We start from the raw sequence: 140,233 nt of genomic DNA, 5'->3' as shown, positions 1-140,233 counted from the left end.
CTGGTTTTCAGAGTGGAAGTAGATTGGGAAGAGGCAGGAGTAGTGGCTCACACCTACAGTCTCAGCACTTGGGAGGTTGAGGCTGCATGATCTCAGGTTCAAGGCCAGCCTGAGCGACACTGTGAGTTTCCGTCTAGGCAGGGATGTAGCATGAGACTTTATATATAAAATAAAATAGCGTAAAATAAACCAACCTGGGCATGGTGACACACACCTGTAATCTCAGCACTTGGGAGGTGTACAGGAGGATTAATAGTTCAAAGTCCTATCAAGTTTGAAGCCAGAGTGATCTACATGAGAGCTTGTCTTAAAACAATAGTAATAAAGGGTCCATTGAGATGTCTCAGCAAGTAGAGGCACCTGCTTCCGAGCCTGACGGGCTGAGTCTGACCGAGATAAGAGAGCTGACCCCCTAAAAGTGTTTGCTGACCTCCACATAAACGCACAAAAGTAAATACATGATTAAACATTCTTTTCTTTTAAAATGTTCACTTATTTTATTTATATGAGTACACTGAAGCTGTCTTCAGACACACCAGAAGAGGGCATCAGATTCCATTACAGATGGTTGGGAGCCACCATGTGGTTGCTGGGAATTGAACTCAAGACCTTTGGAAGAGCAGCCAGTGCTCTTAACCACTGAGCCATCTCTCCAGCCCCATATTAAACATTCTAAAAGGGGAGTGTTGATGAGCAGAGCAGAGAAGAACAGCTGGGGAGGGCTAACTGCATGGCTCAGTGGTTAAGAGCACTCGCTGCCCTTGCAGAGGACCCAGGTTCAATTCCAAGCCTACACAAGGTGGCTCACAGCCATCTGTAACTCTACTTCTAGGGAATCCTGGTGTCTTCTGGCTTCTGCAGGCGCCAGGCACACATGTGGTAAGCAGACAGACAGACAGACAAAACACCTATGCACATACAAAGTTAAAGAGAAGAACACAAGCCGGGAGGGGTGGCGCATGCCTTTAATCCCAGCACTCCGGAGGCAGAGGCAGGTGGATTTCTGAGTTCGATACCAGCCTGGTCTACAGAGTGAGTTCCAGGACAGCCCAGGTAACACAGAAACCCTGTCTCGAAAAAACAAAAACAACAAAAAAAAAACAAAACAAAACAAAAAAAATTAAAAGAACACAGCTGGAATGGGTGTGGCTCCAGGCACTACACCGCATGGTGGGGCAGTGCATGCTCCTGATGCAGCGCTTCCAGTTTGGAGGCTGGGGCATCAAAACCAAACACAAGCCAGACAGTGGTAGAGCACTTTAATCCCAGCACTCAAGAGGCAGAGGCAGGTGAATTTCTAAGTTCGAGGCCAGCCTGTCCTGGGCTACAGAGCGAGTTCCAGGACAGCCAAGGCTACACAGAGAAACCCTGTCTCGAAAAACCAAAACCAAAACCAAACAAAACCACCACTACTACTCCCACCCCCCAGTATTCATTTGAGTCATCCTAAGCTTTTACTTTGCCAACAAAAACTGAATGGCAAGTTACTCAGCACCTCGAGGGCTCTCAGAGGAATAGAACTTACCTCGTAGAGTTATATTAATTAGATGATTGGCCATGCTGCCAAACCTGAGGATATAAGATGGATATTCAACCCTGTGCTCTCTCTCTCTCTCTCTCTCTCTCTCTCTCTCTCTCTCTCTCTCTCTCTCTCTCTCTCTCTTTCACACACACACACACACACACATACAACTAGATGAACCGGATCATGGATGGTTCTATGGATCATTCCATGGTAAGAGTCTAAAAATTAAGGTGTACATCTACAGGAAACAATTCCTCTTTTTCTAAATGAGCAACAAATAAAAACTGGTAGGGCCTTGTTATGTAGCCCAGGCTGGCCTTGAAGCCATTATCCTCCTGCCTCATATTCCCAGGGGCTGAAATTATAGGCACCACACATGAGGATTAGTGGAAATCTTAAATAAACACAAAGATTACAGGGACACAAAATGAAACGTGGAGAGAGGCTTCCTTAGGAGAGACTCAAGAACTTCACTGTCCCCAGCATGGAGGGAGATTCCAAGAGAGGGGGACATACACAGTGCAGGGTGGACATTTTGGAGGAGGCTTTATGCCCAGAGGTATCCAGAGTCCCCCCTCATGTGTTGGCATCACGTGTGCACATTGGCACAGATATGGGCACACACTGAACTGAGATGTTTTTTCTTGGCAGTAGGAGCACACACACACACACCTGACAGCTTTGTCACATCAGCAAATGGGATGGGGTGCTGAGAACACACCCCATCAAAGCCAGCATCACAAGTTTATTACGGTGTCAAGTATCTGAGCACAGGCGTGGTTGAGCCTGGGCCCAGTCTCTGCCTGCCTGATGGCGCGGTGAAGAGGCACTATTACTGTGGCCTGATATGGCTTTGGGGAGGCAGGGGCCACCGCCTCACCCACAGTTGGACAGGCTTGGGAGGTAGCCAGCTGGGGTTTGGCTGCAGCCCTCAGGACCTGCCCTAGCCTCCAAAGCCTCATCTCATTTAAGAAGAGGCAAGCTGCTGCCATCTAGTGACCAGGGCTCGAGAGGTGCCCTTGTCGACCTCCAATCACTGACATTCTCAAATCCCAACATCCTACTCTCACTTCAGGTTCTTCAGTCAGCCAAGGAACAGATTAAATGGTCGCTATTGAAATGAAGACCTTGGAATCAAGGCTCCTTCCCTAGAGAACTTTTGCCAGTCCCCGAGTAAGCCCCAAGATCTCAAGACGCAAGAGAGACCACTCTGCCTTCGCAGGCCTCTCTCAGAACTGATCCCTGAGGTCTCCTGCCAGGGATTCTGAGACGCAAAAGCTTGACCCCAGCTCCATCACCCCTGCTCAGCATCCTAACCTGGCCTTGGGGCCATGGGAACCAGCAAAGTTGCCTCCCCTCGGACCTCTGACATCCTCAGCCCTAGGCCTTAATAAACTTCCATTTTTTACCCCCAAAGACCTCCTTTCTTGACTTTGGAGTGTGTGTGTGTACGTGGGCGGGTACACAACACCTGTGAATGAGGTCGGAGTGGGTCAAGGGAAAGGGTTGTATTTAACACGAGGGGTGCAACACTGATACCCTGGTGTTGCATGAGTAGTTGAGCGGTTAAACACGACGGCGTGGCATGGTAAGAGTCATGACAGGAATAATATTCTTCCAGGAAAAGGAGAGTGAAGATGGCTTCCCCGTTTTGTCTGTGCAGTACCCACAGGGAGGCTCCGCTAGGGATTCCTTGAGTCGTTTTTTCCATTCTAGGCTCCAGAAAGGAAGGGAGTCAGGCTTACTCTGACAAACCGAGGAACTGTTTGGCTATTTTTCTTGGCGCGCCTGGGACCGCGGAATTCTTATCTTGGCATAGATCCTGGGTAGTGGAGCTCTATAATTTGCTGTCTCTATCTGGGGGCGAGGAGGCACCGAGTGGTGGCCACTGCGCGTGTGTACAGAGCATCCGTGTACCTACAAGGCGGCGAAGGACGGGGGTCGGGGGAGGGACGGACAGGGGTGTCTAGAGGGGCGACAGACGGAAGGAGATTCACGGCGACACATCTCAAGGATGGAGATGAATAAACTTTCTGAGCATCCCGAACCCCCTTCCTACCCTAGTCCCAGTCTCTGAACTTTCTCCCGGTTTATCTGTGACCCATACGCTTTCGGCGTCTCCACGCCGAGACTCTTCTTTGGCATCATGGGGTGTCATCTTCTTGGATCCCTTGAGGTTTTCAGCGGCTCCCACGCTCCGCCCCGGCCCCGCCTCTCACAGGAGCATCGCGCAGCAGGAAGCTCCGCCCCCTCACCACATCCGTGGTCCTAGAGCGCCACCTGGAGGGTACTACGGGCACGCCTCCGGGTCCTGGGCCTCCATAACTCCGCCCCTGAGGTGGAACCGACCCTCCTCCCGGTGTTTCTCACTGATCTCTGACACCAGCGCCAGTGCGTTGCCCTGGCAACCATCACGCGTGACTTCCCGCCACTTCTCTCCCAACGCAGAGCTTTTTGGCAGCCGCCGTAATAAAAATAGTGGTGAGCCTTGGATCTTAATAAAAGCCTGTCCCTGTGGTTGTCATTTCCAGGCCGTGAGTGTGGGAGATCAGCCTAGGTTGCGTGAGACACTATCTCAAAACAAAACAAAACAGATATTTATACTGAATTTGACTACGTCTGTAATTAGAGAACTCTACGAAGATACGGGGATGATAATCTACTCATTGTAAACGCTTACTATAGTGTCTTTCTAGAGTCGCTGTGCACACAGCCCAGAGTTGCAAAAAGGCAATCCTGAGAGAAGGGGAAGGTGGCACAATAAAATTGTGCAGTTCAGGGGCCAGTGTGGTGATGGGAAAGACGTTCTTTGGATTATTTCTCAAATATTCGGCCACCCGTAGCGCTTGGCTCCATCCATGGTGCCTAGGATGGAGCCAAGGCCCAGAGGAGTAAACTGCTTCCTGGCAACCGGGCCTGACCTGACTTGGTCCTGCAATTTCAGTTGTGCGAGGACGGGAATGGGAAGCATCAGGCTCCAGGAAGGCTGGCTCACGCAACTCTCTGAACTACACGATACTGTCCACATTCTATTAAGGGATACACCGAGACCCTGAAAGTTTCAAGTATACAAGTATACCGCAGCTTCCGCTCGATAGGGGATAGAAAACTCCTCCTTATACTACAATATCAGAATTCCTTACTCGCACTTGGTCCTCACAGGGTGTGAAACACACAAGCCTATAATCTCATCTCTTGAGAGGTGGAGGCTGGAGAATCAGAAGTTTAAAGTCATTTTCTAACTATTTACTGTGTTTGAGACCAACCTAGGCTACAGATGGTTAAGAGTAACAAGAAAGTGTTCCTTGGCTTGCTATGGCTAAAAGCTACTACCCTGATCCCATAGGGAGGGATTAGCAAAGCAGCGGCTGGGGGGTTGCGTTGAGCTCCCATCGTTGCGATGACCCCAAGTCTGCAGGTCCAGTCTTCTGGCTATGCGTCTCCCTGCACCCCTCGCTTTCTGCATCCAGGTGGAGCCGCCTAGACAGCAGGCCTGGCTGGCAGCCCGGCGCCTTGGCCGCTGCACCAGCTTTCCCGAGATGAGAGCCTCATCATCGCGGCCACTGGCCGGAGCCTGAGGGATTTCGGGAAGGGCGTCCGCAGTTCTGAGCCAGGGCTTGCCTTCCCGCGTCTGCCCACCTCTGGCATCCTTCCTTGTCTTGCCCCTCGGTGCCCTAAGGCACCCAGCAGCTTCCAAAAGTGTGCGGGAAAGGCTCCTTAGGGCCACTCTTTTCCCTGCAACAGAGTAAGAACCGGATCAGAAATCGAGACCTCAGGAACGTGGGCTCACCCAGCCCGAGGGCACAGGAGGAAATACAAACTCAAGAACTTGTTTTTTTTTTTTTTTTTTTTTGGTTTTTTGAGACAGGGTTTCTCTGTATAGCCCTGAGAACTTGTTAACTTATTACAGGGAAATGCCAGACACCCCCCCCCCCCCCCCCACACACACACACACACACGCACACGCACGCACGCACGCACGCTCCTCCTGCCTTCCTCCAATTGGCTGACCAGAAAGGCAGGGCATGTGGGATGTGGGATGGGTTCTCACCAGGACACTGATGGATGGCTCCGCGTGACTGGACCATTGCGGGCTGTCAGGAGGAGTGGTCGGCGACACCGGTGCTCTTCTCAGGGCCTCAAAGATTGGTGGAGCCAGCCAGGCCTGGAGAGAGGAATGGGCAGAGCAGTCCGCCCAAAGGTCCGAGTTTCTTTGCCCTCAACCTCTTTTGAAACTCACTGTGAAGCGATGTGCTTTCTAGAGGCTGAGACAGGAAGAGAGCCACGAATTTGATGCTATTCTGGACTACATAGCAAAACAGTGCCTATCTCAAAATAAGTAAAGCAGAACCTGTTATTAGATTATGGGGAGGAATTAGTTCTGAGCTCTTAGTACGGTAGAGCTCTTTAATGGGAACCCTGGCGAGGGGAATAATTTGCTGTGCACAACTCAGCTTCATTTTCCTCCCAATCTGGGTCAGTGTATTCACATGTTTAAGTGTCTGCGATGAGCCAGGCACAGGGAGGAACTAGGGACAGCAGTGGGGTTGGTATGGAGCCATAGAAGGGATTCCATTTAAGGGATATGTCAAGGTATACGCAGCTTTAAAAATCAGACTCTCAAGCTGGAGAGATGGCTCAGCCGTTAAGAGAACTGGCTGCTCTTCTGAAGGTCCTGAGCTCAATTCCCAGCAATCACGGGGTGGCTCACGACCATATATATTCCATATATAGATATATAACAGGATCCAATGTCCTCTTCTGTTATGCAGCCACATTCAAAGAGCACTCATATACTTTAAAAAAAAAAATCAAACCTTCTTTATCTGAGTATAATGGGAATTCAGGTTTAAAGCACAAGATGTGTGTGGTTTGGGGTTTTTTTTGGGGGGCGGGTGTTTGGTTTTGTTGTTGTTGTTTTTTGTTTCCGAGACAGGGTTTCTTTGTGTATCCCTGGCTGTCCTGGAACTCACTCTGTAGACCAGGCTGGCCTCGAACTCAGAAATCTGCCTGCCTCTGCCTCCCAAGTGCTGGGATTAAAGGCATGCACCACTACGCCAGGCTGTGTGTTCTTTTTAGTAAGTATTTTCAACAAAAAAGTTGAACAAGTGGTTGCCAAATTATATTCTCCCATCACTTGGATGGTCCTGTTTTAGTTTCCAATCTCTCCTTCATCTTAGATGAGAACCTAAGGAGGCAAGACTGGTTGTGAGGGGGTAGACCTTAGACATGCAGGTGAGTGTGGCCCCTCCCCTCCGCACAGGCTGCTCTGTGGGAAAAAAAAATGTATTGATCATAATACTAACTTTAAAATTTTTTTGGCCCTAGTAGGACGCTGGAGAGATAGCTCAGTACCAATTCCCAGCAACCACATGGTGGCTCACAACCATCTGTAATGGGATCCGATGCCCTCTTCTTGTGTGCATACAAATATGCACTCATATACATAAATAAATAAATAAATAAATATTTTTAAAAAGCATTTGGGGGGGGCAGGCTTGGTGCCACATGTCTATAGTCCCAGCACCCAGGCGGCAGAGTCATGTAGATCTCTATTAGTTCGAGGCCAACCTGGTCTACAAAGCCAGTCTAGGACAGCCAGGGCTACCCAGAGAAACCTGTCCTGAAAAAGAAACAAACAAACAAACAAACAAACAAATCTTTCAGAATGAATTTTTCCAACAGACATTTACTAACTGGCTATTCTGAGCTGGGCACTTTTACTGAATGCCAAAGGGAGCTTCTTCATTTATATTCATTAATGTTATTCTTATTGTTGTTGTTTTTGTTTTCAAGAAGAACAGGATCAACTGAAGACTCTCAAACAGTTAAAGGACTCAAGGACACAGTGCTTTATCCTAGGCTGAGCGATATAGAGAGATTTATAGATACGCTGCAACCGTCCAGTGGAAGGTGCACACTGGGTGTGTAGCCTAGGACTACTGAAAATTTGATCCTTTGTGTCCACTTCCCAAGTCCTGGGATTCTAGGTGTGAGCACGCCCTGTTTATTCAGGGGTAAGGATTGAACCTGGGGATTTGCGCATGCCCGAGCCAGCCAGCACTCTGCCGGTTCATCTTCATCTCCAGTCAGGTGACTTCACACCCATTAGCAGTCACTCCTTTTAAGTCCATGCTTTAACGTGCATTTATTAGATATTAGATATAGATATCCTCATACATAGCCATGTTTTAACTCCACTTCTTGCTCTATCCAAGATACCACAAATCTGATGTGGTAGAGTACTTTTTTTTTTAACTCCAGCACTTAAGAAGTAGAGGTAGGAGCCAGGCGTGGTAGCACACGCCTTTAATCCCAGCACTTGGGAGGCAGAGGCAGGCAGATTTCTGAGTTCGAGGCCAGCCTGGTCTACAAAGTGAGTTCCAGGACAGAAACCCTGTCTCAAAAAACAAAAAACAAACAAAAAAAAAAGTAGAGGTAGAGCCAGCTTGGTTTACAAAGTAGATTCAAAGCCAGTGGGGTAAACCTTGCTGGGGGGGGGGGGAGAAAAAAGGAAAAAGGAACATTTCTATTTTTGTTTGTTTAAATCTCTGTGAGTTTGAGACTACTCTGGTCTGCAGAGAAGTGGAGGTAGAAAGACCAGGGGTTCAAGGCCAGCCTCATCCACATAACAAATTTGAGGCCTACCTGGGCTACATGAAACTCTGTCTCCAAAATTCACAATAAATATGCAAGGGAGATAAACCAGCACTCCGAAGGTTTGTTTGTTTGCTTGCTTGCTTGTTTTTTTTTTTTTTTGGGGGGGGGGCAGTGTTAGCCACCAGACAGCTTGCAGTAATCAAGTCCATTCTGAAAGTCCGAAGCCTTGGTGGTTTTTTATTTTGTTTTTGTTTTGTTGTTTTAATGAACATACTGTCCCTGTCTTTACACACACCAGAGGAGAGCATCAGATCCCATTACAGATGGCTGTGAGTCACTCACTATGTGGTTGCTGGGAATTGAACTCAGGTCCTCTGGAAGAGCAGTCAGTGCTCTTCACCGCTGAGCCATCTCTCCAGCCCCCGGCTTGGTGTTTTTCAATGAATGAAACAGGGTTTCTGTCTATCATTCTGAAGGGACCACTTCACCATTGAGGACGAGCTGGATATTTTTATTTTTTTTTTTATTTTTTTATTTTTTTTGGTTTTTCGAGACAGGGTTTCTCTGTGTAGCCCTGGCTGTCCTGGCACTCACTTTGTAGACCAGGCTGGCCTCGAACTCAGAAATCCGCCTGCCTCTGCCTTCCGAGTGCTGGGATTAAAGGCGTGCGCCACCACGCCCGGCTGAGCTGGATATTTTTAAATTCTGGAAAGTATCTTTAAAACAATCAATTCAAAAGCCAGGTATAATGGTGCAGGTCTGTAATTTCAGCACTTGGGAGGCAGAGGCAGAGGCAGGCTGAACCACCGTGAGTTCGAGGCTAACCTGGTCTAGAGAGCGAGTCCCAGAACAGCCAGGGCTACATAGTGAGACCCTGTTTCAAAACAAAACAAAATAATTTCACCTATATCTTTATATTTATGTTCCTTGATCATCCATATAGTACCAATCTGAAAACAGGCACACATGCATGCATGCATACACACACACATACACACACCCCCTCCCTAAAGGAAAGAAACTGTAGCAAGAGAGAAAATCTGATTATATTTGGCCAGCATGGTTTATCTTCATCTGAACCCAGGATTTAGCTTGAAAGTATGAGGGCAAGCCGGGCGTGGTGGCACACGCCTTTAATCCCAGCACTTGGGAGGCAGAGGCAGGTGGATTTCTGACTTCGAGGCCAGCCTGGTTACAGAGTGAGTTCCAGGACAGCCAGGGCTACACAGAAAAACCCTGTCTCGAAAAACCAGAAGAAGAAGAAGAAGAAGAAGAAGAAGAAGAAGAAGAAGAAGAAGAAGAAGAAGAAGAAGAAGAAGAAGAAGAAGAAGAAGAAGAAGAAGAAAGTATGAGGGCTTGGGGCTGAAGCCTGCTTAGCACATGTGAGGATTTTTGTATGCCCCCAGCATAGAAAATTCTCTAGACATCCCCAAAAGGATGCGCCTGCTTCCTTCCAGACAGCAGCCTCTTAGTGAACGTGAGGGAGCCTTGGTGGGTGTGTGGAGAACACAAGAGGTAGGTAATTGATTAGTAGAGACTTGCCACAATTGTTTCTCTTTTTTTTTTTTTTTTTTTTTTTTTTTTTTTTTTTTTGGTTTTTCGAGACAGGGTTTCTCTGTATAGCCCTGGCTGTCCTGGAACTCACTCTGTAGACCAGGCTGGCCTCGAACTCAGAAATCCGCCTGCCTCTGCCTCCCGAGTGCTGGGATTAAAGGCGTGCGCCACCACGCCCGGCGACAATTGTTTCTCAACCTCCGTGAGGTGGAGGGCCACCCATCCGCACCACTCTGAGGTTACTCCCTGTGGCTGGATGCCTGGCAGGCTCCTGGAACATCCCCTTCCAGAAGATGGTAGGGAAATCTAAGAATTTGGAACTTGGAGAAGTAGACAGTGCAAAAACCAAAAATCGCAAACTGTCTCCGTGGGCCTGCGAAATGGCTCAGTGAATGGAAGGGCTTGTGGAATAGGCTTTATGACATGACATGAGTTCTATGTTCAGAACCCACAGACGAAGGATAGAGCTGACTTTCGAAAATTGTCCTCTGACGCCATGACATCTTCATGAATGAGTGTGCACACACTAGTAAAGATGATGATAATAATAACAACAACAACAGCAGCAGCAGCAGCAGCAACAACAACAACACAGCAACAATAGTGTCATCTTGCTCCATATCCTCACCCATCTTAGTGTTCCAGGAATGGAAGTCAAAAATCTGAGGCCCTCAGGTTTTCCCAGAAGGTGGCGCTATAAGACAAGCGCCATTTACAGCCTCCTTGGCTAGGCTGTGATCAAGCATCTGGTCTAAGGGACCTTTCTCTGGGCAGGGGCTGAGCATTGGAACCCATTCCTAGAGATAGCCTAGAAGCCCCAGGTAAATACCACAGGGGTCTTACACTAAGACAGAACCTGGCACAGCTGTGTGCAGAAAAAACGGCCTGATACAAAGAACTCAAGAAAACCAGACCTTCCCCTCCAGCTCTGGCGATCCCACTCTTTCTCTTGGGTAGCGCCAGGCTGGAACAGTAGCCAAGAAATTCCCACGCTCGATAGAGTTTATACTGCAAGGCAGAAAAGGTGCTGTAGTGACGCCGGGAGAACAAGCCTGGGGCCCTCAGGAGATGAACGTGAAGCCTGAACTCTGACCCATCCGATGCCACACAGCTAACAAGGAACAGAGCCTGCGCAGGAATGATGGTGTGCCTGGTCACCACCTCTCTCTCACTTGATTTTTGAGACAGAATCTCTCTATGTAGCCCAAGCTGGTCTTGAACTCACAATCCCCCTGCCTCCACTTCCTCAGTGCTGATGATTACAGCAATATGCTAGCAGGGTTTTTTTCTTTCTTTTTTAAAAGATTTATGCTGGGCAGTGGTGGTGCACGCCTTTAATCCCAGCACTTGAGAGACAGAGGCAGGAGGATTTCTAAGTTTGAGGCCAGCCTGGTCTACAGAGTGAGACAGGACAACCAGGACTATACAGAGAAACCCTGTCTCAAAAAACCCCAATAATAATAATAATAATAATAATAGTAATAAGTATAAAAAGATTTATTTATGTATATAAGTACACTGTAGCTGTCTTCAGACACACCAGAAGAGGGTATTGGATCCCATTACAGATGGTTGTAAGCTACCATGTGGTTGCTGGGAATTGAACTTAGGACCTCTGGAAGAACACTCAGTGCTCTTAACTGCTGAGCCATCTTTCCAGCCCTTGCTTGCCTTTTTTGTTTTAATTTTTTTTATTTTTTTAGTGCATTAGAACCTACAATTCATAAGTCCTTTATCCTCGACAACGAATGACATCCTAGGCATTTAAAATGATAGCAGAATTCCTAAATTTAAAAAAATAGCGATTTATATTTTTCTTTTCTTTCTTTTGCTTGTTTGTTTGTTTTTTGTTTTTTTGAGACAGGGTTTCTCTGTGTAGCCCTGGCTGTCCTGGAACTCACTTTGTAGACCAGGCTGGCCTCAAACTCAGAAAGCTGCCTGTCTCTGCCTCCCAAGTGCTAGGATTAAAGGTGTGTGCCACCACCGCATGTTAATTTATATTTTTTCATTTTCCTTTTCAGAGAGAAATGAGGGATATGCTTACTGGTAGAGTGCTTATGAGCATGTATGAAGTCACAGTTTAATTCCCTGTATAGACAATCCTAAGACCGTCAAGATGAGGGTATATACTGGGTATGTAGACCAGACTGGCCTTGAACTCCCTATATAACCTAGGATGCCCTAGTTCCAACCCCCGAATCCAGTTCCCAAGCACTGAAATTATAGGTGTGTATGGCATCCCTTGCTTACATGGAGCCAGGGACTGAATTCAGAGACTTGTACATGTGGAGCAAGGACTTCCCCAATTGATGTATAGCTCCAGTCATGTGATTTTTGTTGTTGTTTTGCTTTGCTTTTTACTTTTTTGTTTGTTTGCTTGTTTGTTTGTTTTCCAACACAGGGTCTTTCTGTGTAGCCCTGGCTGTCCTGGAACTCACTATGTAGACCAGGCTGTCCTTGAACTCAGAAATCTACCAGCCTCTGCCTCCCAAGTGCTGGGATTAAATGTGTGAGCCACCACTGCTGGCTCAGTCACCTGAATTTATTTACATTAGAATTCATTCCTTTTAAGTCCTGTTAAGCTTTAAAATAAGTTCTCAATACTCAGATGTTACATATTAGATGCTACATATAGATATGTTCACACATAGCCATCTTGTACAGTTGCTGTTCATATCCAGTCCAATAATGGTTTGTTTTCTGTCCTGATATAAACTCACAGCCTGTGCATGGTAGGCAAGCCGTCCACAACTGAGCTGCATCTCTAGCTCCTAGTAGCATTTTTAAAATTTGTGTGCATGCGTATCTGCATATGAAGGCAGCTGTCTTCCAGTGTGCTCCGGTGTTTATTGCTTCTTAGATTTGTTATATATATATATATATATATATATTTTTTTTTTTTTTTTGGTTTTTCGAGACAGGGTTTCTCTGTGTAGCCCTGGCTGTCCTGGAACTCACTTTGTAGACCAGGCTGGCCTCGAACTCAGAAATCCGCCTGCCTCTGCCTCCCGAGTGCTGGGATTAAAGGCGTGCGCCACCACGCCCGGCTACGATTTGTTATATTTTATCTGTTTAAGTGTTTGCCTGTATATATGTATGTCTGTCTGTGTGTGTGTGTGTGTGTGTGTCTAGTGCCTTTGGAAGCCAGAAGAGAGTGTCAGATCCCCTGGAACTGGAGTTTCAGCCAGTTGTGGGTCACCCACTATGTGGGAGTGATTTGGAGTCCTTGGCAAGAACAAGTATTTTTAACTACCAAGTCATCTCTGTAGTACCTCACACTGTTGAAGCGCACTATTTCAGTCACACTGTTCCCTGGACCTGCCTGTCTACCCTTCCTGTGGAGCCACAGAGTCACTGCTACACTTGGCTTTCTGAGGTGGGTTCTAAGACTCCGTCCTCAAATCCTCAGGCTTACACCACAGTTACTTTACCTCCTGAGTCACTGCCCTGGCCTTAATGGCCTCGTTTCTTAACACAGAAGCTAAAGTGGTGGTGCATTTGGGATATGGAACCAGGGATCAAAGGTTCAATGTCGCTGCTGCTGCTGCTGCTGCTGCTGTTTCTCCTCCTCCTCCTCTTCTTCCTCCTCTTCCTCCTCCTCTTCCTCCTCCTTTTCTTCCTCCTCTTCCTCTTCCTCCTCCTCCCCCTTTCCCTCCCTCCTCCCTCCTTCTCTTCTCCCTCCTTTTCCTTCTCCTCCTCCTTCCTCTAGAAAACACAACATGGTGGCTGACACTGGTGCAGCAGGAGGGTCTGGAAGACATCAGGGGTAGGTGGGGGCAGGATTAGGAGGCTTTCATAGTGGTCTTAGGGACAGAAGTATGGTGGAGGCCACAGAGCTCATGGTGGTAAAGCTGAATACATTAGTGGATCCCTGTCACCAAGCTGGGCTGCCTGGTTAAGGACATGAAGATCAAGTCCCTGGAGATCTACCTGTTCTCCCTGCCCATTAAGGAGTCTGAGATCATTGACTTCTTCCTGGGTGCATCCCTAAAGGATGAGGTTCTGAAAACCAAGCCAGTGTAGACACAGACTCCGGTGGACAGCGAGCAGGTTCAAGGCTTTCGTCACTGCTGGGGACGACAGTGGTCACGTTGGTCTTCATGTTAAGTGCTCCAAGGAGGTTGCCACTGCCATCCAAGGGGCCATCATCTTGGCCAAGCTTTCCATCGTCCCTGTGTGTAGACTGGCAAGCCCCACCCTGTTCCATGCAAGGTGACAGGCTGCTGTGGCCCTGTGCTAGTGCGCCTCATCCCTGCCCCCAGAGGCAGGCATTGTCTCTGCTCCTGTGCCCAAGAAGCTCCTGATGGGGTTGACAGTATTGTCGACTGCTGCACTTCAGCCAGGGGCAGCAACTTTGCCAAGGCCACCTTTTGATGCCATTTCCAAGACCTACAGCTACCTGACTCCCAGCCTCTAGAAAGAGACTCTGACTGCCACGTCTCCTTATCAAGAATTCATTGACCATCTTGTGAAAACCCACATCAGAGTCTCGGTTCAGAGGACCCAAGCTCCAGCTGAGGCTACCACATAAGGGTTTTTATACAAGAAAAACGAAGTCTGTTTTGTTGTTTTGTTTTGTTTTTTAAGGTTCAATGTCATCTTCAACTACAAATAGAGTTTAAGACAAACCCAGGCTTTGTGTGACCTTGCCTCAAAAAAAAGCAAACTATGATGACGATGATGGTAATGATGATGGTGGTGATGGTGAGGATGATTAGGATAATGGTCATGATCGATGGTAATAGAGATGATGATGATGGCGGTGATGATGACGATGGTGATAACAGTGACAAAATAATGACCAAGTGCTTTTTCCTGCCATTTTCTCAAACAAAGGAAAATATGTACATAAAGGGGGGGGGGGAAATCCCACAAAGTCCTAATAAGACCTATTTACAACAGCATGATTTACAGTTTGTATTTGTCATATTCCACAGACGGATTCTATCTCCTTTTTTTTTTTTTTAAAGATTTATTTATTATATGTAAGTACACTGTAGCTGTCTTCAGACACTCCAGAAGAGGGCGCCAGATCTCGTTGTGGATGGTTGTGAGCCACCATGTGGTTGCTGGGATTTGAACTCCAGACCTTAGGAAGAGCAGTCGGGTGCTCTTACCCACTGAGCCATCTCACCAGCCCGGGATTCTATCTCCTTTACCCGTGTAACTTTCCTTACCACTCCCACCTCCCATCTCCGTGAGATAGATAGACAGATGTCCTCATCCAAGCTTGACAGGTAGGAAAACTGAGTCTGTTCTCTGCTCCTGGGACCAGAAACAATGGGGCAGGAATCCAGGCGTGGGCTTCCCCGTGAAGAAGGTGCGCCTTTAACTAGGCCACTACCCTGACTCCACTGGGCCCACCCTTCCTATTGTTCCCTGGTGCACTCAGACTGTTCCTAGGGCCAGCAAGACCTGTCTATTCTGGGTGCCAAAATGGTTGGGATTCGGATAACAAGCGTTAGGAGGTGTGAGCAGAGGAGGACCATGGGAAACCAACTGAGCAGAAATTTTGGTGGGGGCAGTATTGACGAGATCGGGTGCATTCAGGGTGGTATGGCCATAGGGTGGGGGGGTGGGGTGGGGCAGCAATATTGAAATCAGTCCAAAGGTGCATGTGGTGGTTCGCACCTCTAATCAAGGCAAGAGGGTTGCTGTGAATCCAAGGCCAACCCGACTTGCAAACCTGAGAACACAAACTTCAGCTGCAGACTGAGACCTAACAATTAATTCGTTAATAATCAATCGGAGAGGGCTGGTGAGATGGCTCAGTGGGTAGGAGCACCCGACTGCTCTTCCGAAGGTCCTGAGTTCAAATCCCAGCAACCACATGGTGGCTCACAACCATCCGTAACGAGATCTGGCGCCCTCTTCTGGAGTGTCTGAAGACAGCTACAGTGTACTTACATATAATAAATAAATAAATCTTTAAAAAAAAAAAAAAAAAAAGAATCCTAAAAACTGGGCTGGAGAGATGGCTCAGCGGTTAAGAGCACTGACTGCTCTTCCAGAGGCCCTGAGTTCAAATCCCAGCAACCACATGGTGGCTCACAACCATCTGTAATGGGATCTGATGCCCTCTTCTGGTGTGTGTCTGAAGACAGCTGCAGTGTAGTATATAAATAATAAACAAACAAATAAATAAATCTTTAAAAAAAAAAAGAATCCTAAAAATCCTTGCAGACCACCGCCCTCACCCTGCCTGGGAGGATCAGGATTCAGGCCCTCTGCTTATGAGATGAAGATGGAACAATTGTTTGCTCGGCCTGGAGAGCCGCGCTGAAAGGCGAGCCGGGGCATCCTAGTTTCCAGAGCCTGTAGGTGATCCACCTCATCCTGCAAACTAAGACAAAGGGGAAATAAATCAAGGGTGGATCTTTAACTCCAGATCCCTCTTGGCTGGGGGTGGGGGCGTCTGGAGTCTCCCTTAAGCTCTTTGTAAATAAACCGAGGGAGAGCTCAGGTGCAGCGGCTGAGAGAGACAAAGGGGCGGAGAGGAAAAGATTAGCAGGGAGCGGGGGTTTGCGCTGAGTGCTGGGACAAGCAGCCCCTGGAGCAGCCGCCGGGAGGAGGAAGTCTCCGGGCAAATGGTCTTAAGGGATCTATTTGTAGGAGCGGAGGCCCAGAGACCTCCTGTGTCTGTGTGCAAGCTGCTTAGGAGCTCTGGGTCACAAGAGAAGTGAATCAGGGCTTTCCCGGATGGATGGCTGTGTTTTCTCCTCCTCTTCCTGACTCTCCTCCTTCCACTCTCCTTAAACCCACTGAAGCCCCGAAGCAGCTGGGATGGACAGACACTGGAGACTGATCCGTGTACAAGGGAAATGGGGGGGCCCTTGAAACGGCAGAACCTGAGAGGGGACCCCGTGTACAGGGCAAATAAGGGCAGCCTGGAAACAGCTGGATCTGGGGAGATAGCACTGCGTGGTGCGAGAGCAAGGGGGTTCTGGAAACTGCCAAATCCGAAGAGGCCAATTTGTGTACCAGGGAAAAATATAGGGGAACCTGGAAACCGCAGAATCTGGGGAGACAGTTCGTGTACAGGGGGTGGGAGGTGGAGAGAAAGAGAGAGAGAGAGTGTGAGAGAGAAGCCTGAAAACAGTCGAATCTGGGGAGATGGATGGATTCCTGTGCAGGAGGAACTGGGGGAGACTGGAAACAGCGCGATCTGGGGAGATGCGTCAGTGTACAGTAGAAACTGGTGTGGCTTGGAAGTGGACTCTCCCGGGATGACACTCGGTGTGATTGTAGTACGGGTCTGTGTGTGAGAGAGAGAGAGCCTGGGGTGCAGAGACAGAAGCAGGTACTGGAGTGGAGTCACAGGGGAGGAAGGGCTTTGTGGAAATGCCCCTGCTTGTTAGTTTTGAGGTAGACCCCTTCACATCCGCATCCTGCAGACAGGCCAGGTCGGGGAGAAGCTTTCCAATGAGGAACCAAGGTTTTGCAGCACAGGAAGACAAGAGCTTTTTGTGGGTAGTTGCTGCCCTGGTTCTGAAATAAGCAGGGGCTGTAATTCCCTAGGGGAGCCAGCTAAGGAGCTGAGAAAGCCGGTGGGGGTTGGTGGTGAGGAGGAGGAGGAGGGAGTCCTCCCCCCAACCCTTCTCAGATGGGGACAGGCCTCTTTCTGCTTGTCCAGTGACCGGCCTGACCTCTCCCCCTCAGTGGTTCCCTTCTAAATGACAGACAGACAAAGACAGAGCTGCAGACAATCGACTGAAGAAGGCCCCACAAAAAGGCCCCCTCCCCACTCACCAACCCCTGGGGAGAGGCCCCAGGCCATCTAGGGCCAGAGCTGTCACTCTGGTGGAGATGTCTTCAGGTGACAGGCCTTCAGGGGACAGGGGTGACTAGGAGCTTAGAAAGATTTGAGATGTTTGAGATTCTGAGTGTGCCTCTTGGAAACCAGAACTGTCCGGGGCGGGTGGGCGAGTGAGCCAGCGGCCTCCACGGGAAGAAAGGGGGCCTGGTCCAGCGGCTGTCCCTGTCCCTCAGAGCAGTAACAGCCAGGCAGACCTTACAGTTTGCTAGCTATGGGGTCTGAGGCCAGCTAGAATCTCTCTCTGGGTCTCTGCTTCTCATCTATAACATGAAGGACCATTCTAGATCTCGAAGGACCCTTGGGGTCTAATATGAGGATTTTTAGCAGACTCTGGGGAGCAGGCAAGCATTGGGAGGAGGCTGGCTTTGAGCACACAGTGGGAGCTTTAAAAGCATCAATGTTTTCCTGCATCAATAATCCGCTAGAACATACACGTTTCTGCTTTAAATCACCCCAAGTGATCTTTCCCTTTAAGCAAAACTGTTTTTCCTCCTTCAACCACCTTGGGCTTCCTAGTTTGCGATTTAGGAAGAGATGTGAGGTCTGCTCTTGGAATCTCTCCTCCTTGCTGTTTTTCACGTTCTCAGTTCTCTCTCTCTCTCCCTCTCTCTCTCTCTCTCTCAGGCCCCTTGGGGCTGTCTTGCCCATGGCTTCTGTTTTTTTTTTTTTAACCCCCACCCACCCATGTCTCCTGAAACCAGGAATGTTTGAAAAGAAGAGTTATATCTGAGGTCTTGCAGCTAAACCTCAGAGTCTCAAGGAGACTTCCTTCCCAATAGAAAGACTTCTAGGCACCTCAAATCCCTAAACATTGTTGGTCCTTATCCCTATCAAGCTTGGAATGGTTTTGCGGGGGCAGTAGATGCAAAAGAACCAGCTGGGGTTATATCAGAGACCACTGGTGAAGAAGGCAAGCTCAGCCTGGGAGTACTAACGTCATAGTGTGGGGGATTATGGGTAAATGGTCTTAAGAACCTCAGGCCAGGTCTGCAAGCTTTCTTTGAGTGGATTTCTCCTTCCTCCTCTTAGATTGTTGGTTTTTTGGGGGGAGGGTGTGGGGTACTGGGAGGGCAGTGTTTGACTTTATAGTTCAGGTTGGCCTTGAACTTGTCTGGGCCTCCAAAGTTCTCAGCTTAAATACCAAGCCACCGTGCTGACCTTCTCCTTAGTGTGAAATACCACAAGGGCACAGCCAGGTCTGGTTCTCTAAATGACCCAGAAACCATGTGTTTTGCCCCCACCCCTCACCCCCATTTCCAGCACCTTCAAAAGCAAAATGACAGAGGCCTGCCTGTCTGCCTGTCTAGAGGATGGTTCTTAACCTTAAGCTGCAATGTTGTGATGATCTCTCAGCCATAAAATTATTTACGTTGCTACTTCATAGCTGTACTTTTGCTACTGCTAGGAATTGTAATGTAAATATTTGATATACAGAATATCTAATATGGGACCCCAGTGAATGGCTTGTTAGACCCCCAAAAGTGGACCTACAGGATGAGAACCTCTGGCTTAAAGGTAAACTATGACAGCCTGTCTTACTGCTCCCCAGGGAGCCTCTGCAAAACCCAGAAAGTGGAACCTTCAGGGACAGTGTTGGAAGCTGGGCCCTGGAGACCCAGTTGTACCTAAGATAGCTAGGGGAGTGGGGATGCAGACCGATTTCCATATTAGAGCCAGTCATTCCTAAACAGAGAAGTGAGCTCAGGACACTTCTGAGCTCTCTGTTTGCTTGAACACTTGCTGGGATGCAGCCGCAACGCTTAATGAGTTCCTAAGACGATGGTGCGGGGGTGGGGGGGTTAAGGGATAGTGGGCTGGGCAGAGGAGGGGAGGGGGAGGGGAACTGATTAGAATCCTGGCCGTATGGCGAACGCTGCCGAGATGGAGGTAATCACTGAGCGGGCGAGACAGCGTGCTCGGCGACAGCAGGCGGCCCGGCCGTCGCCATGGCAACCGCGGCCTCCGGGGCGCGAGACTCAGCGCAACTCCGCGTCCGCGGTGGAACATCTGCTTTGCGCCGGGCTGCTGGGAGCTGGGGGGAGCACGGGCTCGGTGGCTCCCCCCACCCTGCGAAAAAGAAACAAATTAGGCCAACTGTCCAATGAGGGGCCGCAAATGTATTTATTAATGCGAGGGAAAGGTTGTTCCGGAGCGCAGTTTGATTAATGTTTGAGTCTTCAGCTTGTCAGTCTGGTTTTGTCTCCTGCAAAGGGGGGCTGGGGGGGGGTAGGGAGCTGGAGGGGGGGTTGGGGGCTGGTAGGGGAGTGGGGAGGAGAGAGACAACAAAGCAGGAGGGGATGTTAATAGCCAAATAGGCTCTTTTTCATGTTTCCCTCCGCCTGCCACTCTTGATGGATGGCTCAGACAGACTCTGGAGAGCATTAGGGAGTCGGGAGCCCCTTCAGAGCGATGGGAGAATGGAGGAGACAGGCCTGCAGGAGCCAGGCTGGGGGTCTTTGGGGAGGGAACTCTTGGAGGGTTGCAAGGGAATGACCCCAGGAAGGGGCAACTCCTGTGGAAACCATAGGAAACCCCCACTGACTGTTTCCCTCAGCTCTGCATTGTCCTCTGGGCCTTGGAGACAGGCACTAGGGTCGGAGGGTGCTGGTACCTCTGAACCCCCGGCAGGATGGAGAAGCTTTCAGCCTGCCTGCTCAGGGTCGGGAAGAAGAGATGGTTCATACTCTTTCCCTTGAAATTTACATCTCTTTCCTGCTCCTGTCTGTCCAGTCAATCCCTCTGTGGCATTCCCATCCTTGATGCTGGCTCCTCCTGTCTCCATTCTCTTTGTCTCTGCTATTATTTCTCCCATCTCCTCCATCCCAGCTGGGTGACATCAGCTGCCTGTGTGGGGCCTGCCTTGCAGAGGTGCTATCCGTGGAGCCTGAAGCCTCGCGATGCTTTTCTTCTGAAGTCAGGGAGAGACGCTGGGTCTCCCCACTGGAACTGGAACTTGACCGATTCTTCAGAGCCTGCGACCCTCTTCTCCTTTCCCTTCAGACTTCCTCTCAGCTCTGGCCAGCTCCAGCTAGAAACTGGAGATTACAGATTTCTGGCCAGGCAGATGACGCAGAAACACAGGAGAATCTCCAATACTCAGGCTGCCCTGAGTAGATGCTGCTTTTTCACACTCCATGTCCCCAAAGAAGTAAAGTGGAGAGAAAAAGGAGCTCTTTAAAGCCAAACACGAGTACTAACATGACTTTGCAGCTCATTTTTCCTGCTTGCTCAAGAAAGGATTGCATTGCAGTACAACACACAAGTGTGAAGTTATTAAATGCTAAAAAGCTCAAGCAGACCAAAGCCTCACTTCCTGTGTGTGTTTTACATTGGTTATCATCAGCACCACCGTGGCTGTTAAAGTCATGGGGTTACCCTGTTCAAATGTGGCCTTTGTATGTGGCATGAAGTAAATGATAGTTTAGTTCGTTGTGTGGCAGAGGGATACGGGGGACATTCCACTTGCAACCAACACCTGACACCCTGAGGTCCTCCTGCATCAGCTGGAAGAGTACTTAGACACCAGAGAAGTGTGGTCACACCCATCTATGACCTTTGTAAGCTTTTTTGTTTGTTTGTTTTGTTTTTTGTTTTTCGAGACAGGGTTTCTCTGTGTAGCCCTGGCTGTCTTTGTAAGACCAGGCTGGCCTTGAACTCAGAAATCCGCCTGCCTCTGCCTCCCAAGTGCTGGGATTAAAGGCGTGCGCCACCAACGCCTGGCCCTTTGTAGGCTTTTTAGTCCCTTCCTTTATACCTCCCATCCTCCCTCATTCCTGTCCCTCAATCAGTTCCATAGGGTTTCATGTACCTAGGCTGACCTCAAATTCTCTACATCGTTGAGGATAACCTTGAACCCTTGAGTCTCCTTGACTCTACTTTCAAAGCACAGGGATTACAAGTGGAGGCTGCTATGACAGTCTCCAAGCTCTGCATCATCATCATCATCATCAACAACAACAACAACAACAAGGAGGAGGAGGTGCTTCAAAAACTACACACAGAGCCAGGCAGTGGATTAAGTGCCTTTAATCCCAGCACTCGGGAGGCAGAGGCAGGCGGATTTCTGAGTTCGAGGCCAGCCTGGTCTACAGAGTAAGTTCCAAGAAAGCAAGGGCTATACAGAGAAACCCTGTCTCGAAAAACCAAACCAAAACAAAACTAAACTAAAAACTACACACGGGGCCAGCGAAATGGCTCAGTGGGCAAAGGGGCTTGCCACCAAGTCTTATGATCTGAGATTGGTCTCTAGATCACATACGGTAGAAGGAGAAAACTAACTCAAGTTCTGCTCTGACCTCCACATCCACTCCAGGGCACATGTGCCCTCCCCATAATTAGATATTTTTAGAAGCCCACAAACCATTCAAGAAGTCGTGTGCTTGTTGCGGAATGAACAGTACAGCATAGAGACTCCTAACACCCAGCTCCAAGAAAGCAGCTTCGTGACTGAGAGCTGCATCACCCCCTAAAAAGAGCCACAGAGCCCAGGATATCAGGGAGTGGGGAGGGGGATGGGGAATGGGATCCAGACCTGCATAATGTAGGTGAGGATGTCCCACAGAGGTAGAGAGTCCCCAGAGAGAGAGAGAGAGAGAGAGAGAGGATGTGGCTGGGTCTATGGTGGGGACTTGAAGAGAGTCAAATGCATAGACAGACACTTAGAAACCCAGTGTCTCCCTGTTAGCCCCTCTACCCCCTGCCCCTGTGTGTTTGTGTATGTTTGAAACAGTCCTTTTGGGGAGGGACAGAGTCTCTCTACGTAGCCCTGGCTGTCCTAGAAGTTAGAACTCTGCCTGCCTCCGCCTCCCCAGTGCTGGACTTAAAGGCATGTGCCACCACTGCCCGGCTCTTTTTCTTTCTTCTTTCCATTTTTAGGGGAAGATTAATCTAGTGGTAGCGTAGTGATGTAAAGGATACATTTATAAGGGAGAGAGACTAGAGGTCAGGGACCAGCAAAGGATGGCCTGAGCCAAAAGAGCAAATAAAGACTGACCACAGACACAGAGAACAGTCTGGTGATGGAGTGGACATTAGGGAGAGAGGGGAAGCACTGAGCTCTAAGGCTCCGAGCTTGAGTGACAAGGGAGGAAATCCACAGAGACAGTGCTTAGTTGATCTCCCTCTGCTCTGCTGGAGTCCAGGCTGCCTTAGCTCAGCAGATCACTGCAAAGCCAATGTAAGAGCTCACTGTGGGTTCATATTTTCTGCACGTCTGTTATGATAGGAAGCCAATGGGATCTATCGTCCCTCAGGCTGATCTGTGTTTTGAGATGTTGGGAATTGGTCACCTTGTGTGTCTTCCTTTGTCCACCTGCCTCCCCGTGACTGATCTCCGAGGTTAAGGGTTCATCTCACGGTGAATATAAATAGCCCTTTTGGGGGGAGCTTAAGGCTGAGCTTCGCTGGCCTAACACTCTAACAAATGAGTTAGAAGAATGTGCCCATCTCACAGGTCCTGTCCTCTGGGACTCGAAACTCTTAGATGGTGTGCAGTTTGACTGTCAAATAATGAGGGAAATCTATAAGCAAATACCCGGAGCCATTTCTCTCTTTGAGGATATTCACTTCACAGCCTCTCCCCAGGAGGCTGCCTTGTTCTCAATGCTTCTGTGGCTGAGGACACGCGGTAAGAGTCTGTGGGACTCATTGGCAGTCTGTGGTATATTCGGTTTTGCTCTCCTCAGAGGTTCCGGCTCTGCATCTTTGGGAAGTGAGATGGTTTTATTGCAGATACCTTTCAGAAAATAAGCTTCCAGTCTGCTCTTAACAATGGCAAAACGTTGAAATAAAAGCATGCCTGGACACAGAAGGGCCTGGAGGAGGCTGCAGCTGGGCAGGAGGAGTGCCTAAACCCGGATATTCAAAGCCAGCCTGAGAAACGGGGCAAGACCTTGTCAATCAAAAAAACAAACAAAACCCAGACCCACAGTCTTTCCTTTTCTTTCATTCCTTTCCTCCTCCTTCCCTCCATTCCTTAATTTTGCTCTCTCTCCTCCTCTTCCTTTTTGAGACAGGGTCTCACTGTGTAGCCCTGGCTGTTCTGGAGCTCTCTACATAGACGAGGCTGGTCTTGAACTCACAGAGATCCACCTGCCTTTGCCTCCCAAATACTAGAATTTGTAGGCTTATATTTTTCAAAGCCTCCTTTAATAAAGGTTCTTTTTGTTTGTCTGTCTGTTTGTTTGGTTTGGTTTTTTGAGACAGGGTTTCACTGTATAGCCCTGGCTGTCCTGGAACTCACTCTGTAGACCAGGCTGGCCTCGAACTCAGAAATCTGCCTGCCTCTGCCTCACAAGTGCTGGGATTAAAGGCGTGCGCCACCACTGCCCAGCCTTTAATAAAGATTCTTAAACACTTCAACCTCCCTTAGCCCATCGACCAAAGGTAGGACAGGAAGATGGCTAACAGGACAAGGGGGTCATAGGCCTGGTTAGAAGCAGTTCTCTGGGGTGGTTCCAATCTTCGTTGTCGGTCATCCAGTCCACTCAAATCAGCAGCAGTGATGCGATCCAGAGAAAACTGAGAGGTTCCACTGATTAGCACGAGTCTGCTGAAGCAGAAGGAAACAGCCGGGACATCTCCATCATAGCATCATCAGCAAAGACCAGTGCCAGCAAAGCCCAATGAAGACCAGCAGAAAGTGGCAAGGTGAGCCAATGCCAGAGGGTCACCTACTCTGTTGGGCTATCTATACTTATGTGCTCTCCAAACATCACGTGTCCTCTCAAGTGTTGGCTCCAGCAAAACATCACGTGCCCTTTCACCAGGAAGCCGCCAGGAGACACCGGGTGGCTGTTGTCAGCAAAGCATTCCTCACACATGTCCGCGTCAGCAAAGCACTCTCTTAAGAAGCTTCCTGAAAAACATCACAAGACACAACTGCATCTCCAACGAAACCAGAAGTTCCCACTTCCGAGGTTAAACGCATGTGCCGCCTACCACATCTATCTTCTCTTTCTTCTTGAGACCAAGTCTCAGTCTACGCCTAGGCTAGCCTCATACGCGTGATGCTCTTCCTCAGTCTCCAACAGCTGCTGTACTACAGGCCTGAATCGCCAAGCTTGGCTCTCTCTACCTGGATATGTTGGCGTCCAGCTGTGATTGCAATCCTTGAGGGACTGAGGTGGGATCATTGAGAGTTTGAAGCCATCTTAGACTAATAGTGAGATCCTGTGTCAAAAAAAACAAAAAACAAAAAAAACAACAAACAAAAACAAAAAAACCCCAAGAAAACAACGAACTAGATTCTGGTTTAGTGAGAGCCTTTTTCAAGGCATTAAAGTGGAGATCGATAGAGGAAGACACCCTCCATTGGCCTCCACATGTGCATGTACAAGGTGGGCACACACACACACACAGAATAACAAGCAGTCAACTGCAGTCTCCATTCGTTTTGCTTTGTAGCCCAGGCTAGCCTAGAAATCCCTACCCTAATCTTTCCGGTCTCTCAGATGCTTGTTAGAATGTAGGTATGAGTTGGTACCACAGCTGGCTGAAGTCTGAAGCAGGCTCACTGAAATGATTCTTTCCAGATAGTTCCCTCAGGAACCACTGTCCTCTTTGAGCCTTAAGCAGGAAACCTTGAAGAAGACATGTCTGTAGTGGACACAGGACTGGGAGGATTAACATGCTAATTGACAGACTCCTACCAGGAAGCACTCAGGAGGCTGGGAATGTGTGCAGACACCAACCCGTGGTGTGTGGGCATCTGCATCAATGTTCCCCTGAACATTGGAACTGTCAAGGAACTGAGTGTCAAGATGTATACTAATGAGTTGGGTGTGGTGTGGTGGCAGGGCAGAGGCAGGAGAATTTCTGTGAGTTTGGGGCCAGCCTGGTTTACATGGCAAGTTCCAGGACAACCAGGGAGCTATGGAGTGAGTGTGTTCATCAGTTAGAGTTAATCAGGATAGATGGAGACGGAGCTTACTCAGTGTTCACCCTCCATAGGCTGCTACGATTTGGAAGCTCTACTAATAATACATAAATAATCAAATAATTAAATACTATCTTCAGGGTTGGCAAGAGGACTCAGGTTGAAGGCACATGTGTCAAGACTGAGTCCAATCTCTAGAACCCACGTGGTGGGAGGAGAGAACCAATTCCTTCAAGTTATCCTTTGGCTTCCACAAGACAGCTATGGCATGTGCACCCCCCCCCCCACATCATCATACATACATACATACATACCATAAACACACACACATACATGCCACATGCATGCATACATACATACATACATACGTGTAATTTTAAAAGGAAAACACTGCAAGGCGTGGTGGCGCACGCCTTTAATCCCAGCACTTGGGAGGCAGAGGCAGGCAGATTTCTGAGTTCGAGGCCAGCCTGGTCTACAGAGTGAGTTCCAGGACAGCCAGGGCTACACAGAGAAACCCTGTCTCAAAAAACCAAAAAAAAAAAAAAAAAAAAGGAAAACACTCTGGACTAGATACGCTAGTCTAAGGCCACCCTGGGCTCCATAAGAATTGGAGGCTACCCTGGGCTATAGTCTGAAAAATGGAAATAGGGTTACTTTGTCAGGTAATGAGTCCCTGTCACTCAGAGTATGGAGAAAGGACATTGTTAGGGTTACCATAATAAGAACCTTTACAGCAAAAACCACCTTGCTTAGCAGGGCCCACTGAACTCTGAAATTCTATATCATCATGTCTCTGTTTAGAAAAGAGAGCCACTCACAGCCTCATTTTCCGTGGGCCGCATTATAGCAAGTTTACAGAAACTGCCCACAAACCCACTGATGGTACCCATCTTGGGAAATCTGGACAGCAGCCACCTTATTTTCCATTTCCCGCTTTCCTACCCAGTCTCTCACCCGTCCTTAGCTGATCTCTGCTCAGGACTTTTTTGAGACAGAGTATAGGAGTGGTGCTGGCCTTGAACTTTGTGTGACCTGGAGGGTGACCTTGAACTTCAGATTCTCCTGCTTTCTCCTCACCTGAGCTCTAGAAGTACAAAGCACTCGCTAGCACACCTGGGTTATGTGGTACTGAGGGTCAAACCCAGGTCTTCATACCTGTTAGGTAAGCGTTCTACCAACTGAGACACCCTCACCCCCTTTAAAACAAACAGAGAAACAAACACACAAATACAAGATCTCAGTCTGTAGCTTAGCTCTAGAGCTCCTTGTAAAGCCTGAGCTAGCCTCAAGCCCATGACAATCTTCCTCCTTCAACCTTACAAATGCTGGGATTACAGTCAGGAGTCACCACATCTGGTTAGTCTGCCTAGACCTTTCTTTCTTTTTTTTTGGGGGGGGGAGTTTCAAGATGCCTAGACCTTTCCATGCCTGCTTTCAGGACAGGACTTCCTGGACGTTTGGAATGCAGAACACTGAACCTGTTCATCTCCCTCTGAGGCCAGCTGTGTTTGTCATTTGCTTTCTGAGCACAATTCTTGCCTTTGGAAAAGTAAGATGGAGGGCTGGAGAGACGCCTTGGTGGTTAAGGGCACTTGCTGCTCTTGCAGCAGACTTGAGGTTCAGTTCCCAGCACCCACAGGGTGGCAAAGCACTCCTAGGCACATAAGGTTTAAAAAAACAAAAACAGCCGGGCGTGGTGGCGCACGCCTTTAATCCCAGCACTCGGGAGGCAGAGGCAGGCGGATTTCTGAGTTCGAGGCCAGCCTGGTCTACAAAGTGAGTGCCAGGACAGCCAGGGCTACACAGAAAAACCCTGTCTCGAAAAACCAAAAAACAAACAAACAAACAAACAAAAAACAAAAACAAAAAAACAAAGGAGGAGCCGGACACGCCTTTAATCCCAGCACTTGGGAGGCAGAGGCAGGTGGATTTCTGAGTTTGAGGCCAGCCTGGTCTACAAAGTGAGTTCCAGGACAGCCAGAGCTATACAGAGAAACCCTGTCTTGGAAACAAAACAAAACAAAACCCAAAACACAGAACAAAACAAAACAAAAACAAACAACCCCCACCCCCACCCCCCAAAAAACAAAGGAGGGGAGGAAAAAGTGAACCAGGGCACCGGACCCTTGCTCAGACAGCCGGAAGCAGAGCGCTAGGATGAGGGGAGGGAGGACAGTGAGGTCTAGGTCCCAAGATGCACAGCACAACTTAACAACCAAGATGGCTGAAAAAGGAGCGAAGACCCAAGTCGCTCCTTCCCCATGCGGTTCTCCCCAGGTCTTTCCTGTTTTAACCACGGGAAGAATGATGAGGCAGCCAAGGACGGCGGGAGGAAGCAGATGCAGTTTTATCTGGCTGGGGTCTCCCTGAGCTGTAGCCATGTGACTACCTGGCTGACCTGGGGTCTCCATCATGTCCCTACCTGTCCACAAGACGGATCAGGCTGCCCTTCTAGCTGGCCCTCCCACTCCGTTCCAGGGGAAGGTTGCTAGGGTAATTATAGCTTGTTTGTTTCTTTCCATCCCCCAACCCCCGCCCCTGTTATTTCTCTGAGTTCTAGGATTCCCCTCACCCCATCCACACCCCGAGGAACTAGAATCTGGAAGGGTCCATTGAGTAGAAATTGTAAGGTTAAATTCTCAGAAGTCATCCTTCATTTTTGTCCCTCTCCGGCCACCTTCTCCCCAGCGTTAAGTAGGCACCTACTCCTTTGCCCTTCATTTAGCAGCCCAGAGCTTTCCCCCTAAATCTCAGGCTCCTGTAGCATCTACACAGTTGCTCTCCTCAAAGGGAGAACATCTCTGTTCAGGGTTGGAGTGGACCTGATGTGTTGTTTTGCTTTGGGTATAAGATGTTGAGCCTAGGGTCTAGGCCAGTACTCTATCCCTGAGCTACACCCAGCCTTCTTTTTACATTTGTTTGTTTGTTTATAGACAACATCTTATTATGTATCTGCTGGTTGTCCTGGGACTCATTCTGCAGACCAGGCTGGCTTTGAACTCACAGTGATCTACCTATCCATGTCTCTGAGTGCTAGGACTAAAGGCGGGCACCACCACACTTGCCTTACGACAGAGTTTCACTTGCTTGCCCAGGCAGGAAGAGACCCTTTCCAATCCTCCTGCCTTAGCCTCCAGAGCAGTTGAGATGACAGACCTGTACCACCAGGCCTGGCCAGCCGACCTGAGTTTCAAATCTATAGTTCTATGAGCTATAAACTCTATAATCTTAGGCAAGTGGCAAAAATATCTCGAGCATCAGTCATGGGACCTGAGAAATTATGTCCCTGACACAGATTTATTTTTTACTTATTTATTTTGAGGCAGGGTCTCACTATGTAGCCCAGTCTCCTGGCCCCTCAAACTTAAGATCTTCCTGCCACAGTCTCTGAGGTGCTTGCTAGGATTACAGGCATGCACCTGCTATAAGATTGCCATTGCTTCTGGTGTGTGTGGGTGTCACAGGAAGACTCATAGGGTACTGACCATGCAGGCTACTGGGTCAATCAGGGATTCACACAGACCCAGCATCTGCCCCATCCCTTCCGGGAGTCATGTGTACAAATTCCATTCTGTTTGGCCTGTCAGTGACTATCTGACCCTTAGCCCATCCTGCCTGGGGTTTACTCAACAGAATTTAAAAAAGAAAAAAATTAACAAAATAATATACAGAAGTTGTTAACCAGTGACCAGTAAGGCAGATACTGGAAATATGACAATGGTGACCCTGGATGGAGGTCATATTTGTCTGTGTGAATCAGATAGAGTGAGAGAGACAGAGTTGGGGCTCTCAAGCCAGAAAGGGGAGTCAGGCAAGGGCTGAAAGGGCTGACTTGGCTGAGAAAGACTGGCAGGAGGCAAAAGGGAAGAGAGAGAAGCTAGACCAATGCTGGAAGAGAAGGAGAAAGATGGAAAGGACGGAACTCGGCAGAGCAGGGGAAAGGATGGACAGCCGGCAGATGGGACAGGAGGACAAAACAACAAAGGACGGTAGACGTTCCAGCTGGTATGAAACAGACACGAGTCGGCAGAAGAGGCAGAAGGGAGAGAAGAACCTGGAGGGGAGGTGCTGGTGTCAAAAATAAGATGAGGAAGCTGGCACGGGACAGACAGACTGAGAGCAACCGAGGAGAGTGAAAGACAGACAGACGGACAGATGGCAGGGACAAGAGGGTGCCCTGGGTTGCCTCCATTCTGCTGTGTTTACTAGCTAATTGAGTTAAATTGTTGTCAGAGATGTAATTAAAGGGTAGAGAGAGCGCTCTGGCAGGCCCGAAACAGATGGAGGGGGCTTTAATTGGTAATTAAATTCTTCCCTGGCAGCTGAGGAAGGAGCTTCGCTTCAGCCTCACAAGGCCACGGGTGGCCTCCCCCCCCCAACTCCAGGCCCCTCTCGGGGGCCCTTTGGGGAGGGGGCTCTGCTCCGCTCACCAGCAGCCTGGCAGGCAGGGCAGCTTGGTAACTGCAGGGGGGTAGATACCAAGCAGGCCTTCCTCTGTGGCTGTGGCTGGCTCAGCTCCCAGGGGCTAAGCCAAGCACACCTGCCCTGTGCCCACCCTTCCCAACCTTCCCACTGCCACACATCAAACTAGCCTGGTCCAGTGACTTCCTACAAGATTGCCATTGCTTCTGGTGTGTGTGGGTGTCGCAGGAAGACTCATAGGGTACTGACCATGCAGGCTACTGGGTCAATCAGGGATTCACACAGACCCAGCATCTGCCCCATCCCTTCCGGGAGTCATGTGTACAAATTCCATTCTGTTTGGCCTGTCAGTGACTATCTGACCCTTAACCCATCCTTTACTTTCACTACACAGGTAGGACAGGACCAGGGTCAGCAGCCTGATGGACAGATCCTTTGTTTAGATAGACTAGGATGTGGGTATTTAGACTGATCAACTCTCTACCCAAATGTTAGGCTTGTTTCTTTGAAGAAGCATCCATGGGAAGGAGAGCAGATATCTCAGAAAAACCACATCTTCTTAAACATGGTTAAAGAAAGAAAGAAGCAAAAAGATGGGCCGGTAAGACAGCTCCGTGGGAAAGGCTGCCGAGTCTGATTCCCCAAGACTCGGGTAGTGGAAGGAGAAAGCTAACTCCTGCAAACGGTACTCTCACTTCCACGGGTATAGCATGGCCTGTGCAGGTGCCCATGCACACAGATGCACACACGTGCATGCAGGACCACACACACAGAATCTAGAATGAAAGAAAGGAAGGAAGGAAAGGAGGGAGGGAGAGAGAAAAAGAGTGGGGGGGGGGTTCAAAACTGAAAGAAAAGTTAGGCAGGAAAAACAAAACCAGGCAGGCACTGCAGCCTCTTATAGCTGCTGACTCAGCAGTGAGAGCCAAGCTCAACAGCTGAGGAGCCAAGGCTTAGCCTCTCTCTCAGTCCATCACACCATTGTCTTGCTCTGGGCTTGGTGAGGCCCACAGTCAGGAAAAGTTTCCCAGAGGCTTCTGAAGAGCGTGGTAGAGTTGTAGACACAGTGTAGTTGTAGAAGGTTCATGCGACCCAGTGCCAGCTCCAGGGTTCTCTCACTTTTGGCCTTTGTCCTGCTCTTTCGTGGTGCATCCCACACATGCCGGTCTCTGCCAGGAACTACGCTCCCCACCGTGACAGTCTGCTTCCTTGGATTAACCTCTTACCTATCCCAAGGGCACAGCTAAGCCTTCATGTCTTTGTTTCTTTCCAATATTTACTATTTATTTGTTTATTGTGTGTACGAGCGTTTTTGCCTGCATGTATGTCTGTGCGCCGTGTGCAGAGTCAGGAAGAGGACCCCCAGATACCTTAGGCTGGAGTTAGACACTTGTGAGCCACTGTGTGGGTGTTGAGAATGGAAGCTGGGTCTTCTGTAAGACCGGCAACTGGTCTAACCACTGAGCCATCTCTCCATCTCAATTCTTTAGGATGCTACTCTTCACCTAATCTCTCCAAGCCCTGATACCCAACATTCCCCATTCCAATATCCTTCACCTCAACATGATCTATCAAGTCATCCCGCCTATCCTCAAGTCCCAAGTCCCTCCCATTCCCATTGCCTCGTCCCAACCAGCATCCCAATTTCAGCATTCCCTGCCCCAACATCCCCCATGCCAATATTCTATCTCCACATTCCCCTGTTCCCAACATTCTCCATCCCACTATCCACCCCATGCTAACATCCCCCACCCCAACATTTCCCCACTCTAACGTCCTCTATCCTCAAGTCCCCACTGTGGAAAACCCCAACATCCTCCCTATCCCATCGTGCCCCCATCAAAGTCCTATTGTTCCTGATTGGGTTGTTACCTGACTCGCCGTAAGCCTTAACGGATCAAGGATCATGTCCTTTTTCCTCCCTGCCACAGAGGTCAATTCCCTGCACCCGCATGGCGGCTCACAACCATCTGTCTATAACCAATCTCAGAGGATCCAACACCCTCTTCTGACCTCCCTGAGTACCATGTACCCAAGCGATGCACAGACAGACATGTAGGTGAAGCACCCATACATAACATAAATAATAATTGTTTAGGCGGAGTTTCCAACTCTTGCATTTTGGGGAAGTGCTCTGGGAAGCATCCTGTTTCAATCAACACAGGTCTGCTTCTCTGATTTTGAGTAACATATTAGTGTTCTGGCAAGGGTTTATGCCAGCAAGGGTTCAACTGCTGCCATTCCCTGGCTAGCCATAGATTAAGCCAAGATGTAGTCTTTGCCCATTTTTGCTATTTTAAACACTCCCAGCAAAGGTCATCTCCAGCTGGTGATCAAGTCCTCTCCATTAATATAAGGCAGAGCTGGGTATGTAGATCAATAATAAAGCACTTGTATTACAGGAACATGTGCCATGCTCTGGGTTCTCATCCCCAGTGACACACACACACACACACATACACACACACACACACACACACACATGAGAGAGAGAGAGAGAGAGAGAGAGAGAGAGGCAGAGACAGAGACAGAGAGAGAGGCAGAGACAGAGACAGAGACAGAGACAGAGACAGAGACAGAGACAGAGACAGAGACAGACAGACTGAGCAAACTGGGAAGAGTTGCTAAAGGCTGTCCACAGCTCACTAGAACTACGTTTCAAAGCTCTTGGCCCCCACAGCCATACACACAACACAATCTGCCACAGTCTGTCACAGGCAGTCTGGGAGAAGAGGGACGCCATTGCAGGAAACTACAAAGCAGGAGCTCCAGGGATGACCTGGAGTGGCCAGGGTTAAGTAGGGGGTCCCCGCCCCAAGATTGTGCCATCAAGTCTTGCCGGGCACCGGCTCAAAACTTCTTCCTCTTTCTGTATTTTATTTAGGTATTTCTCTAGTGTATACACGTGCTCTGTGAGCATCACAGGATTACTCTGCAGAGCTGGTTTCTTTCTCCTCCATGTAGGTTTTAGAGAGAGAATTCAGCTTGACTGTCATGGCGGTAAGCGCCTTTGCCTGTTGTTTGCCTCTTTGTTTGCTTTTGCCAGGCTATCTCACTGGCCTGACTCCTTACTCTTTTTGGGTTTTGCTTTTTAAAGACTAACTTACTTTCACTTTGCATGTACGAGTGTTGGCTTGCGTGTATGTATGTGCAGAGGCCAGACGGGAGTGTCAGATCCTCTGAAACTAGAGTTACAGGTGGCTGTGAGATGCCATGGGATTGAGTGCTGGGAACAGAACCTGGGTCCTCTCTGAGCATCAAGGGCTCTTGACTCCTGAGGTCTCTTCAGGACCTGACTTCTTAGTCTTTAAAACATAAAGGAATTCTTCATCTGGGCATGGTGGCACATGCTTTTAATCCCAGCATTCAGGAGGCAGAGGCAGACAGATCTCTTGAGTTTGAGGCCAGCCTGGTCTACAGCGTGAGTTCCAGGACAGCCAGGGCTACACAGAGAAACCCTGTCTCAAAAAACAAACACAATAAAAATTAAAATTAAAAATAAAAGGAAATTCTTTTAGATTTTTATTCTGGGGCTGGGCCTTTCATTCTTGCACTTACTAGAGAGGCAGAGGCAGCCTGGTCTACAGAGTTAGTCCTGGGCTACACAGTGAGACCTATCTCATACACACCACACACACACACACACACACACGACCTCGCTTATGCTTGGCCACTGAGGTACATTTTTATTTTGAGGCAGTATTATTAAGTTGCCTGCTCAATCTAGCTCTGAACTCACATTATAGCCCAGGCAGGTCTTGAATCTGCCATCCTCCTGTCTCAGTCTCTGGAATAGCTGGGATTATAGGCCTGTGCCAATGTGCATGGCTCTTCTTATTCTTCATGGACAGCAAACTCCCCAAATTAAAACAAAACAAAACAAAACAAAACAAGATTTTTTTTTCTTGCTGACATGCATTTAATGTCGCTTAATCACATCGGTCCTCCGATGACCTCGTTTGTACCTTGTCAGGGCACTCCTCTTCCTCCCCTTGTACTTCCGCATCTCTGCTTTTCAGTCTGGATTCTGAAGACGAGAGGCGACGGACCATCCTTGTCTTTCAGAGTCTGTTTTGTTTCGATTTACACGATGCTCTCTAGTGCCACCTATTTTTTTTTGTAAATAATTTTACACTTATTTATTTTATTTATTTTGTATGTGTGTACACGTATACAGACATGCGTGGCCATGCATGTCACCGTATATGAGTAGAAGTCAGAGGACAACTTTCAGGAGTTGGTTCTTTTCCATTGTGTGGGTCCTGGGACTTGAACTCAGGATGCTAGATTTGGTAGCAGGCTCCTTCACTGGCTAAGCCAGCTCTTTGGTCCCTTTTTAAAACAAACAAAAAACAAAAAACAAAAACCCTACAAATGAGATAATCTTGTGCTTATGTATGAACAAAACTCTGTTGTGTATTGATACTATAGCTCCTTTAGCCTCTCCTCCTGGGCTTCTAGGCTAAAACTTGGCTATTGTGGATAGCAATACATCAACCACAGGCGGGCAGGTGTCTCTGCTGTAGGCCGACTTACATTTCTTCAGGCACGTGCCCGGATGCAGTCTCACTGGATCATGTGGTGGTTTTATTTTTAGTACTTTGGTGGAACTTCCATACCGATTTCTACATTAATTAATTTATATTAATTTATGTTCTACCAGCAGCGAACAAGGCTTTCCAACTAGCCTCACTTCCGTCTCATTCAAGTGTAGGAGGAAGCAGGAAACACACGGTTGCTCTTCTCCTAAGTCTGTCTCACACACCTCCGCACAGCCCTGGGTGATCTCTGTATGTGTGTGTGCTGAGGGGGCTCAGGAGAGCCGACCCCTTTAGACAACCCCGGACTGATCACTTCAGCAGCTGCTGTAGATCTCCCAGACTGAGGGGCAAGGTGGGAGGGTAGAGCAGTGCTAAGGGAGGACTGGGTCTATTAGAGTCCCGGATTCTGGTTCCGGCCCAGCTACTCATTACTGTTCTCTTTGGCCTCGGTTTCCTCAAATGCTAGACTGATGTTGTCTGGCATCTACTACTCTCTTTCCCCTTTGTGTGTGTGTGATATGTGTGATATGTGTGTGTACATGCATGTGGAAGCCACAGGTTGATGTTGGATATCTGCCTTCATTACTCTGAGACTCATTCACAGAGCTCACCAGGTCGACCAGGCTAACCTCAAATTCACAGATCCACCAGCCTCTGCCTACTGAGTGTAGGGTTAGAGGCATGTGCTACCAGGCCTGGTCCTTGCCTCTCAGCTCTTCTAAATAATATTTTTTAGATTAATTCTAATTATTTTTTTATTATTAATATCTGTGTGTAGGTATGTACATATGCCTACGGGTCCCGAAAAGGATATGTGATCCCTTGGAACTAGAGTTAGAGATAGTTGTGAACTACCCAACCTTGGTGCTGGGAACTAAACCTCAGATTCTCTGCAAGGGTAGCGCATGTGATCTTTATCTTTATTATTTTAATTATGTGTCCGTGTGGGGAGGCAGAGGCAGGTGGATCTCTGTGAGCTCAAGGCCAGTCTGGTCTACACAGTGAAGTCCAGGCCAATTGGGGGCTACATAGTGAGACTCTATCTCGAAAAATAAATAAAGATCTGATTGGCTCTTTATTATACATATATATGAAATATATATATATATATATATATATATATATATATATATGAATTCCATTAACCACCCTGGGGAAAACTGAGGAGCCCATCAATGGCCTCTGTTTCTCAGCCCTCACTCCTATTTGCTTCTTCAGGCTCCTCTTCCTTGTACCTCCAAAGATGTACTACATCCTACATCCTACAGACAATGCCTCCCCCATCTCTCTGACTCCCTCCCTCCAGTGTCTCTGCATGTGATCAGGAGCCACAGAGTCCCCCAGGATGCACACAGGGCTGCTCCAGCCAGGCAGCTGCTCTGTTTCCTCATGACCCGTTGTGACTAGCCCCGACCCCCGGAGCCCCGACCCCCAGAGCCCCGGTAACGGCACCCAGGAGATGGAATGAAAGGGGAGGGTCAACTTTCTTTTTCTAGCTCTTGTCCATCTCATCCTAGCCTGGTTTGAGGAGGACGGAGGTTTGGTGACAAAGGAGTCCTTCACCTCCAAGCCTTCGGGGTCTCCTTTCCACAGGAGGAAAATGGGTTACACTCAACAAGGGCCTGTTATTGCCACCCTGAGCCCGCCACTGCCTGATAAAGCCCAGCCCTCCCCCGCCAGATCTCATTAAGGGGTCGCTGCTTATGCTTCCCAGCCGCCCCCCATCCATCTTGGGCCACAGATGACAGACTGAGCCCGGGGGCTGATGTCCAGCAGGTGACAGGGTTAATGGCAGAAGAGGGTAGAGGGCAGAGGCCAGCAAACTCACAGTGGTGGGAGGGGAGTCCAGGGACGCCCTGGGTCCATTCCAGTTGGGCAGCCCCTCAAATTACAGCACCTGGGGGGAGGGGTGAGCCCCAGACCCACTCTATCCCCAGGGGAAGGAAGGTAGGCAGGACCTACCATCTTGGGAGCAGATGGTGGAAGACTGTGCTAGCCCAGGACCAGGAGGACTGAAGAAAAGCCAGGAAGGAGGATTCCTTGTGTTTGTTTGAGCTCAGTGAGCCTATTAGATCTCCACGTGGTCTTTGGAAAGGAACACCTATATTATAGATGTGTAGAACGTCATCCTTGAGTTTGGAGATGAATTACCCATGATCATACAATCTGTCCTCCCCACTCTCAGCCAGGTACTGAGGTTACATGACGTTTCTAGAATCCACAATGTAGATTCAAGTCTAGTTCAGCTGTGTGACTCCAGGTTCCTTACTGAACCACTCTGAGCAGATTTTCTTCATCTGCATTTTGCTTAGTTCTTAGCTCCTGGGAAGATATTATGGCATGGCTCAATCGTTTCCCAAGCATTCTTCTGGTCTTCCCTCCCCAGGCTTCTACCAAACCCAGGACCCCTGGGGGTCTGCTCTGCTCACTCCCAGGGATTTGCTGCCTGGTGGTAGGGAGGGCTGGGAGTGGTTGTCCTGGTTCCCAGAATAGCAGCCAACCGTGGCAGGCCTTGGTCCCTTACATCCTTTGATGCCTAGGGAGAGGAAAAGGAGGTGCTGCCCTGTACCCCTGACCTAGGGGGCTTTGCATACCCAAAGGTGTGGGAGGAGGACGCAGGAACAATGCCTGTGGATGGCTAGTTCCAATGCTGGCTAGCGGATGAGGAGGGGTAAAAGTACCCGTCTCCCCTCTCCCCTATCCCTCACCCGCTAACTGAAAATGGGAGCTGGCCAAGGCCAGAGGGACCCAGGATGTTTAAGGTTTTCTGTGGAGAGGGACTGTTGTTAGGCAGCCTCTGGAACTGAAGTTGTCTAGGGCCCCATTAGTATGCGTGTGTGGGGGAAGGGTACTGGGAACCCCTCCTCAGCTCAGTTTTAGGGGTCCCTTCAGAGCACTCCCCCATTTCAGGGTGGGCTCAGGAACCACGGAGCACTGCTCTGCCCTCCTCTCATCCTGGATGGAGAGGCTCCCTCAGGGTGCTGATCGCCTCCATTAGGTCCTCAGTCTTGCGAGGATAATGCATGGCCCTGGTGGGGTAGGGGAGGAGGCCCCGCTGGCAGGGGAGCCAGGAAGCAGGACAGGAAGCCTGAGCAGAATACCGAGTAGTCCACTGATCGTCCTCAGCCTGGACCAGGCAAGACATGGGGGGCCTTCGGTCTCTGACCTCTCTTGATCCTGGGTCCTCTCCTGCTAGATTGCCTCTTCCAGCTCTCTGCTGGGGATGAATCTGTTTGGTCTCACCTTTCTTAAGCTGTCAGTTCTGTGTGGTGCCAGGGACCTAGGGAGCATGAAACCTCAGCATCCACCCTCAGAGAGGACCAGGGGCCTCTGTTTTAATGCTGCCACCGCCATCGCTGCTCTCTCAGAACACAGCATGATCCAGCAAGATCAGAACCAGCCACATCCTTGAGAAGACCCAGAACAGGAGGACACCTGTCCCTTCTACTGTCTAGCCACAACTGCCACGTGAAAGAAAGTGTACCTTTATTTTATTTTTTAAAAAACATTTATTATATGTAAGTACACTGTAGCTGTCTTCAGACACCCTAGAAGAGGGCATCAGATCTCATGACAGATGGTTGTGAGCCACCATGTGGTTGCTGGGATTTGAACTCAGGACCTTCGGAAGAGCGGTCAGTGCTCTTAACCACTGAGCCATCTCTCCAGCCCTATTTTATATTTTGTTTGTTTGTTTGTTTGTTTGTTTGTTTATGAGACAAGGTCTAATCAGAGAGTCCAAGCTGGCCTTGAACTCACAATCCTTCTGCTTCAGTCTTTCCAATGCTAGGATCACACACGTGTGCCTCTATGCCCAACTGAATGAATTCTTTAATTTTTTAAAAATTAAATATTTAAAGTAATATACAAAGCAATGGGTTTCATCATGGTGTTTTTTTACACATGAATCACTGAAAGCATTTTTATGTGGTGCTGAAGGAGGGAACCCAGGACCCAGTGCTTTCTAAGCAGGCACCCTACCACCAAGCTATAGCCCATACCTGAAAGCATTTAGTTTTTTAAAGACAGGGTCTCATGACAGCTCTGGCTGGTCTTGAACTCTAGGTCCTGCTCCTACCTCCTAAGTACTGGGATAAGTACTGGGATTGGAGGGGTCTGCCACCACACCCAGTTTAAGCATTTTTCTTTTCTTTTTTTTTTTTTAAGATTTATTTATTTATTATATGTAAGTACACTGTAGCTGTCTTCAGACACACCAGAAGAGGGAGTCAGATCTTGTTATGGATGGTTGTGAGCCACCATGTGGTAGCTGGGATTTGAACTAAGGACCTTTGGAAGAGCAGTCGGGTGCTCTTACCTGCTGAGCCATCTCACCAGCCCATAAGCATTTTTCTTAATTGCTCACAATCTGAGAACCCTAAACAAGTATTAAATTAGCATCATAGGGCTGGAGAGATGGCTCAGCGGTTAAGAGCATTGACTACTATTCTAAAGGTCCTGAGTTCAATTCCCAGCAACTACATGGTGGCTCACAACCATCTGTGATGGAGTCTGGTGCCCTCTTCTGGTGTGTCTGAAGAGAGCAATGATGGTGTACTCATATGCATAAAATAAACAAATCTTTTAAAAAATAGCTTCATATACAGCGGTCATCTCGGGGCTGAGTTTAGAGGGTCAGTTGCTTTTGCAGAAGGACCTGGGTTCAGTTCCCAGCAACCATGTCAGGTGGCTCAAAACTGCCTGTAACTCCAGCTCCAGGAGATCCAGTGCCCTCTTCTGGGCTCCATGGGCACCCAAACACACAGACACACACACACACACACACACACATACTCACACACACACAGACACACACACACACACAGACAGCAGACACACAGACACACAGACACAGACACAGACACACAGACACAGACACAGACACACACACAGACACCAGACACACACACACACACACAGACACACACACACACACAGACACACACACACAGACACACACATACACAGACACACACACACAGACACAGACACACACATACACAGACACACACACACAGACACACACCTAGATAAAAAATAAAAGAAAATAACACATCTTTATTGAAAAATCTTTTTGAAAAATCCATAAAAGTTGGACAGGGTGGTTCATGTACACAATCCAAGCATTTTGAAGCATGAGGAGCTCTAGCTCTGTGCTGTTTATAGAGACTTTGTAGAGAAATCAAACAGAGGCTATGGGAAAAAATTATATATATGAATGATATATATACACACACATATATGTGTGTGTATGTGTGTATGTGTGTGTGTATGTGTATGTATGTGTGTGTATATGTGTATATGTGTGTGTATGTGTGTGTGTACATGTGTATGTGTGTATGATACTTTATATAATATAAAGTATCCAGCATGAAGTCTAGTACATTATAAGAGATTAAAAATTATCAAGGGGGCCGGGCAGTGGTGGCTCACGCCTATAATCCCACCACTTGGGAGGCAGAGGCAGGAAGATTTCTGAGTTTGAGGCCAGCCTGGTCTACAGAGTGAGTTCCAGGACAGCCAGGGCTACACAGAGAAACCCTGTCTTGAAAAAAACAAAAACCAAAAATAAACATAAAAAAATTTTTTTTAAAGGGTTGGGGATTTAGCTCTGTGGTAGAGCACTTGCCTAGGAAGTACAAAGCCCTGGGTTTGGTCCTCAGCTCTGAAAAAAAAATTAAAAATGATCAAGGGAAAAGGAAGTTTTAAAATGTTCTATTTTGAGGGATGGAAAGATGACTCAGTAGTTAAGATCACTTCCTGTTCTTCCAGGGAACAGAGATTTTGTTCCCAGTACCTTTCTGAGTGGCTTTACAACTACTTATGTAACTCAAGCTCCAGGGGGGATCTGACACTGTGTTCTGGTCCTCGAGGGTACCCACATACATATGGCATGGCACACACACACACATACACACATACATGCACAAATGCAATTAAAACGAGAAACACAAAGGCTTGATTCTTTTAAAAAATTCTATTTTGGGCCAGCCTGGTAAGATAGGCTAGCATATGAGGTCATCTGCCATTCTAAGCCTAATATCCTGAGTTCAGTCGTAGGAACCCATATGGTGGAAGGAAAGGACCAACTCTCACCAGTTGCCCTCTGACCCTCTCATGCTCTCCGTGACACACACACACACACACACACACACACACACACACACACATGGAATGCTCAAAGAAGATCTTTAGCATTTTTCTGTTTCACAGACGAAAGTGAAGTTTAGGAAAACAAGACCAGCTAGATCCTAGAGCTTAAGATGTGGAAGAGGAGTCTTCCAGGAGCTCCATCCCTGAGCTCCATTCAGGCTGCTTCTCACCACCAGACCACATAGGAGAGGCCCTTTCACTCTTGCTCCTTGACTCAGCCCTGCCTCCCATATTCTTTGTGCTCCCAGCTGGGGACATGGGTCCCCATCCTGGGCTCTGGGTCCTGTCTGCAGAGAAGAGCCCGGTTCTTTTCTTCTTCAGGGCATCACAGAAGGCTTTGCAGTAAAGGGAGCAGGGACTAAGATTCAGGGCCCATAATTCAGTGGTGATCAGCCTTGGAGGAGGCACTGGGACAAGGATATTAATAACTGTGCACTGGAAACAAACACGTGGTGCTCACATAAAACATGGGCTAGTTGTGTTGTTGGTTATTGTCGTCTTCTTTCTTCGGGAGTGAACAGGGCCACAGGGCATTAAATTATCTCTTGAGATGATGCCAGTAGTAAGTTGGGCAGATTAGAAGCACTGTTTGGCACTGCCCACCAGCTCACCTCTGACCTTTCCAACCCATCTTTGGCCTGGTCCTGTTTTGTATTGAGCCATTTCCTCCCTTCTGGGCTAGCTGTGTTCATCATTAAGAGCCTCCGTCTACATGGACAAAATGGGCGATTTTCCCATCACCCAAACAAGAGTGACTGTGTGTTATTTCTTACCCCAAATCAGAACACGCGTCCAGCGTGGGAGAGAGAAGGATTCTTAGGGACAAAGGTTTGGAATATTTGGAATGAGCACTGTTCTGGAAATGAGATCCACAGAGATGTGATGAGAAATCAATACAACTACTGACCCTTGTGTGGCAGGGCCAGTGGCCAGGTTCTTTTCTGAGTGTTTTCCCAGGCGGGAGTAGTGGAGCCTCTCACCATAGGCAGTAGCTACTCTGATTCATAGTTGCTTTTAACCTGAGGAGAGCCACACTCACAGCCAGAAGTGCAGAGCCCAAGGTGTGGTTCGTCCAGGCTGGCCGGCCGTGCTGGTCTATGTTTCCACCCACTGGATGACCTGGAATACGTTTCTCTAGGGAAGAAACCTTACCTGTAATTATCGGGAGTGTCCTGGCTTGATTGACAATATGAAGCATCAGAGTTCCTTTCTGGCGTCAGAGGAAAAGGCTCTGGAGGTAAAGGCATAGCTCCGCCCCACGCACCGGGGAGTGCACATCCACACTCGGGAACGCAAGATACATGGAATTATCACTGAAAATGCTTTTTTTTTAAAAAAAAAAAAAAACTATGCTTACATATATGTCTGTCTGAAAGTGCACATACAGGCCAGAGGTGTGGATTCTTCCTGGAAAAAAAGTTACAGGCAGTTGGGAGCTGTCTGGTGTAGGTAATAGGGATTGAACTCACTCAGGCCTCTGGGAGAGCACACAGTAGTACTCTTAACAACAGAGCCATCTTTTCAGCCCAAAACGTTTTTTTTTTTTTAATCTTTTTTAAAATTAGATATTTTCTTCATTTACATTTCAAATGCTATCCCGAAACTCCCCTATACCCTCTCCTTACCCTGCCCCCCCCAAATGTTTTCTTTTGTTTAGCTTTCCCTAAAGAATTTGCTCCCAAGGGACAGCTGCAGCTGGGGGTGGGGGTGGGGGTGGGGATGTGCGTCTCCGAGAGGTGAGCACTGCGGGACCTGGCTTGTACATTAATACACTACCACGTGCGGCTCTCGTTCCCACTTAAAGGTGAGCATGCCACGAAGGAGCTGTCTCAAGCCAGGCATTGGTCACAGGGATGCAGGAAGTTAGGGCATTTTCACTGCAAACAAAATCAGCAGCCTCTTTTGAAAGACTCCTAGAGATATTCTCAACAGGAGACCCTACCTAAGGTCAAGGGCAGACACCTGCCCTGTTGCTATGGTAACCTTTCTTGAGGCAGGGTCTTATGGAACCCAGGCTGGGCTCTAACTTAAGCATCCTGGGATGATGTCAATTTGAACTTCTGATCCTCCTGCCTCCACCTCCCAAGTGCTGGGATTACAGGCATGTAGCACTATGCCCAGCTATTTTAACATTTTTATCTTAAAATATTTCTCCATTAAAAAAATACACTGCCAGGGGGCTGGAGAGATGGCTCAGTGGTTAAGAGCACTGGCTGCTCTTCCAGAGGTCCTGAATTCAGTTCCCAGAGACCACATGGTGGCTCACAGCCATCTGTAATGGGATCTAATGGAACCTTCTAGTGTGTCTGAAGTCAGCTACCATGTGCTCATATACACAAATTAAAGAAATATTTTAAAAAGTTACATTATATATGAAATATGTAATTATATATATATATGTATGTATGTGTTTATATATATGTGTGTGTGTGTGTGTATATATATATATATATATATATATATATATATATATATAGAGAGAGAGAGAGAGAGAGAGAGGATATATATGTATATATCCTCTATGTCTGTAACCTTCACAGCAAATGTTAGTTATACTGGAGTTTGATTTTCAGCTGATAGGAGGCTTCAAAAGACCCTGGATTGGTAGAGGGCTCTTTCTTCTCCATGTCCCTATATTTTTCTCCATTTTTTTTCCCCTCTCCAACCTCAAAAGCAAGCAAAGCCCAGTTTCAAAGGCAAGGCTGACTATGCAGACCCCACTACCCTTTAGAGTTTCTCAGCTTCCCTGCCAAGACTTTGTAGTTGTTATAGCTCAGGCTTTCACTCAACCAAGCTCCCGTACAGGAGGCTAGCCATTTCTAAGTTGCCCGAACTCCTAAGTGTGGGATTCTGGGCCCTGAGACCCAGCCTGAGAGAGGCAGAGACAGGGGAGGCACAAGGAGTCATTTAATTCTACATTAAAAAAGACGGTCCCCTCCCCCCACATCCCTCCTCCTCCTCCCTGCCCCAGCTCCCTTCCAATCACATCAGAGACCCCAGAGGGGGCTTGACCTCTGTCCTCCAGGGAGGTCAGCTGGAGTGACCCTGTCTGTGTGTAGGATCCCGTGAGAGAGGCCCAGCTGCAGACCCTGGAGGGCTGAAGCACACCCCGAAACGGGGCCGGGGTCACTGAGGGCGGCCTAGGCAGAGGGAGGGGCTCCGTTGGCCCTTTGTGAGCAGAGGAACAGGCGGAGATTCGTTCCACAGGCAGTGCCTGTGTCTCCAGAGAAAAGGCCTATTATGGACCGGCTAAAAATACAGGGCACAACCCAACCCACCCCACCTCCCCTTTTATTGCCATGGAGATGAAGGGTGGGCTCTGGATGGTAGAGAGCCAAAGGGAAAGAAAGGCAGGTGAGGCAGGGGAGGAGAGGGGAGAGAGAAGTAGAAGCCAGTGGGAGGAGGGCAGGGGGAGAGGCAGGATCTACTAGAGTGGCTGGTGGGGGGTCCCCAAGTTTCCCCTTTTCCCCTCTGCATCCTGCCTGCTGGGTCAGACACTGCCTGAGGTCTGTGAGGGCAAAGAATGGCTTGTTCACTACTCTGTAGCTAGGCCTGTGACCTTTGAGATGATGGGTTTGACTCTCGGGAATGAATAGGCAAAGTGGCTACATGGCGGACAGCTGACAAACAGCTGCCAGGCTTCACCCAGCTCCTACACACACCAAGTGTCCCAAATCACTGACTCTTCAAGGCAGCTGACCCCCACCCATCTTCTCAACATCCACAAATATTGATATGATGTCAGCTAAGTTCCGCTTACCTGTGCCTTTCTGAGGTATCTTGCGTCCTTCTATGAGGTACAAATATGTCTCCTGCTGTTACATGAACCCCATGGGGCCTCCACAGTGAGATAAGCTGGGTCCCTAACATAGAAAATGACCAAAGTCTGACAGTTCTTGAAATGAAATATTTGGGGGGAAAAAAGCTACCGGGAAGACCATGGCTGGGGGTGGGGAGCCGAAATCCACAGTTGAGAAAGTATCTAAGGGTTAGTAAAAGTTCTGGAGTGAGAAGTGACTGTGGCCATTATCACGTATGGCTTGAACACCTTGGTGGGCCACAGGGAAGCTGTCTGAAGATGCCAGGATCCTGGGCACTGCTTCAGTGTGAACACAGAAGGTCCTGGGCAAGGACTTCACGCATTTCACTAACTGGATGTTCAGGGAAGTGTGCAGGTCAATGGACAGGGACAGAATCCACTTAGAACTTGCCTGAGGATCATGGCTGCTCTGCGGTTCTGGGCCTCAGGAGCCTTGCTGTGAGTTAGAGAAGCCTCTGTGATCTCAACTGGGATAGCTAGCATCTAGCCTTTTCCTCTTATTGGAGGTGGACGGGAAGGGGATACTCAGGCTGATATCAAGGGTGACCCAGTCTGGAGATATTCAAGGATTCATAAGTGACAGTGGTCTCCCACTAGCAAGAGGACAAACTCTCGCCTGCTCTCTGGGAAGCCCACATGGGAAGCCTCAGGGAAAACTATGGCCTCCAAAGGACTTGTGTGGCAAGCTGGCACATGGAAAGTAGGGGAAGGAAAAGGTAGAAAATGTAAACTTGGAGAAAACACTCAGTCTCTCTTCCCTCTGTTTCTCCCCTGGGTCCCACTGTCTGGAGAGGCCGAGGAGGCAGGCTCCTTGGGCAAGAACAGATATGGTGTTCGGGAAGAAGCAGAGATGAGCTGGTCCCTGTGGGTGTGGGACCAGCTGCATCCTGTGCTCTGGGCTTAAGAGCGCCAGGTGCCGGCAGGTGTTGGGGAAGGCCTTCTTGTATCTAGAGGAGTTCTAAGGCTCCCGGGCTGTCAAGAAAGGCAGGCAGCTCTGCTATTTGCCCCTTCTCATTTAACACCAAGGCTTCTGCCCAAATGCTAGCGCCCAGATTGTATTTATGACTGTTTTAAGAAGGAGTGACAGAGCCTTTTAATATCCCTGACAGCCCAGGATGTTTTAATAGATGGTGGAGCTGGGGCTTCTGGAGTTAAGAAAAGAGAGAGGAGCGGCCACGGGAGCTGTCAGGCCTGGTTTCTATGACAGACCCACTGATCGACTGGACGACAAAATAAAATACGGGGCCGTGTCTCTCCTCGGCCCCGTCAGGTTGACAGACAGTCTGTCACCACTGCATGTCATCTTTCACCTCCTAATCACTCAGGCTGAGAGGAAACCTGTGTTTAACAAGGAGTCCCTACAGTATTTCCTCCTCAAATGCTACCTTAAAGGCAGGCTTCTCTTTCAAACAGCCCGCAACTCCAAGCGCCAGTAGGCAGTATTTATTTATTTATTTATTTATTTATTTATTTATTTTTATTGGATTTCAAACAGGTCACTCTTCTATAGAGAGCCTTGACTCAGTGCTGGGTTTGAACCTAGGACCTCTGGCCCGTTGGGCAGGTGTTCTACAAAGAACTGAACTACAGCCCCAAGCCTTCAGGGCAGCTGTTGGAGAGAGCTGAGAAGAGGCTGGACAGGACAGCTAGATGTGGTCTGAAAAGGCACAGTGGAAAGTGACAATGTCACAAAGCAGCGAGGACACCATTGACCTGAATGCCCATGGAGAGTCACGTGACCTTTTACATTGCGTACAACTTACATCAAAAACGGAAGCCTGCTGATGGAATAAACCTGGGGGCCTTCCCTCCCTCTCAGGGTCTGCATTTGGCCATGTATGCCTATGACCTGTGTACCCTGCTGCAAGGCCCTCCCAGGGCCTCTCTAGAGACACACTCAAACCCTCTGCCCACTGCCCCACCCCCACATCGATACTCTTCCTCACCTCCCTGGTTAATAGGTCTCAACGATAGTTTGGGAGTCATGTACTTGGAGTCTCTCAAGGCCTCTTTCCAGACCCGGGTTTGGAACTGGTCTAATTAGCAACTAACTTAGACACGGTGGCTACTTTTGCCCCAATCCCAGCATGTGCTTAAAGGTCAGGGTTAGGTATTCTCTTAACTACTACGACTTCTCTTCCTCCTCGTCCTCCTCTTCCTCTTCCTCCTCCTTTTCCTCCTCCTCCCCCTCTTCTTCCTTTCTCTTCTCTCTTCCTCCTTCTCCTCTTCCTCCTTCTCCTCCTCCTCTTTCTCCTCTTCCTTCTTCTTTTTTGGTAATTTCGAGTAGAGGCAAAGAATTCCAGTAAACCCAGTGGCCAGTGGCTGTTCTTTCTTGTATGTAAAACAGACTTCAAAGAATAGTTAAACTCTTCTTTCTGGTGAGGTAAGGCCTGCAGGCAGGGCCTGCTCTCTTCATGCCTGCCTTGCCAGGCAACTTGCGCCCAGGACCAAGCTCCTGCTCCTCACCTCAGATACAAGCAACTACAGAAGAGACCCCAGGCACTGGCACCAGAGCAGGGCTCTGCATTCAAATCCTCTGCCAGGAGAGAGTTAAGGGCTTGGGTTTAATTTGCCCGTTAATCACAGTTAAAAGAAGTAATGAGCGTCTCCCCAAAGCCTGGGTGTTTCTCTGCAGATTAAGCAGTAATTTGCATAGCTCCTTTATTCATTCCCACCTTCCCCTGTGGGGCGGCATGTCCTTTCAGACACAGCCAAGCGCAGCCGGCGGCGGGATCAGTTTGACAAATGGCTTTGCTGTGCGCCATGGTTTGGGCAAGAGGAAGGGAGGGGGAGACCGAGAGGAGAGGGCAGCTCCAGACAGTAATGGATAGCTGGGGTATTAAATAGTGCAGAACTTTTTATTAGACACACAGGAGAAGTTTAAATATTCAAACTGGTTTTCTTTGGAGCCTGGGGAAGGAGAGGAGGGTGGCTAAGGCAGAGTTTACTCAGGGCCAGTCTATTCAGCGGCGTGACCCTGTCACCAGAGAGGAAGGGCATTTGGAGGACACAGGGAGAATCTGGGTCAGCTGGTATTCCTGGGCCCCCGCAGTCTTGCCACAGCTTTGAGACTCTCTCCTGCTGCGCTGAGCTCTGCCAGGCAGGATGGCGATGTGAAGACAGCTTGGGGCCTGACTCCTCAAGAGTGCATGCATGACAGTCCGTCCAAAGCCCAGTGTGTGGGTGGTGCTCACGAGGCCCAGCTGTGCTAGCAAAAAACTGGGCCTACAATGAAATGGCATTGCCAGGAGAGTAAGCAATAGCCCTTTGCTCTCTTCAGATAGGGAAAGGAGTGGAGAGACAGGCCCTGAAGGTTCACAGGGGCCATGTCCTCCCTCCCCTCCTGGTGATGGGAGTTTGTTTGTATTTGTTTGGTTTGGTGGTTTGTGTGTTTTCTGAGGGCTGTTGGGGGTGCTGACACAGGATTTCACTATACTGGTATAGTATATTTCACTATAGTCTAAGCTGGCCAATGAGTCCTTTTATTTACTTTTGCTGGTGCTGGCGATGGAACGCATTAGGCAAGTAAGAACTCCATCCATCACAGACCTACATCCCTCACCCACTATCACCCCTTCCCTCGTTGCTGTTGTTTGACAAGGTCCTGGCTGGCCTGGAATTCAGAGATCTACCTGCCTCTGCCTCTGGAATTCAGGGATGGATGGCAGTACCAAGCCCAGTCCTCTCCCACATTCCTAACTCTTAGAGACAAGGTCTCTTTATGTAGTCTGGGTTGTCCTTGTACTCAACAATCCACCTGTCTGAGAAGTTAAATGGACTGGTTATAAGTCCAAAGTATGAGCTTATCCACCTGTAATCCCAGACCATGGGAAGCTGAGGCAGGAGAGTCTAAACAAGCGACAGGGCAAAAGGAGGGCATAGTAACAGAAGGAGCCGGGCGTGGTGGCACATGCCTTTAATCCCAGCACTCGGGAGGCAGAGGCAGGTGGATTTCTGAGTTCGAGGCCAGCTGGTCTACAAAGTGAGTTCCAGGACAGCCAGGGCTACACAGAGAAACCCTGTCTCAAAAAACAAAAAGAAAAAAGGAGGAGGAGGAGGAAAAGGAAAAGGAGGAGGAGGAAGAGGAAGAGGAGGAGAAGGAGGAGGAGGAGGAAGAGGAGGAGGAAGAGGAGGAGAAGAAGGAGGAGGAGGAGAAGGAGAAGGAAGAAGAAGAAGGAAGAAGGAGGAGGAGGAGGAGGAGGAGGAGAAGGAGAAGGAGAAGGAGAAGGAGAAGGAGAAGGAGAAGGAGAAGGAGAAGAAGAAGAAGAAGAAGAAGAAGAAGAAGAAGAAGAAGAAGAAGAAGAAGAAGAAGAAGAAGAAGAAGAAGAAGAAGAAGAAGAAGAAAGAAGACAGGGAATCCAGAGATGGAAGAAGAAAGAAGAAGAGGGGAGCTTCAGAGGAGAAACCAACAGACAGGGAATTCAGAGATGGAGTATGGCTGTGGATAATGGGTTTAGGTGGGGCACTGGCCTATCATGGAAATGTGAGAGCAGGACAGGACACAAGTCAGCACCAGTTTTAGTCTAAGTCAGTGGTTCTCAATCTGTGGGTTGTGACCCCTATGTGGGGGTTGCATGGCCCTTCCACAGAGGTCACAGGTCACCATCAGGTATTTACATTATGATTCATAACAGTAGGGGAGTTACCGTTGTGAATTAGCAACAACAATAATTGTATAGCTGGGGGGGGTGTGTGTTGAAAACCACTGCTCTGTGGTATTTCCAGCCTATGCCACTCTTACACATTTGACATTTGGGTCTCAGGTCACACAAGCAGCACCACCAGGACTACAGCCAGGCAGTGCAGAGCCCACAACCACACTGCATTGTTTTTGCTATCATTATAGTTTTGTTTTGTGAGATGGGGTCTCGAGTAGCCCAGGCTGATCTCAGACTTTCTCTATAGCCAGGGATGCCAACGATTACCTTGAACTTCCAATCCTTCTGTCTCCACCTCCTAAGTGCCACCCAAGTATCATTGGCATGTGCTGCGTATCCAATTCATGGGAGTTTTGGAACTTAGATAGAACCCTGGGTCTTCTGCACATACGTAAAGGCTATATCACAAGCGCTGTCTCCCAGTGTCTTCTCATTATTAGGTTAAATATTCTTGTACGAGAGTGGGGAAGAGAATATAGAAGTGGTGGTCAAAAGATGAAATACACATTAGCAACAAGACAAGGAGAGGAGCGTATGAAAAGGCAGAGAGTCACAGCAACATCTGGGGGTGTCAGCTGCGTGCATGAGTGGTCAGGGTGGCAGACCCAGGCTCTCTCCCACAAGCTGGGTGTGCTCCTTTTGTCCTGGACTCTAGGCCACTACTGTGGAGGAGTGTGCTTGTGTTTGGTGTGAATCATGCAGACTGCAGATTGTTGCAGCACTGCCCTGGCAGAGGGAACAAGTAGGTTCTACCTATTCAGGACCCACACGCCCCTGATGAGCCCTCAGTGGGCCCAGGGAAGAGGGGTGCATGCGCTGGGCTGACGCAGCTGATGGACAATCTTTAGCATTCCACTTAGCCCATGCTCACAGTCAGCCAGCAGGTAGCCACGCAATGGATTCTGGGAAAGAGAGTCCCCGTTTCCTTACAAGAATCAGGGAGATGGGGGTTGGTCAGAGGCAGCAGGAGAGAAGTGAACATCCATCCGTGCTATGCCCTTGGCTACAGACTCACATCAAACTAAGGCGAGACTGCTGAGGATGGAACTTGGGTCTGTGGCCTCTCTTTCCCTGAATGGCTTTTAGAACTCTTGACAGCTGAGTGCTGGGAACCGGGTCTTCAGTTCTGCAAGGAGCCCTGGTTTCTCAGGCCAGGAAGAAGAGCCCTTGGGGGTGCCGTGGTGCTACACTGAGGGTGCTGTCTGCTCAGCTCATTAACCCTTAGGTCAACGCTGTGGCACTGAGGGAAAGGGTTGTGGACCAAAAATGTTCCAGAATGAAGTTAAAGGGGCTCAGAAGCTGACCCCCAAATCAATCAGAACTGTTCCCATAGCCCACACCAGGTGGGCTTCAGTGTCTCTGGTACGGCCAGAGGGGTGGCCCACAGGTGGTGGAGCCAAAGGCAAAGCAAGCAGAGTTTTGAAGAACCACCCCAGTACAGTTAAGGGCCTGAAGGAAACCATCTACCTCAGCCTGGGCCTCAGGGACAGCTTATAAAACAGGCCCGGCCCCTGTGAGAACACTTACCCAAACCCCTCTGTGTGCCAGTGTTCTCATCTGCTCAAAGTCCCTTTGACCTATACTGCTTCCCTTCCTGGGGCACTGGAACCTCAGAAAATGCCATCTGCCCCCTGGCGGGAGGTCAGGTGTTCATGTCTGGCAGGAACAGGAGCCAAATCCAGCCTGGTGCAATCACATGATTCCCTGGGCTTCTCCCTACTGCCTGGGTCTTGTAGGCGGTGGAGTCTGTAACAGCTGGTGACTAGGCAGGGACATTAGACTGGACAAGGGTAGCATGCCTCAGCGAGCTGATAGCTGATGCACGAGGCTAGCCAGGCAGCCCTTGGAGAAGATGACCACTTGGGAGGGAGGTGGCTGGGACATGTTCAGACTTCAGGAAGGGAACCAAGAGGAGCAGACAGCTGTCCAGGCCTCGGGGCAGCTGCAGACAGGATACAGTCCAGCCACACCACCCTAGGCCCTTCTATCTTTAGGACGGTCTTCTGACACCAGTATCTTCTCTCAGCTCTTAGGCTTCCAACTTCAGCCTGATTCCTCCAAAAGGAGGTGACCAGGCAGGGGTTGGGGGGGAAGCGGTGGGCTGACATTAATCGATAGGAGTGTCTCTGAGCAGTTCATGTGGCCTTATCTCTCTCTCCTTTGGATAGCGTGTGTCCGCCGGAGTCCGCGGGGTCGGTGATTAATAGAGGCCATCACTCACTGTCCTGGACGGCTGAGAGGCAGCGGGGAGGGGTGGCCCTCCCCAGACTGAGATAACAAGCAGCAGGAATAATGAGTGGTGTCACTCCACTTTTCATTGTGATGGAAAGTCATTACGGGAGTCAACGCCAGCGACAAAGAGCCATGAATCAACTGCTCTGCTATGAAATTAAAATCGAATTGCTGGCCACCCCCAGCCCCTATCCTTCCTGGGAAACAGGGATGGGTAGGTGGCTTGGAAGAGGGGTGCTATCCTGGGGTGGGTCCCACCCAATCGCAGAGCAGGCAGTTACGGGCAGGAAGTGGACAGGCAGCCAGTAAAGGTGACAACTCCTGTCTCCACCTTGTTTATCAGACCCTGCCTCCCCAAACCACATTTCCCCTCTGACTAGCCAGTAAGCAGTGATTAAGAGGAAAAATACACCTCTGCAGGGTCTCGCAGGGCAGGCTGACTGCTCCCCCTGAGCTGCTGACTGGGGCAGGACAGCATGAGCCTGGTGACAGAAGGGGGCAAAGCTGCACTGGCCAGCCCCACACCAAATGCTGAACCATTTATATATGCTTATGGGGTCAGGTACCACCAAATTGCCAGGAAGAAAAGCCTATAACCTGGGGCTCTACAATTGCTCGAGGCCTCCTGGATCAAGAAAACATGTGCATAGCTTCAACTTCAAGCAGGCTCAGCGTGGTGGTGCAAGTGACTGCCAGCCGTGAAGGAGAGTCCTTTCCTTTTTATTAAGCCTCACTTGATAACTAGAAACAGCAAGTGTGCCTTAAGGCTGACAGGCCAGAGCCACTCAAGACAACTGCTTGCAGAGATCATGGTGTGACCCTTCCTCATGGCTCTGCCTCCAAGTCCGCCTGGTTTCTTGCTGGTGAGGCCCAGTAGCATCAGCCTGGGAAGGAGGGTGGAGGACCCAGAGGGAGCGTGTCAAAGAGAGGTCCCCATCAGGTTCACAGGACGGCCACTGTATCTCTTGGAGATGTCGGCTTCAATCTGAGAGAAAGAGAGCAGAGTGGGCAGGGAGCAGACAAGCCGGCAGGCACAGGGCCTCAGTCTATGGAAGCGGAAGGGTTCTCCCCTGGGGCAGGCTCCCGGCACAGCTCACCAGTTTCTGCAGCTCTCTGGTCTTCTCCAGCAGCAGGTCCAGCTTGGGCTCCAGAGCTGCCTGCTCCTGAAGCGCCTCCTGCTGCTTCTCCACCATCAGCTCCTTCTTCAAAGCCAACAGCTGTGACTGCTTCAGCTTCTGCTGGAGGAACTCTGTCACTCGGTCCACATACCTGTGCAGATGGAGAAGCCTGGGAGGCTGTCTGCACTTAACTGCTGGGCCCGGTGAGGCTCAGGAAGCTAATTCCCTCCTTGGCTTCCCCTCCCCTCATGACCTTCCTCCTTTTTCTGGTAAGGAATATAAGCCGCTCTAGATTCCTCTCAACTAGGAACCAGGTTCTGTCTACAGACATTAATCGACCCTACCCTGCGCTACTCCCAGGAGAAAGCCATGTACACAGGAAGGAGGAATCATGGAAGAGGAAGAAGGGGAGGGAGCTCCATTCGAGATGGAGAAACACAGGATCATGGAAGGCCAACCTTGGCGAGGCCAGAATCATAAACAGGTGCTGCATCCGCAGACTGGTGAGCCGGCCGATCAGCTGCTGCAGCGTGGACACCAGGCTGAGCATCTTCTCTTTGGTCTGGCCCTGGAGGATGGCAGGAGCCAGCTGGAACTGGCTCACGGACAAGATGTCAGCCTCCTCGCTCATCTCTACTGCTCTCTGAGACAAGAAGATCTCAAGCTGAGGAGGGAAAGGGACTTCGTTCAGACCAAGAAAGGAACTCAGAAGCTGAGCCCCCCATGTGAAGAGCTAGAGTCCAGAGGAGAAAGGCTGTCTCCTGTGCATCGCTCTACTGCTGGAGACCCCGCTCCTACAGCATGGGCTCCTTCTAGCAAGCACCTCTGGCATGGACACCTACAGCACGGGAGCAGGTGGCCGCCCTGTTCCTCTAGACCCCGTGCTGACCTGTGCTAGCCTAGCCCAGCCCTCCCTCTGTTTCTCCAGCCTATGGGACACACTGAGATTCCTAGGGCAGGTACTACTGTTCTCTCCATGGAAGGAATGAGAGTGCTTGAGAAACTCTGGATTCAGAAAAGTCTAGATAGAATATGAGCTGCAGCCACATCTAAGATGTAGTCTTTATGAGTAAGTTCATCTTGGGCTGGTTAAATGGCCTGATGCCAAGCCTGAGAACTTAGGGTTGATCCTCAAAACCCACATGGTGAAAGGCGAGAAGTCACAGTAATGACATCTACAGTTGTCCCAATTTGATCTCTACCTGTGGGCTGCGGTACACATGTGCATATGTGCACTCACAAATCAATAAGTACAAGTCTTAAAAAGGAAAAAACAAATCTTGCTGTATTATGAAGACTGGGTATCTTTTGTCCCCCCTCTCTCCTCATGGCTACAAAATGTCTCTTCAAGGGGAAAGTAGAGGAAACCAGGTAGGCACAGAATTTTCAGGTTTGCCATGCAGCTACTCGGTTCTTATCTGCTCTTCCCGCTGGAATACAAGCTCCACCGAGGCTAGGCCTCTGAATGTCTTTGTCACTGCTCTATCGCTACTGCCCAAGATGGAGCCAGGAACTTTAGAGATGTCTCTCATAACTATAAGAAGAACAAGGGTGTGGTGGGGGAATCCTAACTTGTTAGGCTCTGCTCCAGGGTACTGAAATCAGTCCGTGCCCTTCCCCCCCATCAGCGGGAGGCATCAGAAATGAAGCCACATCTCCCGGAAGGCAGTACCTCCATAAGCTCATCAATGAACTGATTCCGAGTTTCAGGGTATTCCAGAAGAGTCAGAGCGTCTGAGCCCCGAGCTACACCCTCCGGAGCTGTCAGAAAGAGAGGCAGAGACATGAGGATGGGTCCGGGAAGCCTGCGGGTTACTGTGGACAGACTCCTCTCAGCCCTACCCAGGGGAAAGTTGCCCTTTCCCCCTTCTCGGTTCTAGCAGGCAGAGCCAGAGGCAGCTGGTGGCAAGGCAGGTAAAGTGTCATCCTGCACTGCCCTCTAGTGACACAAGTGACTGCTACAGCCTCTCTGAAGATTTGGGAGAGGGAGGAGCCCAACCAAAATGACTGGCCCACATTCAGTCTCTAAAACATACAGAAATTGGTGGTGTGGGCCTTTAATCCCAACACTGGGAGTGAGTTTGTGGCCAGCCTGGTCTACATAGAGAGTTTCAGGCCAGCCTACAGTCTCAAAAAAGAAAGGGGGGTGGGGGGAAGCAGGGAGTTTTTAGATCCCATCCCCCTCCATTCACATCCTCAACAAGATGCACTTTTAGTTTTTGAGATTCGGTCTCACAGGTTGTTCAAATTCACTGTAGCTACAGATGCCCTTGAACTCGGGCTCCTCCATTCTCCAGGACTGTAGGGGACAGGGCACCTACCCTCAGTTCCTGTCTCCAGCACAGTGATCTCTGAAGCAGCAGCATCGTCACCCCAGTCTATCTTGTCAGCCCCAGCATCCTGAGGAACAGCAAAGACTCAGCAAGTTGGAAACGGTTCCCCAGCGCAGACTAGAGGCCCTGAAGGGTTCGGTGACTGTACCGTCCAGTCTGATGCAGTGGCAAGCATGGTGGAGGGCGTGGGCTTTGATGACGCCACCCTCCCTCCTGACTGGTCAAGGGGCTGACACCCCAAGTCCCGGTGGAAAAGAGCCTATGCTACGCCTCACTTCTGTGACTCTGTTTCCCTCAGGATGTGCCTGGCCTTACAACTGGGAACGGTCCTACGCACAGATGTTTTTCTATGGTTGAAGCAGGACCGCTTAGAAAGAAAGCTCTAACCTTGGCCTCTGACTCCAGGGAGATACCCCAGTCTATTCCAGGAGTCTCAGCAGTGATGCCAGAGTCGGAAACAGCTTCCACCCCAAAGTCACCCCAGTCGATCTAAAGAGCAAAAAAATCAGTCAGTGCAAACAAGTTGGGCAGAGAGAGGGAGAGGAGTTTGCTTTTCTTAGGTCTCAGTGCTGTGCAGAGTCATGCAGTCAACTGCACAGACCTCCAGGCTCCCACAAGAAAGGACCGTTTCACCGAAGGACTCCCCAGGTCAGCAGGAGCCAGTGGACTGAGGTGTTTACCATTTGTCTGCACTCTGGTCTCAGGAAAGCCAGAAAAATCAAAGGGCCTTTGGGTTGGCCTACTAGAGCCTCGCTCACCCGGCTTCCCCCACTCTTCACTATGGGAAGTCAGGTCAGGGCTCAGGCTCCGTGTGGATGGGAAACAGCTCCCACGAGGCTCCTCAGAGGCCCTGTCTTACCTCATCCTCTTGCACCTGCTCAGGAGGCTCCTCCAGCTGTGGCCGCTCCACCACAGAGGGCTCTGTCCCCGTCCTCCATTCATACACCGTTGAGTTTCCCTTCTTCTGCACATACCGCAGCATGGGCAGAACTTGCTCTGTGGGGCTTCAACATGGCATGGTCACGGAGCCTCCCATGGCCGCTTGGGAAGCCGGCACAGGCTCCACCCTAACCACTGGTCCACGAGTTATCAACACAGGTGGCGTGCCATGTGGGACAATCTTCGTGGAGGAGCCAGAGGGACTGGGGAAGGCACCCCTTGCTCGGGGTGGAGAAGTTCTCCTTACCTGTCACACACAAACTCCACACAGGCCTGGTACAGGTCAATGGCCTCCCCCAGGGACTGAGCCCCTGCCCCTATCTCAGCCAGCTGACTCGGCAGGTCCTTCACCAGGGCCAGAAGTTCTCTTCGGACATTGTCTCCCTAGATTGAGAGAAGGGAAGGGTTTGGTCACACATGGTGGGAGACGGAAACTATCGAGTCAAACAAAGCATTCAAAGATGGTAGGAAGGTGAGAGAGACCCAGGCCGGGCACAATCCAACTGAGAAAGAAGCCCGCCAGCTGCAGTGGAGTTGAGCCCGGGAGAGAGCTAGTCCCAAGACTGTCTGGCTGCAATGAAGCGCTGCTCACCGTGATGCCATACTGTTTGCAGGAGTGGTAGAACTGCTCTCGCATCTCAGCGGCCCCAGCCTGGCCCTCCTCCTCCTTGCGGCTGTATTCTTGCTGCAGTTGCTGGCACTTGGCAATCTGCTTCTTCAGCGAGGGGATCTCATAGCTGACATTCCGAACCAGGAGACTACAGAGTTCCACTAAGGAAGGCCCAGGAAATTGACTGTAGGATACCCTTGCCCTGAGGTGCACACAGATGCCCTAGCATGGTGGAGGAGACGGGGACTGGCTTCTCAGCCTCTCCATTCTTAGCTATGGGGCCCGAGACAAGTTGTGTACCCTCCCTGCTTCAATCTTTAGCTGCCGAACAGGGACTATTTTGTTTACTACTCAGAGTCATGATCCAAACTATAATCAACCCATTAGTTGCTTCCTCTCAGGCTCCCAATATGGCCCACACATCACAGGACGGCTCACACAGGCAGCGAGGGTGGGGGCAGTATGCACTACCTCCCCAAGGGAGAGAGACAGGCCAGATGACTGTTCAGTAGGGCACACGAAGGTTCACTTCCTGCCTGATTCTCCCTCTCATGGAGCACGTGCAAAACCGTTTTTCACACCTACAGTCAGGCAACATCTGTGCCGCGCCCCACTTCCTTCCAAGCTCCCTATCAGCTGGCTGTTTCAGAACCACAGCATGGTGCCTGCCCCCTCATGGATGCTTGGCCCCTTTAGGGCAACTTTACCTAAATAGGTGTTGTCCTTCTCATACAGGCTTACGATCTCCTGCCAATCCTGAGGAGGAGAGAGAGGACATCGGCCAGGGGAGCACCGCAGCTTCCTCCCAGCCAATCCCTGCACAGAAGGCTGCCCGGGCCTCCTAGCATACCAGACACAAACTCCTCAACTTCCTTCAGCTTTAACCTTGGCTGGACCACCCACATAATGATGAGACTGTGATCCCCGACGGTCAGGATGTGTAAGCCCAGTGGAATAAATTATAGAGACAAAGATCAGGCATCTTGGCTTGTTCACCAGTGAGACTGCAGAGGCCGTGGATGTCCCCACCTGCACACTACCAGTCCTTGGCCATACTTACTTTCATCCGTTGTGAAGAGTACCGGCCAAAAATATTTTTGGTGGATGCCTCGGTGCCTTTAAGAAGGTCCACTATTCTTAGGCAGTGGAAGTAATGAATGTCTAGAAAGTAAGAATAAGAGACTCTCAGAATTCCACCTCCCTTCCTCTCCCCTTGGCTACTGCAGGTGGCTGACCCCTGCACTCTGCTGCCAACCAGCATCTGCGACTCAGAAAAAACCTCTCACTCTGGGGGCCACCCTGGTGGCTCAACAAGGGAATGACTCCAGGAAGGGGGGGCTCCAGATCACTCACAGGATCCAGAGAGCAGCTGGGCAATCTCCTGGCTCTCTGGCATGTCCTGGATGGCGGTGTTGATCTTTTCCCGGATGGTCAGCACCAAGCTTTGCCATTTTAGGTTACAGTGTCTTCTGTCCACCAGCCAGTCTGCACGAGAACCAGCCGGTCACCACAGCCTCCCAAACCACTAACTGCCCACTGGGAATTCACTGGTTCAAGTGCCACATACTGGATTTTGAACAAAAGTCTTTGTATTAGTGAAGAGAGAAGAATGGGAAGAGATGAAAAGACAGACAGACGCAGAGAGTCGCTTGGGCTAAACAGTCCCTGGCGCCCCGGCTTTATCCCCGTATGAGTTTTACAGAGCAACCGCCTTAACACAGGGATAAAGGAAAACTTTAAATTGGTCCCAACATGAAAGTGCCACTTTTGACCATTCTAAAGTCTCCATAATATTTTGCTTCTGTGTGTAATTATATCTTTCATGTTGACAGAGGGTGCTGCTCAACTTCCATTTCCTCGGGGCTGGGATTAACCGCCACAATGGAAAACACAAGGTGGTTATGCCAAGTACCGGATGAACGAACAACTGCAAAGCCCCTAACACCTACCTACCGCGCCCCGAAGGCTGGAGGGTGCTGATGGTCTATTTATTTATTTATTTATTTATCTATTTATTTGAGGCAGGTTCTTTCTACATAGCCCTGGCTGTCCTGGAATTCACAATGTAGACCAGGTTGCCCTCGAACTCACAGACAGCCTCTGTTTCCCCAGTGCTGGGATTAAAGGTGTGCCCCACAATGGCCCAACCTAGTCGCTCGTCTGTTTTTAACTTTATTTATTCTGTATGCACATATATGTATGTGTGTATACACGTGTGCCACAGCTCACAAGTGGAGGTCAGACGACAACTTTTGAGATCTAAGCCTCTCCTTCCATCACAGGGGTCCTGATACTGAACTCAGGTCATCAGGCTTGACGGTAAGAACATTTACCTACTGAGCCGTCTTGCTGGCTCTCAGTTCCTTTCCATCTCTCTGCACCTCAGTTTCCCCACACATCAGATGACCTGTTATACACCGAGCCTCGTGCCTTGCAGTGACTCACAAAACCTTAGTGATTTCATCTTAATAGAGACAAGTATAAAATAGCAGCGGGGATGGAACAAATGCTCCATGGTGAGTGGTGTCCTACTGGTTCTTCTCAGGACAAACTGGCACACCTGGGTAGATGCAGCGGGTGCCCATACACTATGAATACATGGTGGCCCGTGCCTGGCAGGCACTTGGGAGGACTCACCAGTGTCCATCAAAGGACTGAATACTCCCTCTCATTTAAAACAAATCTTTCAACTGCTTAATTTATCTCAAGCAACAACAGTATCAGAAATTCTGACTCTGCAGAGTTCTTCTCAAGTTGTCAGAAAGGAAAACAGCAGACACCAGAATTCCTACAGGGGCTGAGGTAGGCAAACACCCTCTTAAGGACATGTTACCAGTGGACTGGCGGATGTGGTGAACACAAGTGCCAGGGGCTGTGCACACCTCCAGAAGTGACAGAATGAAGGATATAAGCCAGATGCAGAGACTGCCTGGTCACTAAAAGGTCTTCTTGTCTCTCTGTCATTTTCTTTTGAAATAGTGTCTCTCCATGTAGTCCTGGCTGCCCTGGTGCTTGCTATGTAGACAAGGCCTGCCTCTGCCTTCTGAGTGCTAAGACTAAAGGCTTATTTGGGGGGGGGGGGGTAGTACTAGGCTGGTACTTGCTATGCAAGCCAGGCTGTCTGAGAACTGCCACCAGTCCTCCTGCCTCAGCCTCCCAAGTATTAAGGTTAACCAGCGTGAGCCACCATGGTTGGCATAAAAGGTCTGTATGTGAGTCTTAGGGCCCTCTTCTCCCTAAATCCAAGGAGAGAAACTTTTTAAATAGATGGGAGAGGATTACCCACCCCAAATAATGCAAAATGCATGAAAACAGAACCAAACAGACTTAGGTTTCAAATGGATCAGCCATTTGGTCAACTGTCCATCTTTAACACTATCCATTTGTCCTGTGTGCCTGAATACGATTTGATACTACATGAGAAACGTTAAAAGTAGAAGACTTTCCATGCTTCCTTCCTTGCAGAGCAAACAGTTCGCTGGAGTAAGGCACCTCAGCTGGGACTTTCACAGCTCCTGACTGCTGGGTGGTGACAGGGGGCAACTAGCAGACCTCCCCCGAGAGCCGACCGCGCGGGGGCGCCCTCTCCTACCGAGCAGCTTGCTGGTCTGGATGTCGATGGGCACGTGCTGATGGTCCTGGTGGGAAATACAACCGGGAGGGGGGGCGTGAACGCGGGAAGGCGATGCGCCTCGCGCGCGCTCATTCCACAAACCCAACCGCCACCCTGCAGGGGCAGAGCACCCGACAGAGGACCGGAGGACTTGAGGAGGAAGGACAGGAATCCCAGAGACGACCCAGTTTCTCCAGCCCTGGTTCCCACACCTGCATCCTTTCTCCACTTCCGCTTCCGGCCAAAGACCCCGGCCCAGCCTAGCACCAATCCTGAGCGGCTGTGCTTGAGCCTCAGTTCCGAAACAAACCGGCCTCCTTCAGCCACGTCGCCGTCTTCGGCGGAGCCAATCCAAGCCCACGCCCCGCCCCTCTGCTGAAAGCCCCGCCCATCACGATGTTATGATTGGTTGAGTACCGGAGGGGCGGGAGAGTAGCGGACAGCCAATGGGAGACGAGAGGCGGGCTCGGGCCGGGTGATCTCCAGGAAGGGATGTTGCGCTTGCACCATGGCGGTAGGGGGCACCCAAGAGCCGGTTTAGGCTGCTTTTTCATCTGCCTGGCGCGGACCCCACAGCTAGAGAACGAACACGCCCACGGAACAGGTCCTAGCGCCTTCCCGATGGCGTTTCGAAACTAGTTAAAAAAATACTTTCTTCCCACCATTTTCTCCCTTTACCACTTATAGAAGGTCATAGGTCTCTTGAGGCTCTCGTCACATTTTGTCCTCCCATTTATGATAAATACGATTTTTGAGCACCTGATTCTTGTTGGACGACTGGGACAGGGAAGGGAGAGGAAGCAACACTCGCATTGAGTATTAAACAAAAAGTTGCGCGCACGCCTTTAATCCCAGCACTTGGGAGGCAGAGGCAAGCGGATTTCTGAGTTCGAGGCCAGCCTGGTCTACAAAGTGAGTTCCAGGACAGCCAGGGCTATACAGAGAAACCCTGTCTCGAAAAACCAAAACAAAAAAAAAGTTGCAGAAGGAAGGATGATGGCGGGTGTTCCTGGTGGAGTGGAAAGGCTGTTTCTGGTGGAAGAGACTGCACAAACTTTAAAACCACAGCTGCAAGAGTGGTTCGGGGAAAGACAAGCAGGGGAGACCGGCAAAATATACATGGTCCAAGACTAAGTGCAAGGTCCCTTGTTTCACGAGGGATCTCAAGAGGACACTACACAGGTCTCCCACCTATAGCTGACCTCAGGCCCACCTCTATGCAGTAAAAGGTTTAAGGCAGTGACCCGGGAGGAGGCTGTAAAAATATAAGGATCGTAACAAAGACTCCCTCATTAAGGAACTTGGACTTCACACTGCAGACAGAGAGGAACCACTGAAGGGTTTGGTACAAGGAAGGACATAACACATATTGGTTAGGAGGATGGGCTAATGGGCAATAAGGCTGGGGACAGAGCAACTAGGAGGCTGCAAGGCAGAGGTTGGGCCTCACCCAGGTCAGAAGCTGTAGGGAGGAGATAAGCAGAATTTAGGAGGAAAAGAGACAGGAGTTGGCAATAGATTGGCCAAATGGGTGAGGAGGGAGGACTCAAAAATGACACTCAAGCTGGGCAGTGGTGGCACATGCCTTCAATCCCAGCGCTTGGGAGACAGAGGCAGGCAGATTTCTGAGTTCAAATTCAGCCTGGTCTACAAAGTAAGTTCCAGCAAAGCCAGACTTACAAAGAGAAACCCTGTCTCCAAAAACAAAGCACACATGCGAGTGCACGTGCACGCACACACACACACACACAAAGATGACACTCAAGTGTTGAGTGGGAGTGCCACCACCTGAGATAATGACACCAGTTGTGGAACATGTGTTGGAGAGGAGGGGCTTTGAACTTGTGGAGATGGCAATGCGGGGGAAATGTCAAGCGGACAGTGTGCAGAAGGTACTCAGGTCTGTATGTAGACTGCAGACAGTCATTAGCCTGGAAAAAAAGACAGCTTGGAAAGTCACAAACTGAGTTGTCGTGGTTCGGTGGCAGCTCCGTTCAAGGGCGGACTTCAGATTTGAACAAGAAGTGGAAAGATTGAAGAAGGGGTGAGAGAAAGTCATAATCCCAGTGACCCTGGGGACGGCATTTCTAAATACCATGTTCCTTCTTCATTCACTCCCCAACGCAACACAATACCCAGGGCTTAGTAGACCCTGGACTGAACTGCCTGGTGTGCTGCTGTAGTGGGAAGACCAAGATTCTGGCCCTGTGAGATTTGGACAGTTTCCACACTTCTCCAATAGCCACAGTTCTCTCAAGGTAGCGATAACAGCAAGCCTATCTCAGGGCGCTTCAATTTAGGGGCTTAAATAAATGAACACACTAAAGATGCAGAGCGCAGGGCAAGGGTGGAGCTCAGTGGGTAGAGTGCAGAGCCTGTGTGCGTGAAGCCCCGGGTTCCATCCCTAGCACCACATACACGAAGTGGCATAGATCAGTAATCCCAGCAGGTGGGAGGTGGAGGCAGGAGGCTCAGATGTTCAAGGTCATCCTGGACCACATAGTGATTTTGAGGCTATCCTAGAATAGGTAAATCCAGTCTCAGAAACAGAAGGAAAAGAAAAGAATTAGGGGGCTGGAGAGGTGTCTCAGCAGTTAAGAGCACCAGCTGCTCTTGCAGAGGACCTGGGTTCAGTTCCCAGCATCCAAGCATCCACATGGCCACTCACAACCACGTGTGACTCCAGATCCAGGGGGACCCTAATGCACCTACACACAGGCCAGACATTCATACACATAAAATAAAAACAATGCAAATATTTCTTAAATGTTCAGAACTTTTTACAGTTGACAGCATATTGTAGATACGTGATCTCAGGGTTTGTGAACTATATACACATATAAAATATTATATATAATCATTATCATTACAAAGTAAGTTGACAGGCATCCCTGGAAATAGTCCACAGGGAGGAACTGAGGGCCTCTTCAGGGCTCTCATGGGAACTTGGCTCCCATGTCAGGATGCTGACTCAAGCAAGTGGAATTGCTCGGACTCCCCTATGATTAAACAAACACTGAGTCCAATAACATGCTGCAAGTTCCCTGGGACACCCCATGAGGCCCGGCCCTGCCACACCCTCCAAGGGTATCTCTCCTCCTTGAACCAACACCAGGGCATAGCAGGGGCTGTGCAGTCAGTCTAGCAGACCCCAGTCCTCGTGAGTCGTGAGGGTGAAACAGAGACCACCAGCACTTCACCCCCACCCACAGCTCCGTGCTGACTCACAGATCTTTTGTTTTTTTGGTTTTTTTTTTTGTTTTTTTCGAGACAGGGTTTCTCTGTGTAGTCCTGGCTGTCCTGGAGCTCACTTTGTAGACCAGGCTGGCCTCGAACTCAGAAATCCGCCTGCCTCTGCCTCCCGAGTGCTGGGATTAAAGGCGTGCGCCACCACGCCCGGCGACTCACAGATCTTTGATGCTAGTTCTGTCCAACCACTGACCCCAGGGGGAAACTAGCCCAGAGGACACAGGCATCCTGAACTTTTCTAAGGTCATGAGGCACTTGAGGCCTGTGGGTAGACTTATGACCAGGTTGTTCAAGTCATTCACTCTGCCAGCTTTGGGAGAGAGGGAGGACTTTGCTTGTGGAACTTCAGCAAGGGGAGGCTACGGAAGGTTTCTGATCATGAATCTCAAATGTCTCTGCTGATTTAGAAGAGGGGGCGGTGAAGAGGGACAGAGTCTGAGCCAGCCAGGCTTTGCAATGCGGAAGGACAGAGCCGCACAGTGCAGGTGTCCTGCAAGCAGGCTGCCCTGCCCTCTGTTATGTTTAGCTTGTTTATTAAGTGATAACCACCTGCCAGTGTAGATCTGATGTTTTATAAGCTGTATCTAATTTGATCCTTATAACAACTCACAGACAGGGCGGATTCTATTAGTAGCTAAGTTAAAGGTGAGAGAGCCAAAGCTTACATGGTTACTCGCCCAACACCGAGACAGTTGATGCTGGGGAGGTTGGGATTCAAACCCAGGTCATGCCAGCCTCCTAAGCTTCCATTCTTGCTCTCTGTGTGACACACCTATGCCCACCCTTGGCCTGCCAGGATGGCTCAGCTGCAGCGGCCTCTCTGTCCTTCACCAGCCTTCAGAGTGACTTTCACTTTCTCCCTGGTTCCTTGGCGCTGTCACCCCTGAAGTCCCTTGTGATTTACAAGGCTCTTCCTTACCACACCTGGTTCTGGACCAGTGCCCATGGCTTATCGTGAAAACGATCTGTAAAATGAGGCTTTACCTTTGACATCCGAATGACATTTATATGAATTCTATGTGGATTAATTACTTTATGGTCCGCAAACTGGTGTGTGTGTGTGTGTGTGTGTGTGTGTGTGAATGACAGGAGGAAGAGGGGGGGGAAACAGGGGGAAGAAGAGAGAGAGAAAAAGGAAGAGAGAGGGGAGAGATAAGAGAAAGGAAAGAGAGGAAGAAAGAAGAGAGGAGAGAGAGAGAGAGAGAGAGAGAGAGAGAGAGAGAGAGAGAGAGAGCTTCTTGGAAGCCCTGGAAACTCAGCAGTCCTAAGTCTGAACACCTTGCTGTGTTGTGTGTGCAGTGTCTCCATGTTGCTATTGTTTTCAGTTGGTCCCTCAGCTGACCTGTGAGCACTCGGTGGGAAGGTTCGCAGACTTGTTCATCTCTATAGCCCGGCATTGATAGCTGCTCAGACAAGGAGGCAGGATGAGCAAGGGTGAGCTGTTTACACGGAGGTTTAATGATGCTGATGGTTGTGATTCATGTTCTAGGGCAAAGAGCTTCAAGGTCCCCAGCTGCCTTTACCTCCCCTTTGCAGGTCAGGATATGGAGCCAACTCCGTCTTGAGCCTCTTAGGAGTCAGAAAGTGGGGAACTGGGAAGAAATTAGAGATGGTTAGCTTCCCAGGGCGGACACGGGTCCATGAAGGCCACACAGTGTCAGCCAGCTGAGTCGTCCTCACGGCTACTGAATGTACCGTTGTCCTGGCTGGCTGTGCCCTCCATGCCCAGGTGGCCTTGAACCTGGCCCTGTCTACCACCTCTCAAGTACACCACTGTGTTTATTACTGCATCTTCATTGTGACAGGGGAGTGAATATAATCTGCCAAGAGAAAGAAAATTAAGGCCTTCACTAAGCCACCTAACTGTCAGCCTCACATCCTGCGCAGATCCACATCTGCCAAGGACCAGTTCTGAGACCCTCAACACAAAGACACAGTTCTAGCCTTTGGGGGGGCGTGGAAATACGGTGTTCGGTGTGATGGGCTTGCCACATTCTGCATCCTAGGAAACCTCCGCGGAGGCCAGGGCTGTGTTCATTTATTAAAGGTGCATAAATAAAAGTAACCCATCCGACCAAGCATCGAGCACGTTCAGAGCACAAGGGGAGTAGAAACTGAACTCTCACCCAGAGGGACACAGAAGGGAAATGAGGTTGGAAACGTTGACAAAGATAGGTCATGAAGAGGAGCCCTCAGGCCAGCAATTGGGCTGAAATTGAATCCTGTGGACCCACAACCCCACCCAGTGGGCAGCAGGTCCCCAAAGATCGTCCAGAAGATCTACAATCTGTAAATGGGTTCCTCTTCCTTCTCTTCCTCTTCTTCTTCCTCCTCCTCTTCTTCCACCCCCCCCCATGAATACAAGTGAGGATTTTTTACATCAAGTAAGGATCACTTCTATGAAAATGAAGCCCAAATGGCCAGTAAACACCTACGTGAGATGTGCAACTTTACAAGAAACTAGGTGTATTTTTTTAAAGAGGTACTATGGTAGATTACCACGGATGCCAGAAACCATGGCATCCGCATGACCAGTCCTATGCCTCCCTGTCTCTGGCGGTGGCCAGTGGGCCTTGTTCCTGGCCTTGAGGTGATGTCCTCCTTAGCATGTGTGGTAGACCTTCGTGTGCCTCTGTGTCTATTTTCCCATAAGGACTCCAGACTTTGGATTTGGGGCTTATCGGTGTGACCACATCTTACCTAAATACATCTGCAAAAGACTATTTTCAAAGAGGGTTGTATTCTGGGGTTTGAGGTGGACAAGAATTTGGGGACAGTCATCCACATAGCACACCAGGGAATTTAAATACAAGAGACACAAAGATACTATTCACTACTATCATGTTGGAAAGCAGACATGTTTGTGACAGACTGTACTCTTCAGAGGCAAGTGGCCTTTTTTTGCGGCGGGGGGAAGAGGGTTTCCTGAGCGGGTTTCCTGGGGTCATTTTCTTAGGGGGAATCAGACAGAAACAGGAGCGAGCAGAGGGAAATTATGTTCTTATTTTCTGCCTTTTGAAGCGTGGTCTCAAGTAGTACACCTGGGCTGATCTCAAACCTTATGTATCGGTTTTGGTCTTTTTGGTTGGTTGGTTTAGTTTTGATTTTTTGATTTTGGTTTGGTTTGGTTTTTCAAGACAAGGTTTCTCTGTGTAGCCCTGACTGTCCTGGAACTCACTCTAACTTTTTTTTTTTTTTTTTTTTTTTTTTGGTTTTTTGAGACAGGGTTTCTCTGTGTAGCCCTGGCTGTCCTGGAACTCACTCTGTAGACCAGGCTGGCCCCTCGAACTCAGAAATCCGCCTGCCTCTGCCTCCCGAGTGCTGAGATTAAAGGTGTGTGCCACCACAGCCCAGGACAATTTTAAAAAGTGTTTTAAATTTTATGTGTATGGGTGTTTTGTCTACATGTATGTCTGTGCGTCATGTGCATATAATGTCCTCAGAGGCTAGAAGGGGGCATCTGACCTTCTGGATGTGGAGTTACAGTTCATTGTGAGCTGTGTGCGGGTGTGGGGGACCAAACCTGGGTCCTCTGGGAGAACAGTCAGGGTTCTTAACCTCTGAGCCATCTCTCCAGACTCTGGGTGTGATTTTTTTTTTTCTTCTTTTGGGACAAGGTCTTGCTAAATAAAGATCCACCTGCCTCTGCCTCCTAAGTGTGGTGATTAAGGGCATGAGCCAGCAGCACTGGCCGTGAGGTGATTCTTGAAGTCCTGGTCTTCTGCTTCCCAAGCACTTGAATTACACATGTTCACTACCATGACTGGCTGGATCATGTGGGTTTGTTGTTGTTGTTGTTTTGTTTGTTTGTTTGTTTGTTTGAGACAGGACCTTACTATGTAGCCCACACTAGGTTAGTTTCAAACATTCCGCAGTATTTCCTCAGCCTTCTGAATACCAGGGCTTTAGGTGTGAGCCTCTAGCTCCTGTCATAGGGACTGCCAACCTGACAAGCATACTGGGCTGCAGGTGGAGGCTGGGGAACTCTGGGGTGAATATCACCCCTCAACCCCTCAGAGTGCCCTGGAGATGAAATAAGTGGATATTTTCCCCCTATAGACACAAGAGTTCCCAGAAGAACATGACCTCTGGACTGGTGCTTTCTGCTGCCGAAGCTAATCCTAAAGGAGTCTTAACTGTTGCCAGCTGCCAGCTACATTCCCAGGCTTGTCAGCAAATCTCTCCTCCGCAGAGGGCTTCAAGGTACAATGTCTGCAAGAGTCTGAGAAATGAAGAGTTAGCCTGCAGAATGGAAGATGGGGCACACTGAGAAATGAACCTGAAGATATCTCTGTCCACCCACTGGAGCATGCTATAGGGATGGTATTTGGAAAGTGGAGTCTTTGCCCATGTGTTATGCTGAGGACCGTGAGGTGAGGAGGTAGCAGGGCTCAGGGGGGTGAGCCCTAAGGGCCGTGCTGAGTGTTCTCTAAAGAGCAAGGCAGAGGGAGCTGAGCCAGAAAGGGTGGCGAGGTGGGCAGAGTGGACAAGCCCATAATCCCAGCACGAGGCAGGTTCAATTACACAGTGAGATTCTGTCGAGTGAAGGAGGTGGTATGAGTCAGTGTGGCCACAGGCCAGGCTAGCTGAGTGTCACCAAAGCTGGAGGATGCTGGGAGCAGAGCTCTCTGTGAGGATCATAATCCTGCCAAGTCCTTGACTTGGCCCCTCTGGAACTGGTTTTGGACTTCTGGCCTTCCATATCCATAGGGGAATCAATTTATGATGGAACACGCAGATAATTTGGGGGTGACCTCGTTGTGATGGCCATAGAGATCGATACTGGGAGCACATAAGGGGAGCCAGGCTGGTCACACACGCCTGTAATCCTGTGGACTGAAATGAGTTCAAGTCTCGCCTCGGCTACTAAAAGAGTTACCATCAGCCTGTTCAATGTAGTGAGAGCGAGAAGGACAGACAATCGGAGTGCCTGCCTTCTCTCCTAACCTTTCTGGCCTCCGCAGCCAAAGGAAGATGAGCAAGAGCAACTTTGGGGAAGACATTTTAAAGGCCACACCCACTGGTGGTTGTGTGCGGATGCTGCGGCCCTGAGGCCCACCACTTTCAGAAGTCAAACCACAATAAACACGGGTCCCATGCCAAACGCAAGAGAAAGCATTGCCGGAGTGCCAAGGCTAAGAGACCAGACACCCCAGCGACTGGAGAATGGGGCAGACACTGTCTGGCACGGATCAGACATGGACTCCGTGAAAGACCAACACCTACACCCAAGGCAGTGGCCACTGCAGCATTGGCTTCATCTTGAAGGTCACGACAATCAGTCACAAAATAAATGTCTGGCTTCAAAAGATTAAAAAACAAAACAACCACAAAATCAAACAACCACGAGAACAATACTGAGGACATTGCTCAGTGATAGAGGCCCTAGGCTCAATCCCTAGTGTGTGTGTGTGTAATATACATATACATAGATCATATCTGTATACCCAGTAAGAGGCTCTCCCTGTGAGGTATTAGGAGGATCCAAACTCCCCTTTGGGGAGTGGGGGACATCTGGAAGAGTACCCGAGACTCCTGCACTGCCTCCTGCGAAAAAGGAGAAAGAAGCCTAATGCCCACATTCGTAACTCCACTGCCCACCTCAGACCAGAAGGCAGCTGATACCATCCCTGCCCGGCCTCCCAGCTGCCCTAGGTGTGGCCCGTCAGAAACCGATCTTTGTCCTCTGTGCTTGTGACATGGGCCAAGCTAAGGAACCACAGAATCTGGTCTCTTCCGCCTTCTTCTGCCGGTCATGTGGCCAGGCCCTGCACTCTCGTAGGAGCTCCAGTTTCCTGGGAAAAGAGTGTTGGGGAGAACACAGCTCCCCTCTTCTCTCTATTTTATATAATAGCCCTAGGACCAGTTTCTGTTGCCTGGACAGAGCTCAGGAAAACAGGAAGGCTATGTCTGACTAGGCTAGATTTGATATCTAATGGGTGTTTGTGGCTGCCCAGGTCTTCAGTTCTCTCTTGGGTGAACTTAATAGGAAGGATACATTTCTAAAAATACACACTGTTGGCTTGTGTAAGGCATATTATGCTTGAACCTAGTTTTCAGAGATGTACTTTAATAGTGCCAAGTTTTACATAGCAATAAAAGAGAGTAGTGATGTCTAATGTCTATAACCCCACGTCTGCACCACCCAGAATAAATATCCTGAAGGCCACCAGTTAAGCCTGGCTCCTCGAGGCCCGATCTTTCCAGAAGGAAGGGCCCGCACCTGCCCTTCAGTAGAAGTAGGTACAGGCAAGCCTGACACTGCGTGCAGTCCTCATGAGGGGTTCCATCCTTACTGTAGAGCCAGAAGAGCAGGACCTGTACCTCCCCTTGCCTCAAACACCACAGAGGTAGAGGGAAGGAAGACCTGTTATAGAGGACAAACCCCTTCCTGTAATGATGGGAGCTGGGAGCTGACTGGGGTAGAGGATCCACAGGCCAATATGCATCTCACCTGATCCTACTTTCTTCCCAAAGTTTGAACTGTAGTTTCTTTTTTAGTGTCTATTGTCTTCTGGGCAAGATGATAGTCTGGGAATTCTTAAAGTGACCTACCTAGGAAGCTGTGGATGCTTTTCTAAGACAACCATGTGTGCCTTGTACTAGAGATGAGAAACCTTGCAAAATAACACCCTCAAACTCCCACACCTCTTACCCCTGGAGAAGGTAAGCTAAGAGCAAGCCAGCTATACAGCTGCAATTGCAGAGGTCAGATTCACGGGATCTCCTCCTCACAGACCTAGATGCTCCGGGGAGAGCAGCGCAGAGCAAGTGGCTGCTGGGAGAGCCCCTGTAGATATCAGTGATGCTTCCTACATTGCTGTCATACTATGTTGCTGGGGATGGTGGTGCACACCTTTAATCCCAGCACTTGGGGGAGGCAGAGGCAAATATAGCTTTGTGAGTTCGAGGCTAGCCTGGTCTACATAGTGAATTCTGGGACAGCAAGATGTACATAGATCCTATTTCAAAAGAGAAAAAAGAAAGTCCTAGTATGTAGCAGCCATATTAGTGATATGTCTTTCTGGGCTTAGGGAGCTAATCTATCTATCCTTCTTCTTCTTCTTCTTCTTCTTCTTCTTCTTCTTCTTCTTCTTCTTCTTCTTCTTCTTCTTCTTCTTCTTCTTCCTTTCTTTCCGAGACAGGGTTTCTCTGTATAGCCCTGGCTGTCCTGGAACTCACTCTGTAGACCAGGTTGGCCTCAAACTCAGAAATCCTCCTGCCTCTGCTTCCGGAGTGCTGGGATTAAAGGCGTGTGCCACCATGCCAGCTGGAGCTAATTTTTCTATAAGGAAGACTAACAGTTGTGCAGCTTAGCATATACTATTATTTACTTGTATGTGGGCACATGCATGTGTGCATTATCAATCTTGGTATTTATCTCTTACTCAACAAAAATATATGAACAACCTCTATGGAGTACAGGGAAACCCTTGCTCTTATGGGAGGTGTAATGGTCAGTTCATGTTTTGAGGGATGAATAGGAGTTTGGCTTGGGGAACAGAGTGGGTGAGGAAGCTCTTCCTAGCTCAGAGGGTAGTCAGTGTTCCTGAATTCACCTTCCTAAGCAACCTCTGTACCTATAAAGGTGGGCAAAGAAGAGCCCGGGTTCAGGAGAGTTGGGTGGAAAGGGTCGGAAAGAACCCGGAAGACTCTAACACTGCGCCTCAACCTTCCTAACACTGCGACCCTCTAATGCAGCTCCTCCCGTTGTGGTGAATTGCCCTAAAATTATTTTTGTTGCTACTTCTTAGTTGCAATTTTGCTACTGTTGTGAATTGTAAGGGAAATATGTGATATGCAGGATATCTGATGTGTGACTCCCAAAGGGGTCTCAACCCACAGGTTAAGAACTGCTGCTCTAGAGGTTCCCTCCTAAGAGAGCCTGGGTCAAGGCAGCTCCAGCACTGGTTATGGGATGGGAAGTCTGTCCATCCGAGGGCTATTTAGGAAAAGAGGATTAGGATCCAAGGCAAGAAGAAGAGGAAGAGGAGGAGAGGAGGAAGAAGAGGAAGAAGAGGAGAAGGAAGCTGCTAGACCTAACTGAAGCAAGGCTGGAGATGGAGAAGACTTGAGGGTTGGCTAGTTCGAGTCAAAACATACCCTGGGGAGGGAGCCAGGGAAATGGGACCGTCTATGCCTCTTTGTTTTTTTTTTAGTCCCAGTGCCTTGCTCTGTACTGGGCACACATACCCAGGTCAGAGAGGAAGGAAAGCGTCTGTGAGTATATTGGGTACAAGAAGCTGTGAGAACCCTGGACATGCAGCAGCTGTGTCTCACTCTGGAGGGATACCCATCTGAAGGTCAAGAGAAGGCCTCAGGGCTGCCACCCAACAACACTCCCCAGGGCCAGCTGCCAGACTGAGGTGCATTTGTGGAAGGTGATTGTGTACATACATAGTCTACCTTTCTGTTTGCCATACCTGTCACCACCTCACCACCTCCTCCTCCTCCTCTTCCTCCTCCTCCTTTCTTTCCTCCACCTTCCCTCTTCTTCCTCTCCTCCTTCCCCTCTTGTCTTCCTCCTCCTCTTCTTCCTCTCCCTTCTCTACCTTTCTCTTTAGGAGTCTGAGAAACCCCTGCCTGCAGGAAATTCTTTGTGTACTTTCAACATTTTGAGACAGATTCTCTATGTGGCCCAGGTTAGCTTTGAACTCATGATTTTCCTGATTTAGCCTCCTGGGTCCTGGGGTTACACCGCACCTGGCTCTGGTGTATTTTTTTTAAGTCCCCTGCCCATAACCACCTCTGAGCAGGAAGAGGCTATGCGAGGGGTCTAAAGAGCCTTGCTCACATGCCCTTTACCTCTAGTGAGATCTTGGGGGGGGGAGGTGGAGGGGCTTCTAGTCAGGAAGGAATCCCAGTCAGTCCCCTTGCCTGCAGAGGAACTCTGGGTGGAGGAGAGCAGGCAGCCTGGGAACCGGTCTGCTAACCAGTTCAACCAGAGACTGGTTTCAACCCCCGGGAGTTCAAAGGGAGCTGGGATGCCCAGCCCGCTATGGTCCTTAACCCTTTCTCTTGTGTGCCCTGGCAAGATCCAGGTGGTGGCCCATGCCGAGGAGGGGTCTAAGCCTCTTTGGAAGAGAAAATGGGTGGGAGATGCTTTGGCGATGGTTCCAGAGTGCAACCAGACACCGAAGAGCTGGAAAACTGAGGAGGCTCCCGTGCGCCCCAATCCCAGACGTCCCTCGGGATCCCGTCCTCCAGCTTGGTGATCCCAGGAGGACCCTGGCTCCTGGGTGGATGCAGGGGCACTGGGATTGGATTTCTGGGGTGATGAATATTCATCAGCCTGAGCCAGCCTCTGCTTCTGTTTACTTAGCTGGGAGGGGCCGGGTTTCAGGTTCACCTTGACTCCTGGAGCTGCAGCTCACGCAGCAGGCAGGTACCTGCTTCTGCACCTGTCTCTTACACCTGCCCTGCAGCTGCTCCTACCCACCTCTCCAGGCTGAGTCTGGCCAGCGCGACACCCTAGAGACACCCTCTCCTCCTCCAGTCTCACCTGCCTGGGCAGCTCCTACTGTCAACTCCTCTAGGGAAAGTCGCGCCTCCAGCCCAGAGCAGTCCGGATTACAGGTACAGGCAGCAGGGACTGGTGGGTGGGGAAACCTAGACGTAGATCCTGGCCAGAGTTTCCCCAGCTCATGGCTCCATGGTGGACAAGCTCAGCAGGACTCTGACTTCGTCCAGTCTCACCTCACTAGTCTCTTGGAGAAGGTCCAGGCCTCCAAAAGAATTTCTGCTGAGAAAGTTTCAATATATATATATATATATATATATATATATATATATATATATAACCTCTTAACTCCGCTCAAGACCGTCCCCTCTGGGCCACAACCTGGAACATGTATGTGTCTGGCTATCTGGCAGAAACATCTCCCACTTCCTGTCCAGTCTCATTCAGGGTAGTCGGGGAGCTACTAGGGGGGCCCTGTAGAGGGAGGGGAGCAGGTTCTACAATACAGAGCTGACTCCCTTCCTCTCTCCCCTGCACCTCCACCCCTGCCTCAGTCAATGGTTAACTTGTCCAGCTCAGAGGGAGCTTGGCCCATTCTGGGCAAAGCCCTTCAGCAAGTGCTCTAGTGGGGGTGAAGGGACCTGTCTCGGCTGCTTACGTGCACACCATGGTGCTAGCCTCCCAAGGCAGGAGGTGGCCTACTGTCTCATAAAGGCCTTTCACGGGCCCTGAAGCTATGCAAACCGCAGAGGTGGAACTGACATCTTTGGGGCTTGATTGCCCTTATCCCATGATTGCAAGCCTAGGGTAAGGACCCAGCCCTGGCATCTCCGGGCCGTGTATTAGCAGATAGCAGCTCTCACCACACGCAAGATCTGTGTTTCCACCCCGGCTTTCTACAACCACTCATGGGCATGTGACTAGAAACATTTTACTCTTTACCACTCTGGAGATCTGTGACGCTTGTACACCATGACAAGTTTTGGTTGGTTGGTTGGTTTGGTTTGGTACGATTTTAAGACAGGGTCTCACTCTGAAGGCCAGGCTGAACTAGGAACTTAATAGGTAAAGCAGGTTGACTTTGAACTCACTGACCTCTTGCCTAAGTGCTGAGGTTACAAGTGTGTACTACCAGACCCGTCTCATACAGGACACCTGTTCTTGTTTTTAGGCTCTCTCTCTCTCTCTCTCTCTCTCTCTCTCTCTCTCTCTCTCTCTCTCTCTCTCTCTCGTTTTTTTCAAGGCAGTTTCTCTGTGTAGCCCTGGCTGTCCTGGAACTCTCTCTGTAGACCAGGCTGGCCTCGAACTCAGAGCCCCACCAGCCTCTGCCTCACTCCTGAGTGCTGGGATGGATGGCGAGCACCTCTTGCCCTGGCAGACAATTTCCTTCTGTGGTCCTGACTGTTCTGGAGTTCTGTATGTAGAGCGTGCTGACTGTAAACTCACAGAGATCCTGCTGTCTCTGCCTCCTGAGAGCTAGCATGCAAGGAGGGCAACACCAGCCCGGGCAGATTTTATACTGTCTTCTGTGTGGACTAAAGACTCTGGAAGCTGAGTTATTATGAAAAACAAAGAATAGTCCATCAATTTGTGTGTTTTTTTAAATTCAGATTTACATACGTTAGGCTGGCCTCAAGGGACAAACACTTGTTCAGGTGTTTAGGTGTCCTGGACAAGGAGGACAGAAGGCCAGCAAAAAGCATCCTCAAGAGTTCAGGGAATTGTCTGGGTGGTGGTGGCACATGCTTTTAATCCCAGCACTAGGGAGGCAGAGGCAGGTGGATCTCTGTGAGTTAGAGGCCAACCTGCTCTAAAATCGAGTTCCAGGACAGCCTGGGCTGTTATACAGAGAAACCTGTCTCAGAGAGAGAGGAGGGAGAAGAGAGAGAGAGAGAGAGAGAGGAGAGAGAGAGAGAGAGAGGAGGGGAGGGGAGGGGAGGGGAGGGGAGGGGAGGGGAGGGGAGGGGAGGGGAGGGGAGGGGAGGGGAGGGGAGGGGAGAGGAGAGGAGAGGAGAGGAGAGGAGAGGAGAGGAGAGGAGAGGAGAGGAGAGGAGAGGAGAGGAGAGGAGAGGAGAGGAGAGGAGAGGAGAGGAGAGGAGGAGGAGAGGAGGAGAGGAGGAGAGGAGGGGAGGAGTTAGTTCAGGGTACAAGTCCAGGTCACAGGGCACCAAGGAAAGCACCAAACCGTTCCCATTCCGGTCTTCAGGCCAGTTCCTTGTGACCTGTGGCTCCTTCCACTTCAAGGAGAGGTAGGCTCTGGGAATGCCATCTTGATATGCAGTATGATTTGTTAAAATGGGTCCATCTCGACTGGCATGTGCAGAAGCCCCTCTCCCAATACAGGGCTAGGAAATCAGGTGCTTAGAATAGATACAGGAGCTGGATTGGCCATCCCTCCGTTCACCAAGTCTCTGGCAGCTCCAGATGGGCAGTGCTGGGTCATGGCAGTGCTGGGTCGACAAGGCAGCTACTGAGTGCCACTCCCGACCTCCTTCCTTGCCCTCCCACAGCTCCTTCCAGTAACCCACTCTGGAACACCAAGTTCTGTGCAAGGCTGTGCTAAGCCCAGGCGAGGCACGCTGCCAAGACAAACCTCTCAGGCTGTCCCTTGGTGCACTCAACTCTCCAGGTGCCTGGAAGTACCCCTCCGGCCCTCTTCCCGCTCCCCTAAGCTTGAAGTAGGAGTTGTACAAGATCTCTTTTTAGCTTCTGTCACTTGAGCCCAGCTGAAGGGGTAGAGTGGGCAATGGGGGGTGGGGGTGGTCTGCCTCCTGGATAAAGTAATAGGAGAGCCTCGGGGCTGGGGGTGGGGGGAAGGGTGTGTGCGCAGAGGGGCAGGAGACACCACAGGGGACAGCAGCAAGAGGTGTTCAGCTTGTTTCCAGCCTAGGCCAGCCAGCATCTTGCTTTTGTTTTTGTTTTTGTTTTCTTCTGATTTTGATTTGCTCTCCTCACTCTAAATACTCATATGCTTTATGGAAATTATGGAAATCAGAGAGCCAGAAGATACCCTATATTTCTTCTACATTAAAACCAAACAAACAGCCGGGCATGGTGGCGCACGCCTTTAATCCCGGCACTTGGGAGGCAGAGGCAGGTGGATTTCTGAGTTCAAGTCCAGCCTGGTCTACTTCCAGGACAGCCAGGGCTACAGAGAAACCCTGTCTTGAAAAACAAAACAAAAAACAAAAACAAACAAACAAACAAAACCCCCACTACTCAATTTGCACCTTTCTTTCTGGTGATTTTATAAAATGCAATGAAGACTGTTGGCGAATTTGGGCTGGAGAGATGGCTCACTGGTTAAGGGCACTGGCTGCTTTTCCAGAGGATCTGGGTTCAATTCGAAGCACCCAGAGCTGTCTGTGACTCCAGGATCCAACACTCTCACACAGACATACATGCAGGCAAAACACCAATGCACATAAAATAAAATAATAAAATAAAATAAAATATGAGGGGGTTTGGTACTGGGGATTAAGCAGAGAGTTTGGGTGTATATTGGACAAAAGCTCTACAACTTAGCTATGCCTCCAGATCTTTCTATCATCAACTTTTTTTTTTTAATTACATTTCTGTTTTGTTTTTCGCTTGTTTGTTTGAGACAAGAGTCTCACTTCATAATCTTGGCTGCTGGTCTGGAACTCACTATGTAGACCAGGCTGGTCTTGAACTCAGAGATCCACCTGCCTCTGCCTTCCTAGTGATGAGATTAAAGGTGTGCCCCACCATGCCTGGCCTAAATAAAATATTTTTTAAAAATTATTTTGTGGGTGCCATGGTACGTTTGCGGAAGTCAGGGGAGGAGTTGGGAGAGTCAGTTCTCCCCTTTCACCACGTGGGCCCTAGACATGGAACTCAGGTCACCAGGCCTGGTAGGAGGTGCATTTACCTGCCTGCTCCCAAGCTCTGTCATCAGCTTTTACAGACGGTAACAAAGGCAGGTCTGGGCTGCGTGGCCATCTAGCTTTCTAGTGTCTACTGGCTTCTGCAACCTCCTTCCCAGAATTATCCTGGTGCATTCCTAGGTTCGTTCATAAGACCAGGCTGCCAACATTTCCAGGCTCAGAGCTGCCTTTGCAAACCTTTGTAGAGATTAATTCCCCCCAGGCTTCTGCCCCTTCTGCCTGTCTTCTGTGCTGCAGACATTAGCAATGGCTTCTTTCCCAGGCCTTCCTATAGCTCGTAAGAACCTTTGTGGAAATTAATAAAAGATGAGGCCAGTGTAGAGGTGGCTCTATGTCGGGACACATGGCTCACGAGCAGAGAAGTCTGGATTTCAACCCCCCCCCCCCAGTCCCATCTTATGAGTTATAGAAGGGTCCAGTACAATCCGTGAGGATGGCATCTCACAGGCTCCACCTGACTGCCTTGCAAATCTTTAACTCTCCTTCAAACACTTGTCCCTCGGCCGCTTGGTGGGGGTAGAACAGGGTGCTAACCATTATTCCACCTCCTAAGTTTTACTCTTTAAAGCAGGTCCTACCCGTGTAGACGAGCAGTAGCAGCTAAGGCTGACTGTCAGGGTTTCGTGGGATGGATAAACAAACTGAGGCCTAGAGATGTAACCTGGCTAGGCATCAAGAGCCCAAGATTATCCAGCCCTAGACAGCAACAGCCCTCTGCTCATCTCTGCTGGGAGTGACAAGTGGCTGGAACTATCACAAACTCTATTTCATTCTGTCATGTGCTTCTGCCTGTGTGACCTGTCAACGGTCTGCCAACACTGGGCAGTGGTGGGAAGGACTTGGTCATGGTGGCAAAGACCAGGATATGTGTGGCTAGGTAGGGGATTTCCCTAGTTTACAGCTTGGAAGGAAGGACCTCAAAGCTCGCTCTCCGCAGCTTTGTAAAGCAATGGGGTAGGGTTGTCTCACTGTCCCTCTGCCTGGTTCCTTGTCGTGTCTTTCCTGTTAATGGCTGCTTTGGGGGCTCTTTTTCCAGCCCTTCAGTCCTACCTTCAATACTTTCTTTTCTTTTTTGTTTGTTTGTAGACAGGCCCTCACTATGTAGCCCAGGCTGGCCTCCAATTCACAGCCCTTCCAGCTCAGCATCTGGGCTGGGATTATAGGCGTTAACCCGTGCACTTGCCCCTGTCTCTATGAAGGAGCCTAGATAGGGCTGGCCCAGTTTCACCCACTGACTTGTGTCTCCCATTCGGTCCAGCAGAAAGCTCTGCCTGGGTTTTGGGGCCGCCATGACTGAAGTTGGTTGGTGGAAGCTGACCTTCCTCCGGAAAAAAAAATCCACTCCCAAAGTGCTCTACGAAATCCCGGACACCTACGCCCAAACGGAGGGAGGTGCAGAGCCCCCAGGACCTGACGCAGGAGACCCTCACAGCGACTTTAACAGCCGTCTGGAGAAGATTGTGGATAAGAACACCAAAGGCAAGCATGTCAAGGTCTCCAACTCAGGCCGCTTCAAAGAGAAGAAAAAAGTCCGGGCCATGTTGGCAGAGAACCCCAACCTCTTTGATGACAGAGAGAACAAAGGACAATGAAAGCGGCCGAAGAGAACCATAGCGCCGCCCTGCTCCCTGCCACTGGTGGGGTCCGAGGCAGGAGCTAGTCACGCTGGCCTCTTTGGTCATAGCCACGTGGCGGTTGATCCCTGCTGGCAGGAACACCCGGTTCTTAGGTTTGTATTTATGTGCCCCAGCTTTACGAAGAGCCTCCTCCTCCTCTGATCACATACTCTGGTCCAGCATGAAAACTGTGACCTAAAAGTGCTGCTGTCCTTGACACAGTGGCTTGCCTCACAGGGAGGTGGCATGGCAGAGAATAGACAGAGAACAGGACGGACTCCACCCTCTCCCCAGGCAACGGGTGAAGGATGAATTTGATTCGCTGCACCCTCTACTTTCTCTACCGTGTGACTGTTGCCTGGGCCAATCCAGGGAGAGCAGAGTTTCCGGAAGTCACGTGACCGTGGTTTCCTTGGTGCCAGAGGCGGAGTTCGTAAGCTTGAGATCGCCTCTTAATTCAAGGAGTAAACTTCCTGGAACTTTGCTCCCAGGAGTGGAGGGGCAAAGGACACGCGCACTCCCCGGGGTGCTACTGAAGGCTAGCCCAGAAATACTCCTGACCTTGACCACCACTTGTGTGGGTGCTGAATTACATAACCCCAAAGAGAGGCCTCCCTGGCCTGCCCAAGGGACCCAACTGGAGGAGCGGATGCGGGTTTCCCCGACTCCTTCCCTGATAGTATTTAAGACAGATGAGCTCCAGGAGTGAATCCCGGAGCCTTGGGTTTTGTTGGAAAAGTAGGTTTTACTTAGGAATAAACAAGGCTGCAGAAACCGCGGTCTTATTTATACTCTTGCCTCACACGAATCCAGGTAGATGGTTCCCAAGAGTGAAGTGGACCTTTGGGCCCTTCAAACTTCAGGAAAGAGCCCCTACGTGTGACAGTGCCAGGGCTGTGTCAGTAATGCCATTATCAAACAAGGCTTCTAACGGCAAGGAAGAAAGGAAGGTGAAAGATGACCCCTGGACAACAGAGAGGCCGAGGGGGCTCTTAAGAGTTGGGGCAGACCTTTGGTCACAGACCCAAAGTCTCCAACATTCTCAGTGGTTCAGTTTGGGACCAAGATTTAAATTCTGGTGCCACCTTGATGAGTTTGGGAACGTTTCAAAGAGAGACTTCTCTGAAGTCAGGTCTGAGAGCAAATCCCTGGAACCTCAGCTCTCTGCTGAGTGAGACAGGATTGCAGGTTCAAAGGTCAGCCTGGGGTATACAGCAAGGCCCTATCTCAAGAAACACATCCAGAGCTCCTCGGGGCTGCAGGCCCTTTCTTCCCTCCTTTTCTTACAGGATGCCCCCATCTCGAGTGCTTTAGTTTAAGGACCAGGGAAGAGTTCTCACCCTGTAATGTTAAATCTCCTTCTTGCTTAAGCCACAGGACCTGAGAACTGGAAAGAAAACCAAGCACCCCCCCCCCAAACAAAAACAAAAACAAAAACCTCAATCATCCAAATCTTTAGAGCTCATGTTGGGACCAGGGAAAGAGCAAGGTGGCTACTCTCTGTGGTCCAGCAGCCTTTGGGTCAGCTCCTCTGAGTGTGCTGGGACACCCCACCCTAGGGAGCTGTCGCTGAGGAAGTTTACTGCCAAAACAAACACACCTACACAAGGAGACCTTTGTTAAGTGCCTCACCCAGGCCAGGGGAACTCAGGGGATAAGGGAGGCAGAGCAGGGGCTGAACAGAAAGTAGGCTCAGCGCCCTGCCTTTACCTCGGCCTTTTCATCCCTTCCTTCTCCCCAGAACTTTCTAGATCTCACTAGTCATTCCGTTCATAAAGTCTCCCCAAAGGAGTTGAGGCATCCCTCAATCTTACAGCCTTGCAGTTAGCTACCATACCACATACACTATTTCTAACAGAGAGACTTTCTAGTCCCCCAGCCCCCATCACTGAGGCAGCTACTGCTGACAGTGCTATCTTCTCTTCTGGTCAGCCAGGGTCAGACATATCAGGTGCTTGGCTAACTCTGTTTAGCTGCTCTGTTTGTATGAACCACAATGCCCTTCCCACCCTAGCACCTTCTATTCTTGAACGTCTCTTGTTGTCTGTTGGTGTGGCGTGGGCAGGAACAATCAGTTATCTTCTGTAGAATGGGACTGGGATGAGACAGGAAATTGTTTATGTTGTAGGCTACTGGGAGGTGACAGTCACCAAGGGGAATGTGCAGGCTCTGGATCCAATGGGAGAGAGCCAACTGGTTAGCTCAGGGGCTGGGTGTCCTCTAGGACCCACACTGTGGGTCCCTTTCACAACAGCCCATCCCGAGATTACTTAACCCCAGGTAGGGAGTGAAGATAGATACTGGGCACAGATTCATTTGTTCTTTGATTTTTTTGAGTCAGGAGCTCACACTGCAGCCCAGGCTGGCTTGGAACTCACTATGTAGCCCAGGCTGACCTCAAACACACTACAATCTTCCCAAGTGTTGGGATTACAGGCGTGATCCATACCACTTGACTTCCATCTTTTACGAGTACTACATACTCTACTGCTGAGCTGTATCCCAGACACTCCTTTCATGGGCTCCCTGGTCTCTAAGCTTTTTACATGTACCACCACAGTCCCAGAAAGATCTCTACAGGAATCTTTTCAGGGAGACCGTGCATGTCCCCCCAAAACTGGAGGCCTGGATGGCTAGAGAGATGGAGCTGCCCCAGGGAGTCCCAAGCAAGGCAGCTGCAGCTGCACACTTTCAGGAGCTGCTAGGAGGAAGAACCGAGAGGGTAAATATGTGTAGGAGACGGGAGAGGCTATGGTTATCAACCACAGTTTCACTGGGAAGCAACCCAAGCATAGAAAGGGGGAGGCAGGGAGGCTGCCCGATACTGGCCTCCACTGCCCAGTAAAGGCCAACCCTAGCCACTGGGCTCCCCCTGCTGGACCCAAGCAGAAAAGTCCTGTAAATCCATTCCCCACCGTCCTATCTGCTGAGGTGCCTCATCGGGGCAGTCAAAATGGAATCAAGTTAAACATTAATATCACACACGGCTGACAAGTTTTTATTACACCCTTGTGCACTGGAACTGACAGTTGAGATTACACTAAAGCCCGGGGGAGGGAGCACACACAACCCCCTAACAGCCGTGGGGTATAACACTTCTCAACAACTCATCGGCTTATACTAATAAAGTCACAGTCCATGGCACACCAGCAAAAGGGGTGAGGTAGGTAAAGGTACCTGACCGATGGCCACAAGGTCAATGTCCTTCCTGGACCCAGGCTTAAGTGGGGGAATCAACACAGGACAAGGTTGCCTTGGGAGGAGCCTTTGTTAGTGACAGAGGCTGAAGCACACAGCCACAAAGTCAAAAGAAGGCAAGTGTGTCCAGGGTAAAAAGTTCAAGGCCAACCAGAACATATAATGGTTTGTCTGAGTCACAGCAAACATGGCCTGGGCTGGCTCCTTCCCATGGCTGGGAAGCCTTTTGTCTATCTGCAGCCTGATTAATCTATTCCTGGAAACAGCTCCCAAGCCAGGCTTCCCCCAAACCCAGGAGCAAAGTCAAGGAAACACTTAGGAGCTCCTTGGCTATTTGTGATTCTTTACCAGCCACTAACTGAATCGGAGTTCAGAGAACTTGGAGGGTGAGTCCCGGAGAGACATAGGTAGAAGGGCTAAGAAAGGAAATGGCTTAGCTTAAAAACAAGAACTGGAGCTGGGCCTGGTAGCACAAGCTGGGAATCAGCTACTCCAGGGATTGAGGCAAGAGGAACTCAAGGCCAATGCTTGCCTGGGATATAAACACAGTGAGTTCAGGGCTAACCTCGGGGAAGCAGAGCCTCCCCCCCCCCCCCCCCCGGGCAGCTCCTGGAGCCAATCAGGCACTTCTCCAAACAGCTCAGGGGCCAGCAACTTAGTCTTAAAATAAAAGGTAAAGAGAGACAAATGCTGGGACTCTCGCTCAGTGGTACAGTGTTGCCGAGCCTGAGCAAGGTTTAAACCCAGCGCCACACACAGAGAAGGTAGATCGGGCTTCCATTCCCTTATTCCCATAACTGCTTTTCCCCACTCTCTGCCCCCTGGTGATTCCCCAACATTCTTGAGTCCAGGGTTAAGGTGCAAGTCTCTCATACACCCAGTCTTCCTCCCCATGGTGGGTCATGGGTCCCAAAGGAGAGTCTCCTGTTGCCAGGCCTCGGCGGAAGACAATACGGTCGTGGAGGCGGTTGGTTTGGCCTTGCCAAAACTCCATCACTTGGGGGTACAGGATGTAGCCACCCCTGCGGGAAGAAGCAGAAGTTTACTGCTCCTACCCCCCTCTCATCCCAAGCTCTTTTGCAGGACGCTGCTGGGATGCAGCTGAGGGCTTCTCAGAGAAGGCTACCCATCAATTCACAGACAGGGCCCCAGGGTCCCTTTCTGAATGGCCAGCAAGCATAGGTATCGCTTACCAGTATTCTGGCTTGGGTACCTCTTGGTCCTGGTAGAGCTGCCCCAGTTCCTCATTTTTCTTTCTCAGGTACTATTGAAAGAAGAAGACAGAGGAAGAGCCAGGCACAGGAAATGATCCACTTAAGGACTTACAAACCTAGGCTCTGGGGCAGGAGCCAGGCCAGGTGTTGGGGACAGAGGTGAGGGATGTAGACCTGGTCACTGGTCAAGAGGAGGGCCAGAAAGAGGAGGCCCGTTTCCCATCATCCCCTGCTCTTCTCCCCTAGGGACAGCATCCTTTTTTTTTTTTTTTTTTTTTTTTTGGTTTTTCGAGACAGGGTTTCTCTGTATAGCTCTGGCTGTCCTGGAACTCACTCTGTAGACCAGGCAGGCCTCGAACTCAGAAATCCACCTGCCTCTGCCTCCTGAGTGCTGGGATTAAAGGCGTGTACCACCACGCCCCGCTTTTTTTTTTTTTTTCAGCATCCTTTTTTGATAGTTTGACAAGACCCTGGCATCTCCTGGAGACAGCCTCTGGGGATGAGCTCAGGGCCTGGCTCATGAAGAGGATTATACAGGGGTCCTACATACCTCCCGGTCAGGGATCACAGAACTCTGGCGACTGACCACAGCCCCAATCTGGCTGCTCTTGGGGCGGGAATGGAAGTAGTTCTCGGCCTCCTTCTCTGGGAGTTTCTTCACAGGGCCTTCCACGCGCACCTGTTGGTGGATGAACCTGGCTAGGTGATGCTTGACACCACTAACCCTTTCTGCTAGCACAGGCCCAGTTTTTCTCTGTTCCATCAGCTGCCCCAACACTCCCAGGCCCATCTAGACTGAGAGCTGGGTGAAAGGCAGAGTGGCCAGGCCCAGGCAGAACATGATTCCTACATTCATTTATAAATTTACCCCTGCCCACCCAGCCCACCAGAAGTGGTGGTGGGGACGACCACTCACCTGACGGTTCAGGGGCTCCCAGTAGAAGACAAGAGAGGCAAAGGGGTTAGAATCCTGGAAAGAAGAGAAAAGTCATAGGTACTATCGGAACAGGAAATCGGTACCTCCTGCATGTAGGAGGAAGGCAGAAGATGGAGTAGGATACCATCAACAGATGCATTCACTGTTACGTCTCATTTAAACCCTCAAAGGTGAGCCTCCAGTGGCATAGCTGAAGACAGGCCCTCAGGGGCCGAGTAACAGTACTGAATTTTACAAAGCCAGTGGTAGAGCTGGGTGTGAGCCAGGTTAACTCCAGTGTGAGGCTCGGCCTTTCCAATCACCAACATTGTAGTTTTGAATATTTCTGTTCTTGTTTTTGACACAGGGTCCCATTCTGGGCTAACCTGTGCTAATTTGTGCTAATCCTCCTGCCTCAGCCTCCTGAATACTGGAGAGGTGTGAACTACCACACCCAGCTCACTCATGGAGTTTTGACAGTCAATGTGACATGCACTCCGACTGGCTTAACAAATGCATATGAAATGCCAACTCCTGTGTACCTTAGAACTGGTGCTGGGAACAAAACAGATGAAATAAAAGTGGCAACCTTTGCTCCACAGAGCTTACAATGTAGCAGGGGAGACAAGTGTCAATCATGTGATCATATAAACAAATGCATGGCCAGAAGCAAAAAAAAATTACATATATACATATATATGTGTATATGTATGGGACCAGGTGGATGAGACCAGAAGGAACGGGTGCTGCCGGGGTAGCAGATGTGGAGGTGGGTGTGGCTTATTCATTCACAGTGCCCGTGCCTGGAAGCAGGAGGGAGCCCGTGCAGGGATGGTGTAAGCCAGGGCTGAGGCTAGCCCTGTTCGTCCTGGAAGGATTCACCCTGACCCTCACCAGCTCTTTTCCCTTCCGGCTCTCGTAGTTAGTGAAGAAGCGGAAGCCGTCTTTGCCAAAGCCCTTCAGCAGCAGCATCCGGGCAGAGGGTTTTCCGTCTCTAGGGGGCACACAGCAGAGCACCAGGTCAGAAGCCAACCCACTGTTCTCACCCGGAGCAGCCCCTCTAGCCATGCCCAGCCACGCCCCAGCCATGCCCAGCCACGCCCCAGCCACGCCCCCCGTATCGAGGCAAATGTCAAAGGTGTAAATCACGTAGACAAATGCATAGACATAAACTGAAAAGGAAAGACGGCAGAGAGTCAAGCTGTGAGCTCCGATGCCATCAAACAGTGCCTTTGGGAACCTGTCCAGGAGGTATAAGTGTGACTCCACTGTCTGGGGGCTCTTTGTGGCTCGATCAGTACCCCCCTTAAGGGATATATGGCACACTGCCCTAACCACTGTGTGACTGTTTTTGGAAGATAAGAGGTTTTAGGAAGGCAATTAAGATTAAATGTAGTCCATGGGGTAGGACTCTCTCTAATCCAGTAAGACTGGTGTCTTTGTAAGAAGAGAGAGAGAGAGTGGGGGCTCTCTCAAAGGTCACATGAAGACACAGTAAGGGGGTGACTATCTTCAGAGGCATCACCAGACACTGCCCCTGACAACCACTTGCTCTCAGACTTCTAGCCTCCAGAAGTGTAAACAGTAAACCCCTGTTGCCCATAGTACTTTGCTCCGACATTGATGCAAACCGTGCAGTGCTGGGAGAGACTGGACCACCAACACACTGAACTAATGCATCATGCAGAGAAGCAATGGTGGACGGCCCTCTGCGCAGAGCTCTGAGTAACACTGAGGGTGTCAAAGCCCCATCTTGTGCTTTGTGCTTTAGTGAGAAGGGACGAGAGGAGCTGAATAAGGAGGCTGACCTTAGAGATTTCTCACAGGGTATGGCTGCTTGGTAATTCCTATGCTGGGTTTCAAGAGAGGGAATTAGGGGGCTGGAGAGATGGCTCAGCGGTTAAGAGTGAAATCCCAGCAACCACATGGTGGCTCACAACCATCCATAATGAGATCTGATGCCCTCTTCTGGGGTGTCTGAAGACAGCTACAGTGTACTTACATTTAATAAATAAATAAATCTTTAAAAAGAGGGGGGGGGAATAGGGCCTCAGGGGCAGTCCCAGCAGATGTAGCTCCAAAAGGGAAGACAGGGCTTGAGCAGATAGGAGCCTGAGGGAGGCCAAGGGCCATGAGGGGTGAGCAGATAGGAGCCTGAGGGAGACCAAGGGCCGTGAGGGATATACATTAGGGATGGAGAACTGCATAGGAACTGCATTTTATCACTAGAGAGTATTCAGTGATCTGGCTTTGGTTTACCAGTTAAGGACTGGTTTACTGGGGCTCAGAGAAGGCTGGCTTTAATAGTGGAACTGAAGATATAATAATGTTGAGAGCACCTAATTTAGGTCTTCCTAATCTCCATCTGGAACCACCCACACAGAGGCCCCAGGCTGTGTGTACCTGGTGCAGGTAGCCAGACACATAGCATTGGCTTCTCCTATGTCCGGACACTGAACAGCCTCGTCGAACCAGGAAGCAAACTGCTTCATGGGATCCAGAGAGGTCAGATGAGCCTCCTCGAATGCCTAGAATGAACAATGTTTACTCTGTGCCTGGCAATGGGCTGAGATGCTTTTCAAATGTAAATGCATTTAGCCATCATAATGATGACCATGAGAGAAAGAAAAAAACACCAACCAAACAAAACACTACCCAGGAAGTAGGTTCTATGTCCATTTACAGATGATGAAACAGGCATAAAATGGCCCAATAAGTCCCTGAGTCTCCTAAGGAGGAAGCGATGAACCAGGGCTGGAGCGTGCTGAAGTTCCTGTGGGTCACCTCATTCTTTTTCATGAAGTAGTTCTAAGGTTTTACAAGAGCCTACATCTCAAGTCAAGCACTCCTGCGGATGTTCACACATAAGCACACTTGGCCACTGTAGCTCTGGATCCCAATCCCAAAACTGATCTCTTGGTCCCTGACCTGAGAGGGGAGAAGATCATGATGAGGGAGGTTAAAACGAAGAGCTTCCAGGTTAGCCTCGAACTCACTGTGTAGCCGGACCCTGAACTCTGGATCCACCGTGCCTAGTTCATTTGGTGCCAAAGGTGGAACCCAGAACCTTCATATACACCAGGCAAGACTCCACCAAACTCGGCTCCAAGCCCAGCTTCCGTTCCTTTATAATTTTATATCACGTTTATGACTGTTTTAAGCATTTTACAAATGCCTAAATATAGACTGGTAAAGACCTACCATGAAACCTGACAACCTGAGTTCATTCCTGGTGACCTACGACATGGTGGGAAAAAAAAAAAACCTCCTGAAAGTTGTCGCCTGTCATACATGTATAAACACATGCACACTCTAAATGTATAAAAATGTAAAAAATGAGAAAACCCCCAAACCCACAGCATCCTTGTGAAGTAGGTATCACCACTTTACAGGTGAATAAACTGAGGCCCAAAGAGCATAAATTGCCCATGGCGAGACAGTCAGAAAAGGGCTGGGTACCAACACAGGTGGGTTCTGAAGTCAAGGGGTCTATGAGTACACGTTAATCCACGGTTCCCCTGAGGCCCTCCCCAGTGGTTGTCTCTGAAACCCACTTCTCCCATCAGGGTGACCCCTAAATCCTGTTGCCTTGTAAGTGGCCCCTGAAAGCACAAGGCGCTCCTCCAACCCTTTGCTAATTTAGGGACACCCCCTTTCCGTTGTCCGGCGGCAGCGGCAGCACCTCTCGGTCCCCGCGGTAACTCTTGCGCATTGGTCCCAGGTCCATGACTGCACCCCGACAGCACAGGTGACGGAGGTAGCCCGTCCACTTCGCAGGTCTCCTGAACGTCACAGTGACGCTCAGCAGTCCGTACGTCATGTAAGCAGTCGGCCACGTGACCCAGCGTCGCCTGGCCCTGGGTTCGGAACCAATTGCTCAGCCTGTGTGTCTAGCCTGGGAAGGAAGAATTTACTAGAGCCCCAGACAAGCTAGTAAGTCCTAAGTTCTCGGAACCAAGGTGCCTAGGATCAACCAATAGCTGTCCAGGACCAGAGCAGGGATCCAGACGCGGAGAGCTTATTGGTTTTAGTTTCCTGAAGCGAGACCAATTAGAGCGGCAATGAAGGAACCCAGCAGCCAATGGGCAGCGCCCCCAGGGGCGGGAGCAGAGAGACAAGGAAATGCTGTCACCGCCGTTTAAGAAGCACGTGGAGGTTTGTTAAAGGTATAGGGACAGCAGCCAAGGCGAGGGCGGGGCGAAGTCTCGGGCTCGAGAGGAGAGGTCCGCGTTAAGTGGCCGGCCAGTGGCGGGCTACTGAAGAAGAACGTCGGGCAGGGATCCCCTCCTGCCGCAGCGGAGGTTGGAAGACTGGGCAAGAAAACATGGTTTGGGGGCCGGACTCGGAAGCAAAGGTGATAGGGACACAGGGAGAGGCTGAGGGAGAAGATTGTGGCTTGAGAGTAAGGAGAGACTGAAACTGCCTTGTAAACCGCAGGGCAGGTGCTGAGGGTCGTGGTGGTGGGCTCATACTCTGGGGATTGGGGAAGCACTCGGGTCAGAAAGGAGACTTTGAGGTGAGAAGGGAGTCAGCTGAATAGAAAGAAGACAGAAATCGGAATCAGGCTACCCCAGAACAGAATGGTCTTCCCTTCTAACTTGTAACCCTTTCCTAAGGCTTGGGCTGGGCTCAGAGCATCCTATACCCAATGCAGTGGAGTTAATACTAGCCACTGCTCTAACAGATGGAGGGGCTGTCCCTTTCCTAAACCTCTTTCAACTTGGTTATTTCCTCCTTTTCCTATTTCTTCTTGTTGTTGTTGTTGCTGTTTTTATTTCTTTGTTGTTCCTTTCTAGGTAGAGGGAGGCATAGTTTTTGGCAATAGCCAGCCAAGGATACAGGGAACAGGTGCAGCGCCTGCACGCTGACTTCACGTGGTGGATGCCTGGCTGAGAGAGAAGTAGGAAACCCTAACAACGCTTCTTCCAGCTTTGATCTGCCTGGGGGAGCCCGTGGTGGAAGATGACTCTGTAGCCCTGGTGTCTCCCAGCATCCGGAGTGGGAGCCCCAAGAGCCATGTAGACAGGCACCCAGCACTGTGCCAGGTAAGAGACCTTCTTGGCCTGCCTCGGTGTCTGCAGCGGGAACTCATTATCCTGTGTTTACAGCTTGAGCCAGCGCAGTCTGCTCCACAGAAGCAAGAGGAAGCTTGCTGGGAAAAGTGCTGTATGCCTGCCGGTTGTCTCAGCACTAAGGCCAGCCTTGGCTACATAGTAAATGTGAGGCTAGCCTAGAATTTTCGGTGCATTGTCGTTTTCTCCCATGAGCAGGATGGGGGAGTTGTCTGGCTCTTGCAGTGGACTGTAGTAGTTAGTCATCAGCATCCTTTTTAAGGTCCACTCTCTTTTATATTCCCCGGGCTGCTTTTAGTTTGGAGCTAGAGCTTCCTAAGTACTGAGACTTCCAAGACAAGAGCATGAGCTGGGTGTGGCGCCACACAGCTGGAACTCCAGCCCTTGAGAGGCAGAGGGAAAGGATCATGGGATTAATATCAGCTGCACAGCCTTAAAAAGGAAAAACCAAAAAACCAAACAAAACAAAACAAAACAAAAAACAAAGCCACACAACAACCATGAGATGTGTATTTATATAGCCTATCCATTCAATAAACATTTACCAGGGACTGCCTTTAGGTTAGGTATTGAGCCAGGTCTTACAGTACCAAAGTGAAGGCCATGGCATGGTTCCTGGCCACACTGGCAGGTCTGTGAGCCAGAGAGAGTCGCAGGTGGTTAGCATGGTCCTGATAGGCAAAGGAAAACTGAACCGAAGGGGCCCAATCAGTGCAGAAAGGCGTCCTTGTGGGAGCTGACTGGAGATGGTCGGTCTTAAACATTTATTTATCTCATATAAATGAGTACACTATAGCTGTCTTCAGACACACCAGAACAGGGTATTGGATCCCTGTTACAGATGGTTGTGAGCCAGCAGGTGGTTGCTGGGAATTGAACTCAGGACCTCTGGAAGAGCAGTCAGTGCTCTTAACCCCTGAGCCATTTCTCCAACCCTTGAAGATTGTCTTAAAGGGTATTTGCCAGATGGGCAGTGGAACAGGTGTTTAGGAAGAGGGAAGGTGGCCAGTAAGAGCTGATGCATCTGGGCCCTTGGAGCAGTAAGACGCTGCTGAAGCCAAGTAGTGATGAGATGGTCAAACAGTAACCTGATGCACCTTGCTGAAGACAAGCCCCACCCCTGAAGGTAGTGAGGGCCCATCTTTTAGACACAGTGTTTCCAATTCTTTATATTGTGACATTGTGTAGCTACAAATCTACATTCATGGTGGGTGTTTCTGTTTGTTTAAGACCTTGGTGTGTGTGGGGGGGCAGGTGTGGTGGAATGTGTCTGCTAGCCAGCTACCTAAGAGGCTGAGGCAGGAGGATTATGAGTTTGAGGCCAGCCTGGGCAGCTGAGCAAGAATTTATCTCCAAAGAAAGGCTTTATTAAGGGCTGGGAGGGGGGAGGGGCAGGGGGGTGGCCCAGTGGCAGAGCGCTGGCATCCGGTGCACCAGGCACTGGACTCCAGCCGCAGCTCCATAGAAACTAAGCCAAACCAGATGGGGAAGGAAAAAGAGCCGGAGTCCAACTGCCGCTCTCTTCCCGGGCAACAGTCTAGGGAAGTTTGTTGTTGACTCCTCTGTATTTTCCTTTTGTCTGGAAGTTAACAAGTAGGCTTGTGTTTTGCTTTTCTGCTAAGTGGGATTTGGTGGCTAAACCACGAACTGGCTCTGCATTTTCTTCCTGGGGCTGCGTTTGCCATCCTCCGACTTTGTAGTAGGGTTCTTTTCTGGAGACAGGCCCAACTCAGTAAGCAGTGTCTTGCAAAATGGCATTTCACAGAGCTACACCGCTTTCTCAGGATGAAACAGAGAAGTTCAGGGTTCAGGGGCTATGTCTTTGTCTTGATTGTTTGCTTCTAAAGTTTTCTTTTATTTTATTTTTTGTTTCTTTTTTCTTTTTCTTTTTTCTTTTTTTCTTTTTTCTTTTTATACAGGACCATTTATTTCCATGTAGCTCTGCCTTTTCTGGAACTTGCTGTGTAGACCAAGTTGACCATAAACTCACAGACATCCCCCTGCCTCTGCCTCCTTAGTACTGAGATTACAGTCATGCACCACCATGCCGGGCACACACATCTATCTATCTATCTATTTTTGGCTTTTTGAGACAGGGATGCTCTGTCTCAAAACAGCCTTGGCTGTCCTAGAACTCACAGAGATCCACTTGCCTCTGCCTCCAGACTCTGGTGACCGAGTGGATGACAAGGAAGGGAGGGTGAGGCTAGTGGCCAGAAGCTGCTGGGGATAGCTATAGTGTTGTCCAAGTGGAAGCTGGGGGGCGGGGGTGTGGCTAATGCATAAGTATTGAGAGGGGCTGTAGGGAGGGAGCAGCTCACCGGGACTGACTTTAGGCAGTATGGCTGCTGCCACTTACCAGTTGAAGACGTTTTGGGAAAAGATGAATTCATTAACTGTTGAAGTTTTATGTCACACCCATGTTTGGTTGGGCTGGAAAGTGGAAGTTGGAATCTGAGGGAAAGCCTTTGGCTGGTGATACCAGTTCGTGTCATGGGCCTCAAAAATGGCGCTTGAAGCCATGGATGTTGAGGTTATATGAGAGGAGTGGCTTGGAATTAGGGAGGGAGGATGTTGAGGAGGCCAAGGTGGTAATGATACTGGTGTGATACATCCTCCTGCTTTCCAGGAGGGTGTAGGAGGAGGCTGTGTATCTGAGCAATGACATAGACTGGGACTCTAAAGATTCAGGATGCCTTGGCCTTAGTGAATTCAGCTTAGAGAGACAAGTCCCATGATAGGATGAAGGTTGACTTTCTGCTGGCAGGTGGCAGCTCCCCTCTCCCGGCCCCGTAGCTTATCAGGGGCCCTAGTTTCAGGCCTTGCTAGGGTGGGACTTGGGAAGGCCAGACCTTATCAGTGTCCTCCCTTGTGGGGCTTTGTGGTTAAGCCCTTCCTGATAGACCTAGATAGCTTCCCAGACTTGGTCTGTGGTGTCCATTCAATGTGGCTGGTATTATCCATGAGCCTGGGAACTTCTCTGAGGTGGGCTGAGGAGATGACGCTCGTCTTACTTTCTGTGGCTCAGTCTAAAAATCCTAGCCAGCAAGCATGCTCAGGAAGGGCTCATCTGTAATGACTAAGGTCATGTCCGGGTTCAGTGAGAGACGCCGTCTGTCCGTCTCAAGGGAATAAGGTGGAGAGCAATAGAAGCGGAACCTGACGTCCTCTGACCTCTGAGTGCAACTGCCACCGTCCTGTGACTGCTACAGTTCCTTTAATGATGTCACCTTGACCCCCAAAGATTTCAGGCAAGGGTTAGAGGGATAGCTAGGTAGCCGAAGACACCTACCTCTAAGCCTAACAAACTGAGTTCAGTCCCCAGGACCCATGTGATAGAAGAACAGACTAATGCCTATGTCCTCTAGCTTCCATACACCCTGGGGCATGTGGACACACACACACACACACACACACACACACACACACACTTTGGTCACCTCACAAATAGTCTCAGACCTGAGGTGGAATCTCATTCTCGTTGAGATCGCCACAATCTCTATTCCATTGACCAAGAATTTTGCAAGTAGTTGGCTTCATGCAAAGTAAACAGGGGTGTGGGGGTGGGAGTGGGGTGGATAAAGGCAGGTGGTGGCTAGCGAGTTCTGCCTGAGCCAGAGCCTTTGCCTTAGGCTTTTAGACTCTGCAGGGCCTAGTTAACTAGTTGATGTTACTCAGCTCTCCTCCATAGGCCGTTGCTGGGTGGTCTACTCTAATTGTGAAGTTGGTGGGGGTGATTTGTGGGGGCAGGGGTGGAGGCAGGTTGAAACGCAGTCTTGCTCTGTAGCCTTGCTGACCTAGAACTCACAGTATAGACACAGCTAGTCTCGAACTCGTGGCAGTCTCCTGACTCAGCCTCCCAAATGTGAGAACACAGGCATGACCGTCACATGTGGCTAGTGGTAATGTTGGTTTTGTGTAGGTACTTGAGTTTGGCTTTATGTTAGGCTCTGAGGTTAGGGCTTGATAAGTTGTCAAGATTAACCTGAGCTCGTTTTGTAGCCTAGGCTGGCCTTAAGCCTTCAATCTTCCTGATCCCCAGCCTCCCCAGTAGCTGGGATTATAGACCTGCATCCCAGGCCTGGACTCTCTTCACAGGAATAGAACAGTAACTCAGACAGTCTGTTCCATTAACTAGAGAAACCTGACTGCCATAGGACAGGTGCCCTTAGGGCAAAGGCCTAACCACCAAAGGTTCCAAGTTAGGAAGTGCATATTTATTTGAAAGGAGAAGCTTGAATTGACTATGTTGCTTGGGAAGGGTTTCCCCAGACCACCAGGATACACGGAGGCCAACGGCAGCTGTGGCAGAAGAGGGCAAGACCGTACCTGGAACATAGTTAGCAGCACTGTTGTGTGGCTTCGCAGGCATGCAAAATGCAGGAGTTACAAGGTCAAGGAGACTTGCACCAGTGTTCCCGAAAGCTCCTCAGGCCAGGTACTGTGTGGTAGAACTGGATCCCTACAAGGAGGCTCTGAGAGGCCACTGTGTGAAGCTGTGGAGGCGAGGCCTAAGTTACAGTGGAGACCCTGGGGTGATGGAGATCCTAGGGTCATGTGACACTGAATGAGGAAAGCTGCAGGCATGAAGTGGAGTGGGCCCAAAAGAGAGGCTATGTGTTCTTTAGGCAGCAGAGCTGATGTCACCAAGAGTCCCAGGTGCTGGATATGGTGCTGCGGGGTTTCTTTCTTTCTTTTTTTCTCTTCCCCCTTTTCCTCTTTTCTTCTTCCTTGTCCTCAGCCTCCTTCTTTTCTTATTCTTCTCTCCCCACCGACCCCCAAGACAGTGTATCTCTGTGTAGCCCTGGCTGTCCTAGAACTCACTCTGTAGACTAGGCTGGCCTTGAACTCAAGAGATCCACCTGTCTCTGCCTCCCAAGTGCTGAAACTAAAGGTGTGCGCCACCACGGCTGCAGGGTAAGCTTCAGGTTTTCTGTGCTGGATGTTCCTCTTGCTTTGGCTTGATCGTTCCCGGTGCTCCCTTCATGCCTCCCTTTTGGAATGAGAGAGTTCTACCTTGTATGTCGGAAATACATGGCTCATTTCTTGTCTGTCTCATAACTTCCTGAGTTTCAATGGAGGTGACATAGACTTTTGATGTTAGAACTGTTAAGACTTTGGAGACTTTTAGAGATGGCTTAGATGCGTTTTATATTATCAGAGCCAGAGGTAGGCTGTTCTAAAGGGATGTGTTTGTGTATCAAGTTGATAAGAGGTGATGATTAATCTTTGCTAACTTGGGTAAATTTAGGATCAGGCAGGGTTCCTGTAGAGATAATAAATGAAGACCATCCTGGAACATGGTCCATAACTGACCAGCCGAGCACTGGTGTTTATCTCTTTCTGCTTTCTAACTATAAACTCAATGTGACCAGTGCCCCACACACCCATCCCCATGGCTCCCGACCATGAGAACTCTAGTCCCTCAAACCCTGAGCCAGTAAATCCTTCCTTAAGCTCGGGTCATTTGTTGCAGCGACAACAGTAAAGGCACTAAAAAGTTCATTGTAAAGATAGACAGGCTAGTTTGCTAATAAAAAAAAAAAAAAAAAAAAAAAAAGGAGGTGCTGGAGAGATGCCTCCACAGTCAAAAGCACTGGACCAGTTTAGTTCCCAGCACCCACTTGGAACTCCAGTTCCAGGGGGATCCAATGCCCTCTTCTGGCCTTTGTGGGCACTGCATGCATGTGGTGCAGATGCATATATGCAGACAAATGCTTATTTAAAAGCAAAACCAAAAGCTTTATATGGTGGCAAATATCTGAGGTGGGAGGCATCTTAAGTTCAGGGCCCTTGAACTCTATACGTGAAATTGTTTCAAGTCAAAAGGAAACAAAACAAAGGAGTATAGCACTTGGGGTTGCCTTCAGGAAGTAGGCCCTTCTACCCTTCTCCAGGAAGTGATCCTGCTATCTGGGTTAAAGAGCTTCAGTGTGGAGTGTGAGAGACGAGGACAGGAGCAGGAGCTTTGAGACAGATGACCTAAGAAAGGAACCAGGCACAGGAGCCACCATGAGTTGTAGGGGGCCCCTCACACTTCTGGGTATGGCTTGCACCTAGGCTGTCATCAAGGGTCCCAGCAAATATCTGGTGGAGGCCTCTTGCTCGGGGGAGGGTAGGCTCAAGTAGCCTGGGCCACTGGAGCTCTTTGATATAGGATGGGTTAAAGCCAGACAAGAGCCCATTTGCCATTGAATCTGTGTGTGCGTGTGCTTGCACAACTGCAAAAAATATACAGGCCGGGAGTCAACTTGGATGTTTTTATTTTAGGAGACGTCCACCTTGGTTTTTTTTTTTTTTTTTTTTTTAAAGATTTTATTTATTTATTATATGTAAGTACACTGTAGCTGTCTTCAGACACTCCAGAAGAGGGCGCCAGATCTCGTTGCGGATGGTTGTGAGCCACCATGTGGTTGCCGGGACTTGAACTCTGGACCTTCGGAAGAGCAGTCGGGTGCTCTTACCCACTGAGCCATCTCACCAGCCCCCACCTTGGTTTTTGAGACAGCTTCTCTCTCACTGGGACTTGACTTGCAGATTGGGGTAGCCTGGCTGATTTCTGTCCCAGGGATCTGCCCCTCTCTGCCTCCCAGGACTGGAATAACAAACACATGTCACCAGCCTGGCTTTTGATGTGGGACTGAACTCAGGTCCTCAAGCTTACACAGTGAACATTTTACCCATGAAGCCATCTTCCCAGGTGGACGTCTTTCTGCCCCTTGACCTCATCATTGCTAGATGGAACATGTTCTCCTAGTAAAACACAGGCATCTGGGAGCCGGAGAGATGGTCCAGTGGTTTGGAGCTCACGCTGCTATTCCAGAGGACCTGGGTTCAGTCCACAGGCTCACAGCTGTCTGCACCTCCAGCTGCAGGGATCTGATGCCTCTGACCTCTGAGGACGCCTGCACTCATGTGCACACACCCACATCAAACACACACCTAAACATAATCTAAAATAATAAATCTTGAACAAACAAAACACCTGAGGCATGCATCCTGCGACAGACAGGTAGAATCCCATAGCTGGTATAGCTACATGTCTCCCTGAGAAGGGAGCTCCCACATGCCAGTCTCTGCTCCTGCATAGCTGGTGACTGACACCATTTTGTTTACAAAAGCAAAGGAGTCAGTGTAGAGACCTTGGAGTTAGCCCCCAGGGAAGAGTAACCCTGGAGCCCGAGGCAGGGTATGGCAGAAAAAGGTCAGCTGACCAATGTGCCCCTTTGCACTACCCAGCAAGGCTTCCCCCAGCTGCCAGGGCTACACCGAGATGCAGGTTGGTGGGCTAAGGAGGCTCCTGTGCCAGGGTTGATCCAGCTGTTGGTCTAATGTTGCCCAAAGGGCTTGCAATTTAGGCAGTAAGGGTCACCCTCTGCTGCTGACGAAGTGGAGGGAGGGCAGAGAGCTCAGATCCATCTGAGGTCTGTGTCCTTTTTACTTTTCAGCTATGTGGGAGTTGGCTGGCTCTGGGGACGAGCTGTTGGCAGTGCAGGTGGCTGGCGACAAGGATGGAGTGTGAGGCCTCGAGACAGGTTGGCAGGTAGCACAGAAGCCTCGGCACTCAGCAGAGCTGCGGTCCTGGCTGCTCTGAGGGTAAGTAGAAAGTGTCTGGTTTCCTGCATGTCTGAGGCACACTGGCCTCTTCTTCCAGCCTGGCTGCTGCTTTTCAGGCCCCCAAGGCTTGTGGCACACTGACTCGAGTTTTAAATCTGAATAAGTCACAATCCCTGACTTCTTTCTGACTTAGTTCTGCCAAAATGAAAAGGTGCCCAACACAGTTTCCACTCTGCAACTCTACTCAAACTCAGAGCCACCCCTGAGGAACCTGCTTGGTCCGAGACTTCCCTCCCTCCCTGTGGGAACAGTATTTTCTGCAAACCCAACCTTGCAGAAAGGGCTAAGGCTTTTGACTCCTTTAGCTTCTCACAGACTGGGAGGCAGGTGCCTTCCTCAGGGCTGGGGTGGGAGGTACAAGAGTCGGCCAGCTCAGGAAGTCTTTCTAGGGTTCGCCTCTGTGGCTGAAGCAAGACTGGGAGTGGGAGAATAAAGCAGAGACTGCACTGGTCTGGCTCCGGAGGTGCTCTGAGCCGGTCGGTCTCCTTTGGGACCAGGACCAGGAGGGTAAATTGAGTCCACAGTTCCCACCTCAGGAATCCTTCTATAAGACCTCTGACATCACAGACAAAGGAAGCCCAACTGCCAAACGCAGACTTTGCCTTGGGCAACTAAATTTATTAGCAAGAAACCTTTTGTCAGCCCAGTACCGACCAACAAAATACATCGTTAATAAAGGATAACAAATCTTCACTTAATTAATAAAACATCCTCAAGCAGTTACAACGAAAAATAAAGTTGGATTTCTGTTTAATTTAAAAGCCTCAAAAATAACAAGCAATATGTTTTTAAAACATGTCTTAGACACAATCGTCTATTATACAATATACACTGTACACAGTGGAGCTTGGGCAGGGGGAGATGGGGGCATGGAGGGGTCAGGATGGAAGGTGTTCTCACGTGAGTCCAGATTTGAGTTGAAATGTGTCATTTAGAAAAGAATTGTTAAAGTGAAAAAAATTGCAAAAAAAAAAGACCCTCCTATGCTCAGCATTGCCCCCAAAACCCTAAACTGAATGCAGGCAAGGGGGAGGTGACTAGCAAAGAAAGGAAGGGAGCAATTAAATAAAATGTGGTTACAGCACACGCGTCCACAGTGTCATCATCTGAAGTGAGTATAAGGCAACGTTCCGTAGAAAAGAGGGAGGGCAGGTCCTCGGCGGCTGACCTTTCATAGGAAGTTGGAATGTCTGGAGGAGAGCCGTGGCAGGGCTGGGCAGTGGAGTGGAGGCAGCCTCCCACCTCCCCAGTGGGGGGTGTCAGTGGGAGGCTGGGTACAGGGCCCAGGGGTGTCCCTAGTGGCCCAGGAGGAGTTAATTGAGGGGGACAAGGAAGCACGGTGGGGGAGGGGGCATGGCACAATGGGACTCCGGCAGTGTTGAGGAAGGGGATGGGGCGGGGATGGGGGCTCACTTTGCTCCTCGACGGAGTGAAATGTATGTTTTTCCTTTGGAAATAAGGGTCCCCACGCGTCCTGGGTTAGAACGTCTCATTGGGCATGGCCAGTGTCCATGGCCTGGGCAGGCCAGGAGCTCATGGTGAGAGGGGCAGAGCCTTTGGAAGGAGGAGAACACAGGAACAGAGTCCCTCTCTGTGGAGACACAGCCACAGAACAGGAGTGGGGTGAGGGCTGCCCAGGGCAGTCGTGGGCACCTGTCCATCATGGACCCAGGGCCAATCAGATGGGGGTGTTCCATCTTCAGGGCCTCCTGCCTCAGTTGGCCTTACAAGCCCTTCGTGCCTAGGTGGGTCTTGTAATGCTTGGTGAGGTGGTCACTCCTCATGAAGCGCTTCTGACATTGGGCACACTCAAAGCGCTTGTCCCCTGGGAAGAAGAAATAACTTTTACCAAAGAGGGCATGCAGTGTCACTGCCCCAGCCCCAGAAAGAAGCCCCAGAAAGTGAGAGCCCCTAGAAAGGCCAACTTGGCCTTGTCTCTGCGCTCCACTAACAGCCTCCTCCTGTCGTCTACTGGTCGCACCTCTCTGCCCCAGCTGCCCCGTCTAATCTACCTCTCTCCACTCCGTTCTTGAGTACACTCTGGTCTTTGCTCAGGCTGCTTGTCCTTGAGCCTCTGCATACCTGCTTCATTCTGGACTGTGTCCCAGGGACTTTACATCTTCCTCCTTACAGGAAGACATCTCAGCCCTGAGCACCCCACAAGTCTGGACCACAGTGACCCACCCTGTATCAGGGTGTGTATGCTTCTGCTTCTGATGGGTGTGACTCACCAGGAGCTGAGGCATGTCCCCCACCTCCAGTGTCTGCTCAGCAGGGCATCATTCCCTACAAGCGCATCTGCCAGTGGACCACTGGGCATGCCCAGGACAACTTTAAGGCACCTTCTATCGTGTGCATTAAAGCACGTAATCGTGATGGCAACCTTATTAGTAAACTCAGGCTGCCATGGAGGCAGGCCTGCAGTAGGCCATGCATGTCGGAGCAGGCCTGTAATCTCAGCCTGGAGATAGGAGAAGTACCATGAAGTTTAAGGTAAACCTGGGCTATACAGCAAAATGTTGTCTTTAAAAAAAAAAAAAAAAAAAAAAAAGAGTTGGGTGTGGTGACTCACACCTGTAATCCCAACAGCTTGAGTCTGAGGCAGGACTGCTGCAAGGGCAGCCCTGAACACTTGGCTCAATCTTGTTATCGCTCCCTCTCCAAAACCAAGAGCGGAGGCCAGCTTGGTGGCTTAGTTCACAGGGCTTTACAGAGGCGGAGCCGGAGGGACCTTAAGTCCTAAAACAGCATTTACAAAGTACGTGGCCTTGAGAGCCCAGGGCTTGCCCACCACTAGCCACTTGTCCAAGCCTCAGCCAGGTGGCTGGCACTGAGGTAACCCTCCAAGGCCTTCCTGGGACTAACTTATCTGACAATGCTACACACAGCATTTGGCATTTCTCATCACTGCTTGGGTGTGGTTTGGTTTTGGTTTTGGGATGGTGTAGAAGCCCCGAACAGGCAGGGGTGACAGTGTACAAAGGACAGACAAGGGCATAGGGGAACTAACCTGTGTGGGTTCGAGCATGTCGCTGGAGTTCATCGCTCCGCGTGAATCTCTTTCCACAAAAGAACCAGTTGCAGACAAAGGGTCGTTCGCCAGTGTGCAGGCGGACGTGGGCCCGGAGCAAGGACGTCTTCCGGAAGGTCTTCCCGCAGTCCGGGATGTGGCACACGTGCTTCTTCTTGCCCTGCTCCCCAGACCTGAGGGGTTGGGAAGAGGGAAGGGAGAGAAGCATGGGAGGTCAGGCCAAGACTTGTCCACGAGTGACCTGTGGAGCAGGGGTGTGGGTGTGGCCAGGGTCGGCTATTACCTCTTCTCCCCGTCCTTGCAGTTGGGACACGTGCAGGCCATGCGCCGCCGTTTCTCCCCAGGCTGGGCCTCTCCGGCTAGAGCCTGCTCCATCTGCAGCTGGATCTGGGTGGGGCTCAGCCCACTGATGGTCAGGTTGTTTCCAGAAACGTTCTGCACTGTCAGCTGCTGCTGCCCTGTGGGAGAGAAAAGGGTGTGACTCAGGAAAGGAAGCCCAGGCTATCTCTCTCCCTCTCTCTGGCTAAGGAAGACTCATGGAGCCTAATACACTGGAGGGCAGTGAGGGCCAGAGGCCTCCCTGAGATTCTGCCCCTGCTAGCAGGAAACTCGCCTAAGAATTTTTGTTCATGGGCTTTGGGGAAATCACTCAGCTTCCTTGTCCGATCTCTGTGGACCAAGCAAATGCATAAGATGCTCGACATTTATTAGGGATGTGGAAAGCTGTGAGCTCTTGCCGCCGGGAACGCTGCAGACTCCCAGGTGCAGATGCAGCCTGCTTCACTAGGCAGCTTCAGCTCTCTCTCCCTCCCTCCCTCCCTCCTCCCCTCTCTCTTCATTTTTTAAGTTTTTAAAAAGATTTATTTATGTATATGGATGTTTTGTCTGTGTGTATGTCTACATACCAGGAAAGGGCATTAGATCCTATGGGACTAGCTAGAGACTGTTGTGAGCTGCCAGAGGACGCCCTCCTCTGCCACCCACTCTCAACAGCAGCCGTCCTTAGCTGGATGGTGGTGGCACATGCCTTTAATAATAGCGCTGTTCTGGTCTACAGTGGTTCCAGGAAAGCCAGGACTATACAGAGAAGCACTGTCCTGAAACACTACCCCTGACCCCCAAGAGAAGCCTTGACTTCCTTTACATTAGGTATAGCCCTTAGTTACCTGCCCTGGGCAAGTGACCAGCCAAATTAATGTGAATTTGTATATTACTTGGACACATCTATTTTCTCAGTCTCTATTCAATATCTGCAGTTATCATGTGGTCATGTGACTTCCTATCTCACAGTACTACTCTAAGGACCAAGTGTGAAGACAGATATACATAGATATGCCCTGAGGCTGGCAGGGACCAGGTGCACGCTGAGCATCCTCTTGGATGGACAGCATCCTCATGGCTGACCCCGGAAACCCCAGGGGCCTGGCTCAGGATTCCCATATGCTGAATGCAAAGCCCCACTCCCAGTACCCTCCTGGCTTCGGGCCTTTCCCTCACCGCCAGTGTTGGTGATGGTGACAGGCACACCCTGGACTTGGACACCATTGATGTTGATGGTCTGCATGGCCTGAGCAGCTGCTGCCAGCTGTGCGGCGTTCAGGCTGATGATGCTCCCAGCAGGTGCAATCTTTGGCAGGGGCCGCTCTTTTCGGAGAATGGCAGCTGAATGTTTTTTGCTGGTGCCACTCAGATGGGGAGCTCGGAGTGCAGGGCTGTTACAGGTGACGGTTGATGTGGTGGCGGCTGTTGCTGGGGGGCTGTCCTGGACAAGGACTGTCTGCACCTCACCAGAAGGCGTACGGATATAAACCTGAGGGGCCAGAGAAAAGAGAGTGCCCTAAGACAGATGGCAGCATGACCTTCCTTGTCCATGGGAGAACTGGGACACCTCTGTCATCTCATCCAGCCCAAGAGCACACTTGTGCACTACTCATGTTTAACAGGGCCGATGCTGCCCTGCACTCAATCGGCACGAGCTGGTTACTGACCTGCAACCAAACTTTCAATCTGCTTAGCCTGGAAAACTATTAACTGCTAAATCTCAAAACTGGAAGATTAAAAGAGCACACCACCGGGGGCTGGAGAGATGGCTCAGTGGTTAAGAGCACCGACTGCTCTTCCGAAGGTCCGAAGTTCAAATCCCAGCAACCACATGATGGCCCACAACCATCCTTAATGAGACCTGATGCCCTCTTCTGGTGCATCTGAAGACAGCTACAGTGTACTTAGATATAATAATAAATAAATCTTTAAAAAAAAAAAAAAAAAAGAGCACACCACCAGCATGGACTACAACGTGATGTGGAGCCAGCTTAGCCACACAGCAAACTATCTTTAAACAGCAGGGGCTGGAGAGATGGGCCTGAGGTTATGAGTACTGGCTGCTCTTCCAGAGGACCCAGATTTCCCAGCATCCACATAGTAGCTTACAATCATCTGTAACTCCAGTTCTAGGGGATCTGATGCCCTCTTCTGACCTTCTCAGGCATGAGGCATGTTCACATACTATGTTTAGGCATAGTACACGTACATATATATATACAAGCGAACCTCTTATATATATGTGTGTGTGTATACATATATATATGTACACACATACATACATATATGTATATATATATAATAAAATAATCTAAGAAATTGTTTAAGAGGAACTCGATATTTATCTTATCCCAAAATATCTCTCTTCAATATACTAATGAAATACAAGGAGGAAAAATTTTTATGTCGTGTGTGAGTGAGTGTTTATGTGTGAGAGTATCGGTGCGCATGTGCTACAGCACACTTGTGGAAGTCACAGGACAACCTTGGGCTGAGTCCTTGCCTTCCTGTGAGTAGGGCTTCTTGTTCGCTACTGCCCATGCCAGGCTGGCTGGTTCCTGTCTGGTCCTCCTGTCTCTGCTCTCACCTCTCTCTGTATGAGCACTGGGATGGCAAATGCAATCCACTCATGGGACATCACATAAACAAACTAAAGGACATTCTACAAAACAACTAGCCTGTGGCCTCCGACAGCAGCAAGGTCAATTGTCACGTTTGAGAGGAAGTGGGGCTGGGGATGTAGTTCAGGATAGGACACTTAAGTGTCTAGGATCCACGAAGCCCTGGTTTAATTTCCAGCTTCATGGAGGTGGGGTATGTGAGGACTTCTTTCTGAAAGAGAGATCTGACCAGAGAGATGCGACAACTACATGTAAGGTGGACAGAGTCCTTAGGCGGCATTGGAATTACTATCTGAAGCATGCAGTGAGACCTGAATGGTACCTCCCCTATAAACACCAGCAGTTCACTAGTGAGTTTCAGGCTTGAAGGCTGCAGTGTACGCAGGGGCTGTGCCTGTGTGGGAGAATTAAAGCATTTGCAAGTGGGAGGAGGATCATGGTGGCAGTTTATGTTTAAATGATCCAGGGAGAAAAAAATCCTTCGTAAGACTGATTTTTAACTGGGGTTATATTTAATTCCTGGATACTGAAGACTGTTTTAGTTAAAGGATAACATCTGAACCTGCCATCCCTTAATACATATAGAAGCCTCAGATCCCTTTCCAGTTCTGTAGTATGTATCCCATTAAAAAACCTTACCATGTTGTACTCGTTTTCTCTGAGGTAGTAAATGGCTGGCTGAGTAACTGGGGTGCAGGAAGGAGAGGACCTGCCCCTTCTGTCTTCTCTTCTGCTAGCCTCAGACACCCCGAGTCAGGTGAGGGCCCACCGCTCCCTTGGGTGGGTACTGAGTGGGTGTTAAGCACTGTTTGTTTTATTATTACCTGACTCTGTGTGGGTGCTTTGTCTAACGTCTTTTATCACATGTGTTTATCATGTGCAGATGGAGACCACAGGAGGACTTGGAATCCTCTGGGAATGGAGTTACAGCTGGTTGAGAGCCACGTGAGTGCTGGCAATCAACCTTGGAACCTCTGGAAAGAGCAGCGAGTCAACCACGACCCATCGACCCATCGCTCGAGCCCCATGTGGAGCACTGCTCAAGTCTGTTAACATCACTGGGCCTGGTGGCAACGCATATCAGTCCTGCCTCAGCCCCCTGAATGCATGGTTACAGGTGTGCACCATAGCACCTGACTCAAGTTTTAAACGTTCATTTTGAGCACGCCTTCTCATGATCATTTCCCTGTAAATCAGCAGAGACACTGGGGAATGGCTGCTGGAGTCTCCTTTACTGCCCCATCTGTCTTGAACAATACTAGGCTCTGTCTGTTCTTGTCTGCTTTTAGAGTGGGCTGAGCTGGTAACATAAAGGAGCAACAGCTGAGTGGCGGTGATGAAGCCTTTAATCCCAACCCTCCCCCAGGAGGCAGAGGTAGGCAGATTTCTGAGTCTGAAGCCAGCCTGGGCTACAGGAAAAAAAAAAAAAAAAAAAAAAAAGGGAAGGAAGAAAAAAGCAGCAGCAGAGATTGCAAAGTGACCGGAGAGCTGAGCAGCCGGTAGGGCAGGCTACAAAAGCAGCAAGGTGGCGGCCACACGGCAGCTAAAAAGACAGAGTTGACAGCTGGCAGAATGGCCAGCTGCCTTGACAGCAGCAGAAGCAAAAGCAGCCGTGAGCGCACTCCAGAACCCAGAGGTCATCATGGTGAGTGGAACATGGCAGGCTTAGGAAGACGAATGTCTTCTCCCTTAGGATCTAGACTAGAGGGAAAAACACACACTCAGTGGCCACATGCACACACAGTGAAGGAAGCAGAAGGACAACCCCCTCTCGGGGAGGATAAGCAGGGGTGCAAAGCAGCAAGGCTACAGCTCACACACGTGATCCCAGCACTGAGGCTGCAGCAGGAGGATCCCACGTCTGAAGCCAGCTTGGGCTGTGCAGTGAGGTAAAGGCCCACCTGGGACCCAGGGAGACCTGTCTCAGAAAGGAAAAGGCCTGGCTGCCCCACTGCTATTGCTCTTGTCTTTAGCAGAGGCCAGCATTTTTTTCTCTTGAACTTTCTTCCTACTTTACACCAGATTCTAAGGTTCTGGTTTGAATTCTCATTCTTGCTGTTATATATACTCTTACGTTAAAAATACTTTATTATGAAAGTATACAGATCTACCCCATTAGGCCCCCAGAGCTACCCCATAAGGAAAGAATAAAACAGACCAGATATCCCTGTTCCATCTGATTTCTACAGGTCAGGACTACTTGGCCTAAGACCTGAAGAGACTCCAGAGGAGAAGCCATTTCCTGCCCACCCCAAATGATGGAGACTCCAGCTTCCCGTAAGATCTGACGATGATCTGCCTCGGTTTCAAAAGCAAGCCAAAAGGGTGAGCAGAGGAGGGGGCGGCAGGGCAGAGGGACTATGGTACCTGGGTTGGTGTTGGTTCAGTTGTCTGGATCTGAAAGTTCTGGGAGGGCTTCTGGGGGACGGTGGGGAGGGTGGCAGAGGCAGCTTGCACCACCCGCAGTGCCTGCTGGGGGATCTGGACCACCTGCTGCTGCTCAGCCTTGGGTGGCACCACCTGGACTTGCTGGACCACAGCTGGCTGGCCCCCGCCAGGGCTCTGGACGATCAGCAGGTTGTTTCCTGCCTGGATGATGTTGTCTGCCGTGGTCTCTATCAGCACCGTCTCCACCTGCTCAGCCACAGCTACGGATGGCTGTGACACAGGGAGGCTCTTCTTCCTAGCTTTCTTGTTAGTCTTAGCCAGTGGGGTGGGGGGGCTCTCAGTGACGAGCTGAGCAGGGCCCCCAATATCGCTGGTGTTCACCAGGTTGTTGAGCGGCAGGGTGAGCGTCATGTTGCTACCCCCACCTGTCAGCTTCACCACATTGGCCCCGCTCTGCACAGGGGTGGTAGTCGTGTTTGACTTCTGGACAGGAGCTGGCTTGATGGGGACAGGCTTGTGACCAGATGTTGACGGGGTGATGATGGCTTGGTTGGTGCCTGGGATGATCTGGATCTGGTTGGTGAGACTGGGCTGCACCTGGATGGTCTGGGAACTGTTCCCCTGGATCTGAGGGACTTGGTACTGGATACTTGCATTTGATCTGCTCCCTTTGTTGATCAGAGTGGGGTTCTGGATTGCAAACACAAACTGCCCTCCAGGGTAGGAGGTACTCAGCTGGGAGCCCTGAATCTGAAGTATATTTCCTTTAGATGACAAGATGCTAAAGCTATTCTTGCAGGGACTGAGAGGGAGAGGAGCGGGTTTGATAGGGACCAGTTTCCTTGGGGTAGGCTGGGGGGGAGCAGGAGGTGTCACTGCAGCTTCAACAGCTGGGGGGCCAATTTTGCTACATGTCGCAGCAAGCAGGGCCAAGGGAGACGGCTGGGAGTCCTGCAAACATCAACAGAAGAAAGGAGTGAAATGGGCTGACTAGCCAGACATTCTGCCCTCAGGAGCCTCTCTTCTCAGCAGCTTCCCATCCCACAGTTCTTCCCCACCCCTGTGGCAAGCTATCACACACACACACACACACACACACACACACACACACACACACACACGTACGTGCGCGTCCTGCGGTGGCTCCTGCTGGTTTCTCCATGAAGTGAAGGAACTCAGGGTAAAACCCCCCAGAAGCAGCCCTGGACACCACACAGCAACAACACAGGCTGTTCTCCCCCTGGCCCTGCTGGCCTAGTTAGTGTCAGCAGGGATAACAACACACCCAGGTATCAGATGGAATTCTACCAACTCAGTACAAGGAGGAGAGGAGAGCTGATGGGGAGGGAAGATGACATGAACTTGCTCGGTAAAAGGTTTCTGGCTTTGTTCTGGAGTGTGTATTATATACATGTATGTGTTCAAGTGGAGGGGGTGGGTATAGCTGAATCAGCATAGGTGGGGTAGGTGGAGGCCAGATATGTTAAAGTCTTACTCTTTGACTCCACCTTGTTTATTAAACTGTTATTTATCTAATGTATGTGGGTGTTTTGCCCACATGTATGTCTATATATCACTCAAGTCCTTGTACTTGATGCTTTCAGAGGCCAGAGAGGGCTTCAGATCACTTGATGCTGGAGCATGAGCTACCATATCAAACCCAGGCCTCTGGAGGAGCAGCCGGCGCTCTTAAGCCACTGAGCACCTCTCCACCTTTTTTATTTATTTATTTATTTATTTATTTATTTATTTATTTATTTATTTTGGTTTTTTTGAGACAGGGTTTCTCTGTGTAGCCCTGGAACAACTCACTTTGTAGACCAGGGTGGCCTTGAACTCAGGAATCCGACTGCCTCTGCCCCCCCCCCCCCCCCCCCCCCGCCCAGGTGCTGGGATTAAAGGAGTACGCCACCACACCTGGCTCTCTCCACCTCCTTTGCCGTCATTTTTGAGACAGGGTCTCTTACTGAATCTGAAACTCACTGACTGGGCAAGACTAGTTGGCCAGTAAGCCCAGTGGATCCCCTCTGTTTGCCTCTCGAACGCTAGGACTACAGGTGTGTACCACCAAGCCCAGCTCAGCTGTTTACACGGGGACTTGGAATTGAACTCAGGAACTCATGCATGTGCAGCAAGAACTTCACTAAGAGCCATGCCCCAGCCCCAGGGGTCGCCTGTAACACAACTCTTTTTGCCTGACCCAACTTTCACATCTTAGCCAGGTGTCTATGTCTTAGTTCAGAAATGAGAACAAGCGAATCTCACTGGGTGTCTGCAGTGAGAGCGAGTGGGTCTGAGTAAGGCAGAAAACCCACTTCAGCAACCCGCCAGGCTCTGGCCCTGCCCTCAGAGAGCACCGTGCACTTGCCTGGGTAGTAGCGGCAGCAGGCTGCAGGTAGTCACTGGGACTGACAGCAGCAGTGGCGGCCATGCTCATCTGTGGATCTGCTGGGAGAAAGATGGAATGATGTAAGAAACACACCTCAGGAGAACCCAAGGCCCCTTGCCTCGGCTATTTATTTTATTTTATTTTATTTTGCCTCTGTTGCTGCTTTTCCAACAGGTTAAGAGCTTTTCCTGCAAGGTCCCGCTCGAGCATCCCAGCCCCAGGCTTGCCAGGGTGAGCTTTTCCTTTCCTTACACTCATAGATTCAGGCCAGGCCTGCCTTCACCACACTCCCCACAGCCATCTAAGATGAGGAGAACTGGGAGACTCCTGTGTCAGGTCTGACTGTGCTGAGTCCAGAGTGCCCCCTGGTGGACACTGGTAGCCCTCTAAATCTGAATCTCCTTTAGTCCCAGCACTCGGGAGGCAGAGGCAGGCGGATTTCTGAGTTCGAGGCCAGCCTGGTCTACAAAGTGAGTTCCAGGACAGCCAGGGCTACACAGAGAAACCCTGTCTCGAAAAACCAAAAAAAAAAAAAAAAAAAAAGAATCTCTTCATTGGGGCAGAGCCTCTAGTCTTGTGCTAAGGCAGGCTACCAGCTCAATCCAGCTGGAGCTAGATGCAAACCAGTCTGGGAAAGAAGAAAGGCTAGGGCAGCATTCCTGAGCAGCAGTACATAGTGGTCCTACTCTAAAGGCTGTCTGTCTGCTCCGCCTTCACACAGAGACACAAGGGCCTCCAGGAACCAGAAGACGGCAACTCCTTTAAGTCAGCAGTTCTCAACCTATGGGTCAAGACCCATCTGGCAAACCTCTCCAAAAGTATTTACGTGGCACTTCATAACAGCAGCAAAATTATGGCTGTGAAGTGGCAGAAAAAATAATGTAATGTTTGGGGGTCACCACAACATGAGGGACTGCACTAAAGGGTTGCTGCGTACGGAAGGCTGAGAAGCACTGCCTTAGGTGGACTCACCCCTTCACCTAGGACAGCTGATCTGACTGTGTAGGTCATAGACTCAGCAGGGCTAACAACCACATGGAAGGATGAATAGTGCGTGGATTCCACTTTTGTGTATATACAGAAATAGCTGGCAGAATTTTTCTCTTTTCATTTCCCCACAACTGGATAGTTGACCTCCATATCAACAGGTTCTGTAGCCACAGATTCAACCATCCATGCATCAAGAAATGTTGGTGCTACATAATCTGCAGATGAGTTAAAATATACAGCAGATGTGCAACTTACAGGTCACTTCTATACATTATATCTAAGTCTTGAGCATCTATGGTTCTGGTATCTCTAGGAGCTCCCTGTGGGTACCAAAGGATCACTGTATCCTCCTATCATTTTTAAACTTTATTTTTACTTTATTTGAGACAGGGATCTTGCACCGAATCCCATGGTTGGCCCGGGACTTGTTTATTAGTCTCTCAAGGGCTGGGATTACAGGTGTGCGCCACCAGGCCCAGCCGCTTACTTTTGATAAGGGAGAAACTAATAAAGGAAGTTCTACCTTGCACTTAAGTTTGATTTAAAAGGTGAACAAGATTGGGAGCTGGAGAGATGGTTCAGTGGTTAAGAGTACTGGCTATTCTTCCAGAAGACCCATGTTCAAGTCCCAGCACCCACATGGTGATCACAATCCTCTGTAACTCCAGTTCCAAGGGATATGACTGGCCTCCTCTAGCCTCCAGTGCATGATGCACATATGCAAGTGGTATAAAACGCACATGCAGGGGAAAACCCATACACATAGCATTTTAAACAAATAAAGGGCAAGCAAGAGGCTGGATGTGGTGGCACACGCCTTTAATCTCAGCACATGGGAGGCAGGGGAAACTGGGTCTCTAGGAGTTTGAAGCCAGCCTGGTCTACATAGTGAGCCCATTAAAAAAAAAAAAAAAACCCAAAAAACAAACAAACAAAAAAGAAAGAAAAAGAAAAGAAAGAAAGAAAAATGAAGCCCTAAGAGCTCTGGATGAAGACTCTGCCATGGTAAGAGTCATAAATTACTAAGGCAAAGCAACTGGGAAGTCAGGCTGGTATCTCAGACATTAAGAAAGCAAATTCCAGCTGGGCGTGGTGGCGCACGCCTTTAATCCCAGCACTGGGGAGGCAGAGGCAGGTGGATTTCTGAGTTCGAGGCCAGCCTGGTCTACAAAGTGAGTGCCAGGACAGCCAGGGCTACACAGAAACCCTGTCTCAAAAAACCAAAAAAAAAAAAAAAAAAAAAAAGAAAGCAAATTCCAGGAAACAGAGAGATGGGGAAGACTCAAGGGACAGAAGGTCAGGAACTGACCCCATGTCAGGAGTCTAGTGAGGACAGAGCTCAGGCAGAAACAGAACTATAGTTAGGTGAGGACAGAAACACCACCATTCATGGCTTTTTTTTTCAGGCCCCTGAAAGGTAGAAGGTAAAGAAAGAGAAACAGGAAGGCTGGCTGTCCAGGAAGCAACACGGTGCCTTCAGTGGTCACCAGGCCCCAAGCCCATGAGATGCAGCAGAACAAGGGTGATCCTATGATGCTGCCAACTGGGAGGCCAGTGGATGGTTCTGCGCAAAGCGGACACATAGATTCTAGGATATTACAGACACAGATCCCTGTAAAATCATTGCAGTTATGAAGGGACAACTACAGACGAAAGCATGCAATTGCACAAACGAGTCCTGTAAGCACAGCCAGTTGCTTTTAAAGGCTCTAGACGGACCCATCCGTAAAAGACACGCACCACGCAGTCTGTCTCACCTGACATTGTAGTGCTTGTAGTATTTTTGTGAACAGGAAGGAGGAAATGAAGGTGATCATATCATCTGGGGCTAAGGGTGGGTCTGAGCAAAGGGATCTCCAACTCAGACTTGGCTCAGGACCAGGGGCCACAGGCATCTTGGATCTTTTTTTTTTTTGGTTTTTTGAGACAGGGTTTCTCTGTGTAGCCCTGGCTGTCCTGGCACTCACTTTGTAGACCAGGCTGGCCTCGAACTAAGAAATCCGCCTGCCTCTGCCTCCCAAGTGCTGGGATTAAAGGCATGCACCACCACCACCCGGCATCTTGGGTCTTTTGACTGACATGTTTTCCTTATGGTAATTGTCGTTTTATTTTAATTAATTATTTACTCACTGAGTATCACACTAGTCTAGCCTTTGCCTCCAACTGCTGGAATTTAAGTCATGCACCACCATGTTTGGCTAACAAAAACTATTAAAAAAAAAAAAAACTAAAAAATACAATTATAAGAAAAGAAAAATAATATTCCCTATATATTACTCCCCACACTGGGTTATATTTGGAGTCTTGGGCCCATTCTAAGGGGTATTTCCAACGAGAGACTTTCAAGCTTCTGACCACACTCTGTAAGTTCAAAGGACAAAAGCAAGCCACCCATGTAGATGTTCAAGAAGCCAGGTTTCTGTTTAACTCAAAGATACCTTTGAAAGACTGAACCAGTTGTCTCGGAGGGGGTGATGTCTCCCTTTCTCTAAAATTGTTTAACCAGAGGCAAGATGTATATTGTTGGAGATGGGATAGAGGTGGGGTGGAAAGATAGACTAAATTTTCTTTCAAATGTTTATCCTTCTGAGGCGCAAGGGTGTGGATCAGGTGGGAGAGACCCTGCCTCACATGTGCAAGGTCCCTGGTTACATACCTAGCACAGTAAAACAAAACAAACAAAAAATTTTCAGTCCAGGTTGTGCTGATAAAAACACAAAGGTTGAGGCTGGAGAGATGGCTCAGTGGTTCAGAGCACTGCCTGCTCTTCCAGAGGTCCTGAGTTCAATTCCCAGCAACCACATGGTGGCTCAACTATCCATAATGAGATCTGATGCCCTCTTCTGGTGTGTCTGAAGACAGCTACAGTGTAGTCACATACAATAAAATAAATAAATCTTTCAAAACAAAACAAAACAAAAACCCCACAAAGGTCTCCTAGGAGGCTCTCAAGGATTCAAGTTTCCTTAACAAAACTTGGTGAATGACTTCCTTCCTGTATTACGAAACACAGAGACTTGCAGTGGGCAGAGTAAAGGAAGTGGAACAAAGACAGACCAGCACTTCCTAACCGCTTCGTTCTCCTTCTGTAGCCCTGGATCAATCGGTTTGGAAACCTGGTTGAACTCGAGTTAAAGCATCGGTTCTCTACCTGTGGGTCATGACCCCTGAAGGGATGTCAATCGGCCCTTTTGTAGGAGCCACATATCAGATATTCTGCATATCAGATATTTGTATTGCGAGTCATAATAGCAAAATTACAATTATGAAGTGGCAACAAAATAATTTTATGGTTGGCGGTCATTCCACGAGGAACTGTATCAACTGGTCGCAGTGGTAGGAAGGTTGACAGCCACTGGGTCAGAGGGTAAAGCAGAGCCTACTGCGGAGGCTGCGGGCTGCTGCTCCCGGCTGCACACCTCATCCTAGTTTCATTTTCTTCCCCAGCTGGCTCATGAAATACTTCTTTAGTCTAAAACCACTATGGCTGTCTCCTTCTCTCATTGAGAGCTTTGTATGGCCCCTGGGCAAAAATGGGAGAAACATTTCCCTGCCACTGCAGAATTCTATTCTGGAAAGAGAAGAAGAAGAAAGAGAGACGCACTTCTGGCTGGTGTGTGGAAGTGGATGTGGTTAAGGAGAGGCAGACACGTACCCACAGATTCTCCGAGCAGCCTCCCTCCATCTGGAACCCTGTGTTTAGCGTGTGTAATGTGATGTAAGTCATGTTTGATGCTCCTCCACACTACTGAGAGCACTGCAGAGTGGGAGAGAAAGCCACAGAGGGGCTCAGATCTGATTCTGTAATCGCTTCACACCACTTCCACTATGCTACACGGTCTTCTTCCTGTTCCAGGAGTTGGACCCAGGGCCTCACACACGCACAGCAAATGCTATACCCCTGAGCCATCTCCAGCACAGCCACCAATTTTTAATAGTACCACAGTATGTGGTCACTGAAACCTACAACTTAGCAATATGGGTAATAAGGATTACTGCATTTTTCTCCTTTTTTACATTTATTTATCTTGTGTATGTTTGAACACATATGAAAGTTACAGAACAATTTAGAACCAGTTCTTTCCACCACGTGGGTTCTCCAGGGACTGAACCCCGGTTATCAAGTTTGGCAACAATCACCTTATCTGCTGAGCCATATCACACACACTTACTAAATATTCTTGAAAGAAAAAAGGGCATGTCTCTCATTTGTAGAATCTGGATTTTATCATTCATTTCAGCTAAAACGTCCCCAAGTCTCTAGGCTGAAGTGTGGCAATGATCTTTGATACAAGCAATAATGACCAGCACATCTCTGTCCTAAGGAAAAGTCCTGAGGGTGTGAACAAGGCAGCAAGGAGGAAGGAGTATCAGGTAACTGAGGGGCCAAACAGAACCCAAGACAGAGAGTAAAACACCTAATGTCTAGACTCTTCAGAGCATCCGCCTCCATCTCTTGCCCTCCAGTACAGCCTTGTCCTCCTGCCTCACGCTGCCGTCCCCTCCACACCTCCCTCCACACTCAGAGGGCTGCTTCTACCAGGTCACCAGACCTCTCTCGAGGCTGCCGCCCCCTCCAAATTCACTCCATCACTGAAATACTGACATTCTTCAACAAATGTCCCTTCTCACCCAAGACCTCTTTCCTTGGGGAACTGTGGCTTCAGACTGCTTCCACAGGCTCGCTCCCAGGGCTGTGTTCAGCCCAGCCCTCTGTGGCCCTTCACTGGGTCAGCCAGACACTCCCAACCCAGAGCATTCCCTCCTGGCCTGTTTGTTCTTTCCCCTCCCCAGCCTCCACAGCCCTCCCTTTGGATCCCAGGAGCTTATCTCTGTTACCCTTCCCTTGCTTAGGGCTCTTCTGACTTTTCCAGCTGATGCTTGCACCTTTAGGCCACTTTCATTTTCCTCCCTAGCAAAATTTATTGACAGCCATTTTGTAACAGGTATATCGTGTCCTTGGGTCCTTTCTGGACTGAGATGAAGTCAGGACTTTTGCTAGCGTCCAGTACCCATTACAGTGAGAGCAGGCCTAAGGGATGGGAGTAAGGACCTGCTCTTTGAGTAAGCTGTGCTAGTTGGTCTTCACTGGTTCCTGGTACAGTTCTGCAAGAGTGGGGAGAATAGAGTCTTTGGAATACGGAGTTGCAACCTCAGCAGGACCCTGACCATCACCCTCCTGGTGGGTAACTGGGTCCTCGTCATTCTTGGTACAAGCTTCTCTCCTTTCTGTTCACTAATCCCAAGGCATTGCTTAAATGACCCCCCAGGCTCAGGCAGAACTCCCATCCACAGCCTCCAGGGCAGCTTTTAGCCTCTGGCCCACTTCCCTTTATCCAGCCAGTTCACTTTTGGAAGACTATTTTTTGCAAACCCAGAACCCTTCTAGCCTCTCCCCTGACCACACCTCCCCCATAGTTTTCTTCGGAAGTTCTTCTGATAAGCTTAGAGGGACCAAGCACCCAGCCTCCTCCCTCCTCGCCTGCCATTCTCTCTCCTGGGAGCCTGAAGCCAGCGCTCTCCCTTTGGCCACTTATAATCCCTAGAGGTTGTTTCTCACTTACTCTCCAGAAGCAGATGACCTTGTTGGGTGCCAGTGCACACTCCTGTAGCACCCTTGGCAATGCTGGCCTCACCACAGAGCAGGGAGCACAGATGGCTCTACACTGAAGGGGTGGGCTTTCTCTGGCCGATTGGGTTGGGAGAACATAATAGGAAGGACCCTAAGCCCTGATTATCAGGTTATCCTAGGATGGAACGGGGCTCAAAGTCCACACTTAGACCCTAGGCTACTGGGCTTTTTTTTTTTTAAACCCTTCCCAGCTATGGCTTCCTTAGCCCTCCACTATGGTATTTCCCCAGCAGGAATTTCACTCTGCACAAACAGTCCTTCTGGTGGCTATTTTGGTCAGTCTGGCTGGGCCAGAAGCCAGTAAAGCAGTTTCTAAGGCCAGGCTTTCCCAGTTGCCTAGCCTGGAAGAACTCAGAGCTGGTGAGGAAAAAGCAAGCCACAGCTGGTTTTAAAGAACAAAACTGGACCTCTAGGGAAACTGGTGAATGAATCAGCCTGGATGGAGGGTGGAGGGAGCAAGCTGAGCTGGGACAGACTCCAAACTGTCCGGAAAACTGAACACCCAGCAATCACACACAGGGAGATTAAGTTCATGCCTGTCATAGCAGAACTCTGAGCAGAGGCTGCTAACGCCACAGGCCAAAAGGAGAGAGCAGATATCCTCTCCATCCCACGCCTGACCCCATGCTCCGCCACGACCCTGAGATGTACACAGGACTTTATCAAGCAGTTACCCTTCCTTTCTGAGCTGGGATTCCCAACCTCTCTAACTCCTCAGTCACCAAGGAGACTCCTTACTCCTCCGGTTCAACTTAACTTTCTTATTTTCTCACCTTAAACATATTTTATTTGTGTGTATATGTGTGGACATCTGTGTATGGCTACACACATGCCATGGCCAACATGAGGTCAGAGGACAACTTTTACAAGTTGTTTTTCCCCTTCCCCCATGCGGGGACTGGGGTTGAATCCGTGGTGTCAGACTCAGCCTGACATGACAGGCTAATACCTTGAAGCACTGAGCTACCCGGCAGGCTTCCAACTTAATTTTTCAACATCATAGTACATGAAAGCACACTCATAATCATGTTTTCTAAGTTTAGTACCCAGTAAGTTACATGATACACGCTTTGTTATAAAATACGTTGTGGCAAATGACGTAGTCTTTGGTTTCTGAGATAGGGTCTCACGGAGTTCAAGCTGGCCTCAAATTCACTATGGATCCAAGGATGACCTTGAATTCCTGGTCCTCCAGCCTCCACCTCTGAAGTGCTGTGAATACAGATGTGCATCACTACACCTGTTTTTTAAACCAGTGTAACATTTGCTGTAATATTGGGAAGGCTAGGTATATTAAAATGCATGTTTGCTGAGCAGTTTGTTGAGCAGTGGTGGCACACGCCTTTAATCCCAGCACTCACGAGGCAGAGGCAGGCAGATTTCTATGAGTTCGAGGCTAGCCTGGCCTACAAAGTGAGTCCAGGACAACTAGGAAATCCTTTCTTGAAAAACACAACAAACAAACGAACAATTGTGCAAAGGACAGCTCTACCCTAAGCCCAGCAGGCTCTGCACTCGCTCCTCCTCATTATTCTCCACAATCATTCCTGAACTTGGCTCCAATCAGGCTGTACACCTCATTCATCCTACCCAAACTGCCAATGCTACCAGACCTCATGTTACTGAATCTAACTGCTAACTCCTAGACCTTGAGTCTTTTGTGATCTGAGAGCTGACTGTTCTTGGTCCTGGAAACAGTTATTTTATGTGCCCAAGACAGCCTCCTGCTCTGCAGGTTTCTTCTAAATCTCTGGTGGTTCTTCCCCTCTTGTCAAATTCTAGGCAGTTAAACTCTGAGCTCCAGACTCCATTTCAGGCCCTACATTTCTGTCTTCTCTGCTTTCTGGTGATTTTGCCAACTCTCATGGCTTTCAAAACCAATGCTTCACAGATACTATATAAAGAGGACTTGAGTTTCTATCTCCAGACTGCCTCCTGCTGGCTGCTGACATCCTCTCTTTTACAGCAGTGGGCACCTTGAATGTAAGCAGCCCTGAATCACGTTTCTGATGGCTCCTGATTCCATGCTTTTTCAGATATTCCCCACTGCAGTGAAGGCTAACCACATTCACCCAGCTGCTCAGCCCTAAGACCTTGGAATTGTCTTTGATTTTTGTTTTTTTGTTTTTTTTCCACATGTGGAAGCAAACACTTCTAGCTCTAACTTCAAAACACATTCCAAACATGAGGCGTTCACCCTGACGCCATCACCTAATCCATGTCTGTTCCTGGGCAGCTGAGACAGCCACTGATCTGTCAGTTTATTCTCAACACATCAAACATAAATGAAGCCACATCACCACTCTGCTCAGGGGTCGTCAATAGCATCCCATCAGACAGCCGAAGCTCCAACCATCACGCACAGGCCTATGTGGTCTGACTTCCTGTCCTCCCCAGAGTTTCTGGGCTCTTGTGCCAGGTCCTTCGGTTGCTCCCACATCTGCATGGTTCAGCCTCCTCCCCTCAATCTAGACAGAACTGGTTCAATGCCCGTCACTTTCAGGGTTCCATGAAGTCCCCATCTCACTATGTCCCTGTCACCCTGTGTAACTGCCTCTCCCACACATTTCCCCTCCCTCCCTCCCTATTTTTATCCTTAGCACTTACCACTTCCCAGCAAGTACTCATTAGTTACTTAATTACTGTCTTATTAAGAATGCAAATTTCCTAAAGGCAAGGGTTTCTCTTGTACCTCTAGAACTTAGTACACAGGTGGAGCCTTCTATAGTTGCTTAATACATTTGTGAATAAATGAATCCTGAAGGAACAAAGAGGCAATGTCTTCGTGAGTCACTCTTTGAGCTCCCCCAGGCTAGGATCAGTTTCTGAAATGAAGAGTGACTTCATGTCCCTGGAGAAGAGAGGAAGGCTGGCTTCCACTTACTCTTCTAAAACCTGGGAAAAGCCTTTGTCTGTTTCTTGGTTGTTTTCCCCTTCCAATTTCCAATTAAACACAAACCAGAGGCAGAATTATTTCACTTCTAATCGCATGACCTACTAGCTATTTCCTAATTCCCGTTCCCCAGTCTCAAGAGCCACTTTGTGATTTTTACTGACTCCCACAGGAGAGGTGACAGCCCCAACAAACAAGGTGTAGAGAGAGGTTTAGAAACGTGCAGCGACTGCTAATTCTTCCCAGTTTTGCCCTGTGGCTGACATGAGTGGCACCTGAAGGGCCTAAATTACCACACAGAGGGGAACTGGCCTCTCAAAGGACTTAGCCTTGGCCACCCAAGCTAAACCTCTGCACTGTAACGTAGCAGCTGCTGGCTGGTACAGCAAGCAGTCTTGATGCTGAGAGAGGTAGCTGAGGGATGAGATGCCCATCATCCGACTCCAGCAGCTTGTACAGTGATGTGACAGCTTCATGTCTCCACGCTGCCAGGAGCTCCCTCTGGGCACACAGAGAAACAGCAGGACGGAATACTCTGCCCGTCCTCAGCCCCTGTACTGAGCAATGTCTCAGCTTAGAGCATGCCAGTCTGGAGTGCACCCCGAGGAAGGGCACAGTGCCGCTTGTGCCAGGGACAGAGAGCAAGCAGTCCAGAAGCATCCTGAGAGGCCTGGCTGCCGGGGCCGATTCTGAGCTTGCGCCTGCGCTTCGTTTTTACCTTCAGAGGCCCATGAAGCAGTAGAAAGTTTTCTACTTCACCATTTGTCAACTGGAACAAGTCCACCACTGACACCAGGGAGCTTCTCCTCGAGAATGGCACCCCCACCCAACCCCCTCCCTCCAGCCTCTCCTCCAGCCGCATTCTCGCTTAGCCTGGCGTGCCCCATACTTTCAACCACTTTTACCTTCCCACCGGGCTCCAAAAGAACCTGCTGCCCTGGGGCCTTCGGAAAAGCTGCTCTGAAAACACTGGCTGGTAATGAAGAAAGCTCCCGAAGAGACAGAACGGCATCTACATTTCAGAAACAAAGACCTGAGAGTTGGCTGTGGAAGGAAAGGAGAAAGAACAACAGGAGGGAGATGGGCCATGCCTGAGTCTGCACAGCAGTACAGAGAAGCACCAATGGCTTGGATGACCGAAGCTCCCAGCAGAACTACTCATTTGGGCCATCCTGTGGGTATAATTTCCTTGTGTTTGTTCATTTGAGACAAGGTCTTGCTATGCCCAGGCTAGCCTGCAACTCGATAAGTAACCTAGGGTAGACTCGAACTCTCAATCTTCCTGCCTTAACCTTGAACATGTTAGGATTACGTGCATCAACCATCCCCAGCCTGGGCTCCTGGCTTAGAGCATCCTGGGAATAAGTTCATAGATCCTTTAAATCACCCAAAAGTACCGTCCAGACATGCCGCCCGGTAAACATATAAGGAAGTATATGATCTCCTAACAGATTACTCCAAATTCACAGCCCACAAGGCTTAAAATGAGGCTACATAATGCTGTCAACCCAGAGGCACTCACAACACTCCAAACACCTTCACAGTAAGGTCTCTCTGCCTCTTTCTCTCTGTGCCCATTATCCACTTGTTCCAAAATAACGACTGATACTTTCAATATCTGCAAGCAAAGCTTCCAGTTAGAGTGTAGATAGAACAAAGAAGAGACGGACTGAAGGAAACAGGAAAAAAAAAAGTCCCATTTTTACAGCAGTGCAGTGCTCAGGGTCTAGAAAACTGCTAGAGTCCTTAGCTGGCTGCAAGAAACTTTAAGTCTTTCTAAGGGCCACGGTTGGGCAACACTTGCTTAAAGAAAGCTTGGGGATTGCCACATATGCGTCAACGGTCAGACTTGACACTGCTTGCTACAAGGGATTATAACTTTTCCAAAACACTTAACCACTTAGAAGAACTAAGATAGTCAAGACCAAAATACTAACTTCTCTATCTGCTGGAATGGATAGGCTTTTGTTTTGTTTTGTTTGTTTTGTTTTTTGTTTTTGGAGACAGGGTTTCTCTGTAGCCCTGGCTGTCCTGGAACTCACTCTGTAGACCAGGCTGGCCTCCAACTCAGAAATCCACCTGCCTCTGCCTCCCAAGTGCTGGGATTAAAGGCGTGCGCCACCAAGCCCGGCATGGATGGGCTTTTTACCCAAACATCTGCTGTATCATCTTTTTACTGCTTCTCTTCTCTTTGACGGGCCTCCACAGGCCCACATTTTCTGATATCTTCTAACACATGTATTGGTTTTGTGCCCCCTCCCTCCGTGTATGTGCGTCTTTGTGCGGGTCTTTGTGTGCAACAGTATTGAAGTTGTTTCTTTCCTTCCAGGTGGGACACAAGGACTCAGGTAATCAGACTTGGCAGCAAGTATCTTTACCCACTGGGCCTTCTCAGTGATCCTGGCCCAATGTTTAAATCAAATCTAAGTAGAGGTCATCTATGTAGTATCAGCAGGGATGTCAAACTCTTCCCCTCAGAGCAGCTGGGTGGCCAGGGGAAGATCCGGTTATGGACAAATCCTAGTTAGTTTTCTTTGGCAAAGAGCCTGTGTCTTTAGCAGCCTAGCTTGTGGAGCTCATAATGGTTTTAGAGCAGCTTATTTTTCCCAATGGCTGTTGATTTTAACCAAAGAGGCAAGTAAGAGGACTAGAATTAGACAGCTCACCCATCACTTCGGCCAAAGAGACTTCATGGTCACTGGTATTGATCGATGTCTGTCTGGTCACTAGATAAACCAAGCAAATTGGTACACACTCATAACCTCAACACTTGGGAGGCTGAGGCTGGAGCATAGAGATCTCAAGTTCAAGGCCCACATAGACCACAGGATAAACACATGCCAGCCAGGGCTTCATAGCAAGACCATGCTCCAACACCCTACCACCTAAAGAAGAAACCACTGCAACACTGACATAAGCCCTGTTGGGAGGTTCTGAGATCTGCACCGTTCACTGTCCTTAAGAATTTAAAAAGGCCGGGCGTGGTGGCGCACGCCTTTAATCCCAGCACTCGGGAGGCAGAGGCAGGCGGATTTCTGAGTTCGAGGCCAGCCTGGTCTACAAAGTGAGTTCCAGGACAGCCAGAACTACACAGAGAAACCCTGTCTTGAAAAACCAAAAAAAAAAAAAAAAAAAAAAAAAAAGAATTTAAAAAGAAAACAAGACACTGCAGTCATACCCATCGCTACAGACAATGGACTGCTTTGTGTCAATAATGGAAAATGCTACTGTGTGGTCTGGGCTCTGTCATTCCCTGTGCCAGTTCACTGTGAGCTGGCTCACGCTGACCTTTCTAGCCCTCCAAGACAGCTCAGCCATAGAGGTGCTTGTCCAACATTTGTGGATTCAACCTTCATCACCACAGAGGGTAGGGGGGTCAACTCAGGGTTTTGTCCTCTGTAATGCCAAGGGCCTTCTAAGGCACAGCATGGAACAGCTGTAGTCCCTTCCTGCCAGTACACACTGAAAAGTTAATCGCCTTTCTACAATGAAATCTGTATAAAGGGGACCCTTGGGCCAATTCGTGGCTCACAGACCACTGCCTATGGTCTGCCTCTCTCCTCGTTGACAGGGCCTCTACAGGCCCAAACTTTTATTTTGCTATGTAATCATCCAGTAACCTCCTAAAAATGGGGTAAGTTCAGGAGAAAAACCAAACAGTCCCTCTGGATCATGTTATGAAACGATTAAAAATGACAGACTATTAGAATCAAAACCAAGGAATGTAGTGAGGACAGGTTTCTCCGTCGCCCTGAGCAGAAGACACTTCCTTTTCTACTAAAATTAGATTACGGCCCTGGGAAAGAAACCTAAGAAGGAAGGAAGGATTCTGAGCACCCTTAAGCCAGCAACGCGGATGAAGAAAAGCATCTATTTTATTTCTTAGGTCATCTCTTACGAGCGATAGCGCCTACGCTTTCTTGGAATTCCAGTGCATTTTTGCCCAAACCCCCCACCCCCCGCAAGGGGCATCGGGCCATAGCCTGGGAGCTCTGTCCACAAGTTCTCCAAACTTCTAAAATTCCAAGAGCTTGCAGATACTAGCCGCAGGCTCAAGGATCCAGGTATAAACATTAAAAGTCGGTTTTTCGTTCAGCAGTCATCTGCCTAGGGCGTTCCCTCCAGTCCTGCCACCCTCTGGGACTGCGGTGGCCGGGCCAGCAGGCTGCAGCTCAGACCAGCAGGGCCCATCTGACTGGCACCACCTGGGTCCCAAGCCTGGGCTGCCCACAGGACGAGCCCGAGGGGGCGTCGGCCGCCTGCATGGAGCAAACTCGGGCGCAGGCTGAAGGCCCGGCGCGACCCAAGCTGAGGGGGCGAAGGGGGGGTACCAGGCTCGCCCCGCTGCCCGCGCCGCCTGCCAGCCCCGGAAGCGCCGCCCTCCCGCCCGGGGCTCCGAGGGGCGGGGAGTCTAACGCCCCCTTCCGGGTGCCTCCGCCCGGCCGGCCAGCCGCGCTCCTCCTCCGGGCGGGAATCCTTCCTCCCCCGCCCCTCCCGTAGCCGGGCCCCGGCGCCAGTCCCAGTCCCAGGGGGGCACCCCCGGTCCCGGCCTCCCCTCCCCGAGGCCTCTGTCCGTCTTCCCGACCCTTGAGGGCCGGGAAGACGCCGCCGGCAGACGCCAGGACCCACCGCTCATTACGACATCTTCCTCCCTGGCCTCCGCCGCCTCCGCCGCCACCGAGAGCCTGACACCGCCCGCCTAGCACCCGCCAATCCTGGAGCCCGCCACCGCCCGAGCGACGGCAGCTTCTACCAATGAGCGCTTGGTACATTGGGGACCGACAGCATTTTCAACCAATCATTGGGAAGCATCTAGAGTGACGTTGGTCTGGCCAATAGAGCTGTGAAGTGTCACTGATAGACGGTAGAAGTCACCAACCGGAAATCAACTGGGGAATGAACGACGTATCCTTTAGCCAACTGGCGGGAGGCAAAGTCCCGCCTGCTAGGAGGTTGATGGACAGCAACAGGAAGCTGGGTGAGGAGGGGCTTAGCCGAGAAGTGTTTCTGTATTGGTCGTAATTGACCTTCCACCCACCTCTAACCCAGCAGATAAGTGATAGATCTGCCCTAAAGCCAATCAGAAGTGCTACTGTGAAATGCTCCGTAAAGAGCTTATACATCTCTCCATACAGTCTGGCGTGGAGAGGCTCTAGGGTAGCTGTCGGATACGCGGTGCCCGGCCCCCAGTGAGCGCATCGCCTTCACCTCAGCCCCTCGCCCGCCATCGCCTCTGGAGAGTTGACGACCTGGCAGGAGTTGGGTTACCTGGCACTTCCTAGAGGGAATTGTCATTATATCATCTCAAGCCCCTGTTAATCTTCACCAATGTTTCGCAGAGCTTCCCTGATCCACTCAGCTCCAGACAGGCGTGTCTGAGCCTTTATCAAAAGCAGATCCCTAGGGTCGTCCCTAGTTACATTTGCTATTTCCCGGGGCGGGGTGGGGAGACGCTGCTAGAATCTGCATTTTAGCCTGCGCCTCAGGTGGGCAGAATTGCACGCTGGCATCCTAGCGCCCTTGCTTGGTCTCTGCTTCATCTCCTCCCGTATGAGGGGCCGTGCTTGACAGGCACCACAGGTAGGTTTAGCTTTCTCTTCCAGGCCCTCTGCGAACGACTAACTTAGGCAAGCTGTACGGAGCACTGAGAGGGAATTCACGCTGGCTTGAGACCTGCGTGGGCAGGAAACCCCACACCCCATCTGCAGTGGACCCTTAAGACTCCTGTTGAAGCCCGAGCACTCACACATCCACCTCATAGTACCACCCTTCCTGGTTTGGTTTGTTTTGTTGTTTTAACCCACAGTGAGAAAAAATGTTTTACATCCAGTAAACTAACTTATAAGAACATGTAACAAAGCTCCTCAAATCAACATTTGAGAGTCATTGATCGCAGGTAGATGAGGCACATCCATCCCTGCTGGGGTCTTATTTGGACTTTCTGTTGTGCTGAGGATCAAATCCCCAACACTAAGCATGAACTGTATCGTCGAGCTGTTCCCCAGCTCTCATTACGTTTCCTCTTCGCCTCTTCTATCTTCCTCTTCCTTCTTTTCTTCCTGTCACTTTGAAGAAAAGGTTGCTGAGATGAAGTGATAACAAAATAAAGAGCCAAGCTGGGTGGCAGTGGCCCAGGCCTTCAATCCCAGCAGCAGGGAGGCAGAGGAGGGCAGATCTCTGACTTTGAGGCCAGCCTGGTCTACAGTGCAAGTTCCAGGACAGCCAGGGCTACACAGAGAAACCCTGTCTAAAACAAAAACCACACACACCACAAATAAATAAATAAATAAATAAACAAACAAACAAACAATAAAGAGCCAAATGCTTAGAGTGTAGTAATTTGGAATTCCCAGTCTACCTCTCTCTGGTTAGGTTTTGAAACACCAAACATCAGATGCTATCAGTCCTGTAGCTAGAATCCTTCACTTGGGGCTGGGAAGATGTCACTTGCTGTTCAAACACAAGAGGCCTGAGTTCGGAGCCCATGTGAAAAGCTGGAGTTCAGCCTCTGTAACCCCACCTCTCACATGTGAGGTTAGGGCAGAGACCAGAGGATGGCTGGAGTCTGCCGGTGGCCAACCTAGCTCCAGGCTCTGTGAGACACAGCAACAGAGCAGGACCCAGTGTATGTCCTGCTCTGGCCTCCGTGTGCACATGTATGCCCACGCACCGTTCCTTCATTGGGACTCCCTGTCCTTTATAAAATCAAAGCTTTCTGTTTAAAGGTCCTTCACCCTTACACACACACACACACACACACCCTCCACGCTCTTGTCTTTCATGCCTTTTCCCACCTTTCTTTGCTTCCCTAGTCTTTCCTCTCAAGGAAAGGTGTCACAGTCCCTAAACACACAGGAGTTCCCTTTCTTCTTAGGTAAGCCTTTCCTTTGTCCTACAAAATCTGGCCTCTTCACTCCTGCCCAGCCAAGCTTTGCCTTGCTTGTGCTGGCTGCCCTGGACTGTCACTGGCTTACATGAAGGACTCCCTCCTCCCACTCTTTCACTTCTGTTTGTTTCCGGGCTAGGGAAATCAAGGCCAGGACCTCCCACATTGGAGGCAGTCTCTACCACTGAGCCCCATCCTCCCTCATGGCTGCCCTAAGGGACTGAGCTACAGTGGAAGAACCGGGGCTTCTATCCGAGATGATCAGGAAATGGATTCGGAGCTCAAGAATGACTTTGCATACACGCACATCTGCATAAGACTTGTTTAGCCCATACATTCTGTTCCCAGGGCCAGTTTCCAGTTTGGCTTGCTTTGCTGTGTCGCCAAGGGCTCCGCCCGGGTTCAGTGACTCAGGTGCATTAGGGTGCAGGGGTTTTGGTGGGGAGGTGGGGCTGACTATCCTGCTGGGTGGAAACCTCTTCTAAGACAAAGCTGGAGGTAGCTAACTCTGTCCTTCCCAGAGGCCCTCTCGTGAAGAGCACATGAAAAGTGTGGGTGGGGGACAGTGAGAAAACCTAGAATTCACCAGTAGTAGTGATTGAGTGGTTAGTTGTTTTTAGGATAGGGTCTCAAATAGCCCAGGCTTGCCCAGAACTCATGATCTTCCTGCCTCTACCTCCCAAGTGCTAGGCTCTCAGGCATGGGCCACCAGACCCAACTGGTACCATTAATTTTGAACTGAATGGTTCAGCCCTTTTAAAAACCTGTCAGTTTGGGGTTTTTTTTTTTGGGGGGTGTTGGCTATCTGTTTTTCATTTCTCCAGGCAGGGTTTCTCTGTGTAGCCCTGTAGACTCACTCTATAGACCAAGCTGGCCTCATACTCACAGAAATCCACCTGCCTCTGCCTTCCGAGTGCTGGGATTAAAGGGGTGTACGTTTGTTTTGTTTTTAGGTTATTAAAGGCACAGACAAAAACGGGGACCCTTTGTGTTTACTTGTTTGCGCCTTGTACTGGGCATTGAATCCAGGGCCTCATGCTTGCTGAACCCGGGTCCACTGAACCACATCCCCTGCCCTACCGATGGAGTCTTTCAAGTTCATTCATAAGCCCCCTCAGACCACCGCACAATTATTTTTTTCTCACAGGTCTCCGTTTCCAAGAGACTAGGCAGCAGGTTCCACTCTGCCTGATTCCTATACTGGGGATTGAACCCAGGGCCTCGTGCACGCAAAGCAAGTGCTCTAACCACATCAGAGTCCTGACTATACGTCAGACTCAGCAGACGGCCTTTCACCAGTTCTGAAGTTGGGCTCCTGTCTCATCCCAGGATGTCAGTCCCTAGGATGGAGCCAAGCACCTATATGAAGAAGACCCTCAGATAATCCATGTGTAAGCAAGGCAGATGTAAGCAAAGCATTCCTTCACCAAAGGCCCTGAGCCAACCCACTCCTGCCTCTCCTTCCCTGAAGAGCTCCTTGTTCCACCCTACCTGCAGTGGTATTTGAAGAGCAAAGGTGGTTAGGTGGTTCCAGCTGTGTCTGCCCACATCACCCACGTCACAGCGCCATCTTGTCCCTGGTGGGTCTGGAAACAAGTTCTGTCGGTGCTGCCTCCAGCTGCTTTGAGCCTCCTCCTAGTCCACGTTTCCACTCTGTCCCCATTTCTAGTGTGCAAAGTTACTCGTTCTCCACCACGTATGGTCCATGTTTACCTTGACCTCCACCGCGCACCCTCCACTACCAGCACAGTGCGGATGGCAGGCACACAGCTGTTGGCAGTCCTTTGAGCGCTTCTCACTCAGGCTCAGCTTGCTCCATGTCCGCTCTATTGTTTCCCTGGCTTCAGCTTCCTGTGAAGCCCTTCTGGGCTCTCCGTGCTTCCCAGCCTTCTCTGTTCTCTTCTGCATGTGGCTGCCCTTGTCTATCCAGAGTTCCCAAGGATGCTGAGCACACTGAAGGAGGCACACGGAGTCATGGTCTCTGTCCCCAGGAAGCTGCAGATAGCTGCAGGGGCACCCTATAGAAAGATCCACAAGGCTCAACATTGCTCTTGGTCTAGAAGCATGTCCTGACAGCCTTTGTCTAAGGGCAGGCAGCCTTGGCCTCCACACCGGGTCACACTCCCTCCTATGGCCCAAGCTTGACGGGCTAATTCTTCAAACCATTACAGCCCCCTCAGCCTTCTGAGGATGCTCACGTTTGCCTTAGGATCTCCCCATGGCCTCTGCCTCTTCCTTTTCCTCCTCTGGTTTTCTTTCTTCATTCTCTCTCCACCTATGGAGAAGACCCTCCCAGACATCCCTGATGCCCTGATGCACAAACCCCGACAGCGGCTTGATGGGAAAACCCTTGGTTTAGGTGAACCATCCAGGAACGCCAAAGGTGGATTCCCTCGTATGTTCTAGCTCCCCACACTGTGCATCCTAGTGCACACATACAGCCACCAACTGCCCGTGTTGCAAACCCAGGGATACCACTTCCATCCCTTGCTGTGACCCCCCAGCTCCCTCTACCCTTGGCCTTCCTGGCCAAGTGGATGGCTGCTGGCCAACTGCCACAGAATCTCCCAGCAAGGACATTCCAGCCATCCCTCCGGTAGGTTCTTCCTTCTTGCCAAGGGCAGAAGGAGGTGCTCTCTGGGCAAGTGTTGGTCCTCTGTAGCTCTCCCGTGTTGCCGCCAGAGGGCACCCAAGGCATTTCAGAAGCCCCTGACCATGGTTTTACATGCCCAAAGGAGGAAACACAAATAACCTGGTGGATATTCTGGGCCTACTATTGGCCAACCTAGGCCGTCCTTCATCCCCAGGCCTTAAGAATGCTAGGACCCCTACAAAGAGATTCCTTTAAGAAGAGCCATTTGCCTCCTCAAGAGAGCACAGTCCCATCTGCCCGTCCCTCAGCGTCCCAGAAAACACCATCCACCTCAAACTCCTGCTGGCCCTCTCCTCACCATGAACACATTTTCACGGAGCCACCAGGTTTCTCGAGTCCAGGCTTCCCACAGCAGACCAGGGTCATCCCTGGACTAAAAGCCTTTAGCACTCACTAAGCAAGCATGGCACATCCGTCCCCTCGCCCCTCTCCCCTTAAAGCTCTTGACCCTCTCTGTAAAGCCACAATGAAATAACCTCCTGAGGGGTCCCTGACACTCCTGAGGGTGGAGGGTCACAGAGGCTGTTGGCAGATCTCCTTCACCTGGAAGCAGGACCCAGCTGGCAGAGACTCGGGAAGTGGGTGATGGTGGTGATAACAATAACAATAATCATATTAATAATACCATCGGGGCCACAAAATGGCTGTGAAATACCCTCTAATGATCCCTTGTATTTATAGATCTCCTTCTCTTCAGAGCCATTGCCCAATTAACCCTCCCAGCTTCCCTAGGAGGGACAATTAACCCCATATTTTATGACCAGGGGAAACCGAGGCCTGAGAAGGTCCTGGAGTTGGTTGAGGTCACAGTGAATTGATGATAGCATAATTTGTAGGACGGCACTCCTGTCCTTTCTTCTGTACCCAGACCCACATACTCACTGCCCATCCCGCTCTGCTTAGCCATCACCTCAATGCAGGGAAGGACTCAGGACTTGGGCAAAACCTATCCACCTGCAGTTCTGAGGACAGAGGCCTTAGTTAAGGAAGGCTTAGCCAGGGGACAGTGTAAGCGCTGAGCGCCGAAGACATGGTCATTTCTGAGGGGCATGGCTCCCAATCTTTCATGGTCCTAGTCAGGACTGTTGAGAATAGGAAGGTAGGGCCTTGGGGTGCCCACACACACACACACACACTCAGCTGCTCCACCCTACAGCATCTCCCTGCAAAAGGCACGGGGCATCCCTTTTCTGTGTGGATGTGTGTGTGGTGTGTGAGTTCTGGTATGAGCACATGTGTATGCATATGGTCATAAGAAGGCGACAGTTGTCATCCTCAGTCTCTCACTGAACCAGAACCTGGAGATTCAGCTAGACTGGGGCCAGTAACCCTTCTGTCTCCACCTCCCCCGAACCTGGGTTACGAAGGTGCACACTCTGTTTTTGACATGGGCACTGGAGATCTGACCTCAGGTCTTCATGCTTGGGCCGCAAGTACTCTATCAACACTCATCTCCCAGCCCCCTGAAGAATATAGATATATATTCAGAACAGCTAAACACCCGACAGTTAACCTCTTCCATGCCACAGTACTAGAAGACAGCAAGGCAGTTCCTAGCAAGGAGAGAGACAGGTCAGACCTTAGGGAGAAGGAGAAGGCAGGGGAAGCAAGAAGAGTTCTGGAGGGGGCTGGGGAGACGGTTTAGAGGTTACAAGCACTGACTGCTCCTCCAGAGGACCCAGATTCAATTCCCAGCAACCCACAGGATGGCTCACAACCATCTGTAGCTCACACATCTGACAAACAGATGCATGCGCATGAAAGACACCAATATCCACTAAATACATACATACATACATACATACATTCATTTTTGACCTTTTGAAGGATAAGAGCAGTCTCATGGCTCACCTGGAAGGGATCTGACACCACAAGGAAGAGTGTGTGGGCAGGCCTGGGACACAGGCCTGCATCTTAGCTTTAAGTTTCCATTTGGAAAGTATAAAAGAAAGCAGAAAGTCTCCTGTGGCAGTGCCCACCCAACATCCGAGTACTCAGGCAAGAGGACGATCATGAGTTTCGGGCTAGCCTGTACTACATAAGGAGACCAATACAAAAAATTGAAAAAAAGAAAGAACTCGTGTTTACCTGCATTGCGAGGGTTTAACCCCCAACTCCATAAAAATGAGAAATAAAGATATTTTTTACTCTGCACCCAGGCCCAGGAAGCAGACCATCTGAGCAATAGGGTCCCCTAAGCTGAGAATTCACTGTTATGAAAAGTACTGGTGGGGGCTGGTGAGATGGCTCAGTGGGTAAGAGCACCCGACTGTTCTTCCGAAGGTCCAGAGTTCAAATCCCAGCAACCACATGGTGGCTCACAACCATCCGCAACGAGATCTGGCGCCCTCTTCTGGAGTGTCTGAAGACAGCTACAGTGTACTTACATAAATAAATAAATCTTTAAAAAAAAAAAAAAAAAAAAAAAAAAAAAAAGTACTGGTGACAGAACAGATGGTGGTGGAAGGGTGGGACTCTGGGCTGGAGAGGAGTTCTTGTCTTGGCCACTGAGGTTGGGGGGAGGGGGGCGTGTCACTGTATTGAAAGAACAACAGCGCCAGCCAAAGCGCTCGGCGTGGAGCCTTTAAGTTGTTGCTCTAGCTTGCTCCTGCCCCAGGTCCCTTCCCACTCTGCCCCTGGCCTCTGACCCCTGCAGTCCCAGCCTGGGCTGGTTCCTCCCCTGGTTCCTGGTTTCACCTCTGAAACTCAAGGCTCCACATTGCTGAGATTTTACTAGGGCTCCCAGCTGGGTCCCACCTTTGATCTGGCTTCAAAAAATCAAGAGCAGTAACACGGGGAGCAATTTTCCCTCGACCTGTTGTGGAGGAAGGCAGGAGGCAGGTCCTGACCAGCCCGGCCCACTCTAGTGAGAAGCTGGTGGCAGGGGGAGGGGTCATAGAAGCAAAGCCACCCTTTCCTCTCTAACTTCCTTGGCCTTCAGAGTGTGGATCCCACTCCCAGCAGGAGGATAGGTTAGGCGATTCTTTCAGCGCCTTCTCCCCACACTGGGTTTGTCTTCATAGCACCCCGCTGGGCTAGGTTACTGCTCAGCTTCAGTCCTTTCCCTACAATTTCCCTGGCCTGTCCCTGGGGAGTGGCCACTAACCACACCAGGTAGGGCCTGACCATGGGCAAGTCCTCCCAGCTGGGTAGGCACTTGAGACATTACTCAGATCGCTGTCCCCACACCAGCAGGACTCTCTTAGAAGTCTGGACTCAGATGGGGAGGAAAAAGTTCAGCTGGGAAAAGGAAGGGACCAGCTTCCTGGTGCCTTCACAACCCAGTGGTCCAGGCTGTAAGCCCTGGCTTAAGGTTCCCTAGCATCCTCAGACAGAGGCCCCACCCTCGTCTGTTCAAAGACTCTGGGTCCTCACCTGCTGGAGAGATGCTCTCTCACCTGCCCTTTTAAGTGGTTAGCAGTGTGCATCCCCCATCCCCAGCCGAAGGTCCTGGGCTTCTCCATGCAGGTGGGGATGGAATCTAGGAGATGGCAAAACTCTCTAAGAGTTCAGCTGCCCCCCCCCCCCCCAGTAAAGACAAGGACTCCCCTGAACAGCCTCCTTTGATGTGGAAAGAGTAGGGGTCTGTCTCAGGAGAAGCCTAACAGCCATGCTTAGCTGAATAAGAACTAAAGGGGAGGGATCTGGGCTCACACCTTCCATGGGACATAGTCACTTTGAGCGTTTTTAGAGTCTGGCTGAAATGTGGGACACCACCAAGCCAGAGATTTTGTATATTTTCATGTCCCTAACTTGCCATCTGTACTCTTCTCCCTCCTAGAGAAATAACTACCCCCCCCCCCCCCACACACACACACACATGGAAAGCGTTGCTTACAGGTTGGGATTTTTCTAGGATGTTCGAGTCCCATGCGTACCACCTCACACATAATCCGGGTATGTGGGGGGACAGGGCCATAACTGCTTGGTAAACATCAGCCCAGATGCTATGTTTAGCCTGCCAGACTACTACCGGGAAGACCCCTTTGAAAGTTGTCCCTCTGTCCTCTCATCGTCCACCCTGCCCTCAGCACCTCTCCCTGACCTGGGGGCAGAGAAGAGAACCCAAGGAATGGAGGAAGTTGGGAGCCACCTAGTCTCCAGGGGGCGGGATCCCAAATAGAGTGATAGCCATCACCCTGGCAGCTCCAACCTGTTCTATTAGGTGAGTAAGTTTTTTTTTTTTTTTTTTCCCCTAGAGGAGAAAGGTGAAGGCCTTGGTGGGGAGCTGTTCTGACTCTAAAGTGGCCTTGCAGCTCCTTGGCCCCTCCAGGCCTTGTGCAAGATCTGTAAATCTCTCACCACCCACAGGCTGGGGGGGTGGGGTGGGGGTGGCGCTGAGCTGCTACCTCAGACTTTCATGTCAGGGAGGTTTTATGCATGTGTTGCTTCTGGCAGCCTCCGTGGCTCCTGCCCGGGGCCTCTCCCCAGCCAGTAAAAATCCAGTCCCATAAATCTTCGCTGCCCCTCTGGGGGCTCAAGCTTAGTTCCTCCCACTCCATACTCTACCACCGAACCTCTGTGTCTCCCCCACCACCACACACACACACACACACACAAGAGCCTACAGAACAGTGGCAGGGAACAGAGGCCCAAGACCTTTGCGAAGGAAGAAGGGACCCTCTCTGACCAGCTCCTTTGGTGTCAGCCACTGCCACACTGCTTGCAGAGCCCGTGAATGGTCTGATTCCAACCGCCAGCATTGGAAGGCCTTCCGGGGGTCTCTAGTGGCGAGGTGCCAGCATCCACCTGAGCCTCCTGAGACAGGTGGCGTTCCACCTGCCAAGCCCCCGGGTGCAGCAGTTGAGGGTGGCAGGCGGCCCACAGACTATGCTGTTTTACCGGATCTAAGTAGGGAAGCCAAGAGTGGGAAAGACAGTAACGGGGGGCTCACACTGATGCCGGCTCTGAGAGAGTCAGGGATGAAGCAGTTTGTGTTTTGAGATGTTTTTTTTATGTAGCCCAGGCTGGCATCAATCTTGTGGCAATCCTGGCTTAGCCTCTCCCACGTGCTAGGTACGTGCTAGGTACGCGTGGATACCATCACACCCGTCCAAGGCTATTTTATTTTCTGTTTTGTTGTGTTTGTTTTTATTTTTTGTTTGTTTGTGTTAAGACAGGGTTTCTCTGAAGCCCTGTCTGTCCTAGAACTTCCTATATACAGCAGGCTGGCCTCGAACTCAGAGATCCACCTCCCTTTGCTACCGGAGTCCTGATATCAAAGGCGAATGCCAGCACTGCCATGCCCAAAGCACAGTTCTTTTTTTTTTTTTTAATATTTATTTTATTTATGTATTTATTTATTATATGTAAGTACACTGTAGCTGTCTTCAGACGCTCCAGAAGAGGGCATCAGATCTCATTACGGGTGGTTGTGAGCCACCATGTGGTTGCTGGGATTTGAACTTCGAACCTTCGGAAGAGCAGTCGGGTGCTCTTACCTACTGAGCCATCTCACCAGCCCCAAAGCACAGTTCTTAACATCCAGGTCTGATGGGAAAGAACAGATCCTCACCCTGGATGGGACAGGTGGCAAGTGCTGGGTTGAGCCCAGGGCCTGGACAGGAGAGAAATGAGGTTGTGCCCCAGTGTCCTGCTGGGGAAGGCGGAAGGAGCGATGGGAGCAATAAGAACTGGGCGGCTCCAGGGTTGGGAACAGTGTGTTCAAAACGTTCCTGGGAAGAAAATGCAGCCTGGACAGGGGAGGCGAGGAGGTGAGGGAGACTAGACGGTAAGAGGTTGGTGCCCAGCTCTACCCTTCCTAGAATCAGGTGTGGTTTTCATCCTGAAGGCTGGGCGAAAGAGAGCTCTGTGGTGAAAGGGCTGGAGGGGGATACGGCACCAGGGGCTCACGAACCACATGGAGAGAGGATGCTGGGACACCCCCTCCCCCGCCCCGTCTGATCCGGAAGTCATCTCACAGGGCACCTCACCACTCCTGTCTGCCGTTTCCGATCAGCTGATCTACATCCTGTTGCTTCACTCCCACTGAAGCTCGTCAGTGCTGGTGAGGACCGAGGCTGTGTAGGTCCGTGGTACCAGTGTCTGCCATTGATTATTAAGACACTACTGCATGTGCGACACTACGCCAAAAGATTCCACGTGCGTCTATTTTTTTTTTCCTCAGTCCCTCGGTTCACACACCTGAGCGTGTGGTGAGTTTACGTAGGGATCACGTGGCTGGATGAGGCTGAATGACAGGAGTCCGGGTCCCCACAGTCCGGTTTCTGCCCTCCGCTGCAAGGAGTTCGCCTAGCAAGACTCTGGAAAGGGGGTTCCCCTGCACCTCTCCTCACCTCCTACAGCAGCCAGTAGGGATGGCCCGCCATTGAGAAGCCTGTCAAAGCTGTGCTCTCAGCATCCGGGCTGCTTCTGTGCTACCGCTAGTGCCCAGCAACCACCAGGGACTGGGCAACAGCAAAAGTGAAGCTGACTCAGCCGGTTTCCACCCCCGCCCAGGGAAATGGGGAGCAGCCTCGGCTGGACAACAACCAATTAGGCACTTTTTATTGCCCACGCTGTCATAATCCTTCAGAGCTTGGCTGGGAGGAACAAGAGGAAATGGGATAGGATGGAATTCCAAGATACCTTTAAGTTCGTCCCAGCCACTTGCCTGCTTCCGGGCTGGGCAGCCCAGGTGAGATCTGCAAGAAGGTCTCTGGGAGAAAGCTGGGCTCCGGAGGCCCATAGGCCTTTGCAAATACGGTCTGTAACAAGAGTCCTGCAGTGTCCAGGGTTCCTCTTGTCTTTTGTAACCCAGAAAGAGGAATCATCTCAATTTCTTTTCAGGATAGGGCTGGGACAGCTAAGCTCATTTAGATAAAGAGGCCTCTAAGCCAGGCGGGGGTAATACACACCTTTAATGCCAACACTTGGGAAGCAGAGGCAGGCAATCTCTGTGAGTGTGAGGCTAACCTGGTCTCCAAAGAGAGTTCCAGAATGCCAGGGCTACACAGTGAAACCCTGTCTCAGAACAAACAAAGTCAACAACAACAAAGAGAGGGAGAGAGAGAGAGAGAGAGAGAGAGAGAGCTGGAGAGATGGCTCAGCGGTTAAGAGCACTGACTGCTCTTCCAAAGGTCCTGAGTTCAATTCCCAGCAACCACATGGTGGCTCACAACCATCTGTAATGGGATCTGATGACCTCTTCTGGTGTGTCTGAAGACAGCTACGATGTACTCATATAAGTAAAATAAATCCTTTAAAAAAAAAAGAAAGAAAGAAAGAAAGAAAAAGAAAATGTCTTTTCAGGAGAGGGTTAAGGGCTGGTGAGATGGCCAACCTGGTAAGAGCATTTTGTTGCTCTTGCAGAGGACCTGGGTTGGGTTCCCAGAACTCCCATGGTGGCTCACTACCATCCATATCTCCAGTTCTAGGGGACCTGACCTTATCTCACCTCTACAGACACCAGACACTCATTTGGTGCACATACAGGCATGCGGACAAAACACTCACACACACAAAATAAAATCTTAGGAAAAAAATAAAAAGGGCTGTGCCCCACTTGCCTTCTCCCCTTTCTCTCAGATGTGCAGGGCAGAGCTTTGTCCACAGTGAGTCACTTATCTGGTCCATGGACTGTGTGGCCTTAAGAGCCCACATCCTGGTTGGGACCGGCAGCCGTGGCCTGTCAGAGCTCCCATCTGCCCCTTAGTGAATGTAGTGATATTTCATCTGAATTTGTGAACCCTGAGAGGATGAACCTTCCTTTGCGCAGTCCTCAGGAGATCGCTTGTTCATTTTGTGAGTAGGGGCACCATGAGGGAAACCAAGATTTCTGGATCTTGGCAACCATGACTGAAGATCCCAGCAGACCTAGCATATGGCAACATAGGGGGTTCTAGCCAACTTGGAGGCTCTGAGCAGGTCTGTGGTTGAGAACCCTGGGGCTAGATCGAGTCTATCAGTTCCAAGGGGAGCTGTGAGCAGCCCAGGATTCCTCCTGGGCTTGCAGTGTGAGTAGACTTTGATTTAGCAGAGCAGAGCAGGCCAAGTGGTTTTGAGCTTCAGAACACCAAAGGTCGGTTCTTCTAGGGTGATGTGCTTATCCACTTTGTTGTAGGTGTTGGGACACAGGCAGGTCTGTGGAGGTCCAGACTGTGGATTCCAAAGTTAGCTGAAGGAGGGCAAGGGACAAGGAAGTAAAAATGCACCTGGGGGGCTGGTGAGATGGCTCAGTGGGTAAGAGCACCCGACTGCTCTTCCGAAGGTCCAGAGTTCAAATCCCAGCAACCACATGGTGGCTCACAACCATCCGTAACAAGATCTGGCGCCCTCTTCTGGAGTGTCTGAAGACAGCTACAGTGTACTTACATATAATAAATAAATAAATCTTTAAAAAAAAAAAATGCACCTGGGCTAAGCAGACACCCACCTTCCCTACCACAGGTAGACATGGTAGGTTTAGAGGAGTCCACTCACCCGTTCAAATGCCATCGTCTCCCCTAGGTAGGGGGAAGAGGTGGCTGTGGCTGGAGACTGGAGGCTGCTGAGTGGAAAGAGAGAGTTATTGCCTCTCCAGACAGTTCAGCCCTGAATAAGGACAAAGTAGGGCTCAACAGATGACACTTGGCGTGGAGCCAGGGTCCACAGGCAGCCTGACAAGCAGGTGAGAGGAGAAGGCAGTACCCAGGATACATTAAAAAAAAATAAAGACGGGGCAGTACCCTCTGTCTGCCCTAGGTCTTAGGGGAAAAAAAAGCAAATGAGAGTAGGAAAGTTGGACATCAAGTGACTAATTGTTTTTTTTTTTTTTTTGAGACAGGATTTCTCTGTATAGCGCTGAATGTCTTGTAACTCTCACAGTAGACCAGGCCGGCCTCAAACTCATAGAAATCCTCCTGCCTCTGTCTCCCAAGTATTGGGATTAAAGGCATGCAGCACCACCACCCGGTTGGGGCCTATCTTTTCTATATTGATAATAATAATAACTATTATTATTATCCTGAGGATTAAGCCCAAGATGTCATACATGTTAGGCAAACACTTTACATTGAGCTACAGTTACAGCCTTCCTGTCCCTCGCCATCCACTACCTACCCTTGGCGCACAGGAACGTGGGTTCTTAGCTTTACCAGGGTTCTGAGAATTCAGTCTCCCTGCTTACAAAGGAAGGAAGCTCTCTTACCACTGAGCCACCAGACATGGATGAGATCAACAATAGTGTCTCCCTCAATCATCCTCTACCTTTTTTTTTTTTCTTCTGAGACAGGCTCTCTCATCAAACCTGGAGCTCAGCCGTTGAGCCAGATGACTGAGCAGTGAGCATCAGGGATTCCCCCGACCCCGCCTCCCCTGTACTAGGTTCTCAGGATTGAACTGTAGGTCTCCATGTTTGTACAGCATGCACTTGGTCAACTGAGCTACCTTTTGGGCTTTTACTTTACATCAGGCTCGCTACGTTGCCTGGGCTGGCCTTACGAGGCATGCTTTTGGAGTCATATTTGCAGGTAACAACCTTGAGTGGAGAGGTGAATATGCTTCCCATTGGCTTCCTGTTGGCTTCCCAGCCACCAGGCCAGATCCTGGCCTCGAACTCTTTGATGGTCTGCGGAGATCCTTACAGAGACCCAGGCAGATACAGGGAGTATGGTTCTTGACCACAGAGATCCCTCAGTCTGAGGAGAGAGCAAACATCCTCTCTGATTCATCATCTGGGAGACCAGAATAGGGCAGACAGCAACAGAGTGGAGTGCTTGAGGGAGAAGCCAAGCTGTTTACTTTGGGGAGAGCTCCTCAGAGGAGACTATAAATGGCGTTTAGAGAGGGGAGGTGTGAGAATGTCGTTGGTTACCCTCAAATGATGACATTATCCAAAAAAAGAAACTGTTTGGGACATCTGACTTAGGATTCCAAGTCATCCCCTTCTCCTAGGCACAGGCCTCTGTGTTGGGACAAGGTACAAACATCAGGGGAGGGAGAAAAAGAGAAAAGAGAGGGACAGAGGAAGGGGCAGGGGAAGGAGGGAGGGATGAATAAAACACCAGGGAGGGGAAGCTTGTCATATTGGTGAAGATCCTCCCTGGCCCAGGGATGACCCAAAGTCACTTAAATAGGAAAGACAAAGAGGCACGATGAGCAGGTTCCAGTCTGGGTCTGGCCACAGTGAGTCAGGGAACCAAGAAGTCTGATCCTGGGAGCCAAATCCCCGAATCTCTGGGGAATCTCTTAAAGACTCCAAGTGTCCAGCCTCAAAGCCGCTGACAGGTACAGATCTGCCCCTTCCCTGACCTCTTCTTTTTTCCTGCCCTTTGGGTGCCTTCTGACCTCTGACCTTGGAGCCTGAGGGACCCATTCTTTCCATAAGGCAGAATGGAATCTCCTCCCCCAACTCTAGAGATCTGGGGTAAGCCTGGATAAGAGACAGCATAGAGGACCTATGCAGATGGGTGCAGGGTAGGAGAGGGAGAAGTGCCTGCGGAGCCCGGGATGCTCTTCTGCAGCTGAGGGAAGGCATGGCTCCCACTAGGGCTCCTCCTCAGCTATCCAGGGATTCACCCTTCCCCAGAAAGAGCCAGGAGCAGGTTTATGAAGTTCAGGGAGAAAGTGGAGGGGAAATGAACATTTATCGCAAAGATCCCTCCACTTGATGCTAAGGAGCGTATACATTAGAAGGAAGCACCCAGAGGTCAGGGCTTTCACAGCTAGGACATCACAACCTCCTTGCCTCCTGCTCTGGGTGGACCCAAGCCAGGACAGCCCAGAGAGGTTCCTCGGGGACTTTTCAAGTGAAGGCAGCTAAACTGTGCAACTTCCAAAGCTAACACCTGAGACATCTTCTTGTCTCCAGATGTGTATTTAAGGGGCAAGCTTCCCGTGCAGTCCTGAGAGTCCATGCAAAACAGGGTAGAACTAGCTGTCTCTTCTGCTGGGGGGGGGGGAGAGGCGGGGGATCCCCTGAGCCCTTAGACAGGCCACAGGAGCTGGCTCTAAAGGCCCACACTGGGAAGGCCTGGAGCCTGTCTGAGCCCCAGTCTCAGGCAGGAGGGAAGAGGGTGGCAAGGGGGTAGGATGTCTCTTCCGCTTGGTAGATTAGTGACTCTGAGACAGGAGAGGGCCTGTCACCAGCCCATAAATAAAGCAGCCGGAGTCTCTCCTTCCATCTGTGTTTATCTGTCTGGCCTTGAGTTTCCGGTAGAGGAGATGTCTCAGCAGCCCCAGCATCAAACGCCAGGCATGCTGGAAGGAGGGCTGGCCTCCCTCCCTCCCTTCCCCTCCTTCTGCACCTCCAGTTCTGTTTCTGCAGAGCTCTTCCTTGAAGAAGCGTCTCTCAACTTAAACACTGGCTCCAGGAGGCTTCTGGGCCCTGGGGGTGAAAGGATGCCACGGGGAATGGGTGGCCTGGAATCTCTGCCATGTCTTCCCACAGATGCTCAGCCTTCCGGAACCTAGGGGAAGGGGCTCTGCCATGACCCGTCCAGGGTCACGATGGACAGGAATCCACCGGGTGCCAGAGGCCCTAAATGCATGACAAATCTATGATGACCCTGCATGCCACCTCCCACCCCACTGACCCCTCGTTCTATAACCCCCACCTCTGCTTTCTACCTCCTCGTTCTTAGATTCAGGGTAGGCCCAGGAACTCTCCAAGGTGTGGATCTTGGACCACTGGCCCCCTGCCTCACTGGAAAATGGAAGGGAGATGCTTGCTCCATTAGGTTATGTGCAGAATCAAGAGGGACTTGGGAACTCAGGTTTGATGAGCACCTCGGTGCATACTGGTATAATTAAGCCAAGAGGGCTGGTTGTCCTAGATAAAGGTTACCACGCTTGCTCTCCACCCAGGACACTGCTCAGTGTCTAGGACACAGTAGGTACTCATTAAATATCCGTTTTAAAAGGATTTAACTGATTTTTTTTTCAAGACAGGGTTTCTCTGTATAACCCTGGCTGTCCTGGAGTTCACTCTGTAGACCAGGCTGGCCTGAAACTCAGAAATCCACCTGCTTCTGCCTCCTGAGTGCTGGGACTAAAGGTGTGTGCCACCACGCCCTGCTGATTTAACTGATTTTTATTCATGTTTATGTGTGCCTGTGTGTGCATGCATACATGAGGCTACCCTAGAAGGCCGGAAGAGGACACTGGGTCCCATGGAGCCGGAGTTATGTAGGTCCTGGGAACACAACTTGGATTCTCTGCAAGAACGAATGCTCTTGACTGCTGAGCCATCTCTCCGGCCCCTGGCTTAGGCTTTTTGAAACAAGGTCTTACAATATAATCCAAAGCTTCAAAGGCATGAGCCTGCTGCCTCAGCCTCCCTAGCACAGTTAAATGCACTTCTAGGCAGTGTCCAGTCTGTCCATCCATACACTCCAGCTTTTCTAGTAACCTCCGAATCTACCAGATATTCCCAAGTTCCCACTTCCTGATCATGTGTGTGTGTCAGAATGTGCCAGCCCTGACCTCAGTGTCACTTGTCTGTCAACAGAAGATGGTATCCATAGAAACACTCCCATGGCAGAGATTTGAGGTGCTAGGTCAGGCAAAAAAACAAAGGGGGTACACTCAGTAAAACAGGCAGGACTTCTCAGATCCTTACAGATCCTTACACCTCCTTTACCCATCCTCGGAGGGAAAATGGGGTGCAGGGGTCCTATGCTGGAGACCTGAGCCAGGGGAGGTAAAAAATCTTCAAGGACTACTGAAGCTTTGTGCAAGAAGAGTCAAAGTTGAACAAGGTCAAAGGGCAAGAGGGCACAGCTATTGCACAGCTCAGGCCCTGGGCTTGGATTTTTCCAAAGGGCCAGGCATCCCAGCCGGGACCTCATAACCAAGTTGCTTCTCCCTCTAAGTCCCCTTGAATGTTGGATGGAAGAAAGGGAAGAAAGGGGAGCTTTTCCTTGGAGAAGTTCCTGTAGGTCAGAGCCACTTAGGGTCATACATTTTGTTTGCATTGCATTTACATTAATTTGCTTGGGCTGGACTCACACATGTAAATGAATATAAAGTGGTGGATTTAGGTAGAGAGTCTCCCTGAGGCAAAGACAGAGAAGATGTGGAGGCGGGAAAACCCTGGGAGATGCCTGCAACTAGAGCCGGTAGGTCCTCAGTGTCTGGAGCAGAAAGGGCACCGGGCAGACAGCATCAGGAGACCCAGTACCTTAGGCCCCAGGAGGCCCCAGGGTCAGAGCTGGGAAGCAAAGGACCTAAGCACTCTGGGGGTGGTGTAGGAGGACGAACAGGATTCTCAGGTCCCATGGGACAGCAGGGAGCCTGGGAGCCAAGCCCAGGAATGCACTTACATGGCAGAGGGCAAATGCTTGCCTTGAGGCCCTGAAGAGGGATGAAGGAGGCAGCAGGCTAGGGGAGGAGGAGGAGGTGGAAGAAGAGGAGGAGGAAGAAGAAGAAGAGGAGAGGAGGCAGATGTCAGGACAGAGATCCCTGAAGAGGACAGATTCACTCCTGGTCAGGAAAGAAAGATGGCAAAAAGCTGCCACTTTAGCAGCAGGGCTTTTAACAATGGCAGAAGCCCTGGGGAGGTTGGGAGGAAAGCTGAAGAAACTGTCCGGGTCAGGGATGGACCTGGGAGAGCAGAAAGGCATGTCATTGGATGCCTTTGCCTGCAGGATGGCTCCTGTGGAACTTGCTTAGAGCAGTGGGAGAAGAGAGTCCTCAGCCTGGAGGAAAATCCCTGACCTGGCGATAGAGACATAGTCCTACCCTGGTGGGAACTCTTTGCTCTCTGAGACCTCTAGTATTTGCAAAAGGCATAACCTGCATCTTTGAGAGGGTCAGAGTTGAATGGGAAAGACAGGTCTGCCTCCAGCTGGGTCGCAGGGGGGGGGGCGTGTAATGTCGCCAGTAAGTTAGGTGTTCCAAGGCAAGCACTGAAAACTAGGGAGCCTTTTACACAGAGGGGACTTGATACACAGGAGTGACCAGAATCCAGAGGGGTAGCCAGAGGAGGCTTCCAGGAGACAGTCGGAACACAGAAACAAACAAAAGATTTTTATTTCTGCATGGTGAGTGTTTTGCTTCCGTGTATGTTTTGTGCACCACGTGTGTTTCTGGTCCCCAAATATGCCAGAAAAAGTTGTTGGGTCCCCTAGAACTGGAGTCACAGTCAGTCATGAGCTATCACGTGCGCGCTGAGGCTCAGCCCCTGGTCTACTGGAAGAGCAGCCGGAGTTCTTATCCACCAAGCCATCTGTAAGTCCGGCTGGCCAAAAAAAAAAAAAAAAAAAAAAAAAGCAGTGATTCTCCTGCCTCAGTCTCCAGAGAGCTGCAATTACAGGTTGAGTCACCATACCCACCCTGAACACGGTTCTGAAGATAAAGACAGGACTAGGGAAGTGAGGGGGGTCATCCTCTGTAGTGGGGAGGGTAATGTGGGGCCATAGACTCGAGGCAGCAATGCTGGAGGGTGG

The 140,233-nt window shown here is 50.0% G+C and overlaps 5 protein-coding genes and 1 long non-coding RNA gene across 15 annotated transcripts in view; 3 read left to right on the top strand and 3 right to left on the bottom strand.

Annotated features, from left to right (window-relative positions):
• Copz2 (coat protein complex I subunit zeta 2) overlaps nucleotides 1-2,941 on the top strand; it is an 11,988-nt gene extending 9,047 nt beyond the window's left edge. Inside the window, exon 9 of the mRNA XM_021177339.3 lies at nucleotides 2,601-2,941. Coding sequence (XP_021032998.1) covers nucleotides 2,601-2,648 — 48 coding nt within the window. The 3' untranslated portion in view covers nucleotides 2,649-2,941. The remainder of the gene's footprint in view (nucleotides 1-2,600) is intronic.
• Nucleotides 2,942-51,904: 48,963 nt separating this feature from the next.
• Nucleotides 51,905-60,164, bottom strand: Cdk5rap3 (CDK5 regulatory subunit associated protein 3). The gene is made up of 14 exons (XM_021176340.3): nucleotides 60,026-60,164; nucleotides 59,793-59,838; nucleotides 57,554-57,685; nucleotides 57,261-57,361; nucleotides 56,908-56,956; nucleotides 56,183-56,361; nucleotides 55,838-55,974; nucleotides 55,511-55,655; nucleotides 55,039-55,140; nucleotides 54,640-54,718; nucleotides 53,991-54,079; nucleotides 52,777-52,982; nucleotides 52,298-52,469; nucleotides 51,905-52,185 (listed from the first exon to the last, which is right to left on the bottom strand). Exons 1-14 carry the CDS (start codon nucleotides 60,029-60,031, stop codon nucleotides 52,120-52,122), a joined length of 1,509 nt encoding a protein of 502 aa, XP_021031999.1. The 5' UTR covers nucleotides 60,032-60,164; the 3' UTR covers nucleotides 51,905-52,119.
• A 12,214-nt stretch (nucleotides 60,165-72,378) lies between these two features.
• On the top strand, nucleotides 72,379-79,679 carry Prr15l (proline rich 15 like). 4 transcript variants are annotated; one of them, XM_021178368.3, is made up of 2 exons: nucleotides 72,379-72,638; nucleotides 77,689-79,678. In XM_021178368.3, the coding sequence occupies exon 2, from the start codon at nucleotides 77,720-77,722 to the stop codon at nucleotides 78,020-78,022; it is 303 nt and encodes a 100-aa protein (XP_021034027.1). In that variant the 5' UTR covers nucleotides 72,379-72,638; nucleotides 77,689-77,719; the 3' UTR covers nucleotides 78,023-79,678. The 4 variants fall into 4 exon arrangements, with proteins under 4 accessions (XP_021034027.1, XP_021034025.1, XP_029339052.1 ...); XM_021178366.3 differs by having other exon boundaries at nucleotides 72,383-72,638; nucleotides 77,692-79,676; XM_029483192.2 differs by lacking the exon at nucleotides 72,379-72,638 and adding an exon at nucleotides 74,651-74,771.
• Nucleotides 79,680-81,023: 1,344 nt separating this feature from the next.
• On the bottom strand, nucleotides 81,024-87,327 carry Pnpo (pyridoxamine 5'-phosphate oxidase). Of its 2 annotated transcripts, XM_029484176.2 has the most exons (8): nucleotides 87,057-87,327; nucleotides 86,576-86,611; nucleotides 85,778-85,902; nucleotides 84,269-84,368; nucleotides 83,375-83,428; nucleotides 83,009-83,137; nucleotides 82,438-82,508; nucleotides 81,024-82,266 (listed from the first exon to the last, which is right to left on the bottom strand). In XM_029484176.2, exons 1-8 carry the CDS (start codon nucleotides 87,192-87,194, stop codon nucleotides 82,098-82,100), a joined length of 822 nt encoding a protein of 273 aa, XP_029340036.1. In that variant the 5' UTR covers nucleotides 87,195-87,327; the 3' UTR covers nucleotides 81,024-82,097. The 2 variants fall into 2 exon arrangements, with proteins under 2 accessions (XP_029340036.1, XP_021032439.1); XM_021176780.3 differs by lacking the exon at nucleotides 86,576-86,611.
• Nucleotides 87,328-87,522: 195 nt separating this feature from the next.
• Nucleotides 87,523-104,453, top strand: LOC115032419 (uncharacterized). Of its 3 annotated transcripts, none has more exons than XR_015044964.1 (5): nucleotides 87,523-87,675; nucleotides 88,171-88,419; nucleotides 95,895-96,042; nucleotides 102,920-103,153; nucleotides 103,326-104,453. It is a non-coding gene; the product is annotated as an uncharacterized LOC115032419 (long non-coding RNA). The 3 variants fall into 3 exon arrangements; XR_015044963.1 differs by having other exon boundaries at nucleotides 102,920-103,925; nucleotides 104,226-104,453; XR_003838097.2 differs by having other exon boundaries at nucleotides 102,920-104,453.
• On the bottom strand, nucleotides 96,676-124,998 carry Sp2 (Sp2 transcription factor). Of its 4 annotated transcripts, none has more exons than XM_021176338.3 (7): nucleotides 124,706-124,998; nucleotides 106,793-106,872; nucleotides 104,404-105,375; nucleotides 100,592-100,904; nucleotides 99,378-99,552; nucleotides 99,074-99,267; nucleotides 96,676-97,888 (listed from the first exon to the last, which is right to left on the bottom strand). In XM_021176338.3, exons 2-7 carry the CDS (start codon nucleotides 106,859-106,861, stop codon nucleotides 97,788-97,790), a joined length of 1,824 nt encoding a protein of 607 aa, XP_021031997.1. In that variant the 5' UTR covers nucleotides 106,862-106,872; nucleotides 124,706-124,998; the 3' UTR covers nucleotides 96,676-97,787. The 4 variants fall into 4 exon arrangements, with proteins under 4 accessions (XP_021031997.1, XP_021031998.1, XP_021031996.1 ...); XM_021176339.3 differs by having other exon boundaries at nucleotides 106,793-106,869; XM_021176337.2 differs by lacking the exon at nucleotides 124,706-124,998 and adding an exon at nucleotides 120,958-121,064 and having other exon boundaries at nucleotides 106,793-106,869.
• Between the last annotated feature and the right edge of the window lie 15,235 nt (nucleotides 124,999-140,233).

The sequence above is a fragment of the Mus caroli genome, unplaced genomic scaffold (assembly GCF_978045245.1).
Source record: "Mus caroli unplaced genomic scaffold, Mus_caroli_1 scaffold_13, whole genome shotgun sequence".
Classification (NCBI taxonomy): Eukaryota; Metazoa; Chordata; class Mammalia; order Rodentia; family Muridae; genus Mus; species Mus caroli.
Note: the sequence above shows the minus strand (reverse complement) of the source record. Positions and strands in the feature narration are given on the sequence as shown.

Excerpts from the sequence above, each read along its gene's own strand:
- Cdk5rap3 (XM_021176340.3), bottom strand. Across the intron at positions 56,362-56,907 it reads GAAGGACAACACCTATTTAG|TGGAACTCTGTAGTCTCCTG; the intron begins GTAAAGTTGCCC and ends GGCCTTCCTTAG. Across the intron at positions 55,975-56,182 it reads GCAAACAGTATGGCATCACG|GGAGACAATGTCCGAAGAGA; the intron begins GTGAGCAGCGCT and ends CTCTCAATCTAG.
- Prr15l (XM_029483191.2), top strand. The coding sequence starts at position 77,720 with ATGACTGAAGTTGGTTGGTGGAAGCTGACCTTCCTCCGGAAAAAAAAA.
- Pnpo (XM_029484176.2), bottom strand. The coding sequence starts at position 87,194 with ATGACGTACGGACTGCTGAGCGTCACTGTGACGTTCAGGAGACCTGCG. Across the intron at positions 85,903-86,575 it reads TCAGGTTGTCAGGTTTCATG|GCATTCGAGGAGGCTCATCT; the intron begins GTAGGTCTTTAC and ends TGTTCATTCTAG. Across the intron at positions 83,429-84,268 it reads GCCGGAAGGGAAAAGAGCTG|GATTCTAACCCCTTTGCCTC; the intron begins GTGAGGGTCAGG and ends TCTTCTTTCCAG.
- Sp2 (XM_021176336.2), bottom strand. Across the intron at positions 105,376-106,792 it reads CTGCTGCCGCTACTACCCAG|GACTCCCAGCCGTCTCCCTT; the intron begins GCAAGTGCACGG and ends TGATGTTTGCAG. Across the intron at positions 99,268-99,377 it reads TGCAAGGACGGGGAGAAGAG|GTCTGGGGAGCAGGGCAAGA; the intron begins GTAATAGCCGAC and ends CCAACCCCTCAG.